Here is a 140,386-nt window from a genome sequence, read left to right as displayed (position 1 = left end):
AGACAGTTTTTTTATTTCTAGTAGCTGGAACTTCAAAATTCGCAAAAAAAATTTTTTTTTAAAACTTGCATAACTTAGTCAATTGTAAACCAAATTTGATTCTTTTAGCTGCATTCGAAAGGTATTTAAAAGGTGTTACTGTTCTTGGAACTTTGATTGACCCCTCCCCTCTTTTAAGCTATTCAAACGAAAGAAAGCATTAACTATTTTCAAGATTTTTTCGAATTTCAACTCTTCAGGAACAATTTTGTACGGGTGTGACCAAAGTCTCGTATGCAGTTTCTGTCATGAAATTTAATGTACTTTTAGACTGTGTATAGCAAATTTTGCTCATACTTGCTCGAAAGATCAAAATTTGTATGTTTCAAAAAAAAAAAGTCAAAGTGGAACTACTCTACTCTATTCACGAATCGGATCAAAATTCAGATATTGCAATCGCCTTACGATTTTTCACCATTTTCAAGAATTCAACAAATGTACTAAAATAATAATTGATTTAGGATTTCTTAGTGTACCAAGTTCCCCCCCCCCACTCTTCCTCGTCTTTTTTTATGACTTGGTTAAATATTCCTGTTGGAATTACTGAAAACTTCAACGGCGAAAATACTTTCTATCGTAAAATTTCACACGTGCTTGTGTGATATATTGTGACCCGTCTGCTGAAAAAGATAGGACGTGTCACAAGATAGCACACAAGCTACGATGTGTATCTGCGTGGAGAATTATTGGAACATAGTTAATGAGCAATTGCAAACATTTTAATGAATACCGTCATCAGGGTGACATTGGGTCTGGTGGGTGAGATACAGTCATACAAAATTGCTAAAATTTGTATGACCCAATCTCACCCCCAGACATAATGTCACCCCTGATTTTCTTGTGGGAATCCTAACCATGCAAGATTTTTTTTCAACTGTTCCAAAAAGTCTTCCTAAGAGCAGTTTTTACCTTACCTATTTTTATGTACATAAAAAGCAGAGCAGACCTTGGCTCTAGTCGTGGATTAAGAGAAGAGGAAATGTGGGAAATAAAAAAATAAAATTGAAAACTTTATTCTCAACTTTATAAATTAGAATGTATCAAAAATTATTTTAATTAATAACTCTACTGCAAACAAGTAAATGATTTATTAATTTTGTGGGTAGAATATTCGAAATTGGAAGGAGATAAAAACTTGAAATCAAATTTTCGTTGGCCTCAACACAAACCTAGAGTTTTTTCAAAGGTGCTTTTATTTATATTGTTTCACCTTTAAAAAACTCTAGAAGTTTCTTCTGATCTTTTTCTACCTAAACTACAGATACTACTAAAATTAAAATGTTATAATAATCTCATAGAAGCCAAATAACACTTTTCCTCAAATACCCAAATTTTGGAACACCCTATTAACTGGACCACCCTAACGTTACTACTGAACTGACCCTGATCAACTTTTCGGAAGATAACAAAGCTGTTATTTAAAAGTGTGGTATCTGCGAATTTTGTTTAACAAAATTTCGGTTATGGATCATTGTGATATGGTACCACCCTAACATTTTACATTTTTTGTTAAGATTTACACACACACAAAATCAAAATTCCAAGCTTCTATTGATATAAAAAAATACAATTTCAGCAATTAAAAACAATATTGAAAAAATAATAATTTATGAACCACCCTAATGCACTTAGATTTTATTTCATGAAATAATAAATGTATTTTTTGAATCCAGCTTCCGAAAATCACCCTAATATGACATATTTGATAGAATATCTGACCTTTTTTAATTTTGTCACACCTTTGTTCGGAGAGGATCCACTGTGAACCGTGGTGTAGGGGTTAGGATGTAACAAAACCACACTTTTTTGCGGGCATTTTAGGGGATGATCCCCTAGGTGTACTGAGTCAGAATCCCAAATATGAGCACGATTGGTTGCGACAGGACCTGGCGCTCCGGCTTCAAAATTTAAATGGGATTTAACCCGTAAAATCGGTGCGTTTTGGTTTTTGCCCTTTTTGAGTCCTTCAACGATTTTTGGATTTTTCAAAAACCTCATGAGCTTATAGTTTGTGTTCCAGGGTACAACTTTGCCGAAGACTGCGAAGAGATTTGACCGCTCAGAAAAATGGTACAGAATTTACAAAATCTTTTCTCTTGTTTTTCTGATAACGTAAAACATGTTCTGGCAACACTCGCTTTTGATGCGCGCTTTCGGCAAACTATGCAACGCATGCTACGGTGCGTCGCGATGCGTCGGCATGTATTTGTCCAGCGTCGTGTTGTTGTTTTTGTTGTTATGGAACTGCAAGAAGCTCTCCGGTTGACTCTCAGGGTTCAGTTGGATGCCCAGGCAGAACCGATTCTAAACCTTGCTCGAGTGCCAACTCGGCTGTCTTGAAAGTGCTTTATTACGCACGGATGTTGTGCGCATTTTAAATATTCCGTATTCCGGAAGATATTTCGAGAGACACGCATTTTAGTGAGGGTTTTCACTCGCTTTGTAATCAATCAAAGAGTTATGGCAACTTGGCAATAAAATCGGTCATAAACGAATTAATGTATTTCATTGACAACGTTAGTAAACACTATTTTCATACAACAGACTTCTCTGGCTAGATATTTTGCGAATTCATTAGACACCAATTGCACTATTCGAGCAAAGGTTCGCTAACATGTCCCCCAGCACCACAATTGGTCGCGACGAAAAAGATCCACACGGACCAGGTGGGCTTAGAACTAAATCCTGCGAGTCACTGCCAAATAGAATACCGGAATCTACGACAGATTAAAAGAGCAGCACCGGTGATCAAATCCTCCGGCACCATCGAAAACATAAGCACAACATCCAAATAAAGCATTTTCTTTCCATGTGTCAAACTTTGACCGTTGTACGCTGGATGTTTTCTCGCTGCTATAGTTACGACGCCTGGCTCTGGATGCGCGCGTTCAAAGAAAGTGTTGCCAATACTAATCAAACAAATTAATGGCAAAAAGTTTTTTTATTTTCAAATCATTGTACAAGCAGTACTTATTATCAAATCTCTTCACAGTCTTCGGCAAAGTTGTGCCCTGAAACTCAAACTATAAGCTCATGAGGTTTTTGAAAAATCCAAAAATCGTTGAAGGACTCAAAAATGGCAAAAACCAAAACGCACCGATTTTACGGGTTAAATCCCATTTAAACTTTAAAGCCGGAGCGCCAGGTCCTGTCGCAACCAATCGTGCTCATATTTGGGATTCTGACTCAGTACACCTAGGGGATCATCCCCTGAAATGCCCGCAAAAAAGTGTGGTTTTGTTACATCCTAGTAGGGGTAAGCGTGGTTGCCTCTCACCCAGTCGGCTTAAGTTGTCATTTTTCGAGACGAGATTTGTCTGACCACGCCTTCCGTCGGACGGGGAAGTAAATGCTGGCCCGGTCTAACCTAGAGGTTTGGTCGTTAGCTCAATCCAGGTGTAGGAGTCGTCTCCCTGGGTCCTGCCTCGGTGGAGTCGCTGGTAGGCAGTTGGACTAACAATCCAAAGGTCGTCAGTTCGAATCCCGGGGTGGATGGAAGCTTAGGTGTAAAAAGAGGTTTGCAATGGAGCACCCGCAGTCGAGCAGTTTTTGACAGTTCGCTCCATAAGAAATACATTGTAGAAAAAAGCAAAAACTGCTCGAATGGAAGTGCTCCATTGAGCAGTTCTCTGCGAAATCGATATTTTTTTTTGAATTTTAATTTTTGTATTTTTTAATCAGGCTGAAACTTGTCCCGCCCGTGTGGTTCAATCGGACCGCGCACTGGACTAACAATCCAGAGGTTGCTGGTTCGAATCCCGCGGCGGGCGCTCTAAAAATTCTAAGTGTAAATATGGGTATCCAGCGCCGTCGCTCCATGCCGTACTCAAACACTTAGAAGCCCAGGGCGGCGAAGTCCTTGTAGTTAAAAGGATGACACTAGTGGTTCGTACTAGCAATAGTGGCCGACAGCTATAATGTCAACCTCGTTTTTTTTCGATTTTTTTTGTGCCTTTGGCATGCCCAAAGAAGCCATTTTGCATCATTAGTTTGCCCATATAAATTTCCATACAAATTTGGCAGCTGCCCATACAAAAATGATATATGAAAATTCAAAAATCTGTATCTTTTGAAAGAGTTTTTTGATCGATTTGGTGTCTTGGGCAAAGTTGTAGGTATGGATAAGGACTACACTGAAAAAAAAATGATACACGGTAAAAAAATGGTGATTTTTATCTAACTTTTCCTCACTAAAACATGATTTGCAAAAAAACACTATTTTTATTTTATTTTTTGATATGTTTTAGGGAACATCAAATGCCAGCTTTTCAGAAATTTTCAGGTTGTGCAAAAAATCTTCGACGAAATCCACAAATTCGGAACACATTTTTCTATGTAAACAAACTTTGATTCTCTCCAAGAGCCATCCAGGAGTAACGTCATGATTCAAAATCCGGACACTTAGTAGCATATCATTTTTGTTATAGCTGGCAAAAAATCGTGTAATATGTTGGAAATGTAGAAATATCATCAGGACGTAGTATTAACAGTCAGTTTCAAGAAAATGCATGCAAAATATGTCTTTTCTAATAATTTTTCATCAGAATTTTAAAATTAAAATGACTTGTTGTGCTTCGAATCCCGGACAATGATAGACACTGATTCGAAATTCGGACACTTTTGCTTCGAATTCCGGACACTCGATTTTACTTATGAATCGCACAAATTTGGACTGAAATGTTAGTGAATGGCTTAGTTATGTAATATGAATGGTCTGATAACTTTATTTGTGAAAATATCAGTTTTTTCTAAAATGTATTTCTTATGGAGCGAACTGTCAAAAACTGCTCGACTGCGGGTGCTCCATTCAGGTGTTCCACAATGGAGTAGAGATTCTAAATAGGGTCTCTACAATGGAGCACTTCCATTCGAGCAGTGTTTGCTTTTTTCTACAATGTATTTCTTATGGAGCGAACTGTCAAAAACTTCTCGACTGCGGGTGCTCCATTGTGGGAGGTACAACAACATCCCACAATCATGGAACTAGGCAATTTTTTTCTAATGAAAAGCAAGAGAATGTAACAATAAAGGTCCTAAAAATGATAGGGTCACCAGAAAAGATACATTTTGTTTGCTATTGACAAATTATTACAAAAGTGTTCCGAATTTGTGGGTGTTCCGAATATGTGGGATGACTGTAGCTACCACGTGGGTGAGAAATAGCTGGAATATTCAATGGAGCACTTCCATTCGAGCAGTTTTTGCTTTTTTCTACAATGTATTTCTTATGAAACGAACTGTCAAAAACTGCTCGACTGCGGGTGCTCCATTGCAAAACTTCTTTCAACTAGAAAATGAACATTTCGAGCAATCCTGATATTATTTAGTCGAATTCAGAATCTTTGCATAGCAAATTTGTGTTTTTTTTTTTGCTAATATTTCAACCACGTGGTAGCTGTCTGACATATGGCGTCGCGGTGTGCATCAAGCTTTCATAGCATGCTAAGGAAAATTTGATGTTTTTTCAGGGAAAACCGTTGATTCCGGAGACATCGGATTGTTTGCCGATGCGCCAGCTCTAGGTACAACGAATCCGTATGCTCTCTTCGGGAAAAGTGTTCTCCAGACCATTCCCCTTAGGCCCTTAGGCCTGACCATACCAGAAGTTGGCGCGTGATTTTTCCAGACCTGTAGAAGTGTTTGAACAAAAAATTCCAATTTACCTTAGTAATTCCCATGTAAACTTTAACCCTGATGCGCGCAGCCAGTTTACAACCAAATGCGCTGATTTTTGGCATGAAAGTCCCTATGAGCATGCCCTACAAGGGGAACCATACTGAAACTTGCTCGGAGAACTTTTTGAAAAACGAACCCACCCTAATAAGGCCGATGCAAATATTTAAAAAAAGTTTTTGTCCCTCGGCCCTGGCCGAGGTCAAGGGGGTCTTCACAATTAAATGAAAAAAGTGTTTTAAAATGCATTTTACACTAGTTCAGTTGATTTGCAATCATTAGTTTTCAAAAAATCTAAGATCTGATAAAAACAAAAATTGTATCGAAAAAAAAGATTTTGCATCGAAAATTTTCAAAAAATCTTAAGATTTTTTAATAAACCCAAACATGCTAAAAATGATTTAAAACGCAGAAAAATGTATTTTAATTTAATTTCAGCTGGTTTCACTTGAATTTTCATTGAAATTTTGAAGTTTATTGTAAAAATATTTTTTTTGCCCCCTGATTTTTCGGGCCAATTCTGAAGGGGGGGGTGACAAAAACTTTTAAAAATATTTGTACCAGCCTAATCATAAAAAGTGGAAGAAAAGAGTACTAAACTGCGATGCCAGAGCCCGATGTATTTCTTAGTTTAAATCGTATTTCATGTAATTCATTTGTTTCTCATGTACAGAAGAGAACAATAATCAATAAAGTAGACAAATAAAAATATTAATCCTCATCAACATCGTCAGCGCCCTCGTCCTCATCATAGTCATCGTCAGCGCCCTCGTCCTCATAATAGTCATCCTCGGCGTCGTAATCCTCCAAATCATCCTCGCCAGAATCGAAACCGGACCAGTCCGAATCGCACCGCTTGATTCGAATCTTCTTGTCTGCCTCCAGCTGATCGAGAACCTGATCCGAAAAGTCTGCCTCCAATTCCTCCAGAACTGGACAGTAACGTTGAATGTACTGGGCAGACTCGTCGGTGACGCCACGGATGGAAACAAGCGACAGTTTCTTCAGACGCCGCAGTCGCTTGCAGGCCACCAGCACGTGTTCATCTTCCAGAGATTTAATCCACGACAGGTAAAGATCCTCCAGCAGGGGGCTGTGGCCGAAAAGCGAAACCAGGAGATCGGCATCGCAAGTGATATCCTCCAGGGACAAGACCTTCAAGCTGCGGAAATGTCTGGTAACAGAGATTTCACGATTGCCAAGGCGACAGCCGCTCAGGTAGATTTGGGCAAGTTTTTGCGAACGCTGAAGATACTGGAACAGATCTTCCGTTTCTACGTCATTTAGACGGAACTGCGTGAGATTGGGGCTCTTGTGGGCCAGAAAATCAATCTTGCTGTCCGCAGTGATCTCAAGAACCTCCAAGCCCGGCATTGCATCGAGGAACGATACTTCCATGTCACCGTGAAGGGTCAACGAGAGGCGCTTTAGGTTGCGCAAGACTCTGCCAGTCTCAACAAGAAACTGCGAAGAAACACAGAGATGTTATTTTCTTTGATATATTCGGAAGGTTGACCTTACCTCTGATTGATTGGCAGTCAACGTAAGTTGTTCCAGCTGCTGCTGCTGCACCTTGCAGAACTTGGTCCACTGTTCCAAATCCTGCGGAAAGCGTAGGTCAAGTTGCAGTTCCTTCAGCCGCAACTGGTTCATCTTGCAGAGTTCCGCCAGGACATTTTTTCCTCGTGGCAGATGGAGGCGCTGCAGAGAGCTTTGGAGCGTTCGGACGGACTGAAGAATTTCCGCTTCGTTCTTGTGGATAGCCACGTCGAGTCGAAGGACCTTCAGGGAAGGGAACTTGTGCTCAAGACCGACCAAAATGTCTTGATAGTTCTTGTCCTCGTAACGAAGGTGAAAAACAGCAAACATTTCCAGTCGGTTAAAGCGTACGTTCGTGTCTCCGAAACCGGTACCGGAACCGGACAGCAGCACTTGAAACATGATCAGTTTCTTAAGGTTCGGCGCTTGCTGCAACATCCAGAGCAAATTCTCAGCGCTGATTTGGCCGAGACCGATTTGTAACTCCGTCAGCTTCATGGCGAAGGCAGGCCACCAGGACTTGACCGCACCGAGACCAGCGATCGCGCACTTGTGGAACAGGACTTTGATGGCCTTTGGTGGCAAATTTTCCGGAACGTAACCATCCTCCATGGGCAAGACTCCCTTGGGCTGCTTGAACTGGACATAGAATCGGCTCATAAGCGACGGACTGGACATAATAATATCGCTCCAACGTTGGCAAATCATGCGCAACTGAAGCAGCTGCGATCCAGGAATGAAACGGAAAATGTGCTCCCAGATTTCCGCTGGGAACTGTGGCTCGGGACCGGAATCGGTGGCTTCCATCTTAGCTCGCTTTGGCTCGTGGTCAAAGTCGGAAAGATACGCACTACTGCTGGCCATCCTAAATCCAAGAGATCACCGTTCAGCTAGTTTTTTTTATTGTTTACTTAGGTTCAACGATTTTCACACTGTACACTGACTGAAAAATGATCCTTGTTTTCGCACCTTTTCATACACTCAAAATCAAAAGTATACCCCTCAAAAATAGAAAACCTGGAGCTGTACACTCAAAATCAGAAGTATCCCTTAACATTCCAACGCCAAAGGCTCCAAAAAAGTTGGAACGGTAACTTCAACTCGCTGGTTCTCGGGCATAACTCAACCAATCAAGATAATTTGTTAGGATGTCTTGATGATTCTAAAATTTTGAAAAATTTAATTTGATCAAATCTGTAATTTTTGCGATCAAAAACGCGTGTAAAAAAAAATCGCCAAAAAATCCGCGGAGGCAGTCGTTTTAAAAAAGGTGGAACGATGTTTTCGGTCGCAGAAATTACAGATTTGTTCAAATCAAGTTCTGCAACGTTTAAGGACCATCTAGACATTCCTACAAATCACTGGAAACAAGAATCGTCCTGATTGGTTGAGTTTAGGAACCGGCCCACCGTCATTTTCGGTCGTCGGTGTTAATTTCTATTTTTTAATCAAGTACTGACGATCAGCAACAACAAAATTATTTCGATCAGCTGTTAATGTTTACAATCGTTAAGGCTTGATTGTCTTACGCATACACTGACATGACACATGACAGTAATGGCTTTGTATTGGTATGTTTGGGTTGCGCTTCGGCATCAGCCCAACAGGCAGCGCTGGCGTCGCCGTGATTTGGCGGTTTGATGAAGGACGATGGATTTCAATAATAATTTGTATGGAGAGTCACGTCTGTTTGTCTGTGCCCGTATGTTGTCCAAAAAGTACTTGATCGCAACCATTACGTTATCTCGGATTTGGATGGTTACCAAGTTTCGAACCGTCGTTTCGAAGGAATATTCGACCCCATGAACATGAGGCTTTACCAGAAGGGACCTGAGGAAAAAATAGGAGATTTTTCCGACTTCGATTCCGATACAGAGTACGAGGAAATTGAGTAATTAGATGAGGAGTTTCAGTAGAAGTTTTGGTAGTAGCTAAAGACTTGTTTTGATAGGAAACCACTGCGTAAATTCGATGTATTAACTTGATTTTTATTTTATATTGCCATGAACGAGTACGTGTAAGAAGTTTAGTAGGTATTAGAAGAGAAATGTATTTGAAGACAAGATTCGACGCTTGAACTCACCTGTTGCGGACAACAAGGAGCATCAGGATGGACGAGCTGTAGCAATCTACCCGATACAGCCCTGTAAAGAAACCCCACTGAAAATAATTTGTTTTGTTTTGCGTCTCACATCCCCGTGGGGCGTGACAGTTTGAAAGCTCTGCGTTTGCACTTTGCGTTCGCTGTCATCCGGCAAACTTCCGCCAAAACCTCGAGCAGCTCATTCTCGAGCCAACCTTCACATACCCAGTCACGAAATATTCTAGCAGAGCTGGTTCTGTCAGAATCCTGCTAGAACGGTGGAACATTTCTGCTAGAATGCTCTAAGAATATCCAGCTCTCTAAGAATTCTGCTAGAATCTTGCTAGAACGTCGTGACTGGGTAGTCAAGAGCAAATACACTTTTTGTTGTGGACAGAAGAATTGTGCGAGGTGTCTCGCCCCTCGCACGCCCCTTGCTAACGAGTGCTGGCCAGACTATCACCCTGTGATGTGTGACAACGCATAAATGTATGCTCGCAATCTGTCAGTGCTATTGTTTATTAAGGTAAGAACAAGATTGTCCGTCAGGCCTGAACGCAAACTCAAAATTTTGCGCCTATCACACGCCTATCATCATAGCCTGCCAGTCATCGACCATTGAACAAAGCAACCCCTGCAGATTGTTCGACTGACAGTTGATGGAAAAATCGAACTGGCAAAGCGTTCTGCGTTCACCACTGCATCGAACGGACAATCTTGTTCTTAGCTTTAGATTCATTACCATTTCGCCTATCGTAGTAAATACACTTTATTTTAGTTCGAAACTATTTCTTTTATTGTGCGTTGTGCGCTTATCCGGACACCGATTCCGGGACAAACCCTGACCACCGTCGTACCGCGCTCATACACGAAACTTTTAAAACTAAAAACCACATTTTCGAGCTCCATCCGAACGTCCGCGAGATTGCCACAGTTGCATCACATGAGTTACGCACGATCGTGAGCACTGTTTTGAAATGTGCTGCAAGAAAATTTTAATTGTCAAGAAGGGCAGATGACGACTGACTGGAAATTTAAATGGGAAGAGAAATTAGGTCTATTCTCGTACTGCAGAATTCTGCAATTCTGCACAAAAACGGCAGCAGAGCGTTCCCGTACTTTTCTGCAACAAAAGTAACTTTTCTCTCAGGCAGAACTTCTGCAGTGAGAGAGGTAGAAGTTGCAGCAAAACCGTTCCCGTACTTTTCTGCAAGCTCTCTATTCTCTTTCTTGTTGAAAAGTTACTGCAATTTGGTGTGATGGATGTTGACTACACGCTTACATAAAATCTGCAAGTTGGGTGAAATTAAGCATTTTATTATAAGTTGTAATAATAAATGATTTTGGGGTAGTTTTTTTATATCTGGTTTTATTGAAACCGATTTTTTTATGTTAACGATTTCAGGCTTAGTTCGTTTATGTACGATTTTTTCAGTGTTAGTATGTTTACCTGATAAAAAATTGATAACTTAAGCCATAGAATTACAGCACGGCTAGTACCCCAACAAAAATTGTACTATAAAAACAAATTGTTTTTAAAAACTTTTAAAAGACACATTTCTTTTGAGTTTCATAATTTCAAAAAGGTATTTGTTTAGGAATAATTTTTGATTTTCAATTGTTTTCGAATAAACCTCGGAATATACAAAATATGTGTGTTAAATAACTGGTAAATTTATTTGGGAAATAATTATTTATACCTTTAACGGTTAATTTGTATTTGTATTCTTATATGAACCAAAAAATTGTTACTTTGTCGAAATTAAAATTCTTAAATTCTTAAATTCTTAAATTCTTAAATTCTTAAATTCTTAAATTCTTAAATTCTTAAATTCTTAAATTCTTAAATTCTTAAATTCTTAAATTCTTAAATTCTTAAATTCATAAATTCTTAAATTCTTAAATTCTTAAATTCTTAAATTCTTAAATTCTTAAATTCTTAAATTCTTAAATTCTTAAATTCTTAAATTCTTAAATTCTTAAATTCTTAAATTCTTAAATTCTTAAATTCTTAAATTCTTAAATTCTTAAATTCTTAAATTCTTAAATTCTTAAATTCTTAAATTCTTAAATTCTTAAATTCTTAAATTCTTAAATTCTTAAATTCTTAAATTCTTAAATTCTTAAATTCTTAAATTCTTAAATTCTTAAATTCTTAAATTCTTAAATTCTTAAATTCTTAAATTCTTAAATTCTTAAATTCTTAAATTCTTAAATTCTTAAATTCTTAAATTCTTAAATTCTTAAATTCTTAAATTCTTAAATTCTTAAATTCTTAAATTCTTAAATTCTTAAATTCTTAAATTCTTAAATTCTTAAATTCTTAAATTCTTAAATTCTTAAATTCTTAAATTCTTAAATTCTTAAATTCTTAAATTCTTAAATTCTTAAATTCTTAAATTCTTAAATTCTTAAATTCTTAAATTCTTAAATTCTTAAATTCTTAAATTCTTAAATTCTTAAATTCTTAAATTCTTAAATTCTTAAATTCTTAAATTCTTAAATTCTTAAATTCTTAAATTCTTAAATTCTTAAATTCTTAAATTCTTAAATTCTTAAATTCTTAAATTCTTAAATTCTTAAATTCTTAAATTCTTAAATTCTTAAATTCTTAAATTCTTAAATTCTTAAATTCTTAAATTCTTAAATTCTTAAATTCTTAAATTCTTAAATTCTTAAATTCTTAAATTTTTAAATTCTTAAATTCTTAAATTCTTAAATTCTTCTTTTTTATTTATATTTGAGTTTTAAAAATTTTGATTTACAGAATTTTTTAATTTTACTTGTATTTGAAATTATAATTTCATTAAGTTTCTATCTTATTATTTTTAACTGTTGCTTTTGAATTTGTTGTGTTCTGAACTAATAAATATTAAATAACTTTTGTTATTTTATTTCGATTTTTTTTCAACCGTTTTTTTATTTTTATTTTTTTAAATAAAGATATTTTTGTACTTTTATCATTTTGAAATATTTAGTTTTCAATTATTTGATTTTTTAAGCTTTGAATTTGTGATTTATTGTTTTTTTTTTTATTTTTCTGATACAAATATTTGCATTTTTAAATTTCTCAAATATCTGATTTAATGTTTTTTTAAGTTTCTTGATGTGAAAATATTAGTTTTTTTAATTTTAATTATGGATTTCTTAATTTCCAGATAGCTTAATTTATGTGTTCAAAATTTTTGAGTTTATGATCATTTTTTTATTTGTCAATTTTACTGCGTCACCGTTGTTCTTTCATGTGACATCCAGTCATAATTTATTTATGTTATCCTGAATAATCTTTCAAACATTCTGCTATTAAATATGTATTTATGGTCCATTCTATATAAAACCTTTGTTTGTCTTTTATATCATATTTATTAAACGTACCTGCCACTCTCATTTGTAAAATTGTTTACCTAATGATCTAATGTAAATTTTTTAAGTTGTTTCTAATATACACTGAAAACCCAACCATGGTAGTTGCTACCATATTGTAGGGTTAAATTGAGAACACGCACCGACGTATTTTTGCTAAAAACATTCCGTGCTTCGATTGACTGATTAACGCAGTCAGTTTTACTATGTCGAGAGCGGTATGGTAATTTTAACCCTCGATTATGGAGAGAATGATAATGATTTCGTATTTGAGCAATTCTCTACGAAATCGGTCTTTTTTCTTCAATTTTAATTTTTGTATTTTTTAATCCGGCTGAAACTTTTTTGGTGCCTTCGGTATGCCCAAAGAAGCCATTTTGCATCATTAGTTTGTCCATATAATTTTCCATACAAATTCGGCAGCTGTCCATACAAAAATGATGTATGAAAATTCAAAAATCTGTATCTTTTGAAGGAATTTTTTGATCGATTTGGTGTCTTCGGCAAAGTTGTAGGTATGGATACGGACTACACTGGAAAAAATAATACACGGTAAAAAAAAATTTGGTGATTTTTTTATTTAACTTTTTATCACTAAAACTTGATTTACAAAAAAACACTATTTTTAATTTTTTTTATTTTTTGATATGTTTTAGAAGACATAAAATGCCAACTTTTCAGAAATTTCCAGGTTGTGCAAAAAATCACTGACCGAGTTATGAATTTTTTAATCAATACTGATTTTTTCAAAAAATCGAAATTTTGGTCGTAAAAATTTTTCAACTTCATTTTTCGATGTAAAATCAAATTTGCAATCAAAAAGTACTTTACTAAAATTTTGATAAAGTGCACCGTTTTCAAGTTATAGCCATATTTAAGTGACTTTTTTGAAAATAGTCGCAGTTTTTCATTTTTTTAAATTAGTGCACATGTTTGCCCAGTTTTGAAAAAAATATTTTTGAAAAGCTGAGAAAATTCTCTATATTTTGCTTATTCGGACTATGTTGATACGACCTTTAGTTGCTGAGATATTGCAATGCAAAGGTTTAAAAACAGGAAAATTGATGTTTTCTAAGTTTCACCCAAACAACCCACCATTTTCTATCGTCAATATCTCAGCAACTAATGGTCCGATTTTCAATGTTAATATATGAAACAATTGTGAAATTTTCCGATCTTTTCGAAAAAAATATTTTTGGAATTTTCAAATCAAGACAAACATTTTAAAAGGGCGTAATATTGAATGTTTGGCCTTTGTGAAATGTTAGTCTTGATTTGAAAATTCCAAAAATATTTTTTTCGAAGAGATCGGAAAATTTCACAAATGTTTCATATATTAACATTGAAAATCGGACCATTAGTTGCTGAGATATTGACGATAGAAAATGGTGGGTTGTTTGGGTGAAACTTAGAAAACATCAATTTTCCTGTTTTTAAACCTTTGCATTGCAATATCTCAGCAACTAAAGGTCGTATCAACAAAGTCCAAATAAGCAAAATATAGAGAATTTTCTCAGCTTTTCAAAAATATTTTTTTCTAAACTGGGCAAACATGTGCACTAATTTAAAAAAATGAAAAACTGCGACTATTTTCAAAAAAGTCACTTAAATATGGCTATAACTTGAAAACGGTGCACTTTATCAAAATTTCAGTAAAGTACTTTGTGGGTCTCGTGGCGCAGGGGTAGCGGCTTCGGCTGCCGATCCCGATGATGCTATGAGACGCGGGTTCGATTCCCGCCTTATCCACTGAGCTTCTATCGGATGGTGAAGTAAAACGTCGGTCCCGGTTTCTCCTGTCTCGTCAGAGGCGCTGGAGCAGAAATCCCACGTTAGAGGAAGGCCATGCCCCGGGGGGCGTAGTGCCAATAGTTTCGTTTTTTTTTTTTTTACTTTTTGATTGCAAATTTGATTTTACATCGAAAAATGAAGTTGAAAAATTTTTACGACCAAAATTTCGATTTTTTGAAAAAATCAGTATTGATTAAAAAATTCATAACTCGGTCAGTGATTTTTTGCACAACCTGGAAATTTCTGAAAAGTTGGCATTTTATGCCTTCTAAAACATATCAAAAAATAAAAAAAATTAAAAATAGTGTTTTTTTGTAAATCAAGTTTTAGTGATAAAAAGTTAAATAAAAAAATCACCAAATTTTTTTTACCGTGTATTATTTTTTTCCAGTGTAGTCCGTATCCATACCTACAACTTTGCCGAAGACACCAAATCGATCAAAAAATTCCTTCAAAAGATACAGATTTTTGAATTTTCATACATCATTTTTGTATGGACAGCTGCCGAATTTGTATGGAAAATTATATGGACAAACTAATGATGCAAAATGGCTTCTTTGGGCATACCGAAGGCACCAAAAAAGTTTCAGTCGGATTAAAAAATACAAAAAAAATCGAATGACCGAAATCCTAGAGAACTGCTCATTTGCTACCATGCAATTTTGTGGAAGCATGGTACATTTTACCATATTTGCGTTTACTTTCACCAAAAAGCCACAGTTAATTTAATAAGCAGCATTTTTAGCAAATTTTCTTAAAACTACCATGGTCGGGCTTTCAGTGTATGATTTCTACCTAAGCATAATTAATTTCTAATTACTTATTGATCCTTGCACTGTAACTTGGATTTGGCCCGCACTTTTCTTTCGCACTTTTGACAACAAAATTTCCAAAAACTAGGCAACCAGCAGTTGTTTATTTACATTTCCAGTCGCAGTTTTCACCAAACTGGACATTCGCACTTTAAAATTGCGATTGACAGGTGAGCAACATCGGCTCGCTTTGATATTTTTTTGAGAAAATTAAAAATTCCCAAGCCAGTTTGACAAGTCACAATAGTGCGATCGATAGCAATAATTTAGTGCGAAGTCCAAGTTAGTGAGAATTGCGCAATAAAATTAAAATTTTGTGCTTCATAAAACAACAATGTGCCAGTTCTAGAGGTAAACTTCTTTCAATTACTTCTTTTGACAACCTTTTTTTAAATATTTTGAAATAATAAAAAAAATTATACCCAGTTTGAGTAAATCCACTCAACTGTGTACAATGTTGCAGAAAAAGTACTGGAACGCGCTACCCAGGCAAAATTTTTGCCGCTTCTCTCCTTGCAGAACTTCTGCAAAAGAGAGAGATGAAGAGAGCGAGCTAAAAAGTACGGGAACGTACTGCAAAAAAGTGACTTATGCTGGCTGCAGAATTCTGCAGAAGCTGCAGAAATTCTGCAATTCTGCAAGTACGGGAATAGACCTATTATCTTGCACAAAAAACAACAACAAGAAAATTAATAAAAATAAGAAGTCATGTTCGCTTCTCCCTCCCAGATTTGCATGTTTCGGGATTATTTTTCAATCTAACTAATGTGCAAAAGAACATGTTGTAGATAGTTGGGAGCAGTTTTGTATCGAAAGCGCTGTGAAAAAGTAAGCAAAGGTGGAAAGTTGATTTTGACGATGTTCATGAGGCGGCTAAATATACATTTTGATCAAAAGGGCATTTAATTTGTCTTTTTGCGTGCTGTTGCTGGTAAGTTTATGGCCTAAATAGTATTTTGGGAGCTTTAAACGAGCATTAAACTCTCCATATGGCGAGGATAGGTGTTTGATTAGAAAGGGTATATTTCCCCTACATGGCCCTATTTGAAATTTTGTCTCTTGAAATGTTAGCGATTTGAGTTTTAATTTTAGACTTTTTCCACATTGATATTCATAAACAAAATAAGCTTTACTTTCTTATACAACTTTGAACTGATATTGTTTACTGATTTATAACATAGTACATATAAAAGACATTCTAAAATCTATTTTTGTTTGTATACAGCTCCTGTTAAACCATTTTTGTGAATTATGCAAACCCTGAAATGCAAAGAAAAACTAAATAATGCACACGATTTACAAGCCTTAATTTGATTTTCTTACTTGTCCCCAACCTCCAATGATACCACTGGGGCATTACAGTTTGGATCCAGCTTTGCAGCTTGTTCTGATATGGCCACAATGATCCCGGCGGACTTATCCGATGCCTTTCCTCGTGCTGAAAATTAGTTTCCATTTGGTTTGAGAGCTAAGTTAGTTAAGTAGGTAATTGTGTGAACCTACCTCCGATACAGAGCCCTTGATTATTCGCCAGAAGACATCCGACATTTGCGGGGTTGGCCATTCTAGAAAGAAAACAAAAAATAAAATTTCAATTCTTGCGACAAATTAGCTACTCTTTACACTTTATCCAAGATTTGGTTTACGTGATCCTCCATTGCACAGAAATTAGTCAAAATAACAAACTAGTAAGTTATTTCGTTTAAAAAGATAAGATAAAGAACTGAAGCAGTTCTTGTAAACAATGTTTTGCATTGAATGGATTCAATGACATAAACTTACTGATAATCGTAAACGTCAAATTATGCGTAAAAGTGTCTACACGGAAAAATGCTGCTTCAGTTAATCTACGCACTTTTAGAGTGTATATTTTTGCCGAAATCTATGTGCTTGGGTTTTACAGTGTAACGCAAACCTCAAACGTCACTGTTTGGATTTCTGAAGCGAACGAAGTTTTATTTGTGAAAATCTCCTTAATTCGTGCTTGCCATTTCATTAGGGCACATAACTTTTTTCCACAAGAGTGTGTCCCTTTCACACCTTATGTAAACTGTCGTTTGAGGGAAAGGGATACACTATTGTTTACAAAAGTTATGTGCCCTTTTGAAATGTTAGGCTCCAATTAACAAAAAATTTCGAAGCAACATGTTATAAATTTACTTATTTAGTGAATAGTTGAAACATTAACATTTATTTTTAATCCATTTCGTTGAGTATCATCATAAACTAAAAAAGGTAAATATTTACGACTGACCTGTGCGATACACGCTAATGATTTATAACTCTATTGTGGAATAATCGGCAGATGTTTAAGTCGCGGAGTTAATAACACGGAGAAAAACAGAGGGAAATTAGCCAAACAATTGAATTATATTCAAGATTACATTATTGGAACCCAATTATTTTGTATGTTGGCTTTAGAAACAGAAAGCTCAAACAAGTTAAATCTGTTGTGTTTTTTTGCCTTTAAACACGAAAATCACGCCTCTAAACAAACATGGAGAAACGAGACTACGGTAACTATTTGCGGTGTGTAGTTCCGTCTTGTCTACAGAAGCGAGAGCCCGGAATTTCTTTTCACCAGTTCCCTGATCGGAAAAAGGATCCCGCGCGATTTCAGTATTGGCTCGACGCCCTTAGATTAGAGAAAACACCGTCGACTACTGCTAAAATTTGCAGTAAGCATTTCAACATTGAAGATTTTCATCCAATCAGTGAGTCACGTAATATACTTTTTTTAAGCTGCCTTTGATTAACCATATTTTTTTAAAGAACTGTCAGATCAGCGAAAGTTTATTCTAATCGATGGTGCTGTTCCCATACAAATCGAAGGCGCGGAATTGCTAGCTCAACCGAAGATAGATCGGTTACTACAGAAGAAGTCAAACGCTAAAGTTGGACGGGTAGGCTGTTCAGAAGAAACTGGTCCAGGTAATTACAGTTAAAAGGCCAATACGCACCTCCCCAGAAAAGAGAACAAGAAATGGCTTTACGAAAAGCAGGACAAAGGAGAGGGAACGATTTCTTGGGGCCTTTCTTCACACTCTCTTGTTTGCTTTCGCTGCCGCTGCTGCCCATTTGAAATTTTCCTTGACCGGTTCCTTACCAAGTGCGTATACCGCTTATCGCATTGCTTGACCACCTTTCTTGGGAGATGCGTATAAGCCCATAGAATAAATTCATACGTTAATATAACAAAAAAAATTGTTCACACACACTAATGGCTTTCGGCCTGCACACTTTTTGTTTTTGTTTTTTTTTTTTTTTTTTTGTTAAAAATAATCTACAAAATTTTGCGTAGAAGGAGGTTTTCTCAATTGGGTCTTAAAATGAAGCTTTGATTACTGATATTATTGCGCGATAAAGCTTATTTTTCTAAGTACAATGACCCTTTGTACGACCACAAAGAGTTTAAAATGGATTTTGAAATCAATTTTGAAAAATTAACCTCGCGGTCCTTCTTGACAGAAAAGTTCCTTCTTGACAGGGATCTGACAAGCATGCAGTTTCCTGAAGTGCCCGCCAGAGGCGCAGTCAATATTGTTTACGTGTGATTTTTGAAAAGGTGGTATGAAATCAATACATAAATTTTGTTCCCAGATTATTTTTTTGCCAAAAAAATAAAAAATAACTATCTTTTGCATATATATGCGACAAAATTACAATTATTGAGTAAATTTTTCCACATTTAAAATTTATTAGATCAATAAAACAAAGTTCTACTTTACGATACAATACAACCAAACTCACTAAACTAAACTAAAAATCTTAATAGCTTCAGTTACCTTGAAATAAAATTAAATTAGTTTGATTCTTCCTGACCGTTGGTTTAAAATTAATTGAATACTAGATTGAATACTTATTAAATTTCAGTCAAAACAGCTTTAAACTAGCTATCACTGAACACCACAGTGCTGATATGCCAATATTAGGTGCTTGACGGAATTAAATGCTGTTCCCCTAGTTGTCCCCTGAGATTAAATGTAAAAAAGAAAAAAACATAAAAAAGTTTTTATTTTTGTTATTTATGTTCGATGCGCATACGACATTTTCAAAAGCCACGCGCCAAAAACTTGGTTCGATCTTGGTTCGATTTTGACTTCACTCGCTTTATTATTTGTGCTTTTTTATATGTGGATGACAGTCGTGACGTAGCCGTGCTTCTTGACAGCTCGTTCCAAGGGGACCATAGTTGATCCATCGAAAAATTGTTGGCTTGTCATTATTTTTTTTTTTTTGCATTAAAATGAAAAAAAGTGATCAGAAATGGTTTAAGATCGTGCTTTTTTAGCGTTGTACATGCTGACTTTTTCTGTCAAATAAAAAAAATAAATAAAAATAAAAATTAACACAGGGCCTTAGTACCCAATTCCACAAAATGTTTTGTTAAAAAAAAAGTTTCTTTGACGTTCAGCGTTGATTCAACTAAATTCTTGATTTCAAATCAACAAAACGTTTCGTTGATTCCAATGTGCTTATTTTTCTACGCGTGACAGCTACATTTTGACATTTAATTCTGCGTGTTGAAAAGTCTACACTGAAAACCCAACCATGGTAGTAGAAAAGAAAAGCAACCCGCGAATTTTGAGGCTAGGAATTTTGACAGGTATGATTTTCATAAAGTCTTCGTCTACTTTTCTCTCCCACAGAAAACTGGGGACCTAGCTGGGGACAATGTAGCTGTCAAACTAGGCCAAACTGTTAAACCAAATTTCTAGTTTTTGCTTTTTGGGTGATTTTGAAACCGCCTTGAGTCAGGAATATTAAGAAACACCCAGAAAGTAAAAACTAAAAAATTGGTTTATTGGACCTTTTAAAAAAAAACTCGAGAAATGAACTTTGAGTGATTTGAGTTCATCCCAGACGTCACTCTCCTCCTCTGTGAGGTTTCATTGAGAACACGCACCGACATATTTTTGCTGAAACATTGAATTGACTGATTAACGCAGTCAGTTTTACTTTGTTTATTATCCGCGCACCACCAAACCGAAGTGCGCATCTCTTCTGTTCCGCAAAAAATCTGTTGCGCCATACAAAAATTGAGTAGTTTGTCGTAAGCGTGTACATCAGCCCGTGGCGCAACAGGCTTTGACAGGTTGCGCTCGTATTTTGATTTTTGTCTGCCTTCACAATACTTTTACCAAAATGCCACAGTTAATTTAATAAGCAGCACTTTTAGCGAATGTCAGGCTTTCAGTGTAGAAGTTCGGGTTGGTTGGTTGCATCCTTTTGAATAGTTACTCTTGTTAAATCTAGCCAAGATTCTTTTTGGGTAAACACTCCTCAACGTTGAGTATTATCAGCAAGTGCACATGTGTATAAATAGTGCTTTGATAAGTTCGATAAACGTGTACTCGCCAAAATATTATTTTACTTCAGCTTCAAAAAGTAGGATATCTTCCCGTTTCCGGTTTTATTGCAGACTTTGCCCGTTGTTCCGTTGAGAACTCGAACGTGATGCCTTCGTGTGCGGTTGGATGCTACACAGACGGCCAAACCGTCTTCTTCGACATTCCGATGTCCAAGAAGCAGAAACTGTGCACGATCCGAGCGAACCGCTGGAAGGCGGCATTGAAGATTGACGCTTCCCGGCCAAACCAGAATGCGCGCGTTTGCAGCGAGCATTTCTTCTTGAAGGAACCGGCCCACCTCGAGGACCAGGACAATCCCGATTGGGTGCCTTGGCTGAAACTCAATCCAAGGGTTCAAGATGACCCGGTCCAGGTTCAGCACCGGATGCAGCAATATTACGAAAAATGGCACACGTTTGGCAAGCAGGTTCGCGGGTTTAGCCTTGTCGTTGAGAAATGAAAGACTTGATTTTCTTTTATTATTTTAGATTTGCTGCATAACTTCCTGCTCAAGCAGCAACGAAAAGCTAAATCTGATGGTGCCGTTGTTTGACTTTCCGGCCCTCGATACGACCAGTTACACGCGGCGTGTCCTGTCCGAGAGGCGGCTGCTTACGTGGATTCAGATCATCCAGCAGCCGGATTTGTGGAACCGGTTCGACATTCATACGCTGAAAATTTGCGGCCAACACTTTAGAAGCGGTAAGGAATTTGAGGGTTTTTCAAACGATTCAATCTTCCTAATGATTATCACTTCCAGGACAAATGGCCGAACTGACCGATGTGGAAAATATTGACTGGATTCCGACTCGAGGACTGTCGCGATCAGTGAAATTTACCGATCACATTGGTAAGATCACGATTCGACAGGGCCAAATAAACGTTACTCCGAATGCTCTACTTTTTAGCTCATTTCGACTTGCAGAACATTGCAGCGTTGGCTTCGGAAGACTCTGAAAGTTACGCAGCACGCGTTGAAGATGCCATTTCAAGCGACGAGGACGTCAGGATGGTTCAACCGAAGCAGCAAAAGGTGGTCACAGTAAAACGACCTCCGCCAAGTCAACCTAAACCGCAGGTTAACGTCGGATTCAAGTGTATCCTCTGCCTGGGCAATGCCGCCCTCAAACCTTTGACACCAGTCGATCAGGTCGCTCTCGATGAATTCTTCAAAGATGTTGGTACAATTCTCACTGGTCTTGATCTCGATGATAATGTTGGATTTTTTTTTTCCAGAAACTTTGCGTGAAATCGGAACTGATTTGTAAAAAGTGCTGCAAACATATCACCGACTTCCACTCGTTTCACGTGTCCATCCTGAAGATCCAAGACGGTGCCGTAACGCGGAAAATCAAAAACATCATCCCTGTGCCGAGCCCAAAACCGGCACCAGCTGCTACGATAAAGAGGGCCGAAACTCTGTTCACGGTGTGCGCGCCGGACACGTTTACGTGCAACATGTGCAAGGCAACGTTGGTTGGTAAGGAACTTTTGAACAAGCATCTGTACGCGCAGCACAAGGTGAAAATTAACTGCAAGCTTTGCAAAACCAGGTATGTACTGCTAGTCTCATCCCAACACGAAATGAATAATGTCATCTTTCAGCTTCACTCCGGAAGGATACGCCGCGCACCGGAAAACGTGCGTGCCGTCCAAACCTGCTCAAGTCGTCAACCCAACCGTTGTGGCACCGAGTAAGACACCGATTGCTCCGGTGGCTCCCAGCAATTCCCAAGAGAAATATTCCTGCTACATTTGTGCCCAGTTGTAAGTACTAGTTGGTCAGTGAATTTAGTCAACTCATTTGTACAATGTTTTTTTCTAGTTTTACTCCGGACGAGATGCGAGAGCACATCAAAACGCACAACGACGTGGTAAAAGGCGGCGGCGTCCGATCCCGAGTTGCCGCCCGGGTTGTGTTTGACGAAAGCTTTGAATCGTGCAAGCGGTGCAATCGAGCGTAAGGCTATATCCGTTTTAGAATGGTCTAAATTTTATTCCTTCAACACAATTTTTATCCCCTTGCAGAGTTCACATAAACGATCGCGAATGCCACCAGCGGCAGCACGACGAAGAACGGGAACGACTGAAGGAACTGATCGCGAAACAGCAGGCCAGCAACGGCTTCAAATGCGCCCTCTGTCCGGTGAGTTTCGCCACTGCGGCTCAACTGGAGAATCATCGAGAAACCCACCAGAAGCACACCTGCCGAGAGTGTAACAAAGAGTTTGGGCAAATTCAACAGTTGAACAATCACAAAAGAGAGTTCCACGGAACTCAGCTGACCGGCGAAAACATGACCGAGTGCTCCCACTGCAGCAGTTTGTAAGTTCTGATCAGTTAACGCAAACGCTACTTGAACGTTTGATTTGATTCCACAGGGTAAGCGCAGCGTCGTACAAAGCCCACGTGGCCCAAGAACACGACTCCATCCAGATCGCCTGTGAGCTGTGCGGCAAGCAGATGTTCCGGATCGCGCTGGAAAAGCACCACGAATCGTCCTGCACCGAAGACGACCCGATCGTTCCGTGTACCGTTTGCGGCAAAATGATGCAATCGTCCAGGATAAAGGTGAGCTCAATCAACGCAGGTTGAAACAGGTTTATCACGACGACGATCTTTCTTGCAGCAACACGTAGCGGGACACTTTGCGCAAAAGCAGCCTGCCGCGAGCGTTTCCAGCGCAGAGGTGCACGCTACTAGTCAGCTGGACGATTTGATCGAAGAAGATTTCATGGAGGAGCGCCTAGAGGACGAGTTTCAGCCGGAAGAGTACGCCAATTCGGTCTTTCGGGATGATGAACTGATGTAGTCATGCAATTCTATACGGATACGAACACGAAAGGTGAATATTTCTTGCACATGTTATATCACGGCCAATGTTCTTTGTTGTCCTTGGTGACTTTTTGAATGCTCACTTGCCAGCTCGTGGTTTATCCTTCTCCGCCATACTTTGTTCTCACGTACGCCGTCAAAGATCATCCTTAGCAGGTCCTCCTCGAGCATCGTCCACGTCTCGTGCCCGTAGAGAACGATCGGTCTTATCAGCGATTCGTATATGGTGCACTTTGTACCCGCCTAAGGATCCTGTGGAGTCCACAATAGGTACGACTACCGGTGATGATGCGCCTCCGAATTTCCCTGCTGCAGTTGTTGCCCGACGTCACCAACGATCCGAGGTACTCCTCGATAAACCCGAATACGTCCCCTTCGATCGTCACGCTCGGTCCTATGCGAACCTCAAGAGACTCGGTTCCTCCTGCCAGCAGATACTTCGTCTTCGCCAAATTCACTTTCAATCCAACCTTCTCCTAGCCACCTCCTCGAACGTTCTGCCGACAATGTCCATGTCGTTGGCATAGCAGATGAACTGGTTGGATCGGTTGATAATCGTGCCTCAAGCCCAATGTTGAAACAGAGGCTAGATACACCGTCGCCTTATCGCAGTCCCTTGCGTAATTCGGTCGGGTCGGACAACGCACCCGAAATCTTCACGCTGCACCGTGCCCCATCCATCGTTGATTTAAGCTTCCCGGGAAAGCCGCTCTCTTACATGATCTTCCATAGCTCTCCGCGATCGTCCGAGTCGTACAGCTACCGTTCTACGCATAATTGTCCCATATTCAAAAAAGTGCAACTGAGAAAAACGCGATTGAAATTTTTCTACCGATTTCTGTGTTTCTACGCATAATTGTCCCGTGGGTTCCCTAATCGGCCCAGTTAGCAGTTTATCACCCTTATTTGTGATTCTCTTGCTATACAACAGGTAAACAAGACATAATGCTTAGTAAAACTAATGATTCCGTGTAAGAAAATACTTGGTGGGGCAATTATGCGTAGAAGTTCAACGATGGGACAAACAGACTTCTTTAGTCGTATCCGTTAAGCTAAGAACAAGATTGTCCGTTCGACGCAGTGGTGAACGCAGGACGCTGTTCGATTTTTCCATCAGCTGTCAGTCGAACAATCTTAAGGGGTTGCTTTGCTCAATGGTCGATGACTGGCAGGCTATGATGACAGGCGCCAAATTTTGCGTTTGCGTCCAGGTCTGACGGACAATCTTGTTCTTACCATAACTCATCTCCTTATTCATTGCCAGTCCAATCCGACTTAAACCTGGAGTTTCTTTTAGTCCTGTTGAGTAAAAATTGTTTGATTAAAGTTAAAAAATCGTTGCTTAGAAAAAAAACCTGTTCCCAACCACAACTTAAGACGGCGCTTCCAGAACCTTAAACTTGACGCCCTCTTCTCGCTGCTGTTGCAGCTCCAGCCACTGCTCGTAGTGGGCCTTTTTGCGGTGCGTGTAGAGAATCGATTGAAAGCTGAACGTCAGCGGACAGAACGTACACTGATATAGGGACTTTCCCGTGTGGGTGGTCATGTGCTCGTTTAGGCGGACTTTGACCTGTAAAAAATAAGATTCGATTTTAAAGTATAACAAACAAAGTCAGTTCGTCACAAACCTTAAACACACGTCCACAAATGGTGCAATCAAAGCGACGAGTGTTGCACGTGTCCGATTTGTGGCTCCATAAATGATGCTTCGATTTGAACATTTTACCTGTTGAAACGAATTTCATGGCAGTTTTTAAACATGATTGATCTTTAAATAAATACCGCAAACATCGCAAGCTACCGGAGCCTCGGTTGTGTGAACCGAATCGATGTGTTTGGTCAGGATGTACTTGTGTTTGAAGGTGACCCCACAGATGCTGCACTTGACCCGTTCCTTGACCTTGTCCTCGTGCTCGTCCAGGTGTCGGTTCAGCGCAAAATTGCTGCGGAACATTTTCGGACATTTTGTGCACATGAGCGATGGAAGCGTGTGGACGACGCGTTTGTGGGCTTCCAGCGTGCTTTTGCTGAATCTAAAAAAATGTTTCTATCAAGAAAGATTCAGCGAGATTCGAAAAGTTCTTACGGTTTGTTACAAATGTCGCAGAACACGTCCTTCACCGCGTGTTTCCGTTCCACGTGGGATTTCAAACTTTTTTCGCTCGTCAGAGCCTTTCCACAGTGCTCGCAATAGAACGTAGCTTCGCCAGGTGCTGCGTGGGCGCCTTCCTTGTGCTTCGGAAGGTTCTGGAAGATGTTTCCGCACACATCGCATCTAAAAAAGAAATTTCAACTAATTTTCATCAAACGTCATACACTCCCAACATACCGATACTTTTCCGGATTGAGATGAAAGTCCATGTGGACCAGCAGCATCGACCGGATGTTGCACTTCTTCTCGCACAGGTGACACTTTAGGTATCCCTTGTCGTTGTGCTCATCTCGCATGTGCCTCTTCAAATCCTGCATGTTGTCAAAGTCCGCTTCCGGAACGCTCGGGTCGGTCAACCGACTTACGTCGCAGATTTCACACCCGAACCGTTTGTAAAACTCCAACAGTTCCTCGTCTCGGCCGACAATCCGAGCCGTTTTCTCCGCCGGCTTTCGATCGTGGTCCAGCTCGTGCCTGTCGCGTTTCTGCTCCGTTGCGAATCTACGCGGACACAAACTGCACCGAATGGGCAACTTTTCCTCCAACTCCGGCCGATGGATGCGCATATGTTTGGCCAGTGCCACTTGCTGATCGTTCTGCTTGCCGCAAATCTGACATCTGTACTTGTCCGGATCTTCATGGACCTCTAAATGGCTGATAAAGTTCCCGGGCGTGTAACATCGTTTGTCGCATATCTTACACTTGATATAAGCCGGTTCGTTGTGCAACTTTTTGTAATGCACCGTGGCATGGTAAAATCTATCAAACTCAACCCTTTCCGGGCACAAATAGCATATAAATTCTTCAATGTGCGCAAACAACTTTGGATCTTTCTTACGCTTTGCTCTTTCAGACTTCGGTGCCACCTCCTCGTCACTGTTAGAATCTTCTATTTCTTCATCATTGCTTGTAGAATGTTTCCGCTTTCTCTCAGAACCCTCAATCTTGACCGCTTCCTTACATTCCGATCGGTCACTTGCATCCTCTTCAGACGAAGGACTTTCAGCCTTGTATTCGATCTGAGCATTACTTCGCCTAGTAAATCTTAAAGGCACGATCGCTTCCTTCCCCGAATCTTTCCCTTTCCTAATCCTGGTTGATCTTCTTGTTGCCTTCGTTTCTTCCAGTGCGTCCCGCTTCAAAAGAGTTTCGTTTTCATCCCCGACAACAACCGGATCCGTTTTAACCAACTCAAATAACTTCGTGCGATCCTCGTCGCTGGACTCATCGCCAAAGTGATCTTCGGTAGCGCCGAACGGATCATTGTCCAGTAACTCAAGCTTGCCAATATCATCCTTGGTACAGTAATGGACTTGCTCCACCTTTTCGTAAAATTGGTGAAATTTGTACAGTGAGTTCCAGCATTCGTCGCAAATTGATTGTTGTTCGTTTGAAGGTGTAACCTTTATAATTTAAAATAATAAATTACTAGTTGAATATTTCTTTAAGGAGTTCGCTTTACCTCAAACCACAAATATTTTGATATGATGGTAGATATATTTTTCTCTGCATTGCTCTCAGCATATATATCCAAGTACAGCGGAGCATTCTCCACCAGACACACTTTACAAACATTTCCAGGCATTGTTAACTGAACTTTGCCAATAATTTAATTAATACAACATCCAAGCTTTTCAAAAAAAAAGTCTAATTTTGTCCACAAAATGTAGAAAATCTACTGCCCTGTTGACTATTTTGAGATTGCTGCCGATGTAAATAGAGAACTGTCATCTAGGTTTAATTTTAAACCAGTTTACTGGAATAGAATACAAAATTGGGTACAATTCAAAACAATCGAAGGACAAAATTGAGTAGAAATTGAGGCACACCTTCTTCAAAGACCCCGGCGCACTTACTTAAAGGTGAGAGTGTGTGCGTGCAACATGGCCCAGTCACGACGTTCTAGCAGGATTCTAGCAGAGTTCTCACAGAGCTGGATGTTCTTACAGCATTCTAGCAAAAATGTTCAACCGTTCTAGCAGGATTCTGGCAGAACCAGCTCTGCTAGAATATTTCGTGACTGGGGGAGTCAAACTACAGAATCACAAATCCGTACACTGATAATCAACATTACACACTGTTCAGTTCACTTTTACACACTTGTATGGGATTTTTCAGTTCAAGTATGATTACACGAAAGTGTGTAATCATACTTGAACTGAAAAATCCCATACAAGTGTGTAAAAGTGAACTGAAAAAAGTGTAATGCTGTTTACCAGTGTATAAATAATTTCAAGATTGTTCAGGTGTAAACCGAAAACGCGATAAAAAATTAAAGTGATCGAATAAGGCTTTTAACTGCTTATTGAATTGTCGATGTACAGGACGCCGCACTGTTTAATAATTTTCGGACGTACATTCAATTTTGCAGTCCAAATCCAGTCATTGAATTGGGTACTAAAGCCCTATGTCAATTTTTATGTACAACGGTAAAAAAACACGATAAAAAACCATTTCTGATCACTTTTTTTCATTTTAATTCAAAATTTTTTTTTGACAAGACAACATTTTTCCGATGGATCAACTATGGTCCCCTTGGAACGAGCTGTCAAGTAGGAGCTTTTCTGTCAAGAAGGACCGCGAGGTTAATTTTTCAAAATTGATTTAAAAATCCATTTCAAACTCTTTGTGCTCGTACAAAGGGTCATTGTACTCAGAAAAATAAGCTTTATCGCTGTAAACAATAATATCAGCAATCTAAGCTTCATTTTAGGACCCAATTGGAAAAATAAAATTATTTTTCAAATTTTCTTTTCTTGATTTGTGTGCACCTACGTCGAAGACCATGCTTGTTTACTTTTTGCTCTTTGGTCTGACAGTCTTGGTCTGACAGCTTTATCATGGATTTTGGTCTGGTCTAGGCGAGGGATAGGACACAGCACCTTCCTGTTTTTATTAGGTCCTTTTAAGTGCTGTGACCAGGTTGGAACCGAGGATCAGTAAAACAATATATAATAACAACAAAAAAAAACTTGGTCCAAGCGGGTCTTGCAGGTTTTGAACCTGCCGATGTACTCGGAGAAAATCCCCCACAGCTCAGCCGAACTGTAGAGTACCTCCCCGGCTTCCTTCTCCGTGGCTCCACCGTCTCGGGGGCCACCTTGGCTGCTTCCTGCGGGTCGAGGGCGATCCTTCAATTTTCGGTCCGGAACTGCGCCCGGCAGCGGAGGGAACTCCGCTGGCGTGAACGCTGGAATTGCTGGACTCTGCTTCTCCACCTTCCTTGACGGCGGTTTTGGTTTCGACGCCTGCTGTCGCCGCTGGATGAAATCCGCACGCTTGGGGCAGCTGCGGTCCGTAGCTTCGTGGGCACCAGAGCAGTTGGCACACCGCTTTGGCTGGGCTTCCTGGACTTCGCACTCGTCCGTCTTGTGGGGACCCCCACAGTTGTTGCACCTCCCCTTGAGGTGACAGTTCCTGGTTCCATGACCCAGCTGCAAGCAGTTCCTGCACTGGGTCACGTTCGGTCGCTTGTTCCGGTAGGCCTCCCACCGGATGTGAAATCTTCTCAAGCGCTTGATTTCACTCAGCTGCTTGAGGCTGGTGTACCCTTTGGGGAAGACCACAATGTACGGGGTTTCCTCTGACGAGGCGAACTCTCCCTTTCTCTTGATGGCGTGCACCTCCACAGCATCCAGGTTTTGCGATTCCTTGAGGTTCTTCTTGACGAATTCAGGTGAAGCCGACGGAAGTCCTCGGACGACGACGCGGAGTTGCCGCTCGCTTCGTTTCTCGTGGGTGTAGAACTCCACTTTGTTCGCAATCAAATGGGCCCGCGCGGTCTCAAAACGCTCCTCGGAGGAACACAGCAATTTGATCCCAAACGGAGTTAGCTTGTAACTTGGCTTGGTTGTGCACGGCGACATTACACTCCTCAGCTTGGCGTAGCTCGTATTCTTTACCACCAGAGGTGGTAGTTTCTTAGCCACTGGAACCACTGGAACCGGTGGGACGCTTCCTTTCCCGGCTGGTATACCATTGTTATTGTTGTTGTTGCTGTTCCCCACCAGCGGGCTGAACTTGTTGTTGTTGAGAAGATTCCCCTCCGAAACTCGTCCCCGTCGGAGGATTCTTCCACCACCATCCGTAAGCACTGTGCCGCGCCACGAAAACAGCAGAAAAAACAACCGCTGTCCGGCTGTCAGACGTAAACTAAAACATATAGAGTTATCTACGTGCGCATGTATTGCGTGTACGTACACGAAAGAAAGTGAGGTTAAATTTTGTCCGGCAAAATCAAATGGTGCGCTAGTGTGTGTACGCGAAACGTCATAAAGCTCCATAGAGCTATCTAAGCCCGATCTCACGCACACTAGCTTACCATTTGTTTTTGCTGTCGGGTACAAATTTTAACCTGAAGACCCTTCGTGTACAAACACGCAATACATGCGCACGTAGATAACTCTATTCGATCACTCATAAAAATCCAAACGTAGATGGTACACTGTAACTGAAAATCGCACTTTGCTGAGTTCGTTTTCCCACCTCCCAAAAAAAAAACAAACTCAGCAAGGTGCGATTTTCAGTTGCAGTGTACGTAAAAAATCACTTAGGGAGCGTTTTTTTTATTACGTAACGCAAAATTTTGGATTTTTGACACCTCCTTCCCCCCCCCCCCCTAAGGGCATCTCCACCGCAGAGATCTAATTGCGTGGCAAACCTATCGGTTGGATCCCCATTTTTAGCTTTGCTCCGTAGCTAATGCACGTTTTCGCACCGCTGGGAGCTAATTTGGCTACCGAATCAAGCCCACCGCGGAGATCTAATTTATTTATTTTCAAATTCTAGCCGTTTTGTTGATCGAAATCAATAAAACTACATTCTAGCATGATAGAACATGCTTCCAATTGCATTATATATCCTAATTGTTTACTTACATCAATAAAATATCATTTTCAAATTTTTAAAAGAGTTCATCCGATTTGCTCCCGACATGTTTGCACCCCAACTTTCGCACCGCGGGTAGCAAAGCTAAAGTTAAATTAGCCTTCGGGTTCATTCAGCGAAGAAAATGTTCATCGGTGTGTGGTGTGATACACCCTGTTGCGGTGAATGCGAACGCACTCCATTGGATGTAGTCGAATAGGCCCCTCGTACGCTAGGCTCGACGCAGCCATGCGCTGACAGCGCATGGACGCAGCCACACGAACGGTTCGGTGACAGCTGGCAAAGCAGGTTCAGCTCTCGTCCTCTTTCCTCGGATGACGCTCGGCCAGATCGGATGTCAGTCCGCACTGGTCATCCTCGGCAGACGATTTCCCTGACGGAATCGGGACACACACATTGGCGACCGTGACGGAGTTGCATTTTTATTTGCAATTTAAAAGAATCTGCGGGAAATCGTCTGCCAAGGAAAGTGGAAAAGTAGGAAAGTGTGTGAGGAAAATCGTCGGAAGAAGGTTTTGGCAAGTTTGTTTTCATCGTAAGTAGAGTGTGGCAAGTGGACAAGATTCGGTGAGATAAAGATTTGTGTTTGTGTGCGGATGTTGGAGGCAAGTTTTTGGTGGAATTGAATTTGACAGAAAGTCGAATCATTTTCGAAAATCGCGTTGGGCACGGAGGTCAGATGGGCCTGCCGTGGTAAGTAGCCTGGAAGGCCGCGATTAGCGGAACATTTAATCGCGTTGGGCACGGTGGTTCTGATTGAACCGCCGTGGTAAATAGCCTGGAAGGCCGCGATTGTTCCAAGAAAAAAATGAATCGCGTTGGGCACGGAGGTCAAATGGGCCTGCCGTGGTAAGTAGCCTGGAAGGCCGCGATTAGTGGAACATGTTATCGCGTTGGGCACGGTGGGTCTGATTGACCCGCCGTGGTAAATAGCCTGGAAGGCCGCGATTGTTCCAAGAAAAAAATGAATCGCGTTGGGCACGGAGGTCAAATGGGCCTGCCGTGGTAAGTAGCCTGGAAGGCCGCGATTAGCGGAACATTTAATCGCGTTGGGCACGGTGGTTCTGATTGAACCGCCGTGGTAAATAGCCTGGAAGGCCGCGATTGTTCCAAGAAAAAAATGAATCGCGTTGGGCACGGAGGTCAGATGGGCCTGCCGTGGTAAGTAGCCTGGAAGGCCGCGATTAGTGGAACATGTTATCGCGTTGGGCACGGTGGGTCTGAATGACCCGCCGTGGTAAATAGCCTGGAAGGCCGCGATTGTTCCAAGAAAAAAATGAATCGCGTTGGGCACGGAGATCAAATGGGCCTGCCGTGGTAAGTAGCCTGGAAGGCCGCGATTAGTGGAACATGTTATCGCGTTGGGCACGGTGGGTCTGATTGACCCGCCGTGGTAAATAGCCTGGAAGGCCGCGATTGTTCCAAGAAAAAAATGAATCGCGTTGGGCACGGAGGTCAAATGGGCCTGCCGTGGTAAGTAGCCTGGAAGGCCGCGATTAGCGGAACATTTAATCGCGTTGGGCACGGTGGTTCTGATTGAACCGCCGTGGTAAATAGCCTGGAAGGCCGCGATTGTTCCAAGAAAAAAATGAATCGCGTTGGGCACGGAGGTCAGATGGGCCTGCCGTGGTAAGTAGCCTGGAAGGCCGCGATTAGTGGAACATGTTATCGCGTTGGGCACGGTGGGTCTGATTGACCCGCCGTGGTAAATAGCCTGGAAGGCCGCGATTGTTCCAAGAAAAAAAGAATCGCGTTGGGCACGGAGGTCAGATGGGCCTGCCGTGGTAAGTAGCCTGGAAGGCCGCGATTAGCGGAACATTTAATCGCGTTGGGCACGGTGGTTCTGATTGAACCGCCGTGGTAAATAGCCTGGAAGGCCGCGATTGTTCCAAGATAAGATTGAGTCGCGTGGGCACGGTAGGCCGGTTTGACGTGGTAATAATCTGAAATGCCGTTATTGTTGTTACTATATTAGAAAATGGTGATCCAGACTGACTCACTGGGGCTGAATAGTCTGAAACAAACATAAGGCTAAATTGTTCGTAACTGAGGTTGTTTTGTGAAGAAGGCTATATTGTCTCGAATGCTCTCGTGAAGAATTGATGGCAAAGCCGTGATAGGATGTTAATGATACGCTAAGCAGTGAACTTTTAAGCGTAAACTTGGGCTAGAAGATAGCGAAGAGTTGCGTTTCGAAAACAAGTGAGGAATTGTGTTAGAATGATGAGAACAAGCATAGTTGTATAAAGAAGGAACTGTTAAAAACAGGGAAATAGAGAGGAAGACAGAGAGAAATGTAGAGAGAGAGAAAGGTAGAGAGAGAGAAAGGTAGAGAGAGAGAAAAGGTAGAGAGAGAGAGAGAAAGGTAGAGAGAGATAGAGAGGGAGAGAGGTAGAGAGAGATAGAGAAAGGTTTAGATAGAGATAAAGGTAGATAGAGAGAGAGAGAGAGAGAGAGAGAGAGAGAGAGAGAGAGAGAGAGAGAGAGATAAAGGTAGATAGAGAGAGAGAGATAAAGGTAGATAGAGAGAGAGAAAGAGAGAGAGAGAGATAAAGGTAGATAGAGAGAGAGTGAAAGGTAGATAAAGGCAGTAATATCTAGGTGTCTGATTATGTATGTTCCCATTTCCATAGCAGTTATATATATATTTTTTAATCTTTTCAGAGTTTGATGATGTTTATCTGACCCTAATTTAATCTTTTATAACTGAGTGTTTTAGAGAAATATTGGATAGGTTTGAATATCGCGACTACGACAGCTTTAATGCCGAGATGAAAAAAACAGTTGACCGAGTCATGGGCTAGCAGCTAAAGATCGAGCTGATTGTGGACCAAAAGAAGTATATGGCTTAAAACATGGAAGATTTTGTTTTTTTATGGAGGAGAGGAGAGATGTGTGGTGTGATACACCCTGTTGCGGTGAATGCGAACGCACTCCATTGGATGTAGTCGAATAGGCCCCTCGTACGCTAGGCTCGACGCAGCCATGCGCTGACAGCGCATGGACGCAGCCACACGAACGGTTCGGTGACAGCTGGCAAAGCAGGTTCAGCTCTCGTCCTCTTTCCTCGGATGACGCTCGGCCAGATCGGATGTCAGTCCGCACTGGTCATCCTCGGCAGACGATTTCCCTGACGGAATCGGGACTCACACAATCGGGGATCCGTCGAGTAGCCAAGATAGGTGCTCGAGAAGTCCCCGAGCTGCCGGTGGCTAATGTTTTCAGCGATTTTTAGAATTATTTGTATTTGTTTGGTTGAAGTTGCATTTATATTGATTATCAAATTTTAATGAATATTAAAGAAATCAGTAATTTGGTTCAAAACCAAGGGGCTGGGAACTCTAATATTACTTAGGAATACTGAGTATACTAACGATATTCCAGTATACTTGTTAGTATACTAACCGAAAAGCAATAAACGGTTAGTATATTAAGATACTCTCAGTATATTGGTAAGTATACTGGAAATATGTAAAGGAAATAATAAGTATACTAACATATATTTTGATATACTGGGTAACATAATAATTATAGCTCTAAGAGTTTCCAACCCCTTGTTCAAAACGACTTTATTTAATTGAAAAATTGTGTTTTTTTTTTCATTATTAAGTATTTTTTAAATAAAAAATAATCAACCACCTTTTTTTGATATAAGGAAATCATCACAGAAAATTCAAACATTTTCGAATTATGTATTAAAATTCAAATATATATCAAGAATTTTCCTTTTTGTATGCGACTGAAACTCACAAACGTTTTAATAATATTGTATTCGATATAACAATATTGAAAATCCCCGCCGAATCTCATACAGAATTTTGAAATTAAATGGACAGATATAGTTTTTTGGTCGAAATGAGTAAAAACAGAAGTTGTCTTAATAGCTGTCGGCACTATTTCTAATACCAACCAGCAATCTCTGGATTGTGAGTCCAGTGCGCTGTCCAATTGATCCACACGGATCGAAATGAAGTAAACCAGCGTGAAAATAAACTTGACAGTTATCATACAAATATCTATTAACTGACTGAAAAACTCAATAGTAAAAAATTTTAAATTTGGACATTCTTAATTAAAAGTATGCAGAATTGAATAATAATTTTAATATCAAAGTATTTATTTTATTCATAAATTACATGTCAAAATTACAAATGCTTAAAACTCTGAAATTTAGAAATTCTAAAATGTAAATTTACGAAAAACCCGAAATTCTAACATTCAAAAACACTATTTTTATCAAAAATTGAAATCAAAATCAGGAATTTAAAATTTTAAGAATTTAAGAATTTAAGAATTTAAGAATTTAAGAATTTAAGAATTTAAGAATTTAAGAATTTAAGAATTTAAGAATTTAAGAATTTAAGAATTTATAATTTAAGAATTCAAGATTTCAAGAAATTAAGATCAGGATTGCTGGGATTGCTTGTTTTCAAATCCGTATTGGCTTATTTAAAATTGTTGCTACCGCTGGGATGGGCACACTGGCCGACGGTGCAACGCCGGCGGTGTAATCAGCCGATACCGTCCAGGGGGGCGACATCTATATCTCACTACAGGCAGCTCGCCCGCAGCCAACACTAGTTGTCAACTTCGGCACCAGAACAAAAGGGAAATGTCAACTTCGGCTCCAGCACAAAAGAACAGCTGTTCGTTACGGAACCAAAACAAAGCAACTGCGCACTGTAAAAAAAAGTACAAAAACTGCAGGCATAAAATGGAAATAAAGTAATTATTGTTTCTATGTAAAATTTTACCGCAATGTACGTTTAAGAGTTAGTGTATGTTTGTGAGGTGATTTTTATCATTTTTTTTTTGCAAAATAAACTACTAAAGTTGGGATTATTAAGCACACATCGGGCCGATGACCTCATTTAAAGTTGTACTTTTATCACATGAAACGTTTAACTTAACTACTGTGTAATTTGACTTTTACTAAAGTAATTCTTATAACAAAAATTGAATTATTAAAAAAAGAAATATTTTTGTTTTCACTGTGCGCAGTTTTCGCGCGTTATCAATCTCAATCACCCAAGATGGCTGCCGTTAGCATCCCCCTGATACCGTCACAGCTGTCAACGCGCGCAAAGAGGACGGAAAAAGTGTGTGTGTGTGGCCACCAGCGTAAACACGCGCGCGGTTCGTTCACCATTTTCACCAAGCATAGTACGGACGTGGAACGAGTTTTCGGAGGAGATTTTTGCGGATTTGTTGAGGAAAAAAAGTAGTGCGATAGTTGATTATTAAATTTATTGAAACTGTGCTACGTAGGAAACCTGTAAGTAAAAAAGAAAAGAAAATTAGTGCAGTTAAAGATGAATTAAACACCAGCTACTTACCCAACAGCGAAGAAGTCCAGCGAGCTGCTCTGCCGTTGTACCGTCAGTTGGGGCGAAACTGTACTTTGGTGATCCGTGAGTAAACCTGAAAATAAAGAAGAAAAATAGTTAATTAATAAATTACACCTTCTAAAAACAGGAAGAGTGCAAGAAGGAGGGAAAGGAAGAGGAAGTGGAGGAGTTGTGAAGGAAAGAGGAAAAGTTAACGTAGGAAAGGAGACCAATTAAGTAAGTTAAAGGGACAAAAAATGTAAACTTAAAAACTAAAATAAATACTTACTTGCAGTTTTGTAGCTGCTCGAAGAGCTGCTGAACAAAAAGTTGGGGTTTTATTTACCGACCACCCGAACAAACTACAAAATTAATTGCGGGTTCGGTATTCCTCTCCCACGATGGCTGACGAAAATCCGGAATTCACAAAGACTCCCTGCTCAACCTGCAAAGAGGTGTCGACCGAGGATGAGGTGATGGTGGGCTGCGATTGCTGCAAGCTGTGGTTCCATGCTCGGTGCGTCAACTTCAATCCGGCTGATAAGAAGTCGGGGAAGAAATGGTACTGTCCGGACAAGGACTGCCAGAAGAAGAAAAAGACTAAGAAGTCTGTTGAGGTACCGCTCCCAGTGCCCCCCGAGTTGCAAGAAAAGCTGGATGCTTTGGAAGAAACTCGGAAGCGTGCGGAAGCGGAACAGGAGATGACGCGAGTCCTGAAGGAGAAGGAGTTTGAACTGGCTGCTTATCTTCAGGAGCGTCAGATGAAGATCGACGAAGAGCTCCGCGAGAAGGAAGCCAAAAGGGCTGAGGAACTTCGCGAGAGGGACTTCAAGCGGCGCGAGGCCGATCTAGCGGCGGAGATGGTGAAGAAGGAGGAGCACCTGAAGCGGATCCAACAGCTGGAAACAACGTTCCGGGACAAAAGCGCCTCCATCGACAAGCTGCTGAAAAACAGTAGTACTCCGCTAAGAAACCCCGAAGTCAAACCGCTGACTGAAGGAAACGTCGCTAAACACGACGGCCGCGAAGATCCTGAGGTCAATCCGGCGAAACCTGGAGACATTCCGGATAATCCTGGGACCAATCCGGGAACTCCTGGAAGCAATCCGGGTTCGACGAAGTCGTCTAAGAAACCGGAGTCCTCGTCGGATAGTTCGTCGGCGTCCAGCGTCTCGACCGACGCCAACGGTGACGGAAAGAGCGGAAAAACGGCAAAGTCGACCAAAGTTGATGTGTCCAAGCCAGACGGGCTGGGGCTGCACGGATCGGGTCCAACGAAGGCCCAGCGAGCTGCACGACAAGGGCTGACAAGGAAGCTGCCAGACTTCCACGGCAAGCCAGAAGAGTGGCCATTGTTCTTCGCGGCCTACCAAGCGTCAAACGAAGCCTGCGGGTACACGGACGTGGAAAATCTCGTGCGACTACAGGACTGCCTGAAAGGCAGAGCGCTCGAGGAGGTGCGTGGCCAGCTCATTCTGCCCAAGTCGGTTCCGCGTGTGATCGCCAAGCTTCGCCAGATCTACGGCCGCCCAGAAGTGCTGCTGCAAAGCCACCTGCAACGAGTGCGCAAGCTGGAGCCGCCGAGAGCGGACAAGTTGGGATCGTTCATCCCGTTCGGCAATGCAGTGGAACAATTGTGCGAACACATCGAAGCCGCAGAACTAACGGCGCATCTGGTCAATCCGATCTTGATCCAGGAACTCGTCGACAAGCTCCCGGACGGGGAGAAGAGGAGTTGGGTGCACTACAAGCGCAAGAAGCGCGAGGTGAATCTGCGTACGCTCACCAACTTTCTCTCGAAGATCGTCGAGGACGCGTGCGAGGCGACGGTCAACCTAGACTACAAACCGGACGTCAGAGCAGCGTCGGGATCGAGCGGCCGAAGCCGAAACAAAGAGAAAGCCGCACTGTTCAACCATAGCGTTGCAGAGGAATCTACAGAGCGGCGAGAGCAGAAACAGCAAAGGCCGTGCAAGGCGTGCCAGTGCACGGACCATCGGCTGTGGAACTGCGAGGACTTCAAGAAGCTGCCCTACGAAGATCGAGCGAAGATGGCGACGAAGTGGAAGCTTTGCCAACGCTGCCTGAATGACCACGGCGGCCAATGCAAGCTCAAACTTCGCTGCAACGTCGGAGAGTGTCGCGAGCCGCACAATGCTTTGCTTCATCCGGAGACCAGGGCAGTCGGCATGAACGCACACATTACGTCCACGAGTCCCGTGCTGTTCCGGATGCTCCCGGTAAAAGTCTACTGCGGTGAGAGATCAATGATCGTGCTCGCTTTCCTCGACGAGGGTTCGTCCCTCACCCTGATCGAAAGTGGTCTAGCCGACCGTTTGGGGCTGTTGGAGACAAAGGAAAAGCTCACTATCAAGTGGACGGCCAACATCACGCGAGTGGAACAACATTCGAGGCGGACAAATATCTGGGCGTCGGCGATCAACGGGACTAATGGCGAGAAGTTGCTGCTGCAATCTGTCCGTACGGTGGACAAGCTGATGTTGCCACGCCAAACACTAAATGCTGCTGAAGTTTCGTCACGCTACGATCACTTGCGCGGGCTTCCGATGGATTCGTACGACGGTCGGCCAGGAATGCTGATCGGGTTGAATAACATTCATTCATTCGCACCGCTGGAAACGAAGGTCGGCACGATTGTCGATCCGGTGGCGGTCCGGTGCAAGCTCGGCTGGACGGTCTACGGACCGCGGGATGCAGAGTCGGCGGGCGCGAGCTGTTTCCTCGGATGCCACCAAGAAGTGACGAACGAGGAGCTGCACGATCTTCTCAAAAGCCACTATTCGCTGGAAGAAGCGGTGGTGACTGTGCAGCGGGAGTCGGTCGAGGATCAGCGGGCGAGGAAGATCATGGAGGAAACTACACGTCGCGTGGGTGACCGCTTCGAGACCGGACTGCTGTGGAAGACCGACGACGTCAAGTTCCCGAACAGCTACCCGATGGCTGTGAGGCGGATGAAGCAGCTGGAGAAGAAACTTGAGCGTTCGCCGGAACTGTACGACAACGTCAAGAAGCAGATTCTGGACTACCAGGCCAAGGGATACGCGCACGAAGCCACCGCGGAGGAACTGAACGAAACGGATAACAACAAAGCGTTCTACTTGCCGCTCAACGTGGTGGTGAACCCGAAGAAGCCGGGGAAAGTTCGGCTGGTTTGGGATGCGGCGGCGACGATCGGTGTTGTCTCTCTCAACTCGATGCTGGTGAAGGGACCAGATCTGCTCGTGCCACTGGTGTCGGTGATCTGTGGGTTCCGCGAACGACGGGTTGCTTTCGGCGGGGACATCCGCGAGATGTACCACCAGCTGAAGATTATCTCCGGGGACAAGCAAGCTCAACGCTTCCTATTCCGGGACAACATCAACGAAGAGCCGAAAGTGTACGTGATGGACGTCGCTACATTCGGGTCGAAGAGTTCGCCGGCGTCGGCGCAGTACGTCAAGAACCGCAATGCGGAAGAGCATGCCGGTCAGTACCCAGACGCCGTGGCGGCGATCATCAATCGGCACTACGTCGATGACTATTTCGACAGCGTCGACACCGTCGAGGAAGCTGTCAAGCGGGCGAAGCAGGTGAGCCACGTCCACAAACAAGGTGGTTTCGAGATCCGCAACTGGGTGTCCAACTCGCCGGAAGTGCTGACTGCTCTGGGCGAAGAGAAACCGATGAGTCCGGTGTTGCTGAACCAGGACAAGCAAACACCCAGCGAGCGCGTACTCGGCGTGCGGTGGGACCCGGAGATGGACGAATTCGCCTTCGCCGTGATGCACCGCGAAGAACTGATGAAGTACCTGAAAGAGGGGAAAAGGCCAACCAAACGGATCGTGCTGAGCTGCGTAATGGGATTTTTCGATCCGCTCGGTCTGCTGTCGCCGTTCACAATCCACGGGAAGATCATCATCCAACATTTGTGGCGAACCGGCTGCAGATGGGACCAAGACATTGACGACGAAGCCTGGATTCTGTGGAAGCGGTGGACGGCACTGCTGCCGGAAGTCGAAGCGCTGCGGTTTCCCCGGAGCTACTTCGGCGATGCGATGTCCTCGTCGATCGAGAGTCTCGAGCTGCACATCTTCAGCGACGCGAGCGAGCTGGCCTACGGTTGTGCGGCGTATCTACGCGCGGTCATCGACGGCCAAGTTCACTGCAGTCTCGTCATGGCGCGATCGAAGGTGGCGCCGCTGAAACGACAATCAATTCCACGACTGGAGTTGATGGCGGCGTGCATGGGAGCGCGCATGAGCCAGCAGATCCTCGGAACTCACACGCTGCAGATCGACCATACCGTTTTCTGGACCGACTCGAGGACCGTCCTTGCGTGGCTGCGCGCAGATCCCTACAAGTACAAGCAGTTCGTCGCCTTTCGGGTCGGGGAGATTCTGGAGCTGACGAGACTGGACGATTGGAGATGGGTGCCTTCCAAGAAGAACATCGCGGACGTTCTCACGAAGTGGGGACCTGGACCGCCACTGCAGAACGACTCGGAATGGCGGAACGGTCCGGCGATACTGTTCGAGCAGGATAACCTCGTCTCACCGCCTGAGCAGATCGAGGAGACGAACGAAGAAGCACGAGGCGTGGTATTGTTCCACGGGACAGTCAACGTAGAAGCGGTCTCGACGTGGACAAAGCTGGTGAGGGTGACTGCAACGGCGGTACGCTTCATCGAAAATTGTCGTCGCAAAAAGGACGGCCGTCCAGTACTGACTGCAAAGGCCACGAGTCGCCTAGCCAAGCTGGTCAAAGCGCAGCACGAGACGGATGTTCAACCGCTGCAACAAGACGAGCTGCGGAAGGCCGAGAGGATTCTGTGGAAGCAAGCGCAGTTCGAGAGCTTCCCTGATGAGATGAGCGTGCTGACAAAGAACCTACAGCTGAAACAGGGTGAGTTGCCGGAGAAGATCGAGCGGTCGAGTCCGCTCTACAAGCTGCTGCCGGTGCTCGACGAGGATGGTGTTCTGCGCGTTCGTGGAAGGCTGGAGAAGAACGAATCGATCCCGTTCGACAAACGATTCCCGATCATCCTGGGTCGAAAACACGCCGTCACCAAGAAGATCATCCAGCACTACCACGAGAAGTACGGTCACGCGAATCGGGAGACCGTGTTCAACGAGCTGCGTCAGAAGTTCTGGATTCCGAACGCACGGGCCGCGATCCTGGAGGTGGTCAAGGAGTGTGTGTGGTGCAAGGTGAACCGTTGCGTGCCGTTCGTCCCAACAATGGCGCCGCTTCCGGTCGAACGCACTGCAGCAACCATGCGACCGTTCAGCGCGGTGGGCGTCGATTACCTGGGACCGGTCGAAGTCACGGTGGGTCGCCGCAGAGAGAAGCGCTGGATCGCCGTCTTCACGTGTCTAGCGGTCAGGGCGGTGCATCTCGAAGTGGTCCATAGCCTCACCACGCAATCGTGCCTGATGGCCCTCCGGAGGTTCGCGTGCAAGCGAGGCGTTCCCGAGAAAGTGTTCTCCGACAATGCTACGTGCTTTCGGGGAGCGGACGCGGCGATGACGAAGGCGATCAACAAGAAGTGCGCGGAGCAGATGACGTCGGCGACCACTGCATGGTCCTTTATCCCACCTGGGACGCCCCACATGGGCGGGGCCTGGGAACGGATGGTGCGATCGGTGAAGGAGGCGTTGCGCGCACTCGACGACGGACGAAAGCTGAACGACGAAATTCTCTCCACATCTTTGGCGGAGGCCGAAGACATGATCAACACTCGGCCGTTGACGTACGTCCCTCAAGAGTCCGCTGAAGAAGAAGCCATCACGCCAAACCATTTCCTGCGCGGGACGGTAACGAGCGCGGACCTAAAGCTGGACGAGACGGTGGACACCGCTGCAGCACTACGAGACGTGTACAAGCGAAGCCAGCAGCTAGCGGGCAAGATGTGGGAGCGGTGGTCGAAGGAGTACCTGCCCTCGCTGAACCGGCGTCCAAAGTGGTTCGAGGATCGCAAGCCCCTCGAAGCGGGTGACCTGGTGTTCGTGGTCGACGGCAAGAACCGAAAGAGCTGGGTACGAGGTCGAGTGGTGGAGGTGTTCAGCGGGTCGGACGGACGCGTTCGGCAAGCGGACGTGAGGACAGCAGACGGGAAGGTCAACAGGAGAGCAGTGGTTAATTTAGCGGTGTTGGAGATCAGAGACGGTAAGTCCGACGTGCCGGAAGGCCCGACGGATCTTACGGGCTGGGGTGTTGCTACCGCTGGGATGGGCACACTGGCCGACGGTGCAACGCCGGCGGTGTAATCAGCCGATACCGTCACAGCTGTCAACGCGCGCAAAGAGGACGGAAAAAGTGTGTGTGTGTGGCCACCAGCGTAAACACGCGCGCGGTTCGTTCACCATTTTCACCAAGCATAGTACGGACGTGGAACGAGTTTTCGGAGGAGATTTTTGCGGATTTGTTGAGGAAAAAAAGTAGTGCGATAGTTGATTATTAAATTTATTGAAACTGTGCTACGTAGGAAACCTGTAAGTAAAAAAGAAAAGAAAATTAGTGCAGTTAAAGATGAATTAAACACCAGCTACTTACCCAACAGCGAAGAAGTCCAGCGAGCTGCTCTGCCGTTGTACCGTCAGTTGGGGCGAAACTGTACTTTGGTGATCCGTGAGTAAACCTGAAAATAAAGAAGAAAAATAGTTAATTAATAAATTACACCTTCTAAAAACAGGAAGAGTGCAAGAAGGAGGGAAAGGAAGAGGAAGTGGAGGAGTTGTGAAGGAAAGAGGAAAAGTTAACGTAGGAAAGGAGACCAATTAAGTAAGTTAAAGGGACAAAAAATGTAAACTTAAAAACTAAAATAAATACTTACTTGCAGTTTTGTAGCTGCTCGAAGAGCTGCTGAACAAAAAGTTGGGGTTTTATTTACCGACCACCCGAACAAAAATGTTATGCTTGAATTTTGCTTTTTACTCAATACAAATGACTTGTCTCTTGCATGTCCGGCAGTAGATCGACAATGCGTTGACCAAAATTAAACAAACATAGCCCCAATCTGACCTAAAAAACTAAACTGCATCACCCCAGATTACCAAAAGTAATTTTTCATTCGTAAACTTGCAGCACGGAAGGGAAAATATCTCCAAACTCGAATAATTGAAATCTAAAAATCAATCATCACTCCTAATGCAAACATTTAAATACCGACGTGAGCAGGAAAAACTCTATGTTTACAAACTCACATTGGCGCAATTACATTGTTTTGCTTAAAAAAAACAATCCGTCAGACGATTTGCTCCCGGTAGATCCCGGAGCTAACCTGAGTTTTGTTTGGATTCGGATGAACACGGATGAACTCGAACCTAAATTAGCTCTCGCACAAGTACCGCGGTGGGCTTGACGCGGGTGCCAAATTAGCTTTGCAACGCAATTAGGTCCCTGCGGTGGAGATGCCCTAACTGCGTTATGTAATAAAAGAACGCTCCCTTAACCCCGGCCCGGCACTCGACACTCAAAATAATCCACACGTTGATGCTACCTGAAAAACCAGTCCAGTCCGAAGAAAAGTTATTTCATTTTTTGGTTCCATAAGGTTTGCTGGTAGCAGGCGTACGATGTACCTGCGATGTACATACTACAAAGTTGAACCAAAAATCAAGAGGCAGTGGTAACTCTGTGTTAACTTGTGCAATAGAATAATATACATCTTCACTTTCTATCGTATATCGTGTACGTACACGCAATACATGTGCACGTAGATAACTCTATAACTCTGCAGTGCACTCTTTTCTAACCTCCAAATCGAGTCGTCGTAAAACTAACTCATGAAATTATAAAATAAAAAGGAGTCAAGAAACAGCTTTACGGGGCAGAACAAAGGAAGAGGAGCGACAATATTTAACAATTTAATTGGGTCCTAAAATGAAGCTTGGATTGCTGACTGTTTACAGCGCTAAAGCTTATTTATCTGCATACAATTACCCGTCTTACGATCACAATGAATTTAAAATGGATTTTAAATCAATTTGGAAAAAAAGAAAAGGGAACTATAGTTGATCTATAGAAAAAGTGTTGTCTTGTCAACTTTGTTTGCATTAAAATAAAAAAAGTGATCAGAATTTAAAGCGTGTTTTTAATCGTTGTATTAATCATTTCGAGAAAAATTAGAATCCTGCGCTCCAATTAATCGCCGCAGAAAGATATCGTCGCAATGGAAAATCTATAAGGCTTTCTAGTCAGAAATTTACCAACACATTCAAAGTATGTTTACATGACAGCTGGACGTTTGTTTGCATCAGGTTTCCTATCTCTTTCTAGCAAAAATTTTTTGTCAGGCGACTTCTAGCTGGTTTTTTTGACTGACTGCCCGATATGTCAGCCAACATACTTCGCAGGGCTGTGACAGCTACAGCTCGATCATTGTTTGCATCAGGACACTGTGACGAGGAGTTCGTCATTTTTGAGTTAAATTATATTTTTTTCACTGGGCCTAGAAAGCCTTATAGAGAAGGCAAGAAAGTAGGCTTCGACAAAAAAATTAAAAACATGTTGATTGTCAATCTGAAAAAAAAATCGTTGGGACTTTTCGTGATGGCTGTCGGTTTTAACTGACTGATCTTTGGTTACGGAATCTGCGGTTCTGTGACCTTTGCGGCCGGCTTGTTGGCATCCGTACAAGTGCCGGAATCTGCGACCTTCGCAACAAGCTGTATCGTTCCGTCGAACGGAGGTTTCCCCCTCGTTGGTGAACCAACTGCCCAGGCATACGCTAATCGTGGCATGCCCTGAGGAGAACCTCCATGAAGGTTACCCAGGCATGGCCTTCGTTTCATGCATACACCTATGGTTCTGGGGTCTATACTGCCGTTCTACGCATAATTGTCCCATGTCATTTTTAGACGATTTTGACTTTTTGACATTTTTTAGTTTAGTTTGTCGTATACTTTTAGAAAAACACATAAAATCTAGTACTTTGTTCGGAAACTCATCAAAAACAACACCAAGTCTGTTTGTCCCATCATTACACTTCTACGCATAATTGTCCCACCAAGTATTTTCTCTCATAGAATCATTAGTTTAACGAAGCATTATGCCTTGTTTACCTATTGTATAGCAAGAGGATCATAAATAGGAGTGATACACTACTAACTGGGGGATTAGGGACACATTGGATGGATAGGAACCCACGGGACAATTATGCGTAGAAACACAGAGATCGGTCGAAAAATTTCAATAGCGTTTTTCTCAGTTGCACTTTTTTGAACATGGGACAATTATGCGTAGAACGGCAGTATATGACCCAGAAATGTTTTTGGCTTCCAAAATTCGGAATTTCAACCGATTTTGGAAGTCTTGGCCGCAAATGAAAGGTTAGGATGTCTTCTTTGCGATTCTGACTGGCAGAACCAGTTTTGGTCACTGTGGCCACCGGGAACCTACTACAACTACTACAACATTTGAGGACCTGTATCTCCGAAACGATAACACCTAGCGGATTGCTTTTGCATTTGACGGGTTATTACCTCAACTTTAAGCTCCCGTATAGATAATTTTTCCAAAGTGGAACCCGTGGAATATACTAAAACATGATTTTTACAGCTTTTGAAACAAAATCAACAGTGGGCCCATTTTTTCAACCGGATTTTTTTTTGTAAATCATTACATAGGTACACTACATACAGCCCCTGATAGTTTGAAATCGGTTCCAGCCAACTGTGGCCAATCCGGAACCGGTTCCTTGGTACCACAAAAACGGTTCCAATAAAGTTCTAGCTAGAAACTCGTCATGTTGGATATTAAGCTCCGGAACCGGTTACCCGTGGCCACTGGAGGACACTTCCGGAATGTGCGACAAATAAAACATCATGGAATTGCAAAAGATTATTATCTGTAGTAATGCCGATATCCTCTAACCCAGGTTGGTCACTCCGGAACCGGAAACAGGTGGCCACTGGTGAACACGCTCGCGTTCTGCCCCCATCCGACCTGATACGGAAACCGACATTTATCTTAACATTTGTAAAAATGTGACAGCAATGGAAAGTTGAAATCTACACGGTTGCTGCGATGAATTTGAAATACGCTTGCGCTCCTATCTTTGAGACCCCTACAAGAAAATCACCAAAACTGTTTTTTTTTTTCTCAATACGCGCAAAACACTCAACCACCGGTGGTTGGTCACTTTTTCGTTTGACACTTTTTTAGTTTGTACCCCGTTGGTTGGTCAAAGTCAAACTAAAAAGTGACGAACTGTCACATTTTACACGGCGCTCACGCACACTATCAAAACAAACGTTTGGTAGTTTGTGTGAACTCCGTGTAAAAGGGGTGTCAAACTAAAAAGTGACCCCGTTCGTTTGACAATGGTTGGTGTCAAACCATCGGGGTTTGAGTGTACATAAAAATTTACATAGGGCTTTAGGCACCCTATTTTCTGACAGAAATATTTAAAAAATATAAAATTATGAATTTCGACCGAAGCGTGTAGCACACCTTCTTTTCCACGCTTCGAAGTTGTAGCGACGCTGTGACCGAGCTCCCGGTCCCGAACAGAGCTGTCAAATTTGAGCGATCCAAAACCATTCGACGCAAAGCTTCCTTCAAGCGAAACGCCAAACGTCCTTCTTTTCCGTATCTGTACGTCGAGGAAGTCGGACGTGTACGAAGACAAAATGGTGAGTAATTTAGTTGTTCAACAACGTGGACTTTGTAATTATTTCAAGTGTTAGCGTACGGAATTCAAAGTGTTGGGCAAACTTTTTTCGGTTAAGTTATTGGTAGTTACTAGTCGTTTCAATAGGTTCTAAAGCATTCGGAAATTGTCATGTTGAAAAATGCCACGCGGTTTTGATCTATTGTCAATTTCTCTGTTTTTTTTTCATAATTTGTTCTTTTGTATACATTTAAAATGTAGCTTAATGCTATTTCCGGTATAAATCCATACAAAAAGTAATTTTATCAATAGTTTTCCTCGTTTTTTCCTTCAAAATGTGCTCATCGTCAAACATAACCTAACTTTTTCTTTCTCTTGCCCTCCCTTCCACAGTCTCACCGCAAGTTCTCCGCGCCCCGTCATGGCTCAATGGCGTTCTACCCCAAGAAGCGCGCCTCGCGCCACCAGGGCCGCATAAAGGCTTTCCCCAAGGATGACCCCACCAAGCCGGTCCATCTGACGGCGTACCTGGCCTACAAGGCCGGTATGACCCACATCGTGCGCGAGGCCGATCGTCCCGGATCAAGTGAGTTTAGCGTGGGTTGCTCTTTTGGTTGAGGTTATGTTTTACCGGGTTGCTGGGATTGGCTGGCACTCTCAACGTGATGATCAATTTTTGTTTACGGTTATTTCTGATTAACCATGATTACAAACCAGTTTAGAACTAGGGCTGTCTGACGAACGAGTTATATTAATTAGCTGGTTTAATTAATTAGAGAATAGTTGCCTAAAAGTGATTTACTTTTCACAGAGATCAACAAGAAGGAGGTCGTAGAGGCTGTTACCATCCTGGAAACACCTCCGATCGTGATCGTCGGTGCCGTTGGCTACATCGAGACCCCGTTCGGACCACGTGCTCTGTGCAACGTTTGGGCCCAGCATCTGTCCGAGGAGTGCCGTCGCCGTTTCTACAAGAACTGGTATGTATCTGAAATTGTCTGTGGCATTTCGTCACTCGCACATTTGTACACGAGACTTGAAGTGATGAAGATCTTCTTGCTTTGCAAGATGTCTAAAACACCATGTTTGAAACACTTTCACTGCTGCTTTCCTTCTGATTCAGTCATTGCAAGTCTTGCTGCATTCAAAACCCATTAAACTCGTACTAATAAGTTCCCACAAAAGCTCTTCGATCGTTGTAAGAGAGCTCCAATGGGTCATGTGAGCCAACATTTCGCTGGGAAATATCTGGTGACCATGACGAGAGAAAACGGTTCTCCGCTCGAACTCGAAGAGGGCCTTTCTCTGGTTAGTTTTTTTCAAAGACCATGTTTCCGTTCCGTTCTTCCGTTCGATAAAGGCACGTGAGCAAGAAGAAGGCTTTCACCAAGGCCTCCAAGAAGTGGACCGACGATCTGGGCAAGAAGTCGATCGAGGACAACTTTAAGAAGATGATCCGCTACTGCAAGTTCATCCGCGTCATCGCGCACTCGCAGGTAAGACAAACGACTTGTTGACTCTATACTGAACTCGGCATCACCTTGGCGGAACTGTTGCCCTCTGGGCGACGGTTCCGTCTAAAATACCGGGGGCCGGCCCTGTCACTCAATGCACGGCTGTTCCTCAATGTCGAAGAGTAAATTGCCCTTCGGGAGGCGATGGACGGTATATTCCTGATCTTTCGCGTAGCCCCTGGGCTGTGACCGCGTAGATAAACCATACCAGCCACATTTCTTTCCACTCGAAATTCAAATTTCGGGCCACTTGAGGCTCTTGATCATTTGCTAATTTTCTTCCTTTGTTTCCTCCTCTAATAGATCCGTCTGATCAAGCAAGGTCAGAAGAAGGCCCACATCATCGAGATCCAGCTGAACGGTGGAACCATCGAGGATAAGGTCAACTGGGTCAAGGAGCACCTGGAGAAGCCCGTGCCGGTGGCCGATGTGTTCGGACAGGACGAGATGGTCGATTGCGTTGCCGTCACCAAGGGTAAGGGTTTCAAGGGTGTGACCAGCCGTTGGCACACCAAGAAGCTGCCCCGCAAGACGCACAAGGGTCTGCGTAAGGTCGCTTGTATCGGTGCCTGGCATCCGTCCCGTGTGGCGTTCACCGTCGCCCGTGCCGGTCAGAAGGGTTACCATCACCGTACCGAGATCAACAAGAAGATCTACCGCATCGGAGCTGGCATCCACACCAAGGATGGCAAGGTAAAAATCTTTCACAATCCAAATTACCTTTCTTTGTGCTTTTATGATGAAACCTTTTGTAGCCGACATCAATTTAATATACTACATTTCGACGAAAAATCGTGTGTACATAATGATAGGACTGATGCACAAAGTTCAATTTCCCAAAAGCCAACCTGCGCGATTAAACCCCGTCACTAAACCGAGCTCCTTGTCCCTTCCATTTCACATAGGTCGTCAAGAACAGCGCCGCGACCGAGTACGATCTGACGGACAAGACCATCACGCCGATGGGAGGCTTCCCCTTCTACGGTGAGATCAATCAGGACTTCCTAATGATCAAGGGCTGCTGCATCGGTGCCAAGCGCCGTATCATCACGCTGCGCAAGTCGCTGCTGACGCACACCAAGCGCGCCTCGCTGGAACAGATCAAGCTCAAGTTCATCGACACCTCGTCGAAGATGGGCCATGGTCGCTTCCAGACGCCGGCCGACAAGAAGGCCTACTACGGTGTGCTCAAGAAGGACCGCATCCGCGAGGAGAAGGCCCAGGCTGCGGCTGCCGCTGCCGCCGCCAAGTCGTCGGCTTAAGTGTCTGTGTGTATGTCAATGATGTACATTTATGGTTGAGAATACATCTGATGTGAAAATACAGAACTTCAATCTTTGATTGCTTTAAAAGAAATTCATGATTTTCCGCGTCGCATCCCTTAAAAATTATAATATTCCGGGAAAAAGATTGCAGTAAAGCAAAGGTCTTTGGACAAATCAATAGATATGATGTATAAGTTTTAGTCGGCTTGGTCTAATCCAGGGGTGACCAAAGTATGGCCCGCGGGCCAAACGTGGCCCGCGAGGTGATATTTTGTGGCCCGCGGACCCATTTTGAAAGATCTTGTAAAATGGCCCGTTGACCACTTGTAAAGTGATTTTATGCTTTTTCAAAATCAAGGTTTATTTAAAACTTTTATATACTAATCTTTTTTATTTTTGTTAATAAAACTTATTATTTATCAATATTTTGATCCCCACTTTGCAGGCCAAGTGCGAATGATGCTGATGATACCTCTTCAGTTGACGCTCAGGCGAGGAACATCCTGGAAGGAGCGTCACTGACTACGTCCGTAGTCCTGTTAGATCATACTTGATCAAGACAGTATAGCTCTGGTTCCTTGCAAGTGTCCTATTTTCTTACCTCCACGTTGGCTTGGTCTTCATGATGACCTAGCTGGTGGCCTGTGGAAACGGATCGTAAACCTTTGACTAGCGAGGGTCAAAGTCGAGACGGCTAAAAGAAAGGGGCGCGACAATGTGGGAAAGGGAATTAATTTGTGATTGTTGACAGTATTGTTTTGATTCGCAGTATGTTGAGTCAACTGCTGTGGATGTACCTGAAACATCGCACAACGGGGTTTCTCTTCTTTCCATTTCATCTACCACCTGTCTTCTGTTTATTTTGTTTCACTGATTTTCTAACGCGGCTTCTGTTTACTATCCTGCATTTAATTTCGATTTTACTCATTTGATTCTCTTATTTCTCAACACTTTTTCACTCTTTTTTACCAATTGATGCTGCTGTAACATACTTTCTGCTTTCCCTTAATTTGGCAGCGATGTCAATTTTGTTTATCATGTGCCTTTTCTTTATTTATCTATTTGAATAATTTTTCATCTGCCCTATAAATTGCCCTAATTCAACCTAAGCTTTTTTGTTAACTCTATTTATTAACTATTGTTAATTTCTTACTTCATACATAAATATCTTTCTTTTACTATTGATTCTTCAAATAGTATATTTCTTTCACTGTCCATTGTTTTCAATCTTCACCCTTTTCTTTAAAAACTAGTTTTAACACAAATATTACTATTGTACTTTTGGTAAACTTTTATAACATGCTTAGGACCAAAAATTGTAACAAAACACCGCGACAAAAGAAATAGCAACATATAAACACGACTCAACACTAGGAAATACTTAAGGAGAAAACAATACACAGTAAAATAACAACTAGTTTTTGTTTTCAAACTAAAAATTAAACAGTTTTTGCTTTAATGAAAGTTGATAGGCACACTATAAATGGTTAGGCGCTTATACTTACATCAAACCCTACGTAATGTACCACCCCCGGCCGAGTTAAAATGCGTAACCGGAAAAGAAGGTGTGCATGCCTGGCACGAACACTCAAAGCGTGTTCTAGCGTGCTGCTCGTACTGACTCAGAGCAAGGGTGAGATGTAGGTGTAAGGGCAGTGCGTGTTCGTCGGGAACCTAGTGCATAAGATCGGTCAAGGCCCGTTCTTACACTGAAAATTGCGAATTGCGAATTGCGAATTTTGATCCCCACTTTAGGATACAAATACTGTGTTCAAAAAATTTTATAATTAAAACAATTTCATACGTTTCAATGTGAGTGAAACTAGTAAATATCGTCAAAATTTTCATCAAACATTTTTAGAAATATTAAAACAAGTTCAAGATTGACTTAGGTAGAATTCTGTAATAGTTGCAAAAATGTAAGTTTTCTTTATTAATTTGCAGTCATAATGACACTTTTATGAACTGACCCTCAAAAATACATTGCACTTCCTTCGGGATTCGAACTCATTACAGTTATATAACGAATCTTATTGACTACCAACTGATTCAGGCTGACAAAATGTGGAAATTGGAGGATCAAGTTTGTTGCAAATATTTCACAAAGCTTTCGTCGATCAACCCACCCCTCCAACATTATAAAAAAATTGGCTCAGAAATAAGGAGCAAAAATATATTTTCAAAAAACTTCAAAAATTAAAAAAAAAATGAAATGTAAGTGTAATCAGCTGAAATTTATTAAATATGCATTACATTGCATTAAGAATCAGTTGAGTTTATTAAAAAAATTAATTTAAGTGAATTTTTGATGAAATAAATAAATTTTTTCGCTAAATTTTTTTTTTGTCGAATCTTTTTTTTTGAAAATAATGATTGCAGTTTAACTATACGGAAGCTTAAAACATTTTCTAACATTTTTTTCCATTGAAATGTTGAAATTCTGGCTCTCAACGATTTTTCATTAGCCACACTTAATTTATAGATAAAAATACGCTTTTAGATGAATTGTTCAACAGGTAATGTCACCATTTTCGAAATATAAAAACAAAACTTTATTTATTTTTTTGAAAACACAAGTACATTCAGCTGAAAACGTTTTTTTCAAATACCTGAAACAATAAAATCAACGATACCAATAGAAAACCGTTATTATGTGGTTTCTATTATTTTGAATTTAAATTTTATTAAAATAGCAAATTAAATCTTTTAAATTAAAATAATGTAATTTATTTTTTTCAATAACCTTTTTTTTTAATTTGGCCCGCAAGCTCATTTGAGCTTCAAATTTGGCCCGGCCTCCAAAAACTTTGAGCACCCCTGGTCTAATCTCTTCGCGATTGTTGGCCCATTAGGGGGGAATCTCTGTACTTACCAAATGAAGCACTCCGGGTAGTTGTTTCTGCGTAGCATGTTTCGAAAAATATTAATGCTTTCCGACCGGTCTTTTAACTAACAAGAACATCAACCGAAAAAATCTGTTACGGTCCAGTCTGGAATATCTTTTGCGGTAACATGAACCTGCCGCTCTAATCGAGTCCGTCCCATATGTTAAAACAGCAAGCCGAGAAAAACGCATGTCAAAATTGTCCCGACCATAAGGCTACGTGTTAGAATTTTACGAAAAAGTGGATTTCTCCGGTTTTCTAGAACAATGTTCTAATTTTATTGGTTTTTCTGATAGTTTTTTTTTCATTATGCGAAATATTTTGAAAGGCGAAAATCATATATTATCATATATCAATCATTTACTCAAATATTTCCGTTCTTTTTTTTAATACAGTTATTTAAAAAAAATCTTTCAATTCACTTTATCATGAATTTTTGCGTATCACACTTTAATACAAATCACTTCTTCTTAAGCACATTTCCGGAGTAACAATTCAATAAGGCGTATCTGCGATTGTTCAAGTGACAGTTCACGTCAAGTAATAGAGGGATAGACTGCTTGTTTACAATTGCAGATCGCCCTATTGAACTGTAACTACGGATTTTATAGTAAAAGATTATTTCCTCTAAAGAGCAAAGTGATCACTCGAAATCCTGATCGTAGAGATTTCGGCTAGTAGCGTACTGGACTTCCAATTCTGAGGTCGTGTGTTCGAGACCCATACGCGTATGATAAAGATTCAGAATTAAAAATGCATAAACGTCATATTTTATTCCAGATCAACTGAACCATGTAAAAGGGCCAAAGCTCGGGCCAAAGATAATGCGTAAACAATCAATCCATCCTGTTAATATAACTGTAAAGATGAGATCGGAGTGAGAGTAAAAGAGGTGTTGTTGTGCTGGTAGACGCAGTCGAAAGAGACCGATTTTATTCAAGAATGTTCTGATGAAAACTCTAAGACGTTACGTCAACTGTTTGACGTAACGTTCGAGCAGGGCTGTACACCACAACTCGCCCTCCCTTTGGAAGATTACAATAACATTGTTATTTTAATCAAAACCTATAATTATACATGATTGCAAACTATTGAACTTTACGATAATGAACTTGCTAAGATAGATATATCTACTGGAAATATTCGATTTCCGCTTTTTGAAGAAATTCCGAAATCACTTTTAATGAGCATGTTCCCCGTATGTAGCATGTCGCGTTCCAGCAATTTGGCCTCGAATGCATGTCCCGATTCGAAACAAAATCCTGCCTTGATGTCCTCTGGGATTTCCCAAGGAACAACTCCTCGTAAGCTGTATCCAGCTATCGTTTTCAGCTCGGGGTTGCTCGGCTTCTTTACGCGAACTTTTGATGTGAAACCAATGTTTAGCTCCTTGTCCTTTGACACCAATTGCTCCAGCGTTGATTTAATCACGTAACACTTTACACACACCAATTTCTGATGACTGAATTCAGTTAAGGCTCTGGAAGGCATCATTCCCGATCAGCCATTTGGCGGCCATGTTTGTTTTAGAAAAACATTCAAATCTTGATTCAGAATGTTTCAATCAAAAAATGGGTTTCTGTGTGTTGTTTGCAGAAGCATTTTATATATAGTGATAATTTTTTCATTTTAATTTATTATTTGTGGACCCTGAATTCAGAACCATCATTGACAGTAATTGCCCCAAAAGTGAAAGACACCTTAAATTTATTGAAATCTGCACTACTGAAATTTTCAGTAAATGAAAACATGCTGAAATTTTAGCAAACTTTGACAGCTTCATACAAATTTTAACTGATGTTCAGCGAAAAACAAACTGAAAATTTCAGTAGTGCAATTTTCAGTAAATATTAACTGAAAACGAACATCAGAATTTGCGGTTTACCTTTACGACAAGAGAAAACAATAATTTGTGCATTAGTTGAATTGCGACTTTATTGTTTAATGCTACGTGTATGAAATAATGTATACTGTCAATTCTATCTTTTTTAATATTTTGGTAGGGGATAGTAGAGTGATGAGTTTTTCGACAATCGAACCACAACAGCTTTCATGTAAAGGATTTACGCAAAACATTCGGCAACTTGGATGGAGATACATATAACCATAACCTGCCGAAAATATAAAAAAGGAAAGAATCGACCATGACCATGTTTTACAAGTACTTGCTTTTGAAATATAATATGATGTTATAAGTTTTACACATTAACTCTTAACGTTAATTTCTCATCTCAATGACGGTCGCGATGCCCTGTTCAGGCCGGGCCTGAACCTCCTGCCATTCTTCCGGGTGGGCCTTCTTGCGGTGCTTGTATAGGTTGGAAATGTATCCAAATGTTTTGAAACAGAATGCACACTGATACAAACTCGTCCTGGTATGCGTGGTCATGTGTTCGGTCATCGTCAATCTCATGGAAAAGCCTTTTCCGCATACTTCGCATTTGAACGGTCGCGAGTCGATCGTGGCCGCGCAGGTATTTGTCCGGTGGCGAATCATGTGGAACTTGGTGCGGAACTGCTTGCCGCACATATTACAATTCACCGGATCCTCCTGGGAATGAATGACCTTCATGTGCTTGGCCAAACTGGCCCCTCTACGCATCTCTTTTCCACAAAGTTCACATTTTACCGGTTTCCGGAGCTCGACATCGTGTTCGCCCTTGTGCGATTCAAGGCCCGAGCGAGTCTTGAACATTTTGGGACACTGTTCGCACATGAACATCTCATCGGTGTGTGCCGACTTTCGATGGGCGCTGATGGCCTTCTTGCTGAATCTGGGGGATGAAATACGGGTTAAAATATGTCAGCGTTTATAATAGAGTTCAGTTGAATACTCACGACTTGTGGCAGATGTCACACGTAACGTCCTTAACGCCGTGCACGCGGTCAATGTGGTTCTTGAGGTTCTGCTCACATCGGAACATTTTTCCGCAGTGCTCACAACCATAATTCTTCTCGCTCTTTTCGGCCTGCTCTCGACCATGTGCTTTGACTTTGTGTCTCTCAAGAAATTGGAAAACTTCTCCGCAAATGTCGCATCTGAAGGAAAAAAAAAGGCAAGGTGGTAGATTGTGTAATTCGAAGGCAAATCAACACCTACCGGTAATTATCCGGATTCTCGTGCACGTCGACGTGAACCATCAACTGCTGGCGACACACGTTCTTCTTCGAGCAGAGGGGACACTTGAGATACGGCGTCTTGTTGTGCTCGCCCGACATGTGAACTTTCAGATCCCAGAAGTTTTGATACTCGACGCCGTCGTTCTTCTCCTGGTCGCAAATATCGCACGAGATTTTCTTGTAGAATGCAATAAGCTCGTCATCGCGTCCCTTTTCACGTCTCACGATGTGCAACTTTCGGCCGTGCAATCTCTCGTGCTTGGTCAGAGCCCGCTCCAACTCGAACCGCCGAGGACACTGCGTACAGGCGAACGGGAATTTCTCCTCCATTTCTGCCCGGTGAGCACGCATGTGCTTCTTGAGAGTGATCTTCTGATCGGTGACTTTGCCGCAAATCTTACATCTGGTTAGGAAAAATAAAAACAATTACTCTCATAGCTTATAATGCTTACTGTTGACCTACTTGTTCTTCTCCGGATCTTCATGCGTTTCCATGTGATTTACAAAGCCCCCAGGCGTGAAGCATTTGCGGTCACATTTGGGACACTTTAAATACGCCGGTTCACCGTGCAAATCCTTATAGTGAAGATTGGCGTGATGGAAGCGATCAAACTCGATCCGATCCGGACATAGATAGCACACAAACTCCGTGATGTACGAAAACAGACGTTCATCTCGGGACCGTTTTCCTCCCGATTTTCGCCTATCTCCGTCGTCGTCGTCGTAATCGGAATCGTCATCGCTGTCGCTTTCCTTCTTAATTTTCATCCTACGCTTATATTTCCGCTTCTTGACCACATCCTTCGAGCACTCTCCACCATCCGATGCGAACAAAGCGGACAAATCATCCAGCGGTTCCTGCTTGAGGGCGGCATTCTTCGGTGGCCTTCCACGGCGCTTTCCATTCTTCGTCAGAACCGGTTTCTTTACCTCTTTCACCTCTTCCTCGTAGTCATCGTCATCGTTGTCGTCGTCGAAATCGGCAGCCAGAAAGTCATCCGGATCAATTTCTTCCGGATCCGAGTCGGTCAGTTCCGTCTTGAATGTTGTCGGCTCATCATCGCTTGCCTTCACTCGTGTCGTGGGTATCGGAGATGAACGGAACTTCACGGACGGTTCCCCAATCTCACCTGCCGACGAATCGGCAACGTTTGTGGTTCCACTCGTGTCAGCAACCCGTGACGGTTCTCCGAATTCATCCTCATCCGGGGGTTCAAGCTTGACCTCATCAATCGGATGAAACTCGAATGCTGCAAAAAAATGCACCAAATCACCCCAGTTTCATACAATCCACTGAACCACCTAACTTACCCGGTTGGTTCGTGATCGGGATCGTCTTGGAGTCGGCATCGCCCGTCTCCAAGTGTAACTTCTCAAGCTTGCAGTAAAACAGATGGAAATCGTAAACATTCTTCCAACATTCGGCACAAACATAACACTGGTCCGAGCGCCTCAACTGCGGAAACAGGTCAAATTAATGTCGAAAAAACAAGAGCACTTTTCCGAGCCTGCCAATCGTCGGTGAAGCGGCAAAAATACTTACATCGAACCAAAGATGCTTCGAGATGATCGCGGAAATATTCACGGTCTGATTTTCGTCGCAGAATATGTCCAAAAACCATTTTGACTTTGTCGCGAAACACAACGCACAGCTTTCAGTTTTCACCATTTTAACTTAACTTTTTCCCATTCTCCATTTTTCACTGCAAATACCACACACGATGAAAAAAAGTACCTAGATTTAAATTTTATTCGATTTTTAACCTAAAATTTACGCAAAACAGTGCTTAATTTTCTGTGTTTTTTGTTTTTCGTGCACGAAGCACGATATCTGTCACATTTTGGCGTGTTGCAAACTTTATCGCTTTTGACTCGAGCGCTGAAAAATCTGTGTTGGCGCTGAAAAGTCTGTGGTAGTGTAACCAACAAGTTTGCAGCCAGTTTTACGCACATACGCCTTGGATTTAAGTGGATACGCACTTCGTAAGGAACCGCTCGAGGGAAATTTCAAATGGGAGGTAGCGAAAACAAGCTAAAGAGGGTGAGGAAAAGCTCTTCTTCCCCTAGTTCTGCTGTTCGTAAAGCTGCTTCTTGACCCGTTTACTTTGAAGCAGTGTAATGTATGTATGTATTAGAATGTAACAAAAATGACTTTTTGGCGGGCATTCAAGGGTTTGTTCCGGTGGGCATACTAAGCCCAAATCCAAAATATGAGCTTGATTGGACGTAACAGGAGCTGGCGCTCCGCCCTTCAATTTTAAATGGGATTCAACCCGTAAAAAAAGTTTTTTTCAAAAATGACACTTTTTGAGGCATTTTGGCCACCAATGCGTTTACCAAAAACATCACTGGCGTGTTGGCCAGATCTTTGCGCATCTTTTGGTATATATAACATTGACATTTGGAGCACCCTGGAGCTCGGTACAGGCCTTCAAAGTTTGGCATTTTTTCGAAAAATCGGCCCCGGCAAAAAAGATATGCGTCGCGCCTCGCGACGCCCTAGACGCCATTTGATTTTGCCGGGGCCGATTTTTCGAAAAAAAGCCAAACTTTGAAGGCCTGTACCGAGCTCCAGGGTGCTCCAAATGTCAATGTTATATATACCAAAAGATGCGCAAGGATCTGGCCAACACGCCAGTGATGTTTTTGGTAAACGCATTGGTGGCCAAAATGCCTCAAAAAGTGTCATTTTTGAAAAAATCTTTTTTTACGGGTTAAATCCCATTTAAAATTGAAGGGCGGAGCGCCAGCTCCTGTTACGTCCAATCAAGCTCATATTTTGGATTTGGGCTTAGTATGCCCACCGGAACAAACCCTTGAATGCCCACCAAAAAGTCATTTTTGTTACACTCTAGTATGTATGTATGATTTCCATACCCGGAGTCAACTTGGTCCTGGAATCGAATGTGAGCGCTAGGTGAACAATTCGATCATCCATTGCAGAGAAACCTCTTTTTAAGCGGTGGCGTTACGCTTTTGACGTAGAATACGTCTTACTCAAAGGTTCTGGGGTGCCATTCAAAAACCCGGGCCGAAGGCCCTGGAATACTGCGTCATTCGATTCGAAAATTATTCAGCAATTTGCTATTCAATTTTCAATGTTGGAAAAATAGTTTAACTATTGAAACAACTCAATGTTTTAAAATGTTTTTAAAATGCAGAGATTTTGCAAGCAAAATGAGCGCTTCCCACTCACGGACGGGAATGTCAAGTACCTATTTTGAGGGGAAAATCACCCGAGCACCGCGGCCGACACCGGTCGGTAGCGAAAACGCGCTTCAGAGCCCATTCTATCATTCACGTCTCAGACGTCGGACCGGCAGCAGCAGCAGGAAAGCTCGGCCCAGAGCAGCAGCAACAGGAAAGAAAGGGACCAGAACTGCAAAAGAAGCGCGCATCGCCTTCTCGTTATCCAGTTGCCTCTCGATGTCCAGACCGTTTGGATCTTCTGAGGAAGGGTGTGAGGTGAGGACTTCCCAACTTTTCGGAGTTGCGCTCATCCCCCGTCCCTCACCCCAGCCAGTGGCGAGTCTGCGAAGGCGCCATCCAGTTGCCACTGGAAGGCTAAACCTGGGTTGTCAAACAAGCAGGAAGGGGGTGAGGATTTAGGAGTTGTCCTTACTTCCCGTCGCCCGTCCCGCCCGAGACGAGGCAGCGAAATTTAATAATTACCGTGGTGATTATTGCATTCAATCGTAATATTTCGATCGTAATTTCCAAGGTAATTTCTCTACTCACGATCGAGATTTTTCGATCGTAATATTACGATCGTAATTTGTCGATGGTAAGTCGTAATTTGTCGATAGTAGATTGAGATCATTTGATTGTGATTTCTCGATCTACCATTGACAATTTTCGACTAACGATCGAGAAAATCTCGATACGTGTTTTAAAAAAATCAGGTATTAAAAATTTATTTTTTTTAAAAATATCAAGAGTTTCAAAATTTAAACATTTTCAAAATTTAAAAAATTTAAAAGATTTAAAAAATTTAAAATTAAAAAATTAAAAATTATAAAATTTTTAAAAATTCAAAAATTTCATAGACTTAAAAATTTACAAAATATCAAAAATTATAAAAAATACAAAAAATTCAAATTTTTTTGAAATTTCATAAATTTTAAAAATTTAACAAAAAATTTAGAAAAAATATAAAAATATAAAAATTTTAAAAAATAAAAAAAATTAAACTTAAAAAATTTAAAAACAATTTAAAATTGAAATTTTTCTTTAGACTTTTGAAACTTTTGAACAACTTTCCTTACTAGGGATAACTGCTAAAGTATACAAATAAAGGGACTAAAAACTAAACTTCAAACTTAAAAGCAAAATTTCAACCTTTGCCCGCAGTTAGACAGTCAAGAGAGTTTTCCCTTCTGTAAATAAGACAAAATTCTACATCAAAGGGAAATTTTACCTTTGGCAACAGTACTGCTAGACCAGAGAGTTTTCCCTTCTTTTCAACTAAATTCAACTTTAAAGAAAAACTTATACTTTTGCCAGAAGCAATGACTTTTTGAAATTTCTAATTTTTTGAAATTTTTGAATTTCTGAATTTTTTAAAATTTCTTTTTTTTTTGAATTTTTTTAAAAACTTTAAAATTTAAAAAAAAAATGTTTTTTTTTGAAATTTTTAAAACTTTTGAAATTTTTAATTTAAAAAAAATGAAATTTTTAAGATTTTTTGAAATTTTTAAAATTCCTAAAATTTTTTAAAATTTTGATTTTTTTTTAAATTTTTGAAATTGAAATTCCGTTTATATAAAAAATATTCAAAAAATGGTATTATAAACTACGATCGTAATTTCTCGATGGTAAATCGTAATTTGTCGATGGTAGATCGTTTTCGATGGTAAGTCGTAATCTTACTATCGAGAAATCTCGATCGTGAGTCGAGAAATTACGATCGAATGCAATATTCATCATTCATAACGTACAATTTGAATTTCAGGAACAAATTTTGGTCTTCGGGGGCGATGGACTGCACAGCTTTTTGAGGCTGCTCTCGCCCCCAACCCCTCTGCCCCCCCCCCCCCCCTCGTTCTGGTACCAAACATTCATTCGGTTCGCGAAAAAATCGTTTTTAGTTCTTCTCTTTCCTTCCTCTATTCGATGTTGTTGATTTACCAACACATTCAAAGTATGTTCACATGGCAGCTGCGCATTAGATTTGCTTTCTCTTTCTAGTAAAAGTCAACTCATTTGGAATTCAATTCGAATCGTACCGTAAACTGGGGTCAATCGGGACACATGGGAAGAATTGGGACAGCAGTTTTAACAATGTTGGAGCACAATATTGTGATTTTTCCGGTTGGTTTCGGTTAGAACAGACTCAGACCAACAAAATGTGTACATCCATTTCCAAATTTAAAAGCTTTAAGTGCTCTAAAAACTGCTGTCCCTATTCAGACTGTAGTCCCGATTCGCCCCAGATTACGGTATACGAATTCCGTTTCAACAACCGGTACGTACAGTTTACTGGTACGATTGAGTTTACTAGTCTAAGAGTGTGTAAGTTCTGTTTGTCGGGGGTATTCACGATCTTATTCCGTGAAAGTATTTCAAGCATCTAGCTAATTCTTCAAAATAAAGATATGGAAAACTTTATGTCTACATACACTCAAGCCCCGATGGTTTGACACCAACTGTTGTCAAACGAACGGGGTCATTTTTTAGTTTGACACCCTTTTTACACGGAGTTCACACACACTACCAAACGTTTGTTTTGATAGTGTGCGTGAGCGCCGTGTAAAAAGTGACAGTTCGTCACTTTTTAGTTTGACTTTGACCAACCAACGAGGTACAAACTAAAAAAGTGTCAAACGAAAAAGTGACCAACCGGGGGTTGAGTGTATCAAAACTTTACGTAGTCTACGCCATTCCGGTTATATCTGTGACATAACTACTTTGACTTTTTGTTCCGTCGATTTCTCTAAAACCATATAATATTTTTGCAAGCTTCGTAAGAAATTTTGTAGATCTGAACAAAACCTACAAATTGCTTTTACAAGATTGCAAAAATGTTGCGTCATTCCAGATAAATCGGCAAACGAGCATAATTTACGTTTACTTCGGAGCAGGGTAAATAATAACCCTTAAAAATGCACAATCTTATGTGCACTTAGAATTGTATATTGTATAACGCTCATTTTTGTATTTTTAATCAAATAGGGCACCAAGCCATTTCGTTTAGTTTAGCGTACAAGAAAATTTGGCAATTACCGACTTGAGAAACATTTCCAACATGACGTTTGAACATTATTTTTTTTTTAGATAGTGTTAGCCTGCCTCTTGGCGTGCTTTAAATCAAGAAATTAGCCAAAAATCCATTTTTCAACCAATTATTGACCTCTAAAAGCATTAGTTAAAAGAAGAACTCTAAACATTTTAGGGTTGGAAGTTTGATTTGTTTTATGTGGCTTTGCCAATGTTTAAAAAAATGTCAATTTTGTCAGCGGTCAACTTTGGCTGTGTGTTTTTTTACTAATATTTCTTATATTTTATGTGCCTGGACCGTGGTGTAGGGGTAAGCGTGGTTGCCTCTCACCCAGTCGGCCTGGGTTCGATCCCAGAAGGTCCCGGTGACAAATTTTGAGACGAGATTTGTCTGATCACGCCTTCCGTCGGACGGGAAGTAAATGTTGGCCCCGGACTAACCTGATGGTTAGATCATTAGCTCAGTCTAGGTGTAGGAGTCATCTCCCTGGGTCCTATCTCGGTGGAGTCGCTGGTAGGCAGTTGGACTTACAATCCAAAAGTCGTCAGTTCGAATCCCTGGGTTGATGGAAGCTAAGGTGTAAAAAGAGGTTTGCAATTGCCTCAACAATCAAGCCTTCGGACACTTAGTTTCGAGTAGGAATCTCGCAATCGAGAACGCCAAGGCAACGCTTTAGAGCGAATAATTTGATTTTAATTTTTTTTATATATTTTATGTATGCATATGTAAAAATGTGACAATGTGATATTCGAAAAAAAAATGGTTCGAGATTTATTATAAATTGGATTATATTTTACATACCTAATCGCATATACAATATTCATATACTGGAACCATCTCAGCGATAAGTTACAGATTTACAAAGGTTCATTCTATCTCACTGTTGGACATTTTCGTATAGCTTTAAATCGCTGGACCTAAGAGGCTTTACCCCTTTTTGTATGCTTTTATTCTTGGGAAGGTACATTTAATACATTCTGCTACAATTCGGGATTACTGTGGTAGGAAGCGCTATTTAATTTTATCATCGAACATGTTATCCGATGATGCGTACTAGCCGTTCTCTGCTGCCATTTGTTTCGACTACCTCAACAAATATTGCCCTAAATGCACAGGATACGCTCGCTTATACTGGGATACTGGTTGTGTTGTGCGCATTTCCACATCATCGCATGTTTCTTACGTTACTAAAACCCCTGTATTTAATACACCTTCGCCTTCCCTCCGCATCTTGTCAAACTGATCAACGATTTACTATCCCTCTCTCAACGTAAATGCAGCAACGTGTATGAGATTTGAGTAGACTTTTATAGAAGGAGCGCGGCAGTAGATTAGTTTTGCGGTTTTCGAAATAAATTTTCGCTTCGGTGATATATCTAGCGCTAGTTATACATAAATTTCGTCTACATAAATTAAAATATATTGCCATTGCTGAGAGGGTTAATAAATAATACTAGTTTTCTTCGCTTTTTTTTGTTCTCTTACTTTTGTTACATCACCGTTTCTCCATATAAGTACTATCTAATTTCTTAAAACCAAATATATACAGGATCGTTAACTGTACGTAAAGCGTTATTTGTGGCTGTTGGCAAATCATGAGTTTCCAGGGCAGTCAGGTTAGACTTAAAAAAATAACGTATAGATTATGAGTTTAAAATTGTTCACTATTGAAACTGAAATAAAATTACATAAGATAAGTTGGGAAACAGTTTCTGCAATATACACGAAGGAAGATGGTACTATCTATTTGTAATTTGACTAGAGTTGTGATAAGGCCTAAATATATAATATTATGAAATCGCATTTCTCCCAAACTTCCTTCGCATTTAAGTAGATGATAACTGTTAATACAATGAATTTTAAGTAGGAATGGCGATTTTTGTAAATGCTAGAAAATGCTTGCCATGTAACGTAAACTTTTGTTAGTGGATGGAGGTAAGTTACCCTGGCACAAAGTATCTGTACTCTAATGAAAAAATATGATTGAGTTATTTGTTTTAATTATCGGGACGCCTACATACAGTTAGAGTGGTTTGTTAGTGGAATCCATACAATGAGATTAAAATAAAATAGACGCAGATAAGCAGTCGTGTGTTTCTATCTAGTTTCAATCTCATTGCAAGATTATTTTGAAATCTAAGAAGCTATCAGAGGTCGGTTACGTATCCAAGGTTGACTGCATAAATTTTCTAGCTGTCCAACGTAATCTTCATCACATATCAACGCGTACAGCACATGTTTTGGGAATTTAAAAAAAAACGCTACCTATAAATATATGCACATCTTTCGGTTTTCTTCAAGTGCGTTTTCCATACGCGTCACATTCTGCAGGATCTAATCTCACATTCTGGCTATCATACATTTTTAAAAGGGTCGGTATAAACTAGATACTAATACAGATAAAAATATACACAATACACAGCTAGGGTTTGATCAAATCACAGCAAATCAGCAAACAGTCCGCCGAACCACGCCATCACCAGCGGCAAGAAGAACTGAAGCAACGCTCTTGTTATCGACATTGGGGGCACTCGTGAGCTACCGCTTCCCGTGGTGCTCGAGGTTCCACTACTGCTGCCGCCGGCACCGCTCACCACCACGGTGACCGTTTTGTGACTGGTGGAGTCAAATTCAACACTTCCGCCGCTACTACTGCTGCCGCCACTCTTGCCCTCCGCTCCCGAGCCAGTCGGCGAGTCGGGAACAGTTGGTTCGTCCACCCACGGACCCAACCCGGAGCCGGTGTCGTCATCTTCGTCGAAACCGCTTCCGCCTCCGGAACCACTGCCGTCGTAACTGTCCTCTGCAAGAGATAATATGGAATGTTTTAGACCGGTGACAAAACAAGTGTGGTGGGCTTGAGATTCTACCTTGATCGGACCATTCGACATCGTGGCCATTGTAGGCATTTCTCAGCTGGCTTATCGCTGTACGCAACGTGTAAAGCTGCTGTTGCACGATGGCGCTTTGTCGGGTGTTGGCTGCCCGGTTTGGGAACTCTGGGTTCTTTTCCGTTTCCGATGCGATCACGTGCAGATATCTGTTGAAGAAGGAAAGAAGGGTTATAACACCTGCTTAAGGCTGATGGAGCAACAGCTGTGGGCAAGCAATTACCTATCGACGGTGTTTCCATTCCAGCAGTTGCCATCGCTGGCGGGAGGTGCTGCCACTTCTTCGTTGTTACACAACATGTACGGCAGGTTGGACCAGAATCGTTTCGAGTCTTTGACTCGCTGGCGAATGTCTTTCACTAGCTTATCGATTGGCTCACGATTGCCATCCTCGTCGTCCGTTTGCTTTCGGTTGTTCTTGCGTCTATTGCTTCGATTGGTGTTGGCGTTGCCGCCGGTTTGGGCCTGGTTTGGCGGGCTGTTGTTGTTGGTGAACTGGATTTCTCCGTTGGAGAATTGGACCGGTTCGTACTTTAGTTCGCGACTAGACGAATCCTGTGCTGATCGCTTCGTTATCTGTTGCTTTTCGTTCTGGACGTGTTCGTCGTCGAGGATGAAAATATCACTGTCATCCTGCGAGGAGCGCTGCGCCGCATTGTCTACGTTGCGTCGGTTTCGCAACAGTTCCGGTTCGATGAGGGGGACCAAATTGGTTGCCCTCCGTCGGCGACCTAGCGCTGGCTTGCCGCAACCTTGAAACACGCGGTTGGAAATGTCCTGGCCAGTTTCCTGCAAGGTGAAAGTGAAGCAATTAGCATTGCGGATTTTATGTTAGGGAGTTTCAAATCATACCTGAAAGTTCATGATGGCTTCGGAGATCTTGATGTTGATTGGCTCGACCACCATCACGATGTTGAACGGACCCAGCAATCGATCGGACACGCGTTCCATCGTCGCCACAAACGAGTCCCATTCGGCATCTAGCTCCAGGTAATTCTGCAGACAACCCTTCATCACGTTTACACAGTACGCCGAGCATGGTTTCTCCAGGAAGCCTGCACAAGTGTTGCATGTGCTCATTTTTGTCAATGCTGCTGTGCATTCAGCTGTTAGCCGTACCTGCAGGCGAAACGAAAAAGGGAAAAATGCAAATAAGATGATGCTTTTTATTTGCTGTTTTAGACAATGAGCTCCTTTCACGTTTATAATATAGTCAGCTTTCGAGAAAAGAACATAATTTAACACGCCCGTGAGAGCAATTACGTGAACTCTTGTTTGCTCGGGCGCGGTAAGGAGCTTTTGTTTGGACTTAAGGAAGTAAACTGTGTGTGTGTGTGCGTGTACTTACGTTAACCATGTTCTTGGCGACATCAGCAGCCGAGTTGAGCGCCTGGGCAAATGTGCGTGTCGCGACAAACGATCGCTTGATCTGCACCGACAGCTTGTCGGGAACATCTCCGAATGGTTTCAACTCCTTCATGTGCTCACTAACGCAACCGAGGTACCTGTGCAAGCAGACGAATGCAAATTAGAAACGATTCTCGCGAGAACTCCTCATCGAATGCACTTACTTAGTGTTGAACGTGTACTGCGAGTTTAGTACGGTGAACATCTTTTGGTAGAGCACGTTGAAGAACGAATCCATTGCTTCACCGAGATCCACCTTGCCGTTGGCGTAGTATCGCTCCAGTTCGGTGAAAAGATCGGAAAACACGTACGCGTTCTGTTCGTAGATTGTGCCGTACGTCCGCTTGAACATGGCGTGAAATTCAGCCTTCGATTCTGTGAGCAGCTGTTTGAAAAAATCTGGAATGAAAAGCAAAAAACATTTCAAGCTTTAGTATTTGTACCACTAACAAATGAATATGTTAAATCAAGTCTTAAAGCAGATTAACGCTGACCGCACATTCACACCGAACAAAAAAAAAGGAACGACTTGCTAACTGGTCTTTGCGCCGCAGCATTCCTTTCGTTGTCGATCGCTGATTTTTAATCATACGCAAAAGTAAACATTTTCTCCTCTGTTTCCTTTCAGTACAAATTTAGATAAACACACAAGATAAGAAAGAGAGAAGGAAACCCTGACGAACCAATATTCACATAATTTGCATGGAATCGATTTGTGAGCCGAACCTCTTCCATTTGATTCTCCGCCCGCTGTTTGTTCGAGATCCAAACACACACTCGCACGCTCTTTCTCGCAGTCTCATAAATTTGTATATATTTCATTTTGATAATTGAAATAATATGCTAATTTCCCTAATATTGACAAACGATGAGCGCACGTAGCAAGTTGATTCCTCAGTCTGTCTGTTGGACTGTTGGACCAGCCGGCAGGAGAACCACAACTTGCCGGGATGTCATCTGCCTCCCCCCTTTCAACCCCCGTCAACCTTTTGCATCTCTCCACAACGTCCATTCGTATGGCCATCCGCGAAGGCATGCGTGCGGGCCGCAGATCTCGCCACAGAAGAAGAACACAGTCTGTCAGACAGATCGCGTGACGATCATCTTAGCGGCGCTCGAGCGGTGTGGTGCCACCGACACCACCGCACTACGATCAGGCGAATTCCGACATGTAGAGGTATGAGATGAAAGCATCATCTTATTATTCAGCCAAATTAGCATACGAACGACCGGTTCTGACAGAGGGATTGGGGCGGGGGAAATAAGGATCCGTTCCATTCGTTGGTGGGATCGCCATCATCCTGTCGCAGCGTCCAGCGAGACTAATGATGACATCATACTAAATCTCCTGCCAGTCATGGCTGTAACATGAGTTTTGAACTGTCTAAACAATGCTTGTTGTTGAAATCTTAATCGAATACTGCTGCTCATATATTAATAATATTTGCAAAGAAAGTCTGTCTCCTTTAGGTCCAATGATATCATCATAAATGATTTGATGACCTCAACTATGCTCGAACTATCCCGATCCAAAAGATCTGAACCAACTTAAAAAAAATGTTTTCTTCAGAACCGATAGTTCCCGAGACGGTTTCAGCTCAACCAGAACAGCACTAAACGTCTGGTTGCTCCTACACGTTTTTCTTTCCAGAAGACATTTTGGAGGTGCTGAAATCATCGCACCGAAATGGAGACAAAAGCGATATAATTGGGAATTGATTGAAATTTATTCCGAAAAATTTAAATGATTTTCGCAGCCGGTGGTTGATGTTGTGGGTTTGCGACGGCCACTGACCGATCAAAGTTGCGGCGCGACGCAGAGACGGCGAAGAGAGCGTGTAAATGGTGGCTTATTTGGCTGATTTATCTATGTCTCTGTTTGGCTTTGACTGGTGCCGCAGCTGCTGTTGCGCACTGCGCTGTCGTGAATAGGAATTTAGCGTTTTTTTTTTGTTTTCTCGTTCAGAGCCAAAATCGCCAGAATAAGTCATTAATGAGACAAAATTGATACATCATTTTTAAAACAGACAGCAACCAGTATTGTATTCGCGCTGGAGAGATTAATTTGCGTGGTTGGCTAATGTCCACGGCGAATCACGCCATTTTTAATTAAAACTGATACGTATCTTTCTGTCTCCCCTTCAGAACGGTACTAGAATCACTTGATTCAAAGGCGTCAAGTGGATCATCACTGATACGATCAGTGGAAGCGTCAATTGAATGGGGGGGAGCGAATCGTAGAAGAGAAAACACGATCCTCTTGAAGGCGGATCGTCTTACAGTGCACTCATTATGATGCGAGATTTGAGAGGTTTTATTGAATGAAAAGTGATTAAAAGTATCTCACCCAGAAAAAGTGTATCGAATTGTTATGAAGAAATGTTCGAAAAGTGGATCCATTTCAACAATTTTCAATTTCTATCCTTGTATTTAAATATCTTAGCTCATTTAAGTATGGCAATACAACGCGTAAATCGCTTCATCTTTTGCATGCTAATGAAAACGGCTGCGTTGACCATGCTGATCACGTGGTGCTTCTTCAGATGATGGCCTGACCAGTCTGCATCCGTCCACATAGAAATTCGTGTTAGTGGGGGTGACGTTGCAGAAAATGTTTATGTGTGGAGATGGTGACGGTCGCATATTTATGATTTATGCAACATCCACCAAGCTAATATTTCATAAATGACAAGTGCACTTAATTCTCCGTTAAAAAAACGGCAACTTGGTGCGAGGTACCACCACCATCAGCATTCACACACTTGATAAAAAGGCAACTTTTGATAACCGGATCAGTCGACCAGTGTAACGGGAGCAGGGCACGGAGACAGTCTCGTTGCCGCGTGTATGAAAAGTTGGCAAACCGCCTTCTTCTGGCCCAGGCATTTCGCGTTGGTTGGTCTGGTTTGGTTGGCTGGCCACTTGGCGAGAAGGAGCGAAAATTAAATGTGGAATTTATTATCGATACTCGTTGGGGTCGTTAAAATATCCATCTGGCGTCGCGCGGTGATCCTCCCCAGGTAGATGGGTGGGACGCAACGATGATGTGCACATGTAAATGAAGCTGCATCATCATAAAGATTGGTTGATGTAAAATGGGACAGAAATGATTTTGCATGGGTTTAATGGCATCTTTTTTCTATCAAACCTAATTAGGCGATTTAAAAAAAAGATTTTCACAGTTGAGTCGAAATCGACTTTGATTGAAAGTTTCAAATTCGTTTCAATGAAAATATTTAATCATAGATTTAGCTAGAAGGCATAAAATGTGAAAATTCAAGATTACAGCAAATGCATCTGACCTGAATTAAAATATATGCCATAAAGAGTTACAGTCACTACTTTCCCCTCCAGCAATCTAGTAACAACATCCGTATAAAACTGTACAGAATAACAAATGATGCCACTTGATATACCTCAACGGTACCCGCGAGTAGACGATGAGTCATGCCCCGCCAGAGATTTGATTCGTCCGCCGAAAATTAACTCGTTAATCTAAACAGTGCACGACCGCGCCAGGCCAAGCCAACCCAAAGGAGGTGAAAGCTCATCCCGTTTCCAGTCGTAAAAAAAGAAGCGTAACTACATTATAGTCAGTGTGTGTACGTATATACTGTGCATACCGCAGCAGCCAACCAGACGAAAATGCATTAGCTTCAATGTAGGTAAGTGAAATAGTTCTCCACGTGCATTAACAGATTAATCTCTGACCAACGCATATGCATATATGCTAGGCAGGGCACGTCCATTGGGAGAGTATTTTTAGGAATCTTCCTCCAGGTCCGGACTCCAACCCAACACAGGTCACCATGGTAGGAGAGAAAGAGACAGAGTATCATCGTTCATCAAGTTCAACTACTATCTCAGGCAGTTTAAATACAAATAAATTAAATTTAACGATGAAACTTACTTTATAGCTTCCACACATCCCTATTTTTATCGTCTCCCCATCTCCGCTCTTCACTACTTTTCCTTATTTATGTGATTTTTTTCGACTTGACTTTTTCTTTGGCCGAATATCGGGAGATACGCCGAAAAATGGGTTCTTCCTGTGCGCGCTCGTACCCTTTTCTCCCACGAATAACTCAGCTAAAACAAATTTTTAGTCCGTCCAGCCAGATAGACAGAGTGTGGAGCTGTGCAACCGAACGCCACTATGCAATACCGTTGTGTTTTATGTTTTTCTAGACTTTTTATTTCGTGGTTTATTATTTGTTTAATAATATGTTGCGTAAATAAAGAGCTCGCCCTGTGTACCTCGAGGAGAGGTTAGCGCAGAGATAATGTTGGTATGTGCCAGAGACGCTACACGCTTCTAAATCAATACATGCGGTCGCACCGGGGGTTAAGGGTAAACATACTTTCGTCAACTGAGCCGAGCCGTGGACCGGGGTGGTCTGCTGGGTGGCAAGGTTTGATCCACCTAAAAGTGTCCATAGAAACTTTGACTTATCGAAAGTGTGCCTCTACGGCAATGGCCACCTCGAATCAATTCCAGAGTTTTTTTTTAAAGGTCCTATAAGCTATTGTCTTTCATATGTTTAAAGGACCTATTAAAAAAAAACTTGAATTGCTAATACATGCAACTCAATAAGATGAACTGTTTGAATGAATGAATGCATTTGAGAATCAATCTGAACAATTCCCTTCGTTGCACGGTAGGCACTTGAATGTTTTAAGAATAAAAAAACAGTCTTCTACTTTAGGAACTTTTCAGAGTAAAACCAACACAGCAATACTTTTCAAACGATAAAAAGACAAAAAATGTGTAACCACCAAAATGCAGCCGGAATCCCGTAGGGTTAGTTTTACGTGGCATGAAGAAGCTCAGTGAGCGGAAGCAAACCGGTATGAGGGCAATTGCTTTACCGATCCAGCGGCAAATTGGAACCACTTCATAGGTAGATGAAACCAATGAAGCAATGATTGGTTATTAAGTCTTAACATCGTTCTCAACTCGTTATGCTATGTGAGTTATAAACCTCAAAAATAGCATCCAGTAATTCATGTCAACATAAATTAGGCATTCAACTTCATCAGCTTCCTCCCCGCCGACGAGTTTGTCTGACACGTGATACTTTTTTCATCGCACGCAACTACCTTGCGGGATTGCTCTCTCTACGAGGTGGCTTTTTTTTATCGCTCACATTTTCAACGCTTGAAGAGCAAATAAAATAGCACCTCCTACTCCTTCTGGTACGGTGGCGGCGCGGTACGGTGGGACCGGGGTTGTGTCCACCACCGGGGCTTTGAGGTGCCGTCGTCAAAGCCCATCAGGATGGCTCCTAAGCAAAAGTATAATTTTAGATGACATTAACTGTGGCGGACGTTTGTTGGCATGCTAAATTGGGAATCCCATACAGGTCCTCATATTCTTGTCAACTCCGCGCGCCCGATCGTTATCGGTCCCGTGCGCACTCTAGGGGCCGTGTCTTGTCCAACATGACACATGACATACAAATGGAGAGAGAGCGCGAGCGAGCGAGTCACCAACGCAGAGTTATACATATTCATCGCGGCGTCGTTGTTATTGTACTCACCATTGAACTTCTGCGCCCGGCTGCCCAGAACCGCGGACAGCTTCGTGATTGAGTCTTTGGTGTTCCGCTCCAGCAGAGTTTTCGCATGGACCGCCAGCTTGTTCTCGACGGTATGCGTACAGCAGGTGCCTCCGGGTGGCACTTCACAGTATCGCAGTGGTTTATCTGGAAGAGAAGAAAAAGTACGATTAAGAGTTGAATATCTCACTTATGTGTGTCTGTCCACAGAAATTCTTTCTTCCCACCACACGAAAACTAAAACGTATCTATTCCCGTTGAGAGCCTTTCCATTGGTCTCCAAAAACCATTCCGGCCGGGCAGTGTCCGGCTTCATCCAAAATCCATCAGCAGCGTGTTCAAGCGGAGCGACAAACCGAAAAAGGGAAGGTCGAAATACATAATACATAGGCGTTAAACAGCCACAAATCTTCGTTGGACACGCTTCGTGTGCGGGTTGGCTCTTTCAATGAGCGTTTATTACGATTTATTGTTAAATTCACAGGAAAAACTGCGTTTAGTCAATAATTATCACGCTATGAAACGGCACAAATTTCAACACAGCTGTAATTTCTCCTCCTTCTCCTGTTGCTGCTGCCGTGTAGAGCACTGTGTATAATCTGTGTGAGTGGCCACCACCGGAGGAGGTGCCCTGGCCAAACCTTTGCGATGCTCGGATTCCGCACAGAAGCGCGTATTCATATGTGTAATTGCTTTTGTCGTTATTGCACTCTTCATAATATGCCGATACGCTGCTGGTGCTAAATACCACGTGCTGTGAATCAAATTGAAATGTTCCTACTGTTAGATCGACTTTGCGCTACAGTTTGTACTCAAGTTGTTGCTCAAGTGCAAAATGGTAATGATTTTGCCACCTGGCGCTTCCCAAATGAATTGATGATGGTGTTCAACCCTTTGGAATGTTTTTCTTTTACTGTGTTCTCAATAGTTTGGCGATTTGCTTAGCATTCATCAAACAATTAAAAGCACGGTATAACGATATTTTACATTGATTGATGAGTCAATTTTATTCGGCAAACTGTTGCTCAATCACCTCCATATCAAAAAAACTAATACGACCATAACGCAAATACCAACAAATGACAGCTTAGGTCGAATGAAGACGCATCGTACACAGAAAAAAAAAATGATGGTAATATTCATCAGGAAATGGTGACAGATTTTGTGTAAAAAAATGATTAATTTTACCCCAGAAAATGATGAATTCACATCAGTTTTTGATGAATTTTCATCAGGTTCACATTTTTAAACATTTTTTATGTAATACATTAGTTGTTCAGTAACTGGGCGTTGTTTAACCGGGCGCTCGATAACTGGGCCGTAGCCCAGTTAAAAAGCAGACAAACGTCAAAAAACCAAAACAAACCAAAATGACCGAGGGGTTAATGGATGCAAAAATCATATTCAATAAATTAAAAAAACTTTTTTCACAAACTTTTGTTTAATTTCAATTTACAATTAAAGAAATATGAAAAGTAAGTTTTAGTTGAGTAACTTTTATTTTTATATTTCATCTGGAAAATATTATGCATCGGTGGTCCCCTCGTTATTTTTTGTTCAGCCCAGTTAACGAGCAGCATTCGGTGACTGGGCTACGTTCTCAACCCAGTTACCGAACAACTACTGTGTTAAAAAAGAGGTTATATTCAACCTACCAAATTTTCAACATTCCAAAATTCAACTTTTTTTTCCTGTGTAGCTGAGCTGTTGATCTACTTTAATGTTATCGAAAAGTCTAAGCATCAGGCTAAATTCCTCGAGTACCATTCAAATGGAGTCTATCAATGTACCTTTCAGGATCCTTTGGGATTAGGTATTTTTGTACCACCCTAGCCTAGCTGTGATACGATCTCGATGCCCATCATTTCCGCCCAGATTGCGATGACTAATATCGAAACAATTTAGCCGAAAATGTATACCATCGGCTACAATAAAAATGATTGTGCGCCGAGAAGGATCGGCCTCGGCCGGTAGGCTCTCCTCGGGAGCAACAAGCCCAACACCCGAACGAGAGTGGAAGAATTCAATGAAAAGGTAGACACGGCAAATCAACCGACAAAGCTCTGATAAATGCTGCCTCTGTTGCAGGCTTGCTGGCCTCTCCTTCCTTTGTCGCTTTCGGCACACCGATGTTTTCGGGATATGTGTGAGATCCTTAGCGCACACGATGTGTGAGAAAATCAAGGTAAGAAAAAACCCTGGACCTGAGACTCATCATCCGGGGATCACCCACCGTGTTTCGGGGTTTCGGCGGAATTTTAAAGGGGCTTTTTGGTGAAAATCGAAGAATGTTGCTGCCACCTTTTTTCAAACTGCAAAAGTAACAGAGCTCTCCATCTCAACGTGTATAGAGCGCAATTAAAGATCGGCCTAGGCCGCGCGTGAGATTGCTCGTATCTAAAACGCTTCCCGAAAATCCGACAGACATTGAAAGCGACAGACATTAACCAAATGCGTGAGAACCATCCGCGAGAAACCGTCAACAACTGTAAAACGTGGACCATTACAAAACCGGACAATAACGCGCCCAACTAAACGATCCTCACCTCGCCATTCGGTTTGATCGCAAACCATCAGACATCGAGACAAGCAAGTGATCAGTCCACTTTATAGTGGTGTATCGCTCGTCGATTGCTGCTATCCATTAAAATCTTAATTGAAAATAAAAATCAATTTAAGATCATGATGACGTCTCGTCGTCTCACCCAATAATTGACGGGGCCAGGAAAGTGGAGAAACACAAAGTATAAGCGCTTCGCGGACGTGTCTTGTATTGTGTGTGTGTGTGTCTGTGTGGGGCTGGAGGTACGTGCCTCTCTTCACCACCATCATACAGACGCGCGCAAACCGCAGTTTGATCAATTGTGGTCATTATGTCTTCATTAAATTTTGATTGTGTTTTGTATCACTTTTTATTTATAAGCCGTTAATAAACTCATCTGTGGCATACGGTTTCATTTCACCATTTCATCGTGCTTTTTGCAAATTGCCACAAATTTGCATGATGAGCTGAAACGTTGAACCTTGAAAGCATAAAAGCTTTCCGAGGTATTCTCTCTGGTCCCCTCCCCCTCCCCCCTCAAGTGTCCACGTGGTTTATGGATGGTCCCTTAATGAAATCGTTGACAATGATGCTCAATCTGGAGGTTTTTTGTTTGAAAAGGTCCAATAAACCAAATTTAAAGTTTTTGATTTTTGGGTGTTTTTGAAACCGCCTTGAGTCAGGGATATTAAAAAATACTCAAAAAGCAAAAACTGCAAATTTGGAAAAAAAACCCCAGAAATATTACTAGATAAACAATTTATGTTGGAAAAGACAACTTGGAAAGATGTATTCTTGAATGTTGAATATTCTATACACAGCAAAAAATCCGATGGTAAAATCGCATGCAAAAGCATGCACATCACCTTCGTCAAAATAAACACTTAATATTACACACTGCATGTACATTTTTTGCAAACACAAAAAAAAGGTGCAACCGACGGGATTCAAACCCAGCACCATCAGTAAGGACTGGCGCCTTAGCCCACTCGGCCATCGGACCGTTGAAGAGCTGAAAGGATAAACGCATATATGAGCTTGAAATTTCAGTCAAGTAGGTTTCCCGTACTGATAGGCTACATGTTTCAGGGTGTAAAATCACATAAAATTGTATAAAATAATGCAATATTTATTTTACACCCAGACCTTTTACACGCAGCTGGATTACTACTTTTTTAGCTGTGTAGTTCACTCCTGTTTTAAAATTAACCAAAATGCTCCACAATTACCAGTAACTGCAACGAAATTATTCTGAAATTTTAAAACATCAAAGATTTCAAAGATTTTTTTTTAATTTTAGTGCAGAGATGTCAGATTTGCAGTTTTTGCAATATTCCTAATCAAATGATACACCCAAAACTGGCAGTGCTAGTCCGAGAGAATGATGGTCTCGAGTCGAGAGAATAGTGGTACCATTCACGGACGCAGAGAACACAGCTCGAGATGGGCGATAGAACTATTCTCTCGAGGTTCATTTGCAAAAATAGTTCATCCGTCAAACAAAAAGCCAAAAGTGTCGACAACGGGAATCGAACCAGAGACCTTTGACAAACCAATCCAATGACTTAGCTGCCTCGGCCACCACAGCTTGGTGACCATGGAGAAGTCAGAAGTCGATGTATGACACTTGTTGGAGATTTATTGATTCAACTAACGAATGAATTCATTTGTTATGATGGTGTGAGTTGGTACCATTATTCTATCGATTTTGGCACTGAGCCCTCAATAAATTTTGAGAGAACGATTATCTCGATTCTGAATTTTGGGTGTATAACCTGGCAAACAATAATGTTTATAAAAAAAAACTGTTTGCTTTAACTTTGATTCCCAAAAAAATGTCAAAAGCATACCACAAAAATTTTCCCACACAAAAAAAAAACATCAAAACCCAACTCCTTCCGTCTAACTTCTGCATAGCAGCGAGGATCGAAGGGCAAAATCGAAATTCCAACCACTCAATCGGTCGGCCGTTTCTGGTCGTCTAGAACGCGATGGATATGAGTTGCACATTTTTTCTACCGGCCAGGCCGAGCCGATCTTGTGTACAGAACCGAACCATTTTCTGGGCATATAATTTGGTGAGAATTTTGTTCAATCTTAATCTGTGCCTCTTCGTTTTAGAGCCGTTTGACCGATCAGTGATAATCACATGTTCGTCGATTTTCCTAGAATCCCTCGGGATCGGGGTAATTATAGCACGGATTGTGGCACTGCTGCTTGATACATTTTAGAATGTTGCCTTTTGAATTGATTGCCTTCATGGTTATTGCTTTCGATTGCAATTAATTTATTTTCCCAAAAGGTGATATTTGATTACAACTTTAATTTTTATTTGACGCACAAACAGCGTTAAACTCTAAAGACAAAATTTTAGCTCAAGTTCCGGAGAGTATTCCAAGTAGAGTGGTATTTTACTTTTGCGCTAATTTACGTTCAAAGCCCTTGCTGTGCCCACTAACTAAATGGCTAAATATTACCTTGGCCGTGCGCAAAGTATGCCGGCTACTTAAAATATTCCAACCATATTGAACCGCCTCCCGCACAGCTTGTCTTGAAAAAAAATCAGCATTAAAAATCAGTTAGCCTTTCATTGTTTACGAGTTCTGTGTTTTGCCAAGAGAGAGAGAGAGAGAAAAAAAGAGGGAACGAGGAAAGTGCGATCAAAGAAAGGTGAAAACAAAATAACTTTATTCAATTTTAAACGTTTCTTTCCTCTCAATAAAACAACAAAATTATGAAGTAAAGCGGAAGCAATAATTAAGAACTTTTTCCGCAGGGTTATTAGAATTTAAATTACTCGACAGATTTTTCGGCACCCGGCTTAAAAAGGGGGAAAGAGAAAGAGGGAAAAGTAGAAAGAAAAAAGGAAAGCGCATACGCGCGTATGGAAAGAGTGCTAGCAAATATCGTCGGTGGGAAAAGCGTACAGCAAAGATGATGATTGACCGTGGCCAATTAGGTAATTTTTGTTTGGTTTGTACGCCGCCAGCGCAGAGCTCAGCAGTGCCTTTCGAAAGCATAACTAGAATCAAACTTAGACATCATCTTCGGCAGCTTTGCCATATTCCAGAAGCAGAACCCGTTATGAATTTGGTACATCGCGATGCCTTTCTCATGGCGTTATGGCGAAAATGATCTCGAGCAAATTACGGCATGTTTCAAAAACAAGTTAGTGAAACTGGCTGGATTCCGTACTGTTTGACTGTGGAACCCAAAATGTATGAACTTGAACTTTATGAACATCGAATTTAAACATGTTATCAACCTAAATTTAGGCAACTTCAAAGAAAAGTTCAACAGCCGGGCGTCTCCATTCCAACTAAAATGAAAAAAAAAAAACGTTGTGATGGAGTCACATGGTTAGTTTTGATATTCAGCTAAACGAAAAGTTCAGTGAGGATTTTTCAAAATGGCCTCTACCTAGGAAACGTTATTTGACAATTTGCTACTACTCAATTTGAGTGAATAATGTAGTCCAATGCAAAAGATTCTTAGTACCGTCAGTGGGGGTGACTATGGGTCAAAAAACGATACACCTCTCGTATTTTCTTAATAACAAAAACAATTTAATTAACATCGAAAATCTTTCAACGTAGATTTGTTCTTAGATAGTTTACTAACATTTTCCCAAAATATGGTGGATTTTGATGAACACTACCTTAAATGCCTATTGTTTGAAAATTGACCCAATCTCACCCCTCAGAGGGGGTGACATTGGGTCAAATGAAACTAAAATGATGCTCAAATACAACGATATGGTAACAAATCATCCAACAGTGTTTCTTGTTCGAGGGAATCTTATTGACACGCTACAATGTTTGAAGTGGAGATTTTCAAACATTTGGGTAGTTTTCGAGCAATTCTAACAAAAATATGAGAAAAATGATTTTTCGAGAGGTCATTTTTGGCCAAAAACGTACCCCAACTTTAGACAGCTGCCAAAATAACAGGATTTGTTCTAGGAACGAGATTTTTTCAGCGAAGTCATCTTAAGATGTCCCCTACACAACCCTTTCAACAGAATTCATTTTCATTGAGAAGAACCTGAGAAATGGTAAAATCCGTCAAAAATCACTTTAACCCAATCTCACCCCCCAGACCCAATGTCACCCCCACTGACGGTAACTAGTAACTTAATATTTTAAAGGTGTTAAAGGTAAGGCAAGTTAAAATCCGCGGCCAGATACTCTTCAAGTGTATTATAGTCCTCAGGATCTGGATCAAACCGACGACATCAAACCCTTTTTGCAATTTGTTATTCACACAAAACGAGTGCAGAAATTATTTCATAAATTAGCCCTATCGATGTCTATTTTCATCCAAGAGTCTAATTGTTTTCTTTTTATACCAAAATTGTGCATGACATAGTGCTTCTGATAGAAATATGCGCCACCAATTTCGTATGCTAATAACGTAAAAAAAAGAAGCAAAAAAAAACCTTTGCCTTTTATCCTACATTCTTTGTCTGATCCACTGTTCAAACATTTATAAAAACCACTATCTGCTTTAATGTTGTTGCTTGTAATCGCCCATTTTTTGCTTCTCTTCATCCGATTTTTTACAGTCGTCCGTTTGTTGCCTCCCTCATCATGGCAGAGGAGATACCGGTTATAAGATTCAGTATCTCAAAAAAAAAAGAACCATGGGAATAAAAATTCAATACTAATACAAACAAAGCGGTGAGGAATTTCGATTCAGTTTTTTTCTCCTCTCTCTCGGCTCGCAGCCCAGCGCACAATCCATTCATTATTTTCCTGGAGTTATTTCTCTCAGGGGCCAGCAGCCAGATCATGGTTTGGCCCGATTCACCCAGGTCCACACACGACTGAACGTGTACGACCGTGTGGTGTGGGGTTTGTGGACGGAGAACGGAGGAAATGGACTTGAACTCGTCCAAACAGGACAGGGCCCAGGTAAGACGCCCGGGAAGAAATAAATTTAAGCAAACTACATTTATAAACGCATTCGCACACACCGCAAAACGGTTGGCTATTGAACCTCTGGCCCGGCCCGTAATAACTCCGCGGCCGCGGTCGAGCCACACTTAATTTTAATTTTTGTTTGAACGCCAACCACTTCAATCAGATGTCGAACGTGATGATGATGATGGTGGTGGGCAAATTGTGGTTTGTGTTTGCATTTGGGAGATATGTGAGATTCGAACTGATAAATTACACATTAAAAGTTACATGATTTAATTCATATTTTTAACAGTATAACAAACATTTTCATGATAAGGCTGCACTGATTGTTAATAAGGTTGACGTTAATTTTTAAATTGTTTGCTAGAATTTCTAGTTTTTATTAAAGGAGTAAGAAATTATCAATGCATTTTAAAAACTGAAGAACACTAAATGATAAGACGCCATGCGTCTCCATCAAATTACACTGTATGGTTGTACTGTTCAAAGGAGACGCAAAATGTTATTAAAGTTTCAAAAATCAAGAGCAGCAAGCCAAAACATTGGGAAATTTAAAATTTTTAGAAAAAAAATGAGTCAATAGATCGAATTCTAAAAGGTATGTCATGTTTCCAACACATCCTAAATGTTAAAATTTCCCGCCCCTCTACTTTATCGCCAATTCACACTGCTTCTGCATGCCGATGAAGGAAAACTGCAACATTGTATTTACTGTAAAACGCTGTGACTTTGGACATTAATTTTAAAGTTTTCTCAACGTAAGACAAACAAAACTTTTGTAAGATCAAATTGAAACTGAAAAAATATTAAGCTAACACATGTTCAAATTTACTTCCCCAAACGGTAACAAAATTGGCTAACTGAAGGCGCTTCATCTGACGCCACAAAGTGGTTTTTTCACGGTATGCATTTTTTTGCTGCTGTTGTTACTGTCCCACCAAAAACCGCCAAAACTTTCAAATTAAGTTTTAAATTTTCGCAAAATGCTAATCAAGTGGCTATGCAATCAAAAATTAATCGCCACCGTGCATCTTCCGCCCCTTTCTGGTCGTCTTTGTTTTCTCTCCGCCTGAAAGTTCGCCGGCTGATACCGAACGCGGCAAAAAAAAACATGCCAGGACTTGAAAAATTGTGCTTTAAATTCATAATTCCAAGCAGCCGGTGGAGCGGAGGTTATAAAAATATGGGTTAAGTTATGTAGTTACGGCCGTAATTGAGGTGTAATTAACTTTTCTGGTGTTTTATTTTTCCTTACTTCAACGGTGATTGATGTTGTCGTGGTGGGTACAGCATAAGGCAAAGGGAAAAGGATGTTTAAGAAAGAAAAAAAAAACACATAGAATAACAGGAACGTGTTGAGGCTGACGAACCTGTGTGATGAACAAAGGAAAGAGGACCTCAAAAAGGACAGAATAAGTATTTCCGTCAAAAGATAAGTTATGATAGCAGCGGCTGGTGTAAAAATTGACACACACGATTCACTCGACCAAGTAGTTATAAGGCAGAGGGGGGAGCAGCAGGTTTGTTAACAGCTGGAGGAGAAAACGATACAAGTGGTCACTGAACCGTTGGCGCCACATGCCGGCGATCCGGCATAGCAGGAGAGAATTGAGGTTATTTTTGAGAAAACTCGTTTAAGATATGTATTTTTTAAGCTTGTAGTTTCAGAACATACCTGCCACGCGATACATTTTGAGTCGAAATGTAAATAGCACGTACCTTACGCATGGTGTCAGGAAAACATGGGACGATGTGCTTGTTCGTTTTTTTTAAGGCAAAATGCATCGCGTGGTATAGGTATATTCTGAAAAACTGCAGGTTTAAAAAATCGTTATCTCAAGAGATTTCATTTCGCCCAACATTCGAAAAAAATCGTCTGGGGAACACGATGGTGGAGTTTATTTTAAAAATTAAATCGCATGTATATTGAGAAAATTGCATGTAAAGTTTTCAATTGCGCAAAATGCAGCAAAGTTTGATTTCTGATCAAACGCTATTCAATTAAGCGTCCAATTTCCTTTGAAAATAACTGCCAAGTTTTGCTCTATCATTTTCTGTTTCTGAGATATGGCCATTTAAAAAAGAGGTTTTTTAGAAAAAAAAATCGAAAATCGCAAAACTTTGGGGAGGTGCCAAAAACTAAGTGGTGGTCCAATTTGGTTCAAAACTGGGATTCTTACATATTTTGATAGAAAAAGTCGATTTCGAATTTGTACTTTTTTTTGAGTACAGTTGAGGCGCAAATAAATGATTAATTTTGTCAAATTAACAAGCTGAAGAAAGCTTTTTTTAACATGAATTAACATATTCACAGTTACTCAGATGAAATTCTCCCATGTTCAGATCTAACGTCCACGCTAAGCGGCGTGTGCACACACAAACGCAAACCAGCAGAAACCAAACGAACAGATAAAAATTCAAATAAAATCTAATTAAGATAGCGAGCACACTTGAGCCCTGCCAGATTCGCCTTCTTTGATGTAAACTTTATTAAATTATAAAATTATGCAAAATGCGATACTCACTTTATTGGAGAGTTCGAAGCATTCGTTTGAGCGAATATTTTTTTCGTTCCTCATCTCAAATGTTCATAAGCTGGGAGAATGGTCTTGTTTCGTTTTGTGCTTTTATTTTTTGTTCATTCCACTTTTGCATCCACTTGCCAGGAATGCCAGAAAAATGCAAATAAACTACCGCGCGAGAAACCTGCTTCAAAGGTTGCCGGTTTTCTCGGGATACCGGACCAATGCAGATGACGACAAAGCGGGTGGGATTAATTTGGTGTGGTAAACTCTCCAAAGAGTGAGGATTACTGAAGCACGCGTGTGGGTAAAGGATTTAATATTGTTTTTACAGAGTGTACCTGCATAACTTGACACCACTGTATGGATCGTTGACGCAGATGATAAATCCCGAGATCGCCGAGAACGCTTTTCTCATTCTCATCTCATTTTCAGAAAGTTCTCCTGTAAAAATAAACTGTCGATATCAAGAATCAAACCTAAGACCTTCGGCATATCGATTCCTCGCCTATCGACTAACGCGGTTCGTTGAATATGAGATGATAATTTGGTGATATTAGCCACTCAATGGGATGAACATTTTCAATGTATTAATATACACAATTTCGTGATTGTTCACGCGTCTATTCTACCATTTGATTTTAGTATAGTTATCTTCTCGGCTCTTGGTGTAAGAAGGCTAGCTCTATCATGTAAAGTGAATTGTATGTAATTACACAACTAAAATCCTGTCAACTGTAGTTTAATGTTTTACATTTATCATCAGTAATTTAAAGGCAAAAAATGACAAACTCGTTCACGAGGGGGGAGGGGGAGTTTAAGATTTCAAAAAAGTGTCCCCGTGGTTTATGGGTGAGTCGATACATTAGGGTGAGAACGTTTTTCAAAAAATTCTCCGATCAAGTTTTAGTATGGTTCCCCTTGTAGGACATGCCCGTAGGGGTTCTCATGCCAAATATCAGCGCATTTGGTTGTAAACTCGAGCGCATCAGGGTTAAAGTATACATGGGAATTACAATGGAAAATTTGGACTTTTCTTTCAAACGCTCCTACAGGTCTGGGGAAATCATGCGCCAACTTCTGGTTTGGTTAGGCTTAAGGGGAATGGTCTGTTGAACACATTTCCCGAAGAAAGTATATAGATTCGTTGTACCTAAAGCTGGCGCATCGGCAAAAATTCCGATGTCTCCGGAATCAACGAGTTTCCCTCAAAAAGCTTCAAATTTTTCTTTGCATGCTATGAAAGCTTGATGAACACCGCCTGAGATATGGCGTCGCGGTGTTCATCAAGCTTTCATAGCATGCTAAAAAAATGTGATGCTTTAGAGGGAAACCCGTTAATTCCAGAGACATGGGAGTTTTTGCCGATGCGCTAGCTCTAGGTACAACGAATACATATGCATTCTTCGGGAAAAGTGTTCTCCAGACCTTTCCCCTTAGGCCTGACCATACCAGAAGCGTGATTTCCCTAGACCTGTAGGAGCGTTTGAACAAAAAGTCCAAATTTTCCATTGTAATTCCCATGCAAACTTAAACCCTGATGCGCGTAGCCAGTTTGATATTTGGCATGAGAGCTCCAATGGGCATGCCCTACAAGGGGAACCATACTAAATCTTGATCGGAGAACTTTTTGAAAAACGTACCCACCCTAATATACATACGTAAAGCTGGGTTAAATTGCAATGTTGTTTATTTGAATGATTTATTAGCTATTCCTCAGTAAAATAGGAAAAAAACAAGTAATAAAGGCGATTTACGCTTCATGAATAAAATGTTCCAAATCCCAATTGCTGCTCGAGAGGTGATGACACAACACCGTCCGGATGTACGCCAAGGTGCCACCGGAAACAGACGGTTCCTTTCCGTAACCTTTCTCCTCCCGCATAATTGCTACAAGTATGCCAGCAGACAGCTATTTTACTTCGCATGCATCTGCACTTGGTGTTTGTTCGAGGACCCCGGAAGTGGACCAGACACCTCACAGCAGCAGCAGCAGCAATTTTGTCGTTTGGTTTCGTTCGATACGGATGAACTTTGTAACGACGAGATGGAAACATAATACCCTCATGAACGGTGATTATCTGATCGGCCACACCCGTTAGCAGCATGGGCTGCTCTATTCATCAGATTTGCTCTGCAAATCCGATCCAAAGCGCACTTAATCCGATTTTCGTATCAATATACCGGGATTAGCCGACTTTGGGAGGGTGCACATTTGGAGAACAAAAATTAAACACTCAGTTTGACAGAGAATGCATTTTTTTTCTCTTGAAAGAAATGAAACCTCCTAAAATACGGTCCTCTTTTTTGGCTCAGTTGCCATCAGCAGACACCACTGGACCAGATTTCACAAAGGTATGTCGAAAGGCATCGCTTTATTACACACGTTATCCTTCGTTTTCTCATGGAGGCGATGTGCGGAGTTCGAGTGACCGGAATGGAATGTACATCTCCTCCTGCACGCGTTGCCCCGGCACCCGGCACTGTGGGCCGTTCTCGACGACGAGCAAGTCTGGACTTGGACTGGCCTGGCCAGCAGTGAGAGAGAGTCGATGGGTGGAAGAGAAGCGAAAAAGGTTGGAATGCACTGTTGTTGGGCCTGAGAACGACGAGGACCAAGAAAATCAAGTTGAAAGCTTTGTGAAAAAAGACTTCTCAGGATGGTAAGAAGATTGCAAGACTGAAAAATGCGTATAATGAGAGAAAGGGATGCTTTGGGAAATGTCCGCATGGGTTTAATTCTTGGGAAATCAAGTGCCAGATTGTAAACATTGTGGTGCACCAGTCCTGTGCCGATTTGGGAGCAGTTATAAACTTTTACCACATGTACGTTTCTCGCGAAGCCGACCAAAATGAACTGCATGTGCAACGATGACCGTATGGTTAAAGCGATTGACACATGCTGCTTAATTATTCAAAATATCATGTAGGAGCCGGACTTGTTGCAGCATAAAGTGAGAAATTTACTCTAAATTCAGGTAAAATTACACCCGTCAAGTAGGAAGAATTCAAACATTCGAGTAACCGCCAATTGAGGCATCACACTGCCGCACCAGCTCCAGGTCTGATGAGGATGCGCACCAGTTTCTCATCCAGCAAAACAACATGTAAACTTCAACTGTCTTCGGAACTGCCGAGAAATGAAAATTGTTTCGCTGATTCCGCCGAGAAAATGACTCATTCAAATTAAACACCGGCTACAACACACAACCCCGAGAAACGATCTGGCTGTTTGCATTAGAATTAATTTCAAATGTTCTACGCGTTGAAAATTGCGGAACGTATCAATGATTAGCTTCTCGATTCACTTTATTTTCAACCGTTCTCTTTCCCGTGCCGCGCGCGGTTTCTTCTACAGCTGCTGCTGCGGCTGCCGGACGGCCTCTTTTCAAAACCCGGACCGCGCCCCGGCCAACAACAACGAAACGTCCTGCCGGGGGTCTGGTTGCTATACGGCGCGTTAGAGATCCACGCCGGGGAGAGTCTCGCGGGAGAGTGATGAGATAATAATCGAACCAGTTTCAAACCGAGATTCAATTATCATTGCTTTTCAAGGTTGTAAACGGAACACAAACTGACAGGGAGTATAATTACTTAATTTGATTGATGTTTTATTTACAGTTGACGAACGGACATTCCAGCCGAGAACAGCTTCATTGAATATGCAAAAAGAATGTAAATGTTTAAACTGCCCTTTGAATGGAGATCGATTGTTCCAAGCTTTCAACTTATTGTACACAGAAAAAGAAAGTTTTAAACATTTTGGAAGTCGAATTCACGATCATGAGTCATTAAAGTTGTAGCATTAGAGGACTGAGCCACGTAGCCCAGTGGTAACGCTTCCGCCTCGTAAGCTGTAGAACGAGGTTCAAATCCCGGCTCGGACCAACACAACTGGTGATCTTTTCCCTTCTGGATTCAATTGCTGTGTAAAGGGATTGTAGTGTTGTATCGTCACAAACTGTACCTTATCAAGACACGTTAGGAAGACAACCAAAGGAATGTTAACATTAACCTTAACATGTTAACATTAGGTTGATTAATAAACTGTCACTGAATCTGCTTTGTAAATGCCGGCCCGATACTCTTCACGGGTGTTCCCCTCAGGAACAGGGAAAGATTTACTTACTTTATTAGGGGATAGTTGCGAGACATGATCCTCTTTTTTTGTATCGCAAAAAGCTCTCTCAGTTAATCACAAAACCATGAACTTTTTGCATGAGTTGAAAGCTTAACCATTCAACTATGTTTAGCCAAAAAGGGTATTTGATCAGATGAGTTCTCTGGAGCATGCCAAGCGATTTATAAAAAAATATTTTAAACAGGCAATTTCAAAATATTAGGGGTAACTTGATTCCCCTTCAACATTTTGAAGAATTCTAAAGCAACATGTGGCTTATTCATCCGAACATTTGATTTTCTGTAAGTTAGAGCAATTTCACATAAAACCTGTACTTTGTTGTTGCTGATTCATTGATTTTTGACTGCTTTAACCTCCTTGGTCACTGCTTCTGTTTGTGTTCAAAATATAACAAGTTTAGTATAAAACATATTTGAAAACTTAAAATATTGTTATTTAGACCAAAATTGAGCATGTTTACAAAAGCTAGTAATTTCTGTTTAAAAAAAAGGATAAATTGTTCAAACTGCAGTAATTCATCTTCAACTATGCTAAAGGAATCCATGATCGAAAAACTAAACCAATCAATTAAACTTAAGGCTAAGTTCAAAGACTGTAAAAAGGGATCCCTAAAGTTACGAAAAGTGCAGTGCTTCTGGGGACGCGCAGTCCTGTTTTTTTGTGCTAATTTTCGTCTCTTTTGTGTCGCTCTTTGTGTGCATGGGGTGATTGGTTTTATGTGACTAGGTTTTATTTTTTATGTTATTTTCTTTCTCTTCATTTCCGCAGTTTGATTTGCGATGCCTTTCCGTCGGGTCGTGTTTTTTTCGCGTTCGTCGTCGGTGTGTTTTTCGTTTTTTTTTTCACGTGCGTTTATGTGTGTAAAGGTGCGGCTGGCTCTGGTTGTCATCGATGACAATTGAGCCAGTCTGATTTGCGATGCCTTTCCGTCGGGTCGCAGGGTTTTTTCGCGTTCGTCGTCGGTGTGCAATAACAACAAAACCTTATCATACCATTTCAGCTAGATAAACATCATAACTCGTCGTTCGCTTCGTTAATCAGTACCCCACTTTAAAATTTAACACCCGATAAACGGGAAATGTCTCATTCGCAGCATCCGATTGCTTGCCTTGAGAATAAAACATAATACCTTTCAACAAACACTATGATTTTAGGTCGCATCATCATCTTCTATGATGAATCCTGACCAAACACCCTATCCTACTAACAAATTTTCAGGTTCCTGGCGCTTGTGGGGTGTAAGCACAGAGTAAATCAGCTGCCCTAGTAGCAACCTGCGCTAACTAACATTCCCGTCCCTTAAAATCGAGATCTACAAACTGACATGGCGGGCGCCGTTGGTGGCCAATGACTGTTACCTATTCGCAACTGATCTAGTTTTAGCAATCATGGTGTTTTATCTTTTCGGCGCATTCATACATGCTGTTGATAAGGGAAACACCACTTGATTGTCGAAGCCTATGATCAGTAGAGCTGAAAGGATATTACGGTCCTGTTCAGCAAAGGAGAAGGACAACCATGGGTGGTCTCTCATGCTCATGCTCATGCTCTTGTAACAAGGGATCCCTAAAGTTACTTTTTTTGACAATCAGCAGGATGATTAATTTAGCGTCATTGGTTTTGTAGTTTGCGTCAAAACTGTCTGCCCTCGGTATCAATCGGACCGCGCTCTGGACTCACAATCCAGAGGTCGCCTCCCCGTGCCATACCTTCACACTTAGGAGACCCGGGAGGCGGAGCCTTGTCGCAAAAAGAACGATACATCCCTGTGGATCCGTCGACGAAACCGCAAGCGTTTTAGAGGGCCACATTATAAGGTCGATTCCGTTTCCGTTTGGTGTAGTTTGAACAGACTGTAAACGAACAACATATGAATGAATCGAAATTTCCATATATGTTCTGTTTATAAAAGTATGCCAAACCTTTCATGCAATCCTTGCAAATGCCCAACCTAATCAACAGCTTTTGTATTCGCGATCAATTGACCGGTCATTGTGGGATTGGCACGACCTCGATTTCTTTTATAGCACAGTGATGTCACTAGTGCTGCACAATTTCTGTCGCACCTTAGAAAAAAAAAGTATCCTATATCGACAGTGGGCGAAATTCCATTCCAAAATTCAACCCGAGTCATCAATATAGTTACACTCGGTTGTTCCGGCCAGGCTATGTGTGCCGTTTCGGCACACAGGAATACCTCAACCTCGAGGTGGCTTTCGGGGGGAAAGGGGAGGAAAATGGAACGGAGTCGAGTCGAAAGTCCGAAATCTGTTGCGCGCTGCAACCGACCAACCAACCTACAAGTCAGCCAGCCAAAGGTAAACTCCGGCAATCGAAAAGAGGAAGCGCAAGACACGGCCAAAAAGAAAAGGTAAACTCTGGAATGTACCTCACAGCTTGTTTAGTGTTTCGTTCTCACATTTCATAAACAAAAAAAAAACGAGCCGTAGAAAGAAAGAGAGAGAGAGAGAGAGGGAGAAAGAAACCCTCCCTCTTGCAGTGTGGAGAACCCGCCGAAGAGTGGCCGCCTGTGGCCGTGGCCGGGGCCAAAGCATATCAGGTCCGATCATGATGGTGAGGTCGAAAACGAAATTCCCTCACACACAGTGCTCCCTTGCACTGCTGATGGTAACACACGTAGAAGGCAAAAATACTGAACTCTGCTCGGATAAAAAGAATGGAAAAACGCGCTGAAGTAAGCACATTTCGAGTTATTAATTTACGACTACAAATGCAGATTAATTTCTTTCGTTTGGATAATCGCCACTCTTCACTAAATAACAAACACTGAGCCTCTGATGGGCCTGTTTGCGGGAACGGACAATCGTTTAATCGCATCAGATACGCGAAACAAAATCAGCAGTGTTAGGTAGTTATAATTTCAGAAAGATTTTTTTATGTTCCAACATAAAATTTGTGATACAATCTTATCTTTTATCTATTAATAATTGATTTTCTGAACCCATTTCAAATGTCACCATTACATTTTTTAACGAAAACAAAAAAGTAAAAAAAAAGTAATGTTTTCCAGGTTATTTTGAAACTTGCAGTTTTTTGTGAAATTTTGTGGAGTTGTGGTTATCATAAAGTCGCCAATGGTTTAGAATTCGGAGTAACAAGATAAGCCTAACGGATGATGGTAGCACTGGTGATTCATTATTTTTAATATCAAAAAGAATAAAAACTCATATGTGAGAACTCGCTCCAAACTCCATCCAATTTGCTGATTTTCACTACAGTCCGGACTCAGATAATGGCCTCGGAAAAAATTAACTTCGGATAATCGGATAATCAACTTTTTTTAAAATTATTATCGAGCTTTAGTTTTTAAGAATTGTTAAATCCAAGATGGCGGCCAAAATGGCAAATTTTGTTCGTGATTCGATTATCCGAATTCCCATACAAATCGAAATTTCGGATAATCGAGTCTAAACTGTATAAGCAACTTGCTTATCACTCGATTTCACGTATTTTTTATGTGAGCTGTAATTCTACGAACGAAAATGTAGTTGAATGCTGTTCGCCTAAATTCTTTCTGTGTCGCGACATGCGACGCATATCTTTTTTGCCGGGGACAATTTTTCGAAAAAATGCCAAACTTTGAAGGTCTGTGCCGAGCTCCAGGGTGCTCCAAACTTCAATGTTGTAAATACCAAAAGATGCGCAAGGATCTGGACTACACGCCAATGCTTTAGTGGCCAAAGTGCCTCAAAAAATTACATTTTTGAAACAATCTTTTTTTAAAGACATTCATTGGGTATTTTTATCAAAGATGCAATGTTAAAAAGTTTTCATATCCCTGAATTACTAGCGGAATGAAAAAAAAAAATCAACCGAATGAAAACATGCTAAGGACATGGAAATGCACAAAGAAAAGTAAAAAAAGAAATATAAATTATAATCAAGATGAAATGTGAATGTAAAGTTGAAGCATTAAGCATTCTCACCGTAACCCCGAGGTTGTCGTCGGTTGTTCCTCGATGGCTGTGGTGGAAGCGATTACATTTTCTTAAGGGGTCCGTGTTTTCGTTTCCATTTGCGCAGGGTTAATATGGTACAAACGGCACCGGTAGGACCGTTTGCTGGACGATTTTTTTTTTCGGTGGGTTATCTTTGGCGCGCCACATAGCCTGGGGAGTAGATACCCTTTTGAGCTGCCCTCCCTTACACCTTTTGGTGGTCGTCGACGAGTACAACACAAAAAAAACGTACTGCGCTTCGACAGCGAAAAAAGAGAGCTCATCCGACAGGAAGAGGAGGGCGGAACCTGCCCTGCGTTTGAATACATGCCAGGGACTTGCGTATATGTTGATGTGTGGAGAGAGAGAAACATCATGAAGCGGAAACAACAACGTTCCCAGCTGGTCTGAAAGCCCACGAAATGCAGGCGCACCACATGATGGGAACAGAGAGGCATCAGGCGCGGTGACACGGAACGCTAAGTGCCTGAGATAATATTCGCGCCGTATTATGTTCCCGCATTCCTTCGTCGGTGCCGCCGATGGGAACGGATAAAGATATGCGCTATACGCGCCCGCGAGCACGTGCAAAGTGCCACGACTCGGGTAGGTTATGCTATCAGGTCGCAGCACCGGACTAATTGAATCATAATTATAGCGAACGATATGGTGTACGTGTAGTAATGTAGGAGTATTAGTATTCAAAAGTCACAGATCAAAAACCTCATTGGCCAGGCCTTCTGTGTAAAGTTATCCGCAAAGATGATTCGTTGAAATAGCGTTTGTTGAGTTTTGCATGAATGTTCAAACAGCAATACATTGTTAAATCTACAGAAGATGATGATGCAAATTTGTAATTCTACAAATAGCTCCCTTGCAGTATGGCTTAACCAAGCTGGAGGAGGCCGTTACCAGAGCGTTTCAAGAGACTGTGGTAGTGTCGATTCAATTATCCTGGATGTGCAATTTGTACCAGCGAAACATCCGGAAATATTTGTTGGGAGTGGAGATATTCGGTGCTAAAGGAACACTTCCACTTCATCCGACCGGCCTGTGTCCTGTCAAGATCCTGGGGTCAGACTATCGGGACACCACCACCACCTGGCTGTGTTTTTGAAGATTTACTGTTTCTTGGTGAGAGCTTTCCATAATTATTTGATATTTGATTATATTCTCCTAAATTATAATATTATAAATTAAACAGCCCTCCTACCCCTTTCCCACTTTTTCATTCCCCAATCACGATTTCCCCAACCCCAATTTTCCCATTTGCCAATTTACACTAACACACCACACCTAACTGATTCGGAGAGTTTGGTACGGTATGTCCACGCATCCTTCCACCCCTGATGAATCTGTGAAATGTGATCCGTTCAAAGAATCTGTCTCTGCGGTTAATGCAACGCAGTAGGCCGGGCCGCTTTAATTTTTGCTATACATTTTCAAGGTAACTCGGATGTACTGCAATTATTAATACTGACAAGAAATTACTTGGGGCGTAATCCACGGCGTAATCTAACCGCAAGTTCTTCCAGGATGCTTTCTTCGGACTGGCTGCGCTTGTGTTCAATTAGATTAGATAAGATTAGAAATAGCTCCCTTGCAGTATGGATCGGGACAATATTTTCATCAAAATTGAAGGGATAGGCATGATGTTGGGTCTAATTTTTCCTGTAACAGTTAATTTTTTTTTAGCAAAACTTATGCATTTTCAATATTTTTTTTTTATTGTGACTCATTTGACAATTTCAAAAATATTTCCATTTAAAAAAACCAGGTATTCCTTCATATCCCTAATTCTTCGTCAAAATGACACTATGTAAAACTACCGAAAACACTTGATTGATGGATCTAGAGAGAGAGAAAGCGAAAGACCTAGTGGAATTCAGCTTTTCATAATTACAAGAATCGTGTTAAATGGCTTTATTAAGAAAGTGCCTCCTATTGTATGACTATGTATTACAAGTTCACCTGTCAACTGGAAGAGATATGGAATGAAAGAAAGAAAGAACGCACAGAGTGGTTACATTTCATAATTCTATTCCCACTTCCATTCGTCCCTACACCCTTCTTGACGTTCTGGAGAGATCCTACAGATCATCCACATTGTGCAAAGGTATGCTGCGTTGAATGACTTTACGACTCTCTGGGCTAACATTGTTGCTGCTGGTGCTGGTGCATCCACGGTGGACCCATTTCTCTACGACGATATGGTTTGGTATGTTTCTCGTTCACATGAAACACCGACAGACATCGACCAACGGCAGCAGCAGCAATGCATACCTTAAAGTACAAATACAGCAAAGTCCGAGTCTGATCCCCACATCGTGTCTTCCAGAACGGGTGAAAGAGATGGCGTCACGCAAACACGGCAGTTCTTCTTCAAACAAGCAGTGTGAGATAGGAAATAAAGATTAATTCTTTATCAAGTAGGTGGCCTCCTATATTACTTTTATTTTTTTGGATATTCACAGTATCTCCACGGGAGAGGTGTATGTGTGTATGCGCCTCACCTGAGGGGCATTCTTCGAAACGGCCGGCAGCCTATCCTGATGCCCTCACCGAATTCATTGAATACACAGAGAGAGAGAGAGCAAGTTTAAAAAAACACAAGAACAAGGCGATGAGTAATATAACACAGACCATCCCGAGAAGGAGGAAGAGAAAAAAAGTGGAGAGCAAAAATGAACCGAAAGGAAAGCCAAGAAGAAACACATAAAAATTGAGAAATATATTAAGAAGTTCCAAAACGACGAGGTTAAGGTAAATGATGATGCAGATCATTGAATACAATAATGAAAAGATGAAATGAATGCCGTTGTATAGGTTTTTATATGCTCTTTTCCATGTCGGACCTATGTGAACAACACCGCCACCGTGTCGTCTTCGGTTTCGGTTTTAATACGATCAAACAACAGGCAGGTAAAAGCGCTGTGATGTCCGAAGCAAAGGTGAGACAGATTTGCCTTTTTTGTGTCCATTGCGTCGCGCTGCTGTTGATGCTGTGGCCACTCACGGGAACCTTTTTTTTCACCCGTCCGTCCGCCCGTCGTGTCTTCTCTCTATGTGGGCTCTATTGAATTATGTTATTAAGAGCTGTGCATTAGGGCGCACACAATCGGTCGGAAAATGCGGATTTTGATGTAATTACTCTGGACGAGATACCGTGAAATGTGTTTAACACCGATTGGATGTACTATTGTCTTTATCTTTTTTTTATACAATGTAAGAATTCAACTTACTCCTAACATACAGAAAGTTTGCAAAATAAATCCAATTTTCCTGCAATGCTATTTAGGTTGTTGCAAAAAAATAAAGTTTATGTCGCCCCTCCCTTCAAAATCGGTCCGAAAAATCGAGGGGCAAAAAAAATTCCAAAAACTTGAAAAATCCATGAAAATAGTCTAAACAACTGAAAACAATCTAAAATGACTTTTTCTGGATTGATAATCCTATTTAGGATGTTTTGTCTCGTTTGAAAGATGTTTTGATGTTTTTTATGAAATACCGATAGACAGCACCGCAAATTTGTTTTTGCTAAAAAATAATTTTCGTCAATACTTAGATATTTTGGAAACTAATTATTGCAAAACAACTGGACAGGTTGCGGGTGGATTGAAAATGTTCGTGGAGGGGTTAGTGTATTTTTTTTGGCATTTTTTATCGATTTAATAGCAAATTTGTTCAGAAAAATTTCTGCCAATTTATAGAAACTAGTACATATTTACCAAATTTCTCAAGAATATGCAAAGATTCCAAAACCAATATTCCCAGTTCTTAAGCTTTCTTTGAAGTAACCCAAAAAATGTATGCTTGTAACAAATGTAATGATGCCCCAATCTAAATCTAGCTTCAAACAATACTTTGGGGAAGTAAATATTGGTCCCGGCCTAACCTGGAGGTGTTTGATCAATAGGTCAGTCAAGGTGAATAAATCTTTTCCTTGGAAAAGGTAGAGTCACTGGTCGGCAGTTGGACTCACAATCCAAAAGGTCGTCAGTTTGAATCCCCGGGGTGGATAGGAGCTTAGGTGTAAAAGAGGTTTGGATTGCCTCGCCGATTCAGGCCTTCGGACATCTAGTTTCGAAAAGAAATCTTGCGCCTTTTAAACAGAACCCTTGCTCATTTTGTTCCATGGATGAAACTTTCAATTCAAGGATCACAAAACACCCAAAAGTACATCAAGTACATTATACATAATGCATTGCAGAAAAAAAACTCCGCCGTCGCAATTCAGCCGCAAACAATTCAAGTGTGCCTTACGGAGGGTAATCATCGAAAGTACCCTAAAACCAAAACTGACCACCGCTTGGAGGTGTTGAAGCACTCGACTCTCTCGGAGAGTACTGGTGTGGTAGCAAACAAACAACACGGCTAGACAATGAAGCCGGCGGGCCCGACTCGGTGGGCGAAGGAGGAAAAAAGTGCCGAAAAGCCGTCTCTCCCCTCCCGAAAATAATGCGAAACACATATTACAACTTGCAAGACGCCGCCACCGTCGGTTCCAAAGCATCTCCCTCTTTTAGGAGGGTGGGGGCATCGATCGTCGTCGGGGGCAGGTTGGCAATTATCTCAAGAGAGCGATTAATCAAACTGCTGTATGTGCGTAGCTTATGATGCCATCCGAATTGACTCAATGCGTTAAACGACCTGCGCAAGCGTGGTTCCAGGATACAATGAAAAATTCCGGTGACATTTCGGTGGGAAACGGGTTGCAGTTTGGGAAATGATAGTTAAAGAAAACTGAATTCGCATTTCGAAACCAATCAAACTTTTTTTTAAACCAACAATAATCAATTTAATTTGTATAAAGTGTGGTAAAATTTGAGAACTAAGTACTTTCAGTTAGCCTTTGTGGACAAATCGGACATCTCACTAGACCGAAAATTTAGACGTCGCCTGTTAGAATATAGGTGATAACGTCGATTCCGTGCCAAAAACTTTCAATGGAAAACATTCGGTTTTAGTAAGTAGACTTATATTGAAACTTCGGGGTCGGTGGTGTAGTGGTTAGCGTGGTTGCCTCTCACCCAAATTGGCCTGGGTTCGGTCCCAGTCGGCCCTGGTGGCATTTTTCGATACGAGATCACGCATTCCGTCGGGCGTCTAACCTTGAGGTTAGGTAGCTAGTTCAGTCCAGTTGTAGGAGTCATCTCCCTGCGCCCTGTCTCGGTAGAGTCGCTGATCGGCAGTTGGACTCACAATCCAAAGATCGTCAGTTCGAATCCCGGGTTGAAGGAAGCTTAGGTGTCTCACCGTTTCAAACCATCGGACACCAAGTTTCGAGTAGGAATCTCGCAATCCAGATTTTTAAGCGAATATGGCGTTCGAATGGTGAACGCCCGAGATGTCAAAATCACGCAGTGTTACCAACATTAAGAAAAAAGTGTGTAATGGCATGACCGCCACATTTTTTTTCTAATGTTGGTGCTACTGCGTGGTTTTGACATTTCGGACGTTCACCATTCGAACGCCATCTTCGCTTAAAAACCTGGATAGAGAACGCCAAGGTAATGCTGTGAAGCGAGCAGATTTAGAATAACACATTGGATTCATCAAAAAGTTTTTAAAACTGTCCCAGTTAACATCTTTATTGTGTTGTTTGCATTTCGAAAACAGGTGTTTAAACCTGCTGCAAAGCTGTTAGCCAATAAAGGATAACATTTATTGCCTCCCCCAGAACAATGAATCCATTATTTGCAGTTCTACCTACGACAACAAAACACTAAATACCGGCAAGGCCAAAGCGAGACATTCAATATGATTCCCACTTTTGTGATTCCACTTTGAGCGATGTGTCATTTTTCGCTCGACGACGCCGTCGTCGTCTTGGCGCACCACTCCTTAATTTTTAAGGCAAAAGTTTTTCCTTAAAGTTTATTGCCATCAGTCAGTAGTTCGACACCCAATACTTTTTTGGGACTCTGAACCCCGGTGCGGTGTGTGTTTTTGTTATACCTGTTCTCTTCGTGGCCACAGTCTCTAAAACACGGTTGGGCGCGACCCGGTGACTTGCCGTTTAGCATGCTGCTGGCGGCGGCTTCGGCGTAGCATGTCGTCAGTCAACTGAAAACACTTTGGTCAAGCAACGACATCATCATCGTTTACCTCTCCTGGAGAGGTTTTGGGACAATGCTTTTAACGTTTAGGATCCTGTAACGGTATCTTTCGCTTAACGAAACCTAATACTCTGTCTTGGTCCATGTTTAGGATAATGGGGTGTACAAATATCGGCATAATTTGATTTCTACCCTGAAACGTTCCTAATCGACTAAATAACGGGTAGCAAAGAAAACTGAACTGCAAATTCTGCAGTACTTGATGTCGGTAATAAACAGCTAAATATTCAACACAATATTTATTCGTGTCATTTAACTGCCCATTCCAGGAGGCCGGCCACACTTATTCTATTCACGAGCCCCGGTCCTGCATCCTGTGTGTTCCCGCCCAAGTTTTCCGGTCAGAGCAACAGCAGCAGCAGCAAATTATCCACCAGCAAACACGAGAAAGTGTGAAGAAGAGAAGCCAAGGCAGACACGTTTGCCCTCTCTTGCATAGTGTTATTGTTTTGTCATTATAGAACCGAGCGAGGCGCCACAGCAACTGTCTGGGCTATAGAACTATATGTTGCCTTCCTTCGAGTTACCTCTCCATTCCCATAGAATCCCAACCCGGCCTCGGCATCCGTCCCACACACCCAAGCCCTCCTGCTCGATTCAGAGAAAAAGGAGGAAATGAAAACGAACTTCTTTCCACACAAGTGAGAAGAAACCGTGGAATGCATGCTTGCGGGTCTCTCTATATCTATAGAGGCAGTATACCAAATCCAGCCTTTCAACCTTTTCTTGGCCGCTTTTTTACTCATTTTTCCTGGTAAGGTTCTATTTTTATGCTGCTTTGCCGGATAAAATCGGTATCACAGCAGCAAAAAAGCTCTAAGATGATGAAAATGTGCCGCTGCATTCAGGTAACGGAGATGAGCTACTTGCCGTGATTAAACTTGAAAAGTCGTGATTTTTTTCTGCGGCATGCACTTGGATCGAAATGTGTGTTATGCAACGATGTCCTTCAAGCCATGTGATAAGTTTTCTAGTTCACCATGGTTTGAATTTGACATTATTTTTCCAAGCAAGTATACTACAAAGGTGCATACATATTATTTACAAATACTTCACATTACTTATCAGATAAGCCCTAGGCTATAAACGTTTTCATCGCAGATTTTGTCATTGTAATCATCGATTGAGGTTCATTTGATTAAATTGGCAGTCCCTTAATTGCATGAATTTATGGATTTTTAATTACCAATTGATTACAATTACCTTTAACTTTTCTATTAATTTTTCATACTTCAGTACAACATAGTTCTCTCAACATTGTTCATAGCTCAAAATAATCTAGCTATAGCTCAACACTTTTCATTCTGGTACACGTAGCCGTGGGTTCATAAAAAAAAACATGTTCAAAGTGAAAACTCGTAAATGATTTGTAACAATATGTAGAATATCTTCGTCAAAGCTGCGTCGCCACAGAAAGCAAGTACTATTTACGGAGAAGCCACATTCTATGGCAACATAATTTTCTCAACAGCACACCCAACAACCACAACAGTCAGCCGAGCTTTCCATCATCACTGAATGCAACAGCATCCCTCCCTCGCTGATACCGCTCCCATTCAGCTCCTAATACTACTTGAATGACATGAAAGGATAAAAGCAAATATTTATGTGTCAGTCGAGAGCGGTAGAGGGATGCGCGGGGAAGGAGGAAGCTGTTGAAGAACAGGGCATGTGCTACATCCGACAAGAAAGACTTTTCCTGCATTCGTTTCATAGCAATCCTTGTACGAGTTTTAAATACACACGATTCGTACAGTAGCAGCACGATTTTCCGGAAGAATACATTTATTTAGATTGGATAGATGTCAACTCGTGTATTCTTACTAATAAAAGATATTGAATTGATGTTTCCTTTACTGATACACATTTTAATGTATAAATATCGCAAAAATAAAGAAATTCTAAACTATGTAACATTCTGCTCCCAAGAACCTATCCAATGCTTCGTTTTCCGAGCTCTAATCCCCATTTTTGTTTACCCAGACTGACGAGTCGTCGTCCTGCTTTCGACTACGACGACTCGGGCTTCGCTTTTTCTCGAGTTCTCGTGAACCTGCTTTCATTGGCCGAGACCACCCTTTATGGAGGCAGATTGGCGCACATGTGGCACCAGCAGACACACCACGCGCTCTCTGCGATCATCTTCCGGTAGATATATTTATTTAATTTCTATATATAAATATTCGAATCGACATATTTTGTATATCTTTCCTTCAGGTACATACAAACACCGAATAGGAAACGTAGCGTGTATGTGAGGCACCGTGTGAGGAACAGAGAGTTTGATTATTCTGTGGACTGGATACATGACTCGGCTGTTCGATACACATTCAGCAGAAATCGATAACTCGAGTGCGACTGTAAATATCACAAGCCCAGATATAATGAATTATTCTACCGTTTGTTTAAATTGCATTTCTAATTGGCGTTAATGTTGTTTCCGTTGGAATGTTATTAAATCTGATCGTTTGTTGTTTTCTTCCAAATCTGTCCTGAGAAGATTTATTTGAATAATTTCAATTGCGAATTTCCATGTTTCCCAATTGAGTCTTAGAATGAATGTTTAATTGCTGATGTTATCATGCAATGTGATATAGAACATTTTTCTAAGCGCAATAACGGTTTGTGTGACAACAACATGTTAAAAATGGATTTTATGATTATTAAACAAATCAAGGCTTTTCTTGACACAAAGTCTCTTCTTTGACAGATTTAGTCCGTTTAAGTTAAATTTTCACCACTCTAATGAGCTATGTCATTGAAATGATAGGAAAGGTTCACGTTTTTTTCTAATAAAAACATCCGTTCAACGCGATATTGTCCCTTTCAATTCAGATTTGATGTCATTTTAAGGTGAGTTTGATGTTAAAACCCTGTTGAAGAAAAAAACACTTGCAAACTTCTGCTTTGTTCTGTTTTTACGAAATCACTTTTTTTGGGAGCAAGTAGATTATAAATAGCATGAAAACTGCTTACTGGGACAAAAAGCGTCGTACGTTTAGAAATCCGCGAAATCGATCCAAAGAATATGACACAGTTATGCGTAAAACGACATAATGCAAGTTATTAATCCTAATAAAACAGTCAATTAGAATATTTTATTAAAAGTCCTTATAAAAAATCAGCGTCCATGAAAAGTTTTACAATTATTTTTAGCCAAACTTTAGAGCAAGTGGGGAATGGAAATCACTCTTGATACGTGCTATCTACCGAGATATAGATAGGTCTAATGTTCTGATAATGAAACACAACAACTCACCTGTAACTGGGTCGACTGGCCAGTTTGCCACATTGAAGCCTCGCTGCTCGAAGATGGGATGCACAGTGGAGCAGGTTCGTTTGCCGCCATTCGAGCTGGAGGGAGTGCTCTCGTTGTGCAACTGCAGCTGGTTTTCGCTGCTATTTCCGCCGATTGGTCCAGCCAAAGGAACCGTGTTGGCGTTCGATGCGTGCCAATAACAGCCGCACAGAATCAACAAGTGCAACCAGCCAGCATAGCTGATTAGCAATGTTGGCCGTTTCAAGACTGCCATATTTCTTATGATTTGTGTGTACGGCTCAAGTGGTTATTACGGAAGTCCAGTAAGCGTTCCGTTCTTGCCGAGATGTACTGGGACTTGGAAAGTTACACAATAACGGACATAGTTTTTGCGCGCACAAACAACACACTCGCGAAGTACTTGTTAATTACAGACTGTGGCCAATTCGAGAGCACACTGCTCAAATCTGTGAATGACTTCCTACCAGAACCGGCTTCCTCTAATTAAGTCTGCAAACTTTAGTATACCGCTCACCTTTCCTGCTGGCCGAGTGTTAGTTCTGAACCACGCACGCACACAGCCCCGAGCTCACCTGGGAGGTGGTATTTCACCGGTGCACACACCCAAACTTCGGCATAAGTTTTTCTTCTTTTGTACAAATTTATCACCTAATCCCGAGCGCAATCCGCAATATTGCCCCTCGGCGAATAAACTTTTTTCCGGAATTCGCAAAGAAAACTAATTACACACTACACACACTCGCGCGCCACCGAAGCAAAAACCGCACACCAGCACTCACACAAACAAGCTGCGGCGGTCTGATACTCTCAATGATGCTTCTCTCCCAACTCGCTCCTTTCTTCTGTTCAACCAGCAAAGTGCAACACCGACGATTCACGCTCTGCCACTTTCTTATGAGAGGGATGAACGGACGGACAACATCGCACCACTACACGGCCGCCAATACCAAATTTTACTCAATGAACGAGATTTTACTCCCCTACACAATCACAGTTCCTGTGCTTAATGATTTTTGAAATTTTTGCACTAAATCACCAATTCATGGCTTTATATCTCACTTCACTTTACAAAAAGAAAACTCTTTTAAAATAAATACCGCCAAATTTCTAACGTTCAACACGGTAGTTCACTACAAAGCAGTACAGAGAACACAGATATGTACGAAACACATAAAAATAGTGCAAATAAAAATATGTGAAATTGATCCTCACGGGACAACAGCACAGAGTGTGTATCGTCCGGATCACTCCAAAGCTAAAAACGTACTGAGCCAAAGCAAATCTGAGAGAGAAATGTTGCTGCTGCCGTGAGACGAAGAAAGGTGGCTTGAATGGTAATTGGACAGTGTTGCCATTAATGTTGGCGACTCTCGGAGAGAATTGATACTCATTTTAAAACTTATCTAACGATTGATGGATGAAACAAGATGTAATGTGTGGATTCTCAACAAGTGAAAGGTTAGTTATCACCTCAGCTCGATGAATTAAGATCACTACCATGTGATAGCAGCAACCTTTCAATAATGATCATGACATAGATCAAGTAAAACTGGCACCAATGCTTCGGTTTCGGCGTTTAAGCAAAAGAGAACCATGAACCGAATGGAATGCCATTAGGAAAGAGAGTTGATTATATGAATGAATGAAAGAGATAGGTGTACAATGCTGGAAAGGCATATGTTTTACTCCCTCTTTTAAGTCCTATGAATAGCTACAGCATATATGAATGGAAGTATACAGCGCTGTGCCAACGTGCAATGAGTTGAAGTTAACAGGTATAACTTAATGAATGACAAAGTAATCCATCCTTTAAATCAGGCCTGCCCAACGTCCGGCCCGCGGGCCGGATCCTGCCCGTGAGGCCATTTCATCCGGCCCTCGACTGCTTTTCAAAATAGTTCTTTGAATGGCCCTTAAGTCTTATAATGAAATATTGAATACAATATTGAATGTCCAAATTAAAAAAAAAAATAGGTTCGAGATCAAATTTAAATCAGGAACATTAAGTTTTATTTTTGCTTCATAAATAAAATGTTGCTAATCCAGCTTATTATTTGGATTTTCCTGTTTTTTAATGTGTTTTTTTTTTCAAATTCAAACATTGTGTATTGTGAATTTGATTCTTATCATTTCTATATTGATATTTTCAGAATCAATTAGTAAACTGAAAATGGTACAAGAAAATAAATTTTAAAAACGATACTAAATCCACCCTTAGGTGGTTGGCGCCTTCCTCACATTTAAAGGGTGCTATACAACATACAGAAAGTGCGTAAATAACACTTAAGTGCTTATAACTTCTGATAGGGTTGTCAGATCTTCAATGTTTTGGACGCGTTAGAAAGGTCTTTTGAATACCCATAAAACGATAGGTCGCATGATAGATTTGCACAACTTTTCCATCAAAATATCTGAGATCCGGCCTCCAAAAAGTGCATAAATAACTCTGAAGTGCTTATAACTTTTGATAGGGTTGTCAGATCTTCAATGTTTTGGACGCGTTGGAAAGCTCTTTTGAATACCTACAACGATAGGTCGCATGAGAGATCCGGACAATGTTTTCATCAACATATCTGAGATCCGGCCTCCAAAAAGCGTATAAATAACACTTAAGTGCTTATAACTTTTGATAGATTTGTTTTATCTTCAATGTGTTAGACGCGTTGAAATAGCAGTTTATGCAACATGTTGCATAAAGAGGACTTTCTCACCACGAGTCGTACATTTATCCAACGAGGTTCACCGAGTTGGATAAATACGAAGAGTGCTGAAGAATCAAGTTTTGCAACGAGTTCCATACAACATTTTTTGCAATTCCAAAAAACACACACTGAGTGAAATTTTATGTCAAATTTTTATGTATTTTGTCAATAAACCTTGCAATAAACCGTTTAAATAAAAAAAATGTTGAAAAGTGTTACTTTTCTAAACAAGTGCTAAAAGTTCAACTTTTCAGCACCCATTTGAGTGCTGAAAAGTAGAACTTTTCAGCATTTATTTTGAAAAGTGTTGCTATTCGATTCTGTTATTTTTGGTACAGAAAAGTAGGCTATTTCGTCGTTCAAGAATGACAGGAAAAGTAAGTAGTTTCACGACGGAATTGCAAAAAGGTCTTTTTGCAATTCCACTGTGAAACTGTCAACTTTTCCTGTCCTTCTGGAGAAACGAAACGGCCTACTTTTCCCTACCAAAAATAACAGAATGGAAAATTAATACCTTTCAATAACAGTGCTGAAAAGTTCTACTTTTCAACACTGAAATGGGTGCTGAAAAGTTAATCTTTTCAACACTAGTATCGAAAAGTAACATTTTTCAATATTTGTTTTGTTTTGAACTATGAATTTACTAAACACATGCATGTTTGACATAAAATTCCATTAATGAAGCGTTTTTTGGAATTGCAAAAAATGTTGTAAGCAACTTGTTGCAAAACTTGATTTTTTCAGCACTCGTCGTATTTATCCAACTCGGTAAACCTCGTTGGATAAATGTACAACTCGTGCTGAAAAAATCTTCTTTTTGCAACTTGTTGCATAAACTACTATTTAAATACCTTTCTGAAAATGTATAGCATGACGGGTATTCTTACAAAAACCACCCTTTTTACAATCTTCCGGACTTTTGTTAAAATCGTTTTTTAGCATAACTTTTGAAGTACTTTACTAAACTGCATAATTTTTAATAGCGACTTATGGGACCCCAAGACGGATCGAATGACGCCAAAACAGACAAAATCGGTTCAGCCAATGTCGAGATAATCGAGTGACAATTTTTTGATCAACATCCCACCACACACAAGGTGGGTCTAGGAGGTCTAATTGAGAAGTTCATTTTTCGAGTGATTTTATAGCCTTTCCTCAGTAACGTGAGGAAGGCAAAAAGGTAAAATATCTATATGAAAAAAAAACTTGAATTGTTGTCTTAAAATGTACAAAAAGACACTTAATTAAAATTTTAATCAGGTTTTAGTTGAGGAACATGATTCAAATTGATTTTGTAAATATATTATCGAGCAAGCAATGATGTATTTCATCAAAACAAGTTTTTAGCGATATAGTTTCTTTTGAAAAAAGGTTAAAAAAGCAAATTGGTCACACTTAAAATGAAGATTGCGGCAAATATTGTTTAACATTAAAAAAAATCCCAAAATTAGCCAAGAAATCATGCAGCAACACTATTTTTTTCGTAAACTCAGAAATTCAAAGAATAACGAATTGAAAATATATATTATCCTACACTGTTTATATTTGTGTGTTTTTAAAATAACTTTTAAATATTTTGTAAAATATTTCAGTAAAGGTGCACAACAACACAAAACTGTATTTTTGTAATTTGCATCCCAATTTCGCTTCAATACATTTTATCATGCCTCATTGATTTTTTTCTTGCATTTTTGTGTTAAGGATATTAAACTTTAAGAAACATGCAACGACCAATTGAATTTGAATACACTCAAACCCCGATGGTTTGACACCAATTGTTGTCAAACGAACTGGGTCACTTGTAAGTTTGACACCCCTTTTACACAGAGTTTACACACACTTCCAAACGTTTGTTTTGATAGTGTGCGTGAGCGCCGCATAAAAAGTGACAGTTCGTCACTTTTTAGTTTGACTTTGACCAACTAATGGGGTACAAACTAAAAACATTTCAAACGAAAAAGTCATCGGGGTTGAGTGTATTTAAAAAAAAAATATTGATATCAGGGTATTTAATTCAATTTTAAGCACATAAATATAAATCAACACCAATTGTTGAAAATTATGTTGTATTTCTTTCGTAAGCGGTGCGTAACTTCGGAAGGAACCGGTCAAGAAAAAATCAAATGGGCAGCAGCGGCAGCGCAAGCAAGTCAGAGAGGGTGAAGAAAAGCCCCAAGAAATCGCTCCCTCTCCTTTATTCTGCTGTTCGTAAAGCTGTTTCTTGACCCCTTTCCTTCCGATCTCCATACTAGCCCATAGAATCAAAATATATTATTCATATTTACAACACTTTTTAATAATTTGTTTAATACTAGAAAAAATATTAAAATAATTTTATGAGAAAGACTTGTTTACCTTTTCAACCAATATTAAACAATATTAATATTACAAAGGTTGGGCACCCCTGTTTTTAATATACGGACATTGAATGAATGAGTGATGTTCTTCAATTTTTCTCAACAGGTAAAGCATACTGCAAAAATCCTCATTGTACAGAACTTGGTACAGAATTATTGAACGTTTTTAAATTGCTGGGAAATATAGCCTTCCTCACCTCATTTCTATTACAGAGCAGATTCGGTAATTCGAATTTCGCTACTTCGGGTGGGGTGTGTCCCAGCCCGACCCTAAGATGACAGTTTTCGTGCGTCCCCATGCTTCTTCCTCCCACAAAGATTCAGAATTGTGTTGTTGTTTGAACACTGTGCTCCAACATGGTTAAAACTGCTGTCCTAATTTGCCCCATGTGTCCCGATTGACCCCAGTTTACGGTATTAAATTTAGTTGATGACTTTTATTATTTTTACCATATCAACATAGATAAACATACTGATTTTTAACTGTTATTTGTTAAACCGAGAAAAAATGCTTTTGAAGTGAGTTGCGTTGGAGAATTTGAACGGTGTGCGTCGCGGTCCTCGCGCAGGATTTTCGTTGCCGTTTCCGTCTTTGTTGTCCCTCCGATTGTGTGTGTTTTTCGGTCCGGGCGGTTTCGCGTTTTCGAATTTTAGTTGGTTTGATCTTTCCACAGCCGGCTGTCTAAGATTGAATCATTTATGCTAAACTCAACATCAAATAACCGGGAATAGTCTCATCCGCATCCTCCGACTGTTTGCCTTGAGAATGCATAATACATCACACCTGTTTCCCGTTTTACTTCGAGTGGACTGTATTCTTTCTCGATTTTCGGATTTTTTCTTTCCGCGAACGGATCGAGTAAAAACGCGCGCGTCTTGCCTTTTTCTGTTACACGCTAAACTCTACTCCTTTATTTTGGCTCAATCAAGTACACGGAAAAATATACACGTCAAAGTTTTTGCACAGAAGGTGCACGTCTATTCAACATTTCAATTCGCCATCCATGCTCTTGTAGATTCACTCTGCTGCATGCTTCAAGACACCGCCAACCACCCATCCGAACTCAGTTTCTCGAAGCGAGGGCAAGTTCTCCGCCAGCGTGATTTTCCCAGACTTGATCAGGTTCCAGAACAATCCAGCTCCCAAGAGCATATCAATCTGACCTGCCGAATTGAACCTTGGATCGGCGAGTTCAATGTTTGGCGGCAGGTTCCAGCTTGTGATGTCGACTGATTCCGGCGGCAGGTCAGCGACGATTCTCGGAGTGACCAACAACTCTAGCTCAGTCGAGAAATCAGTGACGCGGGACTTCACCGTCGTTCGGACCAAGTTGCTGATCCTCGTTTGGCTTTCGTGCAAACCACTAACCTGGTAGTTGGCACGCTCCTTCTTGATCGCCAGTTTGTTGGCAAATCGTTCCGTGACGAAGTGGTGCTGCGACCCGGAGTCTATGAGCGCCCGACACAAGTGCAGGCCGCTGCTTCTGCCGTTGACGAGTACGACGGCGGTCGAAAGAAGGGTCTGTTTCCTTGCAGGGCCTGGCCGGCGTTTGTCCGTTGGCTTCGGCGTAATCGGCGCCGGCGAAATCGGAACGACCATCTGCTTCTTCACTCCATCAGTGTGGAGCATGGTGTGATGCCGCTTGCCACAGATCTTGCAGGTGCTCATGGAAGTACAAGCTGCCACGCGATGTCCTCTCCTCAAACAGTTGAAGCACAACCCACATTTCCGCAAATGGTTGTACTTCTCGTTGACGGATTTTCCCTTGAACTGCTCGCACCCGTTCAAACCGTGTTGCCGGTTGCATACGGAACACTTCTGCGTACCAGCTATCAGCATCGCTACCGATCTGTGCGGCTTCACTTTTTCCACTGTTTCACTGCACTGCTCGACCACCTCCAGAACTCGGCACTTCTCCTTTAAGTACGCGATCGTGGCCGCGTACGTCGGTAGCTCTCCGGCTTTTCGTTGCAATTCCCACGCCAACCGCGTCTCCTTGTCCATCCGTGCTGCCAGCAGGTTCATCAGCATCTGCTCACCCAATCCGTCGACAGGAAGTTGCAGATTCTTCAACGCCTCGATGTGCTTGACGCACGTGTCAATCAATTTCCGGAACGCGACGGCGTCGTCATTTGTGATCTTCGGCAGATTGAACAAAGCTTCGATGTGCTTGTCGATAATCACTCGCTTGTCCTCGTAGGTTTCCACCAAGAGAGCCCACGCTGCCTCGTAGTCGTTGTTGTTTATGATGTCCTGGTCGATCACGCCTTCCGCCTTCCCAACCAGCGAGTTTCGAAGGTGGTACAGCTTCATCGACGGAGCCTCGCCTTGATACCGGTCCATCACGCTCTTAAACATACACTTAAACGAGAACCAGTTCTCGTAAGTGCCGTCGAACTTCGGTAAGGGCACTCTGAGGGGCGGCAGGTATTGCGGGGCAACCGCAGTCGCGGGCCCCGCTGGGACGAGCGCGACGCTCGGCTTCGAAAGCTTCTCGATCAACTCGTTGAGCTGGATCGTCAGATTGTTGTGCAGCGCCTCAAACTTCAGGTAGCATGCTCGATGCTGCTTCTCCTCATCTGGTGTAAGTACCAGTCCGTAGACCTGGTTCTGGAACGCGTTGTACTCTCCGTAGCAGGCCTCCACCGTCTTCAACTGCAACTTCAGGAAGTGCAGATTCTTCAGGTGTTGGTTCGGTTGCTCCGGCGTAGTCTTGATTGCAGCTTTCACCCGCTCCAGCTTTTCCGCCACCGCGTCCCGCTGCCGCATCAGCACTTTCAGCTGCTCCTCCATCTTCCGCGTTTCCTCTTTTCGGCGCTGTTCTTGGAGCTGCTCGCTAATCGGCGTCACCGGAACCACTTTCACTTCACTTTTGTCTTTCGTCTCGCTCTTTTGAGCGTCACTTTTTTTCGCACTGTTCGCGGGAGTTTTCTTCTTCGGCGTCTTCTTCTTACCACCTTTGGGCGTTCTCAGCATTTTCCATGCCCGTCGCTAGGTGGGGCTACGCCTCGACGCTCCTCAAACACACTCACACGCGGGCACGTCGGCCGCGCGATCGGATCGGATTTCTCCGTCACTTCCGGACCCCTTGTCCAGTCTTTCGGAAACTTTTTCCGATCTTCCGGAGCACTTCCCGGTCTTCCACCAGCACTGGCTGTCGGATCGCGCACCTTTCACAGCGTGGGTGCTACGCCCTCGACATCACACACACGCGCATACACGGACACGTCGACCGTGATCGCAATCGGATTTTCCTTCGAAAATCCGTCAAATTCACTCCCGGAACACTACTCCAGCATCCGGCTCGTGTAGGACCACAATGTTTCCCGTTTTACTTCGAGTGGACTGTATTCTTTCTCGATTTTCGGATTTTTTCTTTCCGCGAACGGATCGAGTAAAAACGCGCGCGTCTTGCCTTTTTCTGTTACACGCTAAACTCTACTCCTTTATTTTGGCTCAATCAAGTACACGGAAAAATATACACGTCAAAGTTTTTGCACAGAAGGTGCACGTCTATTCAAACATGTCGAACAACACCATTAAACAAAATTTATTGATTATTGGGTCGCATCATCATCCTCTATGTTGAATCCTGGCCATTACCCTTACCCACTAACAAAATCCCAAGTAGAAGTAGTTTTCCGGCACACGCGGGGGTGTGGATATCGTATAGAACCCACCCTTGGTAGCAGCCTGTGCTAACTAACATTCCCGTCCCATTCCCTCGAGATCTACAAACTGACATGGCGGGCGCCGTTGGTGGCCAACGACTGTTTCCTATTCGCACCGGCTCTAGTTTTGATGATCGTGATGTTTTATCTTTTCAGCGCATTCATGCATGCTGTTGATAAGGGAAACATCATTTGATCGTTGAAGCGTGTGACCGGTTGTGTTGATGGGATATTATGGTCCTGTTCAGCAACGGAGAAGGACAACCATGGGTGGTCTCTCATGCTCATGCTCATGCTCAAACCGAGAAAAAATGCTTTTGAAGAGATAAATAAAATTTTCTGGATTTTTGTTGTAAACACCCACTAAATAAGCATAAGATAAGGATCAGAGGATAATATCAGGAAATAAGTAATGTATCACTTTTGATTGTCGATGTTCCTTTGTTTTAAGTTTAGAAAAAATCTTTATTTAGGGTAATTGAAATTAAAATTTTTGATTTTTTAGTCAATTAGCAAAACAAGCCTTTTATTAATGGCTGAGAAAGCCATAAAGCCATCCTGTTCTGATTACCAACAACGAGTTCAAGCTAAAAATATTCTAAGGAGCGCCCCAATGAGCGAATTAAGAGCGCGAGTGACGAGCAAACATGAGCAGAAAAAATCCGGAGCGAACGTGAGCTAGCTCACGCAGCGCTCCTTCTCACGATCGCGTGGGGATCGCAACCCTGATGCTGGTGATGTTACCGGAGATGTTGGGCAGTCCTTACCCCCTCGTGCTTGACAACCGCACGGCTCATCTCACGACTGGCTAGAAGGCAGCGAGCGCGGGTTGTGACGAGGGACGAGGGTTGAGGGCATCTCCGAAGAGTCCTCACCCCCTTTTTCTCTAAAGATCCACACGGTCAGGTCTTCGAGAGACAACTGGTTGACGAGATGGCTATGCGCGCATCTTTTGTAAGCTGGAGCTCTGGCCACTTCCTTCTCCTGCTGCTGCTGCTCTGGGCTCTAAGCTCTCTTGGGCGGGCTGCTTCTTCTATAGTTACGTTGGTCCACTACTTTGTATATGGCACCCTACACTCAAAGTCAGAAGTATCCCTCAAAAGGGACTTTCAATCCTCAAAAAGGATACTTTCTATCCTTTTTTAAAGTTCACCCCGCGTCACCCTTTTAAAAGGGTATGTCAAATTCAGCACATTTTCGATACCCTTTTAAAGGGTGACGACGGGTGAACTTGAAAAAAGGATACACTCAAACCCCGATGGTTTGACACCAACTGTTGTCAAACGAACGGGGTCACGTTTTAGTTTGACACCCCTTTTACACGGAGTTCACACACACTACCAAACGTTTGTTTTGATAGTGTGCGTGAGCGCCGTGTAAAAAGTGACAGTTCGTCACTTTTTAGTTTGACTTTGACCAAGCAACGGAGTACAAACTAAAAAAGTGTCAAACGAAAATGTAGTACCTTCGAATATGACGTAGTCCTGCGTCAACAATGCTGTAGACTTTTCAAAGCAAATACAGATTTTTTCAAGAATATGCCGCCCTGGCGTTTTACCGGGATGCCGTCAGAGAAGAGAAATTGTGACTCCTAAAAAACCCTGGGCCATTTGACTGGTGGCGCCTCGTATTGGCGATGCCCGCATTATTGCACATGGCAGCATATAAGTCGATATTAGTTAAAACGGTAATATATTAAAATTAATTTTTTTTTGTTATAAATATGTACCTTTATTTTTAAATCAACACTTGCGTCAAAAGTTCGTGTTCATTTTAAAAGCGCAAAAAAATGAAACAAACCTACGCGAACAAAACATCACTCATGGCAAAACTCCTTTTATTTCTTTTATCTTTGGAGGTTCCCTTCTCTTCTCTGTGGATGTGTTTCGCGTTCATTGGTCGTCGTCGGTGATGTGTCAAGTCAAAACAATCGGACTTGCCGGACATTATCGCAGCTTTTTACGGTGAAAATATTCACTTTTCTGGCGTAATTCGTTTGAATATCAGTAGTTTTTCGATTCTTGAAATCGGGAAAACTGCTTCCCGCAGGATAGTGCGTGTAATTTCGGCGGAATCATTTGGACTAAGATGCCGTTTTCTGCTTAGTGTTGGTGTTGTTTGAGGTTACAAAGTTCCATAGCTTTACACGTAAGTTTCCTAATTGAATATTGTTGCAGGGATGTTCCTAATGGTGGCTTGTTCTAGGATCAATAATGGAAAAATATCACTATTTGCTGCTTGCCGTGGTCTGCTGGCTTATGACCGGAGTTTACTGTGAGTCCAAGAGCCATCCCATCACGACTCAACTGTCGGCAAAATGGGGCAGAACGCCTGTCCAGCTGGAGATTGCCGAGTTCATCGAAGAAGAAAACGCGCACCTTTTCTGGGATTACATCGATTTGCTCAGCAAAATTCCTGGCGGACTTTATTCGATTGGTATTTATCAAATGTAAAGACTTCGTAGGATTTGATTTGTAAAGTTTTATGTACTGTTATAGATACCGAAGAAGGACGGTACCGAAAAGCCATACAACTTGCCGAAACCCTGCTGGGAGTTGGTCAGACCAATTTACTCAAGTTGGCGCTTTCGTTGCATAGTTTTTCGCCAAAGGTACAGGCACATCTGCAAATCGGCCAAGAAGTGCTAAAACAGGGAGACTGTGATACGTCAGCATTCGTAAGCGTGGGAGGGAAGGTAGCGTGTGATCAAACTGAGCTCAGAAGCATTCTCAAATCATCCGACAAAGATCAAGCCAACGTTGAGACGTACAGCCTGGACCACATTTACTCAGGCTCGGAGAATAACTCCCTGACGGCGATCCTTTACGCTCAAATTGGCACAACACAGTTTAAGGATTTCCACGACGTGCTCAAAGCGGAAGCCGACACAGGCAAGGTAAAGTACGTGTTTCGACACTTTGTCAAGAAGATATCGAGCAAAAAGATGAGACTGTCCGGTTATGGCGTAGAACTGCACCTCAAAAGCCAGGAGTACAAAAGCCAGGATGATTCTCCTAGACAGCAGGAACAGGAAGCGATTGTAAATGATGATTCTCTCGAATCCGAAGTTGAAGGATTTGATTTTATCAAACTTAAGGGACGATTTCCGCATCTATCTCACTCGCTTGACCGGTTTCGTAATGCTTTGCTAGAGAAACACGAAGAAATTGCTCCCCTCAAAGCGTGGGAATTTCAAGAACTGGGTCTTCAGGCGGCACAACGTATTGCCCAAATTCAAGGCGAAGAAGCTCTTCAAATATTGCAATTCACCGCCCAGAACTTTCCAACGCAGGCCAAGTCATTGCTGGGGCAAACCGTTTCGGAAGATTTCAAAAAAGAGATGAAACACAACATTGAAATTTTGGGCCGCAACTTGAATCTTCAGCCGCCAGATTCCGCACTTTTCCTCAACGGTCTATTCTTTGATGCCGATACGATCGACACAATCACGCTGCTCGATACCCTGAGAACCGAAATGCGCGTACTGGAAGGTCTCAACAAGATCAACATCCGCGGAAAGACGGCAACGCCTCTTCTCGGGCTAGATTTGGCGTCCACTGCAAAGGAGTTTGCGATCGACATCCGAGACTCGGCCATTACGTGGATCAACGATCTGGAAAACGATGCACAGTACAAACGATGGCCGGGCAGCGTAATGGATCTGCTACGACCGACGTTCCCGGGAATGCTGCGAAATATTCGCAAGAACCTTTTCAACTTGGTACTGGTGATTGATCCCACTGCGGACGAAAGCACCGGCAGAGACATCGTCAAACTGGCCGAAAGTTTCGTCGTGCATTCCGCTCCTGTTCGCGTTGGGCTTGTCTTTGACACGCGAGGATCTGCCGAGGAGAAGGATTACCGAGCAATTACCTGTGCGTTCAACTATGCCCATCAAAAGAAGGGTTCCACCGATGCGCTGGGATTTTTAACGGATGTAAGTAACGGCCTGGTAGTCTGTGGAAAATGTTAATACAATGTGTCTTTCTCTCAACAGCTTTTTTCCACCACACAAAAACGCCAAATCAAACACGAGGACGTGAGGAAGCAGCTGAAGAAATCATTTTCAAAGCTCAAGATGGAGGAAATCGACGAAATCATCGGGGAGGATTCCGACTTTGATTACGGTCGCCAATTGTCGCAAGAGTTTGTCGGTCGGCTGGGACTTAAGGCAACACCGCAGGCACTGTTGAACGGAGTTTTGTTGCCACAAAATACTCTCAACTCGGACGATTTCGAGGAGACGATTCTGACGGAAATTATGCAGCAAACTCCAACAATTCAGAAAGCGGTCTACAAAGGCGATCTGAATGACGGAGAGCCGGTGATTGATTTCCTGATGAAGCAACCCCACGTAATGCCACGGTTGAACCAACGAATTTTATCTACCGATGAGCCCACGTTTCTGGATGTGTCCGGAAATCCCCACCCGGATCTCGAGGATGTTTCAGCATTGGCGCAACTATCAAACTCGGACCTGACCGCGACCTTGATGAAGAATCTCAAGTATATGGGTGGCAAATCTACGTATGAGAAATTTTTGGGCCACCGCTTGCACTTCCACACCGTGTGGGTTGTGGCCGACTTGAAGCAACCGAGTGGGCGCAAGCTGTTGAAGAATGCCGTTCGATTTATGGTAAGTTTGCAAGCTTTGTTTAACGTAGAGTTGAACTAAATTCTTGTTTAATTTGCAGAAATCAACCAGCGGAACACGCGTTGCGTTCATTCCAAATTCTGACGGAGCCGATGCGAGTAGGTCTGAGGCGAAAAAGGATCTGAACGCTCTGGCTTGGGCTGCCATCAACACGCTTCAACCGGATGAGGCAACCGAGCTGATTTTGAACTTGCTGAAGCTAGCCGACGAAGAAAAGCAGTACGATGTCCCGGAGTCGGTTTCAGGATTCTTGCCAGCCACGCAGGTTCACCTGAAAATGCTTCGCGTTTACTGCCAGCGAGTGTTGAAAATGAAAGCGTCCAAAAATGGACTGGTTGCAAATGGGCGAGTGCTGGGTCCGTTCGACGAGGAAGAATATTTCGATTCGGAAGACTTTGGACTGCTGGAAAAGTTTATCAATTTGCAGTACACAGATAAAATTCGACGCGCGCTGAAGGAAGCTTCATCGGACGAGGACAACGTGGAGGTGACCAGCGATACGATTTTCAAGCTGGTCTCCATCCTCGTGCCCCGACAGCAGTCAAAGTCTCGGTTTGCAATTCCGTCGGAAATCCAGGACAATCACACCGTCGTGAAGCTGCCACCCAAGTCGAACGATTTGCCATTCTTCGAGATCGTCGCCGTGCTCGATCCCGCCTCTAGGGGTGCCCAAAAGCTGTCATCCCTGCTGGTTCTGCTGCGAAATGTAATCAACTGCCACGTTACGTTGATTCTGTGTGCTGTTGACCGACATAGCGATATGCCCATAAAAACGTGAGTGTAGCCAAAGTTGCACAAAAGCATTTTATAACTGTGTTTATTCTTGCAGCTTTTATCGCTTTGTGGTTGAACCCGAACTGCAGTTCACTGCCGATGGGAAGCTATCGCCGGGACCGTATGCCAAATTCGTTGGCGTTCCAGCGAATCCATTGCTCACGCAGAGTTTGAATGTAATGTCCGGTTAGGTTTGAGAGTGGCACAGTTTAACAATTTTCTTTCCTTTTTTAGGTTCCAGAAAATTGGCTCGTGGAAGCGGTTCGTTCGGTTTATGATTTGGACAATATCAAGCTTTCCGAAATCAACGGACCAGTTCACAGCGAGTACGAGCTGGAATATCTGCTGCTGGAGGGGCACTGTTTCGATACCACAACTGGGTCACCGCCGAGAGGGCTGCAGATTACACTGGGAACCGAAGAGCAGCCCATCGTAGTGGACACGATCGTGATGGCCAACCTGGGATATTTCCAACTGAAGGCAAACCCTGGGGCATGGATATTGAAGTTGCGTCACGGTAAAAGCGCCGATATTTACGACATTACCAGCGCCGACGGTCCCAACACGATCCATTCGGCTGAAGACGGTACGCGGGTTGTGATAAGTTCGTTACGTTCGCACGTGTTGAAACTGCGAGTCACGAAGAAGCCAGGCAAAGCAAACGCCGATCTGCTAAGTGACGACAAGGATTCGCACGGTGGCATTTGGGACTCGATAAGCTCGATTGTCGGAACGGGAGAAAGCCAAGATCAGGAAGTGTTGAACATCTTCTCGGTTGCTTCGGGTCATTTGTACGAACGACTGCTTAGAATCATGATGCTGTCGCTGTTAAAGCACACGAAAACTCCGGTCAAGTTCTGGTTCCTGAAGAATTACCTGTCTCCGCAGTTTATCGACTTCTTGCCGCACATGTCAGAAGAGTACGGTTTTCAGTACGAGCTGGTCCAGTACAAGTGGCCGCGGTGGCTGCACCAGCAAACTGAAAAACAGCGAATTATCTGGGGCTACAAGATTCTCTTCCTGGACGTGCTGTTTCCGCTTGACGTGAAAAAAATCATTTTCGTCGATGCTGACCAGATCGTTCGAGCCGACATGAAGGAACTGAACGACTTCGACCTGGGCGGTGCCCCGTACGGATACACGCCGTTCTGCGATTCGCGTCAGGAGATGGAAGGTTTTCGCTTCTGGAAGCAAGGCTACTGGAAGAACCATCTGCAAGGCCGGAGATATCACATTTCAGCGCTTTACGTGGTCGATCTGAAACGCTTCCGGCGGATCGCTGCGGGTGATCGCATCCGTGGCCAATACCAAGCCCTTAGCCAGGATCCCAACAGTTTGTCCAACCTGGACCAGGATCTCCCGAACAACATGATTCACCAGGTGGCCATCAAGTCGCTGCCACAGGAGTGGCTCTGGTGCGAAACCTGGTGCAGCAGTGAAACGCTCCAGCATGCCAAAACCATCGATCTCTGTAATAATCCTCTCACGAAGGAGGCTAAACTTACCGCAGCCCAGCGAATCGTGCCAGAGTGGAAACTCTACGACCAGGAAATCAAGCGACTGCAGGCCAAGGTCGACGAGCTCGAGCATGAAGAAGGTCAAAATTTACATTCCGAAGGTGCGACGCCACAAATCAGACAACTTAAACAGAAAGTAATATTGTTTAATTTATTTTCAGAAAATTCAACCAAAAACGAAGAGGGAGGTCAACACACTGAGCTGTAAATGTAGCCGAAGGTTTAAATGTAATTGTAACTATAGTTCCGATTCCGAGCGCCAACCTTCAACTCTCAAGAACCTTTCCTTTGCTGTAATTTAAATGCGGTAGCGAAAAGAGAAAACGGTTCTACTTCTAGTAGGAAAAAAGGTGCAAAAATTTAGTATTTTTCCTTTTCCAATTTGTTTTAAAAGACAAGACTTAGCTTGTGTGGTTCGAATTGCCGCTGATTTCAATAAAGCGAATGAAACGAAAACTTTTAGAATATCATCTGCTTGGTTCTTTATTTTATGAATAATGTAAAGATAAATTACAAACCACGCCCTTCTTTTCCAATCATCAAATCAAACTGTTTATTAATTCCTTAGTAAATGTTCAGTAAAGGTTAAGTATTAAAAATAAGAAAAATAACAAAACAAAAATTAAACCATCTCCGGCCTATCCACTCGAGCTTATCTAGCACCCTTCCGTGTACGTTTGGGGGGTGGACTTTTCGGAGCTTCTTCTTCTTCTGTGACTTCCTCATCTGGTACGCTTTCTTCGTTGAGATCATCCGCCGCCACCGCCGTCTTCTTAGCTGTGCGTTTCGTAGCAGCTGCTCCTCTGGGCTTCTTCTTGGGCTCTTCCTCACTGGGACCGGCCGGGTCGTCCGCGTTCGATTCTTCAGTCTTTGCCTTGGCACCGCGCCGACCGCGGGCCACAGGTGCCTTTGGTGCATCGTCAGCATCATCCCGTAACTTGGCCGGAACTTTGCGAGATCGTTTCGTGGCCGGTTCTGTTTCCGTGGCTTCTTCGACGACTCCTTTGTCAACCTTTGCGGTTTTCTTTCCACGACTTCGCGCCGTGCTCGTCGACGGTTCGGACGTCTCATCAACGGCGGTGGTGCTCGTCTGTGGTGCTTCGGTTACCGTTGACTGAGATTCTTCTTCTACGACCTTGGCTTTGGCTGCAGCGCCACGACCACGACCACGTTTCGCAGGCGTACTCGGCGTTTCGACCTGCACTTCCGGAGTTGCACTTGCGCCACGGCGGGCCCTGGTACGAGGTGTGGACTCTTCAATCAGTGCTGCAATAACGGGATTTGCCGCCGCCGCCCGACGACCGCGTGTTGCGCTGGTAACTTCAACGGCGTCCGCATTAAGAACGCTTTTTATCAACGGAGTTGAAGTGTGCGAAGCAGGTAGCATCGTCTTGACCATATGGGACTCATTCATAGACATCTCAACTGGAACCGGATCTGGGTTGCTGGTGGTATTTTTTGGAGCTCGTTTTGTCGCTTGCCTGCCTACTCGCTTTGCAGGTTGTTCGTCGACTGCAGGAGGAGGCAACGTCGGCGATGGCATCCTGGCACTCGTCTGTTCTTCCGCAGGCTTCTTCCTGGCTCCACGTCGAGATGATGGTTTTTCTTCAATGTCAAACTTGTCTATCTGGGACGCTTCCTGTTTCTCGCTACCTATTTCCGGCTGCTCATCTTGCGTCTTCGCCGACTCTGCCTCTGAATCCTGATTCTGTCCACGACGAGAACGACCAGTTGGTTTTGGCTTTTCAATCACCAGGTCTGCAGCTACAGCTGAATTAGCTTCCTCAGTGACCTGCTCCACCTTTGACTTTGGCGCACGACGCGTTCGCTTGCTTAACGGCTCGTTGACTGCTGATTCGGCATCTTCCTTCGTTGCACCTCGTCGCGATCGTTTCGCACCAGATACGACGTCAACGGCAGCCGCACTCGGCTCATCATGACTTGTAGAGTCCGCAATGGCTTTCTCAACTGTCAACGAGGCGCCAGCAGAAACCTCCGGAAGCACGCTGGATTCAACAGTGTCATTCTGAGTTGCGCCACGACCACGGCGGGTACCTTTCTTCACCGCAGCCTTGCTGTGCGATGTGGAATTCTCGTCCTCGTGGCTGTCGGCAGCTTCATCAACTGGCGCCGGGTTTCCCTTTGCACCACGACGAGATCTAGGATTCGCCTTCGCTTTTGACGTCTCTCCTTCGATTTGTGGAGCTTTCTCTATCGACATTTCGACCTCGGTGTCAGTCTTCTGCTCTGCATCAGCACTCGGATTTTCAGCTGCTTCCGAAGGTGTGTCAGTTTGAACAACCTCTTCGGCTGGCGTGTCATTCTTCTTTCCTCCCCGTCGAGATTTTGGCTTGGCCGCTTGTGCAGTTTCTTGAGCTTCGGCAAGCGATTCTTCCGACTCGGAGGCCTGCTTCTTGCCGCGACGTGAACGGCTCGGTGCTTTGGTCGTGGCCTTGGGCTGCCCAGCATCTTTCTTTACCGCGACGTGTGTTGGACCTTCGCTACCCTCGACAGTTGTCTCCGCTTTAACCTTTTGTTCCGGCTCGACAACCGGTTCTGTGCCATCCGAAGCTTCCTTTGCTCCTCGGCGCGATCGTTTGGCGCTGGGTTGGACAGAAGCTGCATCGGATTCGTCGTGCGTATCCTTGTTGGCCGCCGTTGAGGTTTGTTCGTCCTTTGTCTTGGAAACGGCCCGCTTGGTTGTTGGAGCTTTCTTCGAACGACTTGATTTGTGCGTGTGATCAACGGGAGCTTCATCGATTTCTTCGGATTGTTCCGAAGGCTCATCGGCCTTATCTTCAGCAACCGACTCGACCGTTCCTACCTTGTCCGGAACATCTGGAGTAACTTCATCTTCTGTTGGAGCAGCCTCAACTTCATCTCGCACAGCTGATCCAACGGGAAACTTTGTCCTAGAAACGGTCCGCTTCGATACGGGTGCCTTCTTAGTACGAATTCGCTTAGTTGCTGGTTCTTTGAAGGGCGCATCAACGGTTTCTTCGGATGGTTTAGGCTGCTCTTCGACAACTGATTCAACCGTTTCAATTTCGTTCGGGATGGTTTCTTCTTTTGGAGCGGCCTCAACCACAAGCTTAGGCCTAGAACCGGTCCGCTTCGTTGCAGGTGCCTTTTTTGTGCGACTTCGCTTGGGAGCAGGCTCCTCAACGGACGCTTCAATGATTTCTTCGGACTGTTTCGGTGGCCCTTCAACATTATTTGGAATAACCTCACCTTCAACAAATGGTTCAACCTTGCCCGAAACATCGTCAGTTACTGCGATTGTGCTGGTTCCTTCCTGGGGATCTACCTCTACTGAATCCTCAGCTGCTGCTTTAACCGGCATTTTTGTCCTAGATCCGGTTCGCTTTGTCGCAGGTGCCTTCTTCGCACGACTTCGCTTAGCTGCAGGTTTTTCCACGGATGCTGGTTCAACAGTTTCAACCTTGTCCAGATCACCCTCCGTGCTGGTTCCTTCCTGTGGAGATGCGACCTCAGTGACAGGCTCGGCTATTTTGGACCGCTTGGTAGCCGGCTTGATCGCTTGTCCAGCGTGCTGATCGACGGTAACTGTAACAGGTTGTTGCTTGTTGTTGCGACCACGGCCTCGCAGCGAGGTCTTCTTGATAATCTCTCCAATAAAGGCTGGCGAGTTGATCTCCTTCACCTGAATGTGATCGTTAAACACAACCTTGCGGCGTCCGAGGGAAGTTTCCTGATCGCTCTGCTCTGTTTCAGACGTGTTGACGGACGTATCAATCTGGGGAGGATCTTCCACGGGAGCAGCAACCTTCGGTTGTTTGGGTTTTACGAACTTCAATTCAGGCGAGGCGCCGGCCAAGGCCTCCTCGGAAAGGGAAATTATTTTTCGACGCGACGCTCGGCTTGGCAACACCTTCACCGAATCTACCTTCTTTGGTTCCTCAATCTCGGACGATGTATCGACCGCCCGCCTGTCGCTCTCGCTTTCGGTGTAGAAACTCGAAACTCGTTGATCGCCAATCGATTCGCGTCGTTCCGGCGTGCTCTCATCCGGAGCGATCTTCGTGTACAACCGCCGCTTCATCGGCTTGGGCGTCTGATTCTTGTTGCCTTCGACCTCAGACTCTTGCGAATCGAGCGATTGCTCGTCGGACCGTTCCAAAAACGTTGAACTGCTCTGCGTAATGTCGTTCATTTCAGCCAACTCGCGTTCCAGGGTATCGACTCGTTCGTGAATATGCTGTAACAGTGCCGGATCGACACCCATCGAGGTCAGGTAGGCAGCTGCAGCAGCGTCTGGAACCTGCGTTGTGGTGGCAGGACTACTCTCGGCGTCTGCTGAAAGATCAGCGACAGATTGCTCTGGAACCGATTCGGCGTCCATCTTCTCGCTCAGCAGCGTAGAAGCGTCGGCCGGTTCATCGACAACGCTTACATCCGGAACGGTTTCAGTGACGACAGGTGAACTAACGAATGTTTTCTCGCTAGGCATGTTGTCAATGGGCGCTTCAGCGATTTCTTCGGATTGTTCCGAAGGCTCATCGACCTTTTCTTCAGCAATCGACTCGACCGTTTCTACCTTATCCGGAACATCTGGAGTAACTTCATCTTCTTCTGGAGCAGCCTCAACTTCAGGCGTTTCAGGCAGTGTCGATACAGTAACAAGTTCTGGAGTATAAAGCAAGAGTTCGGGTGAGTATTTACTTCTTTTTAGTTGCAATGAAAGACTTACCTTGCCCACTGATGGAAACGTTCACGGTCACAGCGGCATCTGGCTTGGACACGATAGAGGGCATGGATTGACGAGTGGTGGATGCGGCGGTTGATAGACGGGACGTTGATACCCTAGTCGACGTCCGAATTGGCGTTCCGCTGGTCGATTTGTTGGCAGGCGTTGAAGGGCACTTTGGTGAAGCGACGGGGGTCTTCTTAACAGCTTCCAAATCAGGTTCGACAACTGGCGTCGGAGTTTCGTGCTCTTCTGGCAGAAGGTTGATGCTAGCGTTTACTTTCGGTTCGACAACGTTGCGCACGGAAGGGCTCTCCATAGCAGATTTGTTACCGGGAGTTTCGGCGTTCCCTGGAGACTGTAAAACTTCGCGTAAGGGTTTTGCAGGTGTGATCACTTCAGTTTCAAGTAGCCGACTCTGAACGGGCACTTCGGCAGTTGAAACAAGCGACTGTTCAACAATCTTCGACGCATCAACCGTTTCTTGCTCGGAGCAACTGGGTTCAATCTAGTAAAGAAAAAAGAAAAAGTTGAAAATACCTCCAACACCACCACATTGGATCATGATTTGTTTACCAAGGTTTCACTTTGCTCCAGCAGTGATTCAGCAACGGTGCGTTGCGTAGTCTCGTTCACCTCTACGGCCCACGTGATATCTTCAACGGCATTCGTGACCTGCAGCGGATCTCCCGCTATCGTTTCGAGGCCCGATTCGTCGTACACAAGTCGCGACTGTGCAGCAACAAACACTCCGTCCAGGGTCTGCATCTGGTCAACGGTGGTCGAATCGATCGTGGTGATCCCGATGGCTTCGGTGTGCATTTCGGACGTCATCGTAGCATCGCCTGACGAATTCAAAGGGGACATCATGCCCACGGCAGCAACCAGCGTAGACTTGCGGGTTCGGGGGTTGAACGGTGTGCTGCAGACGGCCTTGCCGGTTACTAATCCATCAGATTCCGAGCCCATATCCATGCTTTCTCCTGCGATCGATGAAGCCAGCTCGGACTCGACCATCGACACCGATGGCTGCTCGTGAACTTTGTTGGCAGATCGTGGCGTACGCTTCGGAGTCGGTGTAGCCACCTTCGCCGACGACCGCGGAAGCTGGGCGCGCGTAGTGCGGGCTGGAGTTTTGAAAAGCGACTCCACTTTTAGGTTCGACTCATCGCAAACCGCAGCTTGGACAGTCGTGTCGGCAACAGGCGACTGAGTTTGTGCGGGAGTTTTGTACAGATTTTGCAGATTGAGGCTCATGTCAGCACTGTCCTGCTTGGGCGTTCCAGCGACCTCCGCCCGTTTCGAGGCAGACTGTGGAGCTTTTGTGCCACGCAGGGTACGTGCTGGAGTTTTGTACAGTTCTTGCAGGTTGAGGCTCACTTCAGCTTCTGCTTTTGGTTCGGTGGCCGGAGTGTTTGCTTGCACCGAGGCTAGCTGTGTTACACCGCGCAAGGTCTGAGCAGGTGTTTTGTACAGCTGGTCAAGATTGAGACTCTTGTCGGCTTCAACTTTGCCAACGGTTTTGTCTTCCGACGTCGTTTGTCGCGCTGGTGTTTGGTACATCTGGTCCAGGTTGAGGGTCATGTCCGTCTCTGGCTCGGAAACTCCAGCAATCGGGGTACGCTCAACATTTTTCGTCTCTGCTGTCGGAGTTACATCCACTGCAGACTTTTCAACAAACTTCTGTGGGGTAACTTCAGATGCCATGACCTGTTTCATCACCGATGGTGGATCTACGGATTCACGATGCGTTCGTGCAGGCGTTTTGTACAGTTGCTCAAGATTGAGGCTTACATCGGCTTCAGGCTCGGGTTGAACAGCAACGATCGCTGGTGTGGCCGTCCCGGCTGCAGGAGTCAACTGAGCAACACCTCGCAGTGTGCGTGCCGGTGTCTTGTACAGGTCCTGTAGGTTCAAACTCATATCTACCTTGCTGGCATCAGCGTCCCCAACAGCGTTCGGAGTGCTTTTGACTGCAGAAGACTGACGCGTTGAACGTGCCGGCGTCTTGTACAGCTGTTGCAGGTTGAGACTTACGTCAGCTGGAACGACGCTTTCCTTGGGTGTTTCAGACTTCTGTGAAAGTGTACGCAGTGCTCGAGCCGGCGTCTTGTACAGTTCTTGCAGGTTCAGGGTCATGTCTGCATTTGGCTGTGGTTTTTCATGTGACTGGCTGACGTTAGCGGCTAAAGCACTCACGTCTGCTTGTACGTCATCTCTCTCGGGTATTTCTAAATTCTTGACTGCAGACTCGTTGCGGGTTGTGTCTGCACTGGGCTGTAGCTCTTCATCAACATCAACAGGAGAGTGAGGTGTACTTTTGACCGCTGACGTCTGGTGTGTTGAACGTGCCGGCGTCTTGTACATGTCCTGCAGGTTCAGGCTCATGTCTGCATTCGTTTGTGGTTTGTCAACTTCATCAGACTTGCTGACACCAGCGCCTACAGCAGACTTTGGAGTACTTATAGCTGCTGATGACTGGCGCGTTGGTCGTGCCGCAGATTGCAGATTGAGACTCACGTCAAGTTCCTGTGGCGTTCCTGCATTCTTGACAGCAGACGACTTCGGGATATTCTCACGCTGTGATCTGGCTGGAGTTTTGTACAGTTCCTGCAGATTGAGGGTTATGTCCGCGCTAGGCTGTGGTCCTCCAACTTCATCTGCCTCTGCCTTGCTGACATCATGGTCAACAACGGCGTCCGGGGTGCTTACGATTGCCACCGCATCGTTGCACGTTGCGTCTACAGCAGACTGTGGAGTTCTGTTTGCCACCGATGACTGAACCGTTGATCGTGCCGGCGTCTTGTGCAGCTGTTGCAGGTGTTGGCTTACGTCTGCTTGCACGAAGTTTACATTGGGCTGTTCGGAACTCTTGACTGCCGATGCGTTGTGGGTTGTGTCCGCGCTAGGCGGCAGTTTCTCTTCATCAACATCTACATTACTTACGTTAACAGGAGACTGCGGTGTAATTTTGACCGCCGACGACTGGCGCGTTGAACGTGCTGGCGTCTTGTACATTTCCTGCAGATTAAGACTCATGTCTGCGTTGGGTTGTGATTTCTCAACTTGAACAATCTTGCTGGCATCAGCGTCTTCAGCCGACAACTGACTTACGTCAGCTTGGACTGCTCCCTCCTTGGGTGATTCTGAGTTCTCGACGGCAGACTGCTGTGCATTTGCAAGCAGTGATTTGGCAGGAGTTTCGTACAGTTCGTGCAGATTTAGGCTCATGTCAACGTTTTCCCGCGGTTCAGTAGTTTCGATCAAGTTAACTCCACCAAGATCCGCATCTGCTACCGACTCACTTGCGATCGCCGAAGACTTGGAATCGACCAGGTCTCCAACATTCTTCGCTGTCCGAACCGGTGTCTGATACATTTGCTGTAGATTCAAACTCATGTCAGCCTCTGCCATCGGGGCTGTACTTTCCTCTCGGGTTTCAGCGACCTCCAGCAGTTGGTTTGGAAGTGCCTTAGCTGGCGTCTTGTACAATTCCTGCAGATTTAGGCTCTTGTCGGCTGCGGATGATTCCAGCTTGTACACCGACGGATCGAGACTTGCCTGTTCTGGCGTGCCTTGCAGATTTTCAACCTTTGGAGTTACAGCTCGACTCTTGGCGGAAGCTGGCGTGGCCGCGTTGCCTCGTGTAGCTCGTGCCGGAGTTTTGTACAGCTCATCGAGGTTTAGACTCGCGTCGGCAACGTTTGGAGTGCTTGTATTTGTGGCCTTGCCGCGAGTCACACGAAGCGATGGTGGCGTCTGGTACAGCTGATCCAACTGGAGACTTGCGTCCGCGTCAGATTCGTTAGACGCAGGCTTGGGCGTTTGAGCAGCTTTTGTTGCGCTGGCTTTGACAACTTTCTGCAGGACACGCTTCAGCAGCGGCGTCGTGCCCACTGGAGTCGATTTCGGTGTAGAGCTGGAGGAGGCTTTCTGTGGCGTCGAGCGGGCACTACTGCGAGAGGATCGCCCTGGACTTGCTGGAATTGGAGTCACTGGAGTGCTGTTCGCGGATTGATCTGTAGGTGACTCCCCAGCTTGCGGTTCAGCAGTCTCATCCAAAGCCGACTCTTGGTTGGCCGGCGTTTTCTCAACGGTCTGCTCTAATCTGAAACAGTGACAAGGGAAAAGATTAGATTTATTGTAACATTCGAATATCGAGACTATCTCACTTGGCAGTTTGCACCACTCTCAGTCTACGCAAAGGAAGCTTCGATTCGCTCATCGGAACCATACTGAGAGAGGCATCAGTTTTCGGAGTGGCCGTCATCGTCGCGAGCGATTTGCGCGTGCTTCGTCTTGCAGCGGCGTTCAAATCCAAACTGTCGTTTACGGCTGTTTGCTCCAAAGTTGCCGTTGAATTGGGTAGCTGCTCTTGTTCAACTGTTTCAACGGTAGACTCGACGGTTTCTTCGTGGGGTGCCGCGTTTTCCTCAATCTCTGCGTTGGCGACCTCAACCTTTGTGAACAGAATGATAATAGTTGTTAACAAAAAGCTACACAATTTACGCTATCCAAACAAACCTGATCGACACACAAGCTACTCGACTTGTCACACTCAACCAATTGCTCGACAGCCGACTCAGCTTCAACCTCAACAAAAGAATCAGTTGCGGATTGATCAACCTGTTCGGCGTTGGCGTCTTCTAGCAACTCAATCTCTGGGGCAGATTCATCCTTCTGCGGCGTCCTAAAATAGAAAATCAATTGTCAACACTGACCATTCCACAACAAATCACAACTACTTACTTTGCAGGACTCTGAATTGCCGCCATACGCAGTCCTCGCAGCGGTAGCTTGGACTCACTCAACGGAGCGATCGCCGACGACGTTGCAGCGGCGACCTTTGGTGTAACAACTTGGGTGGTTGCAATCGAGTTGCGGGTTGCGCGTCTGCTGCCGACCAAGTCGTTTGTACGGGGAGTCTCCGGCTGACCAATTTCGGGCTCGCTGCAATGGAAATTGTACATTAGAAACACCTCCTTCATTCACCCACTTGGTAGAGCTACCTTTCGAATCCATCGGTCACTTCTAACGGTTCCATTTCCGATGTGTCCAAACGCGCCACCTGTTCTTCAGCGTTCGCCTCGTTCAGTTCTTCCGTCTCACTGCGAAATACAACGTAAAATGAAACATTGCTTTGGAGGTCACTTCACAAAAGTTTCTTACCCTTCAGCAGGAACCGATTGATCCATAGCCACCGAAACAGATTCGGAAGTGCCAACTTGGGTTTCATTAATCGACTGAATTGGCGAAATCAGCTCTTGCGGCACGTCTTCAGTAGCGTCTGCTGATTCTACGACGGGGCTATTGACAGTCGTCGACCTGCAGTAATATTGAATAGTTGAAATAATCCATGTTGAAAAAAGAAACATGTCAAACTCACTCTTCCAGCTGGGCCACGTCGTCGTCGTGGCAAAGCGGAGTTGCCAACGGACTGATGTCGAACGCGCCCGCAGATTGAACGCTTTGCCGGTGCGTTGGAGTTCTGTGAAACAGGGACAATTTAAAATTATCAGAAAATTGCGAAGCTTAAAAATGAAATGAATGTCTTACTTGGCGGCCGACATTGGTGGCTGAGCCGTGGCCGGTCGACTACCCAAATCGGTCAGATCGTAAACCGCGTCGGATTCGTTGCCCGCGTCGGAATGACTCTCGTTGTACGTGTCACTCAGCAGCAAGCTCTCGTCAATCTCGGCCGTATTGTCCAGCTGCGGCCTCGAGGTGTTGAGCGAAGTCCAAGCATTGCCAATAAACTTTCGCGTATCGCGCAGTGACTGCCGCAACTTTGGACTGGAAGCGATGGATTCCTGGTCTGCCGGTTGCTCCGCAGCAACGTCCGCGGCGTGACTCGTCTCGCTGTCGTGATACACTTCTTCCGATCCGTCCGAGTCGTCGCCATTTGCTCGTTCCTCCTCTTCCTCCCCTGATTGGTTGATGGAGTCATCGGCGATGCTGATTCGGGTTACCGGACTGACGGTGAGTTTGCCGAAGATGTTGGTGAAGAAATTCCCTATCGTTTGCCGTTTATTGCCCAGCGATCGAGCGATTTTGCTGGCCAAAGGCGTTTCACTTCTTCGGCTGCTGTTGGGGATGGTGGGCTTATCGGTCATGTTGTCTAGCTCGTCAGGACTGTCAACATCGGCGGCGACATTTTCCGTCTGTGGGTCCACCACTTCCGACGTGCTGGCCGTTGCTGAACCTTCGGCGAAGGACTCGTGGGGTGTGATGTCGGAATACTGAGAGGAACGGACTTGAGTTGTTCGGTTTGGTTTCCTGATGATGGAATCCATGTTGACCGGTTCGGGACTCGTGACGGCGGCCACGACTGATTCTACCCACAGGTCAATGTCTGTTTTGGGCATGTCACTTGTGTCCTCGGCCAGTACCAGCGGGCACGGTGTCTTTTTGGGTGACGTGGATTTTCTTTCGTAGGTCTTTGCAACCGACTGTCGGCCTACGAGCGTGTCGAAGAGTTCATCGGTGGTCATTATGGGTGTGGCTTTTGACTCGGTCTGATCCGGTTGTACAGCTGTCGGAGTCGATGGAGCCGGTTCGGGTTGTTTCTTGCTCGAAATCGGTGTCTCGAGCCTACTACGAATGCTTACTGCCCGAGCCGATCCGCTGGCAGGTGTTTTGTTGCTTCTCGTTGAAGTAGCCGACCTGGTCTGTGTGTCGTTCAGACTGATCTTTGGAATTGTTTTGGGCGTCGCGGGCATTCCAGTTGCCGTAAGCAGCGCTGTCCTGGGCGTTCTGCTTGCGTTTTTCAAGGCCGATTTCAACAATGTCTTCTGCTGAGTCGATTTGAGCGCCGACGCTGGAGTTTTGACCTTTTTCGGACTAGGCGTTGTTAGATCAATCAGCCCCACTTTGGGAGTACCGACCGAAGAGGCTGTTGTGTCAAGCATGGGACTGCACACGAAACTGCTGTGGCCAGAGGTGGGTGTGGTGAGATCGATGAGATACATGGAATTGCCGGCTTTCGACTTTTGCGGCGTTCCGCTCACCGACACGTTTTCATTTTTGGGCGTCAGATAGTTCAAACGTTGGCCACTTTTCGCCGCCGAAATTGGCGTCTTCTGAATGTTAGCTTTGGAGCGCGATCCGATCGCCGGAGTGTACGAGAGGATCATCATTGCCGAGTTTTCAAGCTGCAGCATGGGTGTTTTGGGAGTTTTTGATACTGGGACTGAGTTTTCCTTTCCCGGTTCGGGCGTGTAGAACGGAGTGTTGGCCGCCGAAGCAGCGGCGCTGGACGGTTTCTCTGGTGTTGCTGACTTTGGAGATTCTGCTCCGTCTGGATGTTCAACGATGTTACCAGACTCTTCACATTCCGTGTCCTCCTCCTCGTCGGCATCGTCTTCGGAGTTATGCCTGGTCATTATGCTGTAGATAAACACATTTTAATAAATAAGCAAATAATTTTGAGTTCACGCCATTTACGCACTTGTGCACGGTTAACCGCTTGCGGATGTTTTTAAGCAACTGTTTGTTATTTTTGGGCAGAGTGTAGGTTGCAGGTTTCTGCTGGAGAGATTTTTTCGCCGCTGGTTTCTTCCCGGAACCTCCCGCGACCGCTTCACTGGCGCCGCCACTAGCAGCAGCCGCAGCGGGTTGCTTTTTCCGCACCATGGTCGTGCGTCGCCGGTTCCCAAACTTGGAACTGGTCGGCGTCTTTCGTACCAGTTTCGAGTCGTCAAACTTCCAGCGGAACCGCGTTCCACAGATTTCGAGTACGGAACCATCGGTCAGGGCGGCCCGCTTGGGAACCACTGTTTGGTCAATGGAAATCGGATTCTTCGCCGAATAGTTGGCTATGAAAACCTGTAAGAAAAAAATGCTTGTTTTGAATTCAAATCCTGGGCCCCAGGGCATAACACCCGTTTTCCCGTACCTTGTCGTTTTGCACAAAGATTTTGCAATGAACATCCTCGACACCAGCGGAATTCAAGCGAATTGTATTTTGTATTGGATTGTTACCGATCTGGACCTGACTTGTTCGTACAGGAATTTCTCGGACCACTTTATCTTCTCCCTTTTCCAGCATCTGCAGCCGGGCACCGTTCAAACGAGCCATCTTTTTTCACTCGCACACTTCAACTGACACTCATAAAAAGCACGGCTTGCTAGGCTTTTCAACTGTTCAAATCCCGAAAGCACATTCGCATTCAAATTTTGCACAAATTATCTTCCAGAATTCGAACTAAATTTTGTATTTCTCACTTCTAAAAACAAAAATTCAACAACGCAAAAAGCGCGTCCATCTCGCTTCAGGGGCAGTTGTTTTGTGGAAAAAGACCGCTAAAAAGCCGTTGCGAAGTGGTTTTCAAAAAGTGTAGTTGTGACTGACTCTAGGGAGTGTTCTTCAATGACGTAACGTCGAATTTGATATTTTTGCCACCCTTCCTCAACATATATAACGAACGAATCTTCGTTACAAACTTTCCATACAAAATTTGCAGAATCTGTTTTATTGCCCCTCTTCCTCCACATATTCGTTACAAACTTTCCATACAAGTTAATTCAAACACAGAGAACAGATGTATATCATTGGACAAACAGCATTGAAAAACGTGTGTAAAAATTCAAACCAAAATACGTTGAAAAGAGCTAGGGTGTGCACCATCCGCCTAGATAGCGCCACTTCCAAAATCGTGATGGCCTACAGTAGCAGAACGTTGGACCATCTAATCACTGCATAAAACATTCCGTACGAACGACATCAGACCAATGTCTGACTGCCCTGCATCAGAGGGTTGCAATTTTACGCGCCAAAGAAGGTAAACAAATCGAAAGCGGACATAACATGTGTAAATGGACTATTTTAAGTTGTCGCTTGAAAAATCATTTTAGAATGAAATTTCTGTTATGTTTTCGTTAATGTTAATGCATTTTTGCATTATTTTTAGTCAACTGGAATTATACAGAAGTGAATTTTATATTTAAACGAGGTTAACATTTACTTTCTTACGAAATTATTGAGCCTTTTTCATTGTTAAGTCAAGTATTCTCAGCCGCGACGGTGGCGCCGCCAAGCGTATCCTGCACACTCTAATTTCTTTGATGCAAGATTGTATGCAACGCATTTTTTAGTTTACACGGTTTACACACAAGTTAGAGCCAAGATGTACATCTGTTCTCTGTGATTCAAATTTGTTCATGTGATGTGGTGAATCAATAGAGCTTTATGACGTTTTGCGTACACACACTAGCGCACCATTTGATTTTGCTGTCCGGACAAAATTTAACCTCAATCTTGTTCGTGTACGTACACGCAATACATGCGCACGTAGATATCTCTATTGCATCCCCTCCTCCTCTTTTAGCGTTACGTAACAAAAGGACGCTCCCTTAGACATGATTAAAGGAAACAACTTCCCTCCTTGACCACCGTGCTTGGTGGTGGCGCTGGTATCGCACTGTTTATGCTCGGGAGTTCAACCATTAATTACGTCCTCGTTTGAAGGTTTCAAATTTGATGGGATATTATTTTTAATGATTTATACCAACGGTCGACAGTATCTTCTTTAAATGTTGTACAAAATTTGTTTTTTTTTTTTCAATCGTTTGGTGCCAGCTGGGTCTTTTTTTTTTTAAAAAAAAGAATATTTTCTATGCCGTATTATCTCGTCGCACCCTTTTTATGTTTTGCTCATCTGTCAAAATTGCACCGCTCTCTGTTATCAAAAGTGCAGTTCTTTAGCAAGTTTTTCGTGATCGTGTTTTTATCGTGAATATCTCAACCCGAATGGTTCCGGAATGAAGAACGCTCCGGTAACCATCGAACATGCGTGCGTCGTCGTCCTTGGTGACATCGGCAGGAGTCCCCGGATGCAGTACCATGCGAAAAGTCTCGCAGAATCCCGCTACCTCGTTGATCTGATTGGCTACGTGGAATCCAAACCGCTGGAAGATCTCACGTCTAGCGCGAACGTAAAAATTCATCGTCTCAATCCGTTTCCGGAGCTGAATCTCCCCAGTGTCCTAAAGTACGTGTTCAAGTCGTTATGGCAAGCGCTGACCCTACTGGTGGCCCTGATCAGCATTCACAAGCCGCGGTTCGTTCTGTGCCAAAATCCGCCCGCCATTCCGACGCTCGTGGTTGTCTACGTGTACTGTTTGGTTACGCGGTCCAAAATGATTGTCGACTGGCACAACTATACGCATTCGATTCTGGCCATCAGTTCGGCCCCGGACGGCTTCATTGTGCGTTTGGCCAAGGCGATCGAATTCCACTTTGGGCGGAAGGCGGCCGCCGGATTCTGCGTCACGAAGGCGATGCAGGCGGACCTTGGGGACAATTGGAGCGTTCGGTGAGTACTTAATTATCTTTCTACCCTTGGAAGGCTCAAGTTATGCTTTAATCTCAAATGTTATTTTTTATGAAAAAATAGTAATAGTATTTTATTTGGCAACGATACCCTGTTAGTTAAACTTTTTATCAGGGCAAGGATAGAAACTGTTTAGAGTATTAAGTTGTGAGAAAAAAACCTTGGCTGTAAAGCAATCCATACAAATATTTACTAAGTATGACTTGATTTTATGAAAACTATAGCAAAACTTTAATGTATCCTCCAAAACTTAATGAAAGTTTATTTGGTTTTAAATGATTTGGGTCTCACAGGGTACCAGAGCCTCAAAAATATAAGAAAACTATTTTCAATTCTCAGTGCAACCGTCCTCTATGACCGTCCACCAGTGCAATTTCACCCGATTCCGCTCGAGGAAAAACACGCTTTGTTGATGCGTCTTTGCAACACGATTGGCGAGTTTATGCCGGATAGTTTCGATGCCTTCAAGGACACGGGTGTTCAGGAGGTCACGGCATTCACTATGCGAACGGCCGACGGTGAGGTAAAGTACAGACCGAACCGTCCGGCTATGCTACTTTCCAGCACCAGCTGGACACCGGACGAGGACTTTAGCATGCTCGTGTCTGCACTTGATATTTATGAAAAGAAATCGCTGAAAGAACCGCAGCACTACCCTTGGCTGATTTGCATCATTACCGGCAAGGGACCATTGAAGGAACACTACAAAAATGTAATCCAACGAAAACAGTGGCAAAAGGTGTCGGTTGTAACGCCCTGGCTCGAGAATGAAGATTATCCCAAGCTGTTGGCTTGTGCAGATTTGGGAGTTTGCCTCCATTACAGTTCTAGTGGACTTGATCTTCCCATGAAAGTCGTCGATATGTTCGGTTCCGGATTGCCTGTGTGTGCCATGAGATTTAACTGGTATGTATAGCACAATCTCTCTCTACCTTTAGTACAATCCATTTAACAACACTTTTTCTTTTTTAGCATCGAAGAACTTGTGCAGCATGGAAAAAATGGCTTTCTTTTCGATAACTACCAAGAGCTGTCTGAACAGATAGGCGAATGGTTGTACGATTTTCCCACAAACATCGCCCTGACCAACCAAAGGGAAGTGATCAACCAGAATCTGAAAGAGTTTCAGCAGTTGCGTTGGACAGAAAACTGGAAGCGTACGGTGCAACCGGTGCTGGAAAGTTTATAATGCTCCTACTTTAGTTGTTGCGTCTCCATCAAAACCGCTAAAATTGTGTACAAACATTATCGTTGCAATGCATGGTATTTGGAAGTCTGCTGCTTAAAGTGCCTAAAAGATTTTTTTTTGTGAAACATTTGTTACAAATAAACTTATTAACTATGGATAACATTTTTTATGTAGTGAAAGCCCAAATTATTAAATTCTCAATATTTATTTCATTATCACCACCTTGACCGCCGTCCTGGATTACATATTCACAGAACACTTATAACCTTTCGGAAGTCGCGTTTTTCGGCGCGACCGCCGAAAAAAGATAATCTGACTAAAATGGAATTTAGACTTCTTATTTAATTAAATCGCACAACGATTGAGCTTGAACACAATGTAGAGCACAATTACACTTTTTTTGTTACATTTTGGCTTAAAATAGTTTTACATTGACTTATAAATTGTGGTTTGGTTGAGCGTTTTAGCAGAATGCATTACTGTGAATACAAAGAGACGAGTTGTTCCTTTTAATTCCGGTCGAGGCCTTTTTAACCGAAAGATAGTCTAGTACACTCAAACCCCGATGGTTTGACACCAACTGTTGTCAAACGAACGGGGTCACTTTTTAGTTTAAAAATATGTTGACCCTCAGGTTGACCCATCACTTTTAAACAGTCACAGCATGTCTAATCTTGCTTGATGAATATAATAAAAGGATTAAAAAGTACATTTTTACTGTGTCTTGCTTCACTAATATTATTTTTATTTTGCATTATATTTCGAAGATTTTGCTATAATTTGTACTTTAAAAATATTTTTCAGTATAAAGAACTAATCATATTTAGAATTGAAGTTATACAGGTAATACAAAAGGTATGATGATTTTCATACCTGTTTAACAAAACGAAACACACAGAAATACCACAGACAGTCTGTGGAAATACCGTAATATATATACAGTAGTTGTTCGGTAACTGGGCTGAGAACGTAGCCCAGTCACCGAATGCTGTTCGCTAAGGGCATCTCCACCGCAGGGACCTAATTGCGTTGCAAAGCTAATTTGGCACCCGCGTCAAGCCCACCGCGGTACTTGTGCGAGAGCTAATTTAGGTTCGAGTTCATCCGTGTTCATCCGAATCTAAACAAAACTCAGGTTAGCTCCGGGATCTACCGGGAGCAAATCGTCTGACGGATGGTTTTTTCAAGCAAAACAATGTAATTAGGCCAATGTGAGTTTGTAAACAAAGAGTTTATCCTGCTCACGTCAGTAAATGTTTACATTAGGAGTGATGATTGATTTTTCGGTTTCAATTCTTCAAGTTTGGAGATATTTTCCCTCCTGTGCTGCAAGTTACGCATGAAAAATTACTTTTGACAATCTGGGGTGATGCAGTTTAGTTTTTTAGGTCAGATTGGGGCTGTATTTAAAAAATTTTGGTCAACGCATTGTCGATCAACTGCCGGACATGCAAGAGACAAGTCATTTGTATCCAGATTTTTAAGCGAAAATGGCGTTCGAATGGTGAACGCCCGAAATGTCATGCCCGAAAAGTGCGTGATTTTGACAGTTCGGACGTTTACCAATCGAACGCCATCTTCGCTTAAAAACCTGGATTGAGTAAAAAGCAAAATTCAAGCAAAACATTTTAAATAAACCATGCAATCCTGATCTTAAATTCTTAAATTCCTAAATTCTTAATTAAATTCTTAAATTCTTAAATTCTTAAATTCTTAATCTAATCTAATCAGACCCTAGCGCAGCCAATCTTTCGAAGGGATCCTGGAGAGTGCCTTAGGTTAGATGACGCCTAGCACTCTTCTTGTCATTTAATAACATTTGCAGTGTGCCATTGCATTAGAATGCATTGAAACATCACAAGCGTTAAAGCGGCCAGGCCTACTGCGTAAAGCCGTATCGCAGAGATGATTCGTAATTGGGTTGAGTTTGAGCACTGAGTGTTCGAACAACAACATAATTCTGAATCGACAGGGAAGGACACACCACCATACGCTCCGAAATTTTGGTTGTATTCGTTGGGAGCACCATGCTAAGAAGGTTTGGTACTTCGGGACCCTCTGGGATGGGACATTGTATTTCCACGAATGCCCTGGACACTATTTGCCGTGGTTATAGCGCCACAACTCGCTCTCTGTAACAGTATTCCTAATTCCAGTCCAAGCTTACCAAGTCGTCATGGCCTAGTGGTTAGCATTTTTGCTTACCAACCCAAAGGACGGGGGATCGAACCCCGCCTCGAGCGACTTTGATTTTTCGTTCATATTCATCATTTCAAATTCTGTGTACTTAACTTTCTCGTTGGGAGCAGATGGGAATCGAACCCAGAACCATTCGCTTACAAAGCGAACACCGTAACCAGTCAGCCACGGCCGCTCCTCTTAAATTCTTAAATTCATAAATTCTTAAATTCTTAAATTCATAAATTCTAAAATTCATAAATTCTTAAATTCATAAATTCTTAAATTCTTAAATTCTTAAATTCTTAAATTCTAAAATTCTGAAATTCTTAAATTCATAAATTCTTGAATTCTTGAATTCTTAAATTCTTAAATTCTGAAATTCTAAAATTCTGAAATTCTGAAATTCTGAAATTCTGAAATTCTTAGATTCTTAAATTCTTAAATTCTTAAATTCTTAAATTCTTAAATTCTTAAATTCTTAAATTCTTGAATTCTTAAATTCTTAAATTCTTAAATTCTTAAATTCCTAAATTCTTAAATTCTTAAATTCTTAAATTCTTAAATTCTTAAATTCTTAAATTCTTAAATTCTTAAATTCTTAAATTCCTAAATTCTTAAATTCTTAAATTCTTAAATTCTTAAATTCCTAAATTCTTAAATTCTTAAATTCTTAAATTCTTAAATTCCTAAATTCTTAAATTCTTAAATTCTTAAATTCTTAAATTCTTAAATTCTTGAATTCTTGAATTCTTGAATTCTTAAATTCTTAAATTCCCAAATTTTTAAAGTCTTTTTTTTTAATTTTAAATTCCAGATTTGGTTTTTTTTTAATTTTTGATAGAAATCTAGCATTCAAAGATTTTCAGGTTTTTCGTAAATTTGTATTTTCGAATTTCTTAATTTCAGAGATTTTAAACTTTTGGAATTCGATTTATAATTTCTGATTTTTTTTTAATTGTTGAGCTCTTGAATCAATAAATACTTCAATATTAAAATTATTGTTCAATTTTGCATATTTTTCATTTTGAATTACCAAATTTAAGATTTTTTATTTAGAGTTTTTTAGTCAGAAAATAGATATTTGTATGATAATTGTCAAGTTTTTTTCACTCTGGTTTACTTCATTTCGATCCCGTCCGTGTGGATCAATTGGACAGTGCACTGGATTCACAATCCAGAGGTTACTGGTTGGTGGCCGACATGTGGGCCGACAGCTATAAAGGCAACTCCATTTCGACCAAAAAACTTTTAATTTCAAAATTCTGCATTTTGAGATTTGGTGGGGATTTTCAATATTATTATATCGAATACAAGATTATTAAAATGTTTGTGATTTTTAGTCGCATTCAAAAAGGAAAATTCCAATTCTTCGTTTTTTTCATCAGAATATATTGCAAACAAGCGCCGCGAGAAGAAACGTCAAACGCCACTTTTCGTTTTTGTTTTTTTTTTTTTTTTTTTTTTTTTTTTTTTAATTTATATTTATTCAAATTTCTTTTCCATGTACATTCATTCAGTTAAAATATTATTGAGTGTCCAATCACAAACGATGACTTTTCACCTCAATTTTAAATACTAGCAACTTTCATTTATTCATGAAATATTGTAGCTTTCGCTATTCAGTGATTTCAAATGTAGGAGGTCCTACATGTACAAAAGGGAAAAGGGATACCTTAAAACTAACTTATAAACTATATAAAGAGCGGATCAATGCAGCTGAAGACTGCAATGATTTTTGTCGAAATGCATCAATTATCTTATTGGACATAACATCCAAAGTGTCAACTTCGGCTAATTGATGAAGTTCACTGGTGCTGAACCAGGGAGGAAGTTTCAGAATCATTTTCAGAATTTTGTTCTGAATCCTCTGAAGTTTTTTCTTCCTGGTTAAGCAACAGCTTGTCCAGATCGGCACAGCATAAAGCATGGCAGGTCTGAAAATTTGTTTATAAATTAACAGTTTATTCTTGAGACAAAGTCTAGAATTCCTGTTTATAAGTGGATACAAACATTTAATATATTTGTTACATTTAACCTGGATACTTTCAATGTGATCCTTGTAAGTAAGGTTTTTGTCAAAACCAAGTCCAAGATATTTCACTTGATCCTCCCACTTCAAATTTACCTCATTCATCTTTATAATGTGATGACTTTTTGGTTTAAGAAAATCAGCCCTTGGTTTGTGAGGGAAAATAATAAGTTGAGTTTTTGCAGCATTTGGAGTAATTTTCCATTCTTTCAAATAAGAATTGAAAATATCCAAGCTTTTTTGTAATCTTCTTGTGATGACACGAAGGCTTCTGCCTTTGGCGGAGATGCTTGTATCATCAGCAAAAAGTGATTTCTGACATCCTGGGGGCAAATCAGGCAAGTCAGAAGTAAAAATATTGTATAAAATTGGACCCAAAATGCTTCCTTGAGGGACGCCAGCACGTACAGGTAGTTGATCAGATTTGCTATTCTGATAACATACCTGCAGAGTACGATCCGTCAAATAATTTTGAATAATTTTCACGATATAAATCGGAAAATTAAACCTTTTCAATTTCGCAATCAAACCTTTATGCCAAACACTGTCAAATGCTTTTTCTATGTCTAGAAAAGCAGCGCCAGTAGAATAGCCCTCAGATTTGTTGCTTCGAATTAAATTTGAAACTCTCAACAACTGATGAGTAGTTGAATGCCCAAGGCGAAATCCAAACTGCTCATCAGCGAAAATTGAATTTTCATTAATGTGCGTCATCATTCTATTAAGAATTATTCTTTCGAATAATTTACTAATAGATGAAAGCAAACTAATGGGCCGATAGCTTGAGGCTTCAGCAGGATTTTTATCCGGTTTCAAAATCGGAATTACTTTGGCATTTTTCCAACTACTGGGAAAATATGCCAAATCAAAACATTTGTTGAAAATTTTGACCAAGCAACTTAAAGTTGCTTCTGGTAATTTTTTAATTAAAATGTAAAAAATGCCATCCTCACCAGGGGCTTTCATATTTTTAAATTTTTTGATAATAGATTTTATTTCATTCAGATCCGTATTAAAAACTTCATCTGATGAAAATTCTTGTTCAACAATATTCTGAAATTCTATTGAAATTTGATTTTCAATAGGACTCAAAACATTCAAGTTGAAATTATGAGCACTCTCAAACTGCTGAGCAAGTTTTTGAGCTTTTTCCCCATTAGTTAATAGAATATTATCACCATCTTTTAAAGAAGGGATTGGTTTTTGAGGTTTCTTAAGAACCTTTGAAAGTTTCCAAAAAGGTTTGGAATAAGGTTTAATTTGTTCGACATCTCTTGCGAACTTTTCATTTCGCAGGAGAGTGAATCTGTGGTCAATAACCTTTTGCAAATCTTTTTGAATTCGCTTCAGTGCAGGATCACGAGAACGTTGATACTGTCTTCGGCGAACATTTTTCAGACGAATCAGAAGCTGAAGATCGTCATCAATAATGGGAGAATCAAATTTGACTTGGACTTTAGGAATAGCAATATTCCTAGCATCCAAAATTGCATTAGTTAAAGATTCCAAGGCTGAATCAATATCAGCTTTGGTTTCTAAAACAAAATCATGATTCAAATTATTCTCAATATGATGCTGATACCTGTCCCAATTAGCTTTGTGGTAATTAAACACAGAACTATTGGGTCTGGTAACTGCTTCATGAGAAAGTGAAAAAGTTACTGGAAGGTGATCAGAATCAAAATCAGCATGAGTCACTAAAGGACCACAATACTGACTTTGATTTGTCAAAACCAAATCAATTGTTGATGGATTTCTAACAGAAGAAAAGCAAGTTGGCCCATTCGGGTATAAAACCGAATAAAGACCAGAAGTGCAATCTCTGAACAGAATTTTACCATTGGAATTTACTTTTGAATTATTCCAAGATTGGTGTTTGGCATTAAAATCACCGATGATCAAAAATCGAGATCTATGCCGAGTAAGTTTATTCAAATCCCCTTTGAAATAATTTTTATTTTCCCCAGTGCACTGGAAAGGCAAATATGCAGCTGCAATCATAATTTTCCCAAAAGAAGTTTCAAGTTCAATGCCCAAACTTTCAATAACTTTTAACTTAAAGTCACGTAACGTGCTATAAGTCATACTACGGTGGATAACTATTGCAACTCCACCGCCATTTCGATTCATTCGGTTATTAGTTATAACTTTATAATCTGGATCACTTTTCAAATAAGTGCCAGTTTTTAAAAATGTTTCGGTTATAACAGCAACATGCACGTTATGAACTCGTAAAAAGTTGAAAAATTCATTTTCTTTCGCTTTTAAAGAGCGAGCATTAAAATTCATAATATTGATGGAATTACTTAGATCCATGATCAAACTTCAGGGTAAGAACAACATCATTCGCAAATTTTAATCCAATCTGGATTGCTTCCATCATGGATGTAGCATTACTCATAGTTTGAATCAAACCAAACAGTGAGTTTTGCAAAAAAGTCATTTTTTCAAACGTAACATCGCCGAGATCAGAAGATCCCAAAGCGTTGCCAGCAGAAAAATTTTCAAATGAGATTTGAGGTACCTGCCCAATTTCAGAAAGATTGGTAGAGGATTTAAAATTCGTGGATGAACCCGAAACGACGTTAGCATAAGAAATGCCATTGTTGTTACCTAACTTTTCCACGGTAGGGGTATTTCTAGAATTGTTCGAGTGAGACAGCACGAACGTTTGATTTAAAGATGCAGGTACAACCTGACTTTGAGAAAATTTCGGTTTGGATTTCGGCTGATGCTTAGCACGAGAATCCAAAACCTTTTTTCTGATGGGGCAATCCCAAAAATTTGATTTGTGATTTCCACCACAATTTGCACATTTAAATTGGGTGACCTCTTTCACGGGACAATTGTCCTTGTCGTGAGAAGAATCCCCGCAAACCATGCATTTTGGAACCATGGCGCAATGATCAGTACCGTGACCGAATGCCTGGCAACGCCGGCACTGGGTCAGATTCTGGCCATTACCGCCATGTTTCTTAAAATGCTCCCACTTTACCCGTACATGGAACAAAAACTGAACTTTGTCCAAAAGTTTCAAATTGTTGATTTCATTTCTGTTGAAATGAATCAGATAAAATTGTGAAGTCAAACCAAAGCGAGAAATATTCCCGTTTGATTTTTTCTTCATCGGTATTACTTGGGATGGGGCAAAGCCAAGCAACACCTTAAGTTCGTTTTTGATCTCATCCACCGACAAGTCGTTGGAGAGACCTTTCAAGACCGCCTTGAATGGCCGAGCATTCTTGGTCTCATACGTGTAGAAATTGTGTTTGTGGTTTTTCAAATAACCAACAAAAGTTTGGTGATCTTGTAAAGATTCCGTCAACAAGCGTCATTCTCCTCTTCGACCAAGCTGGAACGAAACTTTCAAATTGCAAGTTTCCTTGCAATTCTTCAGTTGCGTTCGAAAGCTGGCCAAATCGGAGACGGAAGTCACTACAATTGGCGGAGCCTTTACTCGTTTCTCGACGGCAGAAGGCTCAGTACGAGGAGAAGGTTCCTTGTCATCAGTTTCGGATAAAACACCGAAACTGTTTGTCAATGGAATTGGAGGATTGACCTCACATTCAGAATCAGAATCAGACCTCAGAAGAGGCTGTTTTCTTTTTCTGTTTCCGTTAGCCGGTTTAGCGTTCAAACGCTTCACCGACGTAACGACCAAATCTTCAGAAGATTTGCGTTTACCTTTGTTTTGACGCATTTTGCAAGCAAAGTTCTCTTAAAAAGATGGCTTCGTTTGTAAAATACAACAAAATTTCAGGTGGGGTTAGTCTTGAAAAGACTGTTTAGAATTTTGGAAAATAACTCAGGTAGTCTTTAAAAAGACTGTGAATTTTGTTTTGAAATAACTCTGAGCTTAGGTAGTAAAAAATACCGCAGCTCTAGTGTCCGTTCACCACGAAGGTTCGCAAGACACTGATTTTCGTTTTTGTTACTTTTTAGTTGCGTACCGCTTAAGAAAAATCTTTACGGCCTTTACGGTACAACTATTCAAAATATTCTCCCCACTGACGTGAGCAAGATACACCCTTTGTTTACAAACTCAAATTGGCCCAATTACATATATATTTAAATTTTAATACATAATTTAAAAATGTTCAAATCGGTTAAGTTATTTTTAAATTTTGAACATTCATGTTTAAATTTTCTGTGATGGTTTGCTTATATTAAACATAGGTGGCTGATTATTTTTTATTTAAAAATACAAAAAATGATAAACTCCACAATTTTTCAATTAAATAAAGTCGTTTTGAACCAAATTACTCATTTCTTTAATATTCATGAAAATTTGATAATCAAAATAAATGCATCTTCAACCAAAACAAATACAAATAATTCTAAAAATCGCTGAAAAAATTAGCCACCGGCAGCTCGGGGACTTCTCGAGCACCTATCTTGGCTACTCGACGGATCCCCGATGAACTTTTTCTTCGCTGAATGAACTCGAAGGCTAATTTAGCTTTAGCTTTGCTACCCGCGGTGCGAAAGTTGGGGTGCAAACATGTCGGGAGCAAATCGGATGAACTCTTTTAAAAATTTGAAAATGATATTTTATTGATGTAAGCAAACAATTAGGACATATAATGCAATTGGAAGCATGTTCTATCATACTAGAACATAGTTTCATTGATTTTGATCAACAAAACGGCTAAAATTGGAAAATGAATAAATTAGATCCCCGCGGTGGGCTTGATTCAGTAGCCAAATTAGCTCCCAGCGGTGCGGAAACGTGTGTTAGCTACGGAGCAAAGCTAAAATTGGGGATCCAACCGATAGGTTTGCCACGCAATTAGATCTCTGCGGTGGAGATGCCCTAACTGGGCTGAACTAAAAATAACGAGGGGACTAACGATGCATAATATTTTGTAGATGAAATATAAAAGTAAAAATTACTCAAATTTATTTACAACGATTACTTTTCATATTTCTTTAATTGTGGCTTGAAATAACACAAAAGTTTGAAAAAAGATTGTTTTATATGTTGAACATAATTTTTGCATCCATTGACCCCTCGGTGATTTCGGTTTGTTTTGGTTTTTTGACGTTTGTCTGCTTTTTAACTGGGCTACGGCCCAGTTATCGAGCGCCCAGTTAAAAAGCAGCCCAGTTAAACAACGCCCAGTTACCGAACAACTACTGTATTTTTTTTTGATTGATTGATTTTTTATTCGGTAGGAAAAGCCACCAAAGCAGTAGCACCAAAAACCTACATCGTTTTAATACAATATACAATAAATTTTAGTGTTTACAATTAACTTTTAAATATCCGGTCAAACTCCATTGGTTTCCACCTGTGAAGGAGTTTGGTTGATCCTGGCAAGAGAAATCTGAAATGATATAAAAAAAGTGCATAGATTATGGCGATAAAGACAAAATTATAGAATAAAGATAATTGTGTCGGAAAACTAACTTTTTAAACTGAGTTTTAGAAGGAAGCAAAAGTGAAAAAAGAAAGAAAAAAAAAGA

The 140,386-nt window shown here is 42.3% G+C and overlaps 12 protein-coding genes across 16 annotated transcripts; 5 read left to right on the top strand and 7 right to left on the bottom strand.

Annotated features, from left to right (window-relative positions):
* Positions 1-6,312: 6,312 nt before the first annotated feature.
* On the bottom strand, positions 6,313-8,235 carry LOC120427945 (uncharacterized). The gene is made up of 2 exons (XM_039592892.1): positions 7,234-8,235; positions 6,313-7,176 (listed from the first exon to the last, which is right to left on the bottom strand). The coding sequence occupies exons 1-2, from the start codon at positions 8,113-8,115 to the stop codon at positions 6,424-6,426; spliced, it is 1,635 nt and encodes a 544-aa protein (XP_039448826.1). The 5' UTR covers positions 8,116-8,235; the 3' UTR covers positions 6,313-6,423.
* An 8,175-nt stretch (positions 8,236-16,410) lies between these two features.
* Positions 16,411-24,782, bottom strand: LOC120427951 (ragulator complex protein LAMTOR5-like). 3 transcript variants are annotated; one of them, XM_039592902.2, is made up of 4 exons: positions 24,723-24,782; positions 16,804-16,865; positions 16,624-16,738; positions 16,411-16,560 (listed from the first exon to the last, which is right to left on the bottom strand). In XM_039592902.2, the coding sequence occupies exons 2-4, from the start codon at positions 16,862-16,864 to the stop codon at positions 16,506-16,508; spliced, it is 231 nt and encodes a 76-aa protein (XP_039448836.1). In that variant the 5' UTR covers position 16,865; positions 24,723-24,782; the 3' UTR covers positions 16,411-16,505. The 3 variants fall into 3 exon arrangements, with proteins under 3 accessions (XP_039448836.1, XP_039448837.1, XP_039448835.1); XM_039592903.2 differs by lacking the exon at positions 24,723-24,782 and adding an exon at positions 17,083-17,231; XM_039592901.1 differs by lacking the exon at positions 24,723-24,782 and adding an exon at positions 16,924-17,076.
* Positions 17,376-26,959, top strand: LOC120427948 (uncharacterized). Its single transcript, XM_039592896.2, has 14 exons — positions 17,376-17,535; positions 17,606-18,014; positions 18,073-18,231; positions 20,723-21,078; positions 21,140-21,353; positions 21,412-21,501; positions 21,560-21,828; positions 21,888-22,204; positions 22,257-22,418; positions 22,477-22,611; positions 22,680-22,976; positions 23,033-23,222; positions 23,281-23,496; positions 26,766-26,959. The coding sequence occupies exons 2-13, from the start codon at positions 17,798-17,800 to the stop codon at positions 23,461-23,463; spliced, it is 2,589 nt and encodes an 862-aa protein (XP_039448830.1). The 5' UTR covers positions 17,376-17,535; positions 17,606-17,797; the 3' UTR covers positions 23,464-23,496; positions 26,766-26,959.
* LOC120427949 (transcription factor grauzone-like) lies at positions 24,726-27,353 on the bottom strand. 2 transcript variants are annotated; one of them, XM_039592899.2, is made up of 7 exons: positions 27,101-27,353; positions 25,816-27,041; positions 25,573-25,761; positions 25,269-25,519; positions 25,115-25,212; positions 24,842-25,056; positions 24,726-24,785 (listed from the first exon to the last, which is right to left on the bottom strand). In XM_039592899.2, the coding sequence occupies exons 1-6, from the start codon at positions 27,221-27,223 to the stop codon at positions 24,859-24,861; spliced, it is 2,085 nt and encodes a 694-aa protein (XP_039448833.1). In that variant the 5' UTR covers positions 27,224-27,353; the 3' UTR covers positions 24,726-24,785; positions 24,842-24,858. The 2 variants fall into 2 exon arrangements, with proteins under 2 accessions (XP_039448833.1, XP_039448831.1); XM_039592897.2 differs by lacking the exon at positions 24,726-24,785 and having other exon boundaries at positions 24,808-25,056.
* An 8,366-nt stretch (positions 27,354-35,719) lies between these two features.
* On the top strand, positions 35,720-42,739 carry LOC120427936 (uncharacterized). The gene is made up of 4 exons (XM_052709937.1): positions 35,720-35,936; positions 36,001-36,089; positions 36,148-42,632; positions 42,691-42,739. The coding sequence occupies exon 3, from the start codon at positions 36,254-36,256 to the stop codon at positions 42,116-42,118; it is 5,865 nt and encodes a 1,954-aa protein (XP_052565897.1). The 5' UTR covers positions 35,720-35,936; positions 36,001-36,089; positions 36,148-36,253; the 3' UTR covers positions 42,119-42,632; positions 42,691-42,739.
* A 3,630-nt stretch (positions 42,740-46,369) lies between these two features.
* On the top strand, positions 46,370-49,306 carry LOC120427950 (60S ribosomal protein L3). The gene is made up of 6 exons (XM_039592900.2): positions 46,370-46,486; positions 46,858-47,050; positions 47,276-47,444; positions 47,825-47,960; positions 48,282-48,671; positions 48,884-49,306. The coding sequence occupies exons 1-6, from the start codon at positions 46,484-46,486 to the stop codon at positions 49,238-49,240; spliced, it is 1,248 nt and encodes a 415-aa protein (XP_039448834.1). The 5' UTR covers positions 46,370-46,483; the 3' UTR covers positions 49,241-49,306.
* A 4,813-nt stretch (positions 49,307-54,119) lies between these two features.
* LOC120427943 (zinc finger protein 14 homolog) lies at positions 54,120-56,978 on the bottom strand. The gene is made up of 6 exons (XM_039592888.2): positions 56,792-56,978; positions 56,560-56,704; positions 55,712-56,498; positions 55,229-55,651; positions 54,967-55,167; positions 54,120-54,902 (listed from the first exon to the last, which is right to left on the bottom strand). Exons 1-6 carry the CDS (start codon positions 56,915-56,917, stop codon positions 54,347-54,349), a joined length of 2,238 nt encoding a protein of 745 aa, XP_039448822.1. The 5' UTR covers positions 56,918-56,978; the 3' UTR covers positions 54,120-54,346.
* A 5,257-nt stretch (positions 56,979-62,235) lies between these two features.
* Positions 62,236-100,074, bottom strand: LOC120427939 (glypican-6). Its single transcript, XM_039592885.2, has 8 exons — positions 98,786-100,074; positions 71,304-71,468; positions 65,928-66,162; positions 65,705-65,861; positions 65,209-65,475; positions 64,580-65,145; positions 64,336-64,505; positions 62,236-64,268 (listed from the first exon to the last, which is right to left on the bottom strand). Exons 1-8 carry the CDS (start codon positions 99,057-99,059, stop codon positions 63,904-63,906), a joined length of 2,199 nt encoding a protein of 732 aa, XP_039448819.1. The 5' UTR covers positions 99,060-100,074; the 3' UTR covers positions 62,236-63,903.
* A 4,809-nt stretch (positions 100,075-104,883) lies between these two features.
* Positions 104,884-106,842, bottom strand: LOC120427937 (uncharacterized). Its single transcript, XM_039592882.1, has one exon. It carries the CDS (start codon positions 106,840-106,842, stop codon positions 104,884-104,886), a length of 1,959 nt encoding a protein of 652 aa, XP_039448816.1.
* A 2,312-nt stretch (positions 106,843-109,154) lies between these two features.
* On the top strand, positions 109,155-114,952 carry LOC120427941 (UDP-glucose:glycoprotein glucosyltransferase). 2 transcript variants are annotated; one of them, XM_039592887.2, is made up of 9 exons: positions 109,155-109,224; positions 109,396-109,685; positions 109,743-109,973; positions 110,036-111,474; positions 111,535-112,173; positions 112,232-112,965; positions 113,021-113,141; positions 113,200-114,583; positions 114,644-114,952. In XM_039592887.2, exons 3-9 carry the CDS (start codon positions 109,751-109,753, stop codon positions 114,688-114,690), a joined length of 4,587 nt encoding a protein of 1,528 aa, XP_039448821.1. In that variant the 5' UTR covers positions 109,155-109,224; positions 109,396-109,685; positions 109,743-109,750; the 3' UTR covers positions 114,691-114,952. The 2 variants fall into 2 exon arrangements, with proteins under 2 accessions (XP_039448821.1, XP_052567101.1); XM_052711141.1 differs by lacking the exons at positions 109,155-109,224; positions 109,396-109,685 and having other exon boundaries at positions 109,733-109,973.
* Positions 114,953-115,007: 55 nt separating this feature from the next.
* LOC120427938 (mucin-17-like) lies at positions 115,008-127,492 on the bottom strand. Its single transcript, XM_039592884.2, is given in 12 exon segments — positions 115,008-119,163; positions 119,165-119,698; positions 119,767-123,298; positions 123,363-123,649; positions 123,715-123,880; positions 123,940-124,140; positions 124,200-124,298; positions 124,360-124,515; positions 124,577-124,678; positions 124,747-126,576; positions 126,638-127,014; positions 127,085-127,492. Coding segments are annotated over 12 exon segments (11,496 nt in total). The 5' UTR covers positions 127,268-127,492; the 3' UTR covers positions 115,008-115,134.
* A 1,366-nt stretch (positions 127,493-128,858) lies between these two features.
* Positions 128,859-130,864, top strand: LOC120427944 (chitobiosyldiphosphodolichol beta-mannosyltransferase). Its single transcript, XM_039592891.1, has 3 exons — positions 128,859-129,503; positions 129,861-130,427; positions 130,494-130,864. The coding sequence occupies exons 1-3, from the start codon at positions 128,950-128,952 to the stop codon at positions 130,708-130,710; spliced, it is 1,338 nt and encodes a 445-aa protein (XP_039448825.1). The 5' UTR covers positions 128,859-128,949; the 3' UTR covers positions 130,711-130,864.
* The last annotated feature ends 9,522 nt before the right edge of the window (positions 130,865-140,386 follow it).

The sequence above is a fragment of the Culex pipiens genome, chromosome 3, assembly GCF_016801865.2.
Source record: "Culex pipiens pallens isolate TS chromosome 3, TS_CPP_V2, whole genome shotgun sequence".
NCBI lineage: Eukaryota > Metazoa > Arthropoda > Insecta > Diptera > Culicidae > Culex > Culex pipiens.
This window is presented reverse-complemented; position numbering and strand designations above follow the sequence as displayed.

What these genes read in the sequence shown, in the direction of transcription:
- LOC120427943 (XM_039592888.2), bottom strand. Translation starts at nt 56,917, where the DNA reads ATGGTGAAAACTGAAAGCTGTGCGTTGTGTTTCGCGACAAAGTCAAAA. An exon ending in CCCGATCACGAACCAACCGG is followed by an intron (nt 56,499 to 56,559) that starts GTAAGTTAGGTG and finishes ATTTTTTTGCAG; the next exon opens with CATTCGAGTTTCATCCGATT. An exon ending in GAGAATCCGGATAATTACCG is followed by an intron (nt 55,168 to 55,228) that starts GTAGGTGTTGAT and finishes TTTTTCCTTCAG; the next exon opens with ATGCGACATTTGCGGAGAAG.
- LOC120427944 (XM_039592891.1), top strand. Translation starts at nt 128,950, where the DNA reads ATGAAGAACGCTCCGGTAACCATCGAACATGCGTGCGTCGTCGTCCTT. An exon ending in GGGGACAATTGGAGCGTTCG is followed by an intron (nt 129,504 to 129,860) that starts GTGAGTACTTAA and finishes TTCAATTCTCAG; the next exon opens with TGCAACCGTCCTCTATGACC. An exon ending in TGTGCCATGAGATTTAACTG is followed by an intron (nt 130,428 to 130,493) that starts GTATGTATAGCA and finishes TTTCTTTTTTAG; the next exon opens with CATCGAAGAACTTGTGCAGC.
- LOC120427949 (XM_039592899.2), bottom strand. Translation starts at nt 27,223, where the DNA reads ATGCCTGGAAATGTTTGTAAAGTGTGTCTGGTGGAGAATGCTCCGCTG. An exon ending in CTCAATCCGGAAAAGTATCG is followed by an intron (nt 25,762 to 25,815) that starts GTATGTTGGGAG and finishes TTTCTTTTTTAG; the next exon opens with ATGCGATGTGTGCGGAAACA. An exon ending in TTTGTGGACGTGTGTTTAAG is followed by an intron (nt 25,057 to 25,114) that starts GTTTGTGACGAA and finishes TATTTTTTACAG; the next exon opens with GTCAAAGTCCGCCTAAACGA.
- LOC120427951 (XM_039592901.1), bottom strand. Translation starts at nt 16,958, where the DNA reads ATGGAGGATCACGTAAACCAAATCTTGGATAAAGT. An exon ending in TCAAGGGCTCTGTATCGGAG is followed by an intron (nt 16,739 to 16,803) that starts GTAGGTTCACAC and finishes ACTAATTTTCAG; the next exon opens with CACGAGGAAAGGCATCGGAT. An exon ending in TCATTGGAGGTTGGGGACAA is followed by an intron (nt 16,561 to 16,623) that starts GTAAGAAAATCA and finishes TTTGCATTTCAG; the next exon opens with GGTTTGCATAATTCACAAAA.
- LOC120427941 (XM_039592887.2), top strand. Translation starts at nt 109,751, where the DNA reads ATGGAAAAATATCACTATTTGCTGCTTGCCGTGGTCTGCTGGCTTATG. An exon ending in TGGCGGACTTTATTCGATTG is followed by an intron (nt 109,974 to 110,035) that starts GTATTTATCAAA and finishes GTACTGTTATAG; the next exon opens with ATACCGAAGAAGGACGGTAC. An exon ending in AGCGATATGCCCATAAAAAC is followed by an intron (nt 112,966 to 113,020) that starts GTGAGTGTAGCC and finishes TTATTCTTGCAG; the next exon opens with CTTTTATCGCTTTGTGGTTG.
- LOC120427937 (XM_039592882.1), bottom strand. Translation starts at nt 106,842, where the DNA reads ATGCTGAGAACGCCCAAAGGTGGTAAGAAGAAGACGCCGAAGAAGAAA.
- LOC120427950 (XM_039592900.2), top strand. An exon ending in GGCCGATCGTCCCGGATCAA is followed by an intron (nt 47,051 to 47,275) that starts GTGAGTTTAGCG and finishes TACTTTTCACAG; the next exon opens with AGATCAACAAGAAGGAGGTC. An exon ending in GCGTCATCGCGCACTCGCAG is followed by an intron (nt 47,961 to 48,281) that starts GTAAGACAAACG and finishes CTCCTCTAATAG; the next exon opens with ATCCGTCTGATCAAGCAAGG.
- LOC120427945 (XM_039592892.1), bottom strand. Translation starts at nt 8,115, where the DNA reads ATGGCCAGCAGTAGTGCGTATCTTTCCGACTTTGACCACGAGCCAAAG. An exon ending in TGACTGCCAATCAATCAGAG is followed by an intron (nt 7,177 to 7,233) that starts GTAAGGTCAACC and finishes GTTTCTTCGCAG; the next exon opens with TTTCTTGTTGAGACTGGCAG.
- LOC120427948 (XM_039592896.2), top strand. Translation starts at nt 17,798, where the DNA reads ATGGAGAAACGAGACTACGGTAACTATTTGCGGTGTGTAGTTCCGTCT. An exon ending in TTCAGAAGAAACTGGTCCAG is followed by an intron (nt 18,232 to 20,722) that starts GTAATTACAGTT and finishes GTTTTATTGCAG; the next exon opens with ACTTTGCCCGTTGTTCCGTT. An exon ending in TGCAAGCTTTGCAAAACCAG is followed by an intron (nt 22,205 to 22,256) that starts GTATGTACTGCT and finishes GTCATCTTTCAG; the next exon opens with CTTCACTCCGGAAGGATACG.
- LOC120427939 (XM_039592885.2), bottom strand. Translation starts at nt 99,059, where the DNA reads ATGGCAGTCTTGAAACGGCCAACATTGCTAATCAGCTATGCTGGCTGG. An exon ending in GCCAGTCGACCCAGTTACAG is followed by an intron (nt 71,469 to 98,785) that starts GTGAGTTGTTGT and finishes CTTCTCTTCCAG; the next exon opens with ATAAACCACTGCGATACTGT. An exon ending in TCGCCAAGAACATGGTTAAC is followed by an intron (nt 65,476 to 65,704) that starts GTAAGTACACGC and finishes TTTCGCCTGCAG; the next exon opens with GTACGGCTAACAGCTGAATG.
- LOC120427936 (XM_052709937.1), top strand. Translation starts at nt 36,254, where the DNA reads ATGGCTGACGAAAATCCGGAATTCACAAAGACTCCCTGCTCAACCTGC.